At 42.1% G+C, this 110,834-nt stretch overlaps 2 protein-coding genes and 1 long non-coding RNA gene across 3 annotated transcripts; 2 read left to right on the top strand and 1 right to left on the bottom strand.

The window, feature by feature from the left end:
* Positions 1 to 1,209: 1,209 nt before the first annotated feature.
* On the top strand, positions 1,210 to 1,857 carry LOC124273072. The gene is made up of 2 exons (XR_006897537.1): positions 1,210 to 1,266; positions 1,367 to 1,857. It is a non-coding gene; the product is annotated as an uncharacterized LOC124273072 (long non-coding RNA).
* Positions 1,858 to 2,328: 471 nt separating this feature from the next.
* LOC124273071 (alkaline phosphatase-like) lies at positions 2,329 to 32,554 on the bottom strand. Its single transcript, XM_046708283.1, has 10 exons — positions 32,365 to 32,554; positions 21,241 to 21,461; positions 13,309 to 13,489; positions 12,364 to 12,521; positions 10,297 to 10,404; positions 9,189 to 9,291; positions 6,410 to 6,550; positions 5,221 to 5,412; positions 3,957 to 4,073; positions 2,329 to 2,961 (listed from the first exon to the last, which is right to left on the bottom strand). The coding sequence occupies exons 1-10, from the start codon at positions 32,426 to 32,428 to the stop codon at positions 2,699 to 2,701; spliced, it is 1,548 nt and encodes a 515-aa protein (XP_046564239.1). The 5' UTR covers positions 32,429 to 32,554; the 3' UTR covers positions 2,329 to 2,698.
* A 16,224-nt stretch (positions 32,555 to 48,778) lies between these two features.
* LOC124273070 (alkaline phosphatase-like) lies at positions 48,779 to 97,943 on the top strand. Its single transcript, XM_046708282.1, has 11 exons — positions 48,779 to 48,884; positions 55,669 to 55,735; positions 62,505 to 62,725; positions 85,900 to 86,074; positions 89,260 to 89,435; positions 90,415 to 90,519; positions 91,087 to 91,189; positions 92,800 to 92,940; positions 94,730 to 94,921; positions 95,237 to 95,353; positions 97,646 to 97,943. Exons 2-11 carry the CDS (start codon positions 55,678 to 55,680, stop codon positions 97,912 to 97,914), a joined length of 1,557 nt encoding a protein of 518 aa, XP_046564238.1. The 5' UTR covers positions 48,779 to 48,884; positions 55,669 to 55,677; the 3' UTR covers positions 97,915 to 97,943.
* Positions 97,944 to 110,834: the final 12,891 nt, after the last annotated feature.

The following is a 110,834-nucleotide window of genomic DNA, read 5'->3' as shown; positions in this document are numbered from 1 at the left end:
TGTTTCCTCGTTGAATTACATGAAGAACATAATATCAAAGTTGACAAAAACTATGCATTTACGGCATATATTTAATCATTTTAAATAAATTTGACCAAATTAGAATGAATGACTAAATATGCTGGGGCATTTTGTAGCTGGGGCAGTTCGACTGCTACCCATGAGATATATATTATCAAAATCAGTAAGAGATATCACATGAGCTTGAAAATGTTTCGCTTTAACGTTCTTGTCGGTTTGGAGACCTAAATGCTGCAGTCTACCTCAAACGTTGCCGAATACAACGGCAAATCACGAAGTACTGCTTTCATATTATTCCATTTTGTCCAATTACGTCGGCATCAGACTCGCTATTTGTCAGTAGTGTGTGCCGTGAAAGTTGTTCTGTATTCTCATTGGCTGACAAGATGTCATTCTAAGGCTATGACAGAGTACCATAACTATTTACGTAACCAAACACTGGGAAAACATACGTTGTCCTGACTAGTATTTTATAATTTACCAGTTTTCGGGGAATAATCTATCCTCGTCGCGAATATTATCTCTGCTAGACCAGGCTGGGATCTTGTATGGAGACTTGATACGTTATTAATGAGAACTAGGATCCTAATTGTTTTCAACAAAATAATTCCAGTGTAATTTTTGTAGGAGATAATTTCTATTTTCCCCCGTCTGAAGCATAATTACATGTATTTTGTTTTTAAATCCCAGACACCCTACAGTCACCCATTTGACACAAAAGGATCTGCAATGACATTTAAAAAACCCCAATTCTTTGGGACTGGTCATATATTTATAGGGGTGGGTTTCCTTGTTGGAACTGTATCACATTTTGCTGACAAATAGTATTCTTGTTAAATGTATGGTCTATTTTTACATTTATTTTGACCTCAAGCGGTGCCTCCGTTTCGCTTGATTCTTCTTCTTCATCTTCAGTGGAAGATTGTCTTGCAAGGTGTAAAATCGGATCGTATTGGTACGGTCTAACATCCATTTCAGAAATGACATCAGGAATATGTCTTACTGCTTGAGAATCCATGGACACTGTTAAGTTGTGAGATAAAATCCACGAGGAAGCCATCAGCAACAGGCACAGATGACGTCATGTCACGTGATACCCCCTCTGCTCATTAACTGTCGGGTGTTTCCGTAATAGGCGAAAATACGAGTACTTTTTTGCGTTTTTATTGCTATTTTAAAAACATTTTGCTCAATTTTAATCACGGAAGGTGACTTTTAGAATATCCTTTACAACATATCAAAAGTGTGAAGCCCATTTCTGGTGTTCCCCCGCCGTGATGTAGCTGGAATATTGCTAAAAGCGGCGTAAAACCAAACTCAGTCAGTCAGTCAGACATATCAAAAGTTTGATTTTCGTTCGTATTCCCCTTTAAGAATACGCGATGGTTTCTCATCCCAGTGAATATTTAATTGTCAAACCTCCTCCTTGCGAGTATTTACTGGATCTGTATCGTATCCCTGCGAATACTGAATGTTCTCGACTTCTTAATGGAACGGCCGCGTGGAGAATACTTAATGGTCATTCGCTTAGGAGGACGGGTTGTCAGTCCAATTTGTATTAGTGACATTGATTCATTAAGACAGACACATTCTTGAAAATACTTTTATTGACTGAAAATATGTGCATTCCAGTAGAATGAGTGGTGATAATGCAAGGACAGAAGATGCACACGTGAAGGGAAGGCTTACAGGGCATGGAGTAAAGGACAACGAGGACATTGAGTGAAGGACAACGAGGACATGGAGTGAAGGACGAGGACATGGAGTGAAGGACAACGAGGACATGGAGTGAAGGACAACGAGGACATGGAGTGAAGGACGAGGACATGGAGTGAAGGACGAGGAGTGAAGGACGAGGACATGGAGTGAAGGACGAGGACAAGAAGTGAAGGACGAGGACATGGAGTGAAGGACAACGAGGACAAGGAGTGAAGGACAACGAGGACAAGGAGTGAAGGACAAGGACATGGAGTGAAGGACGAGGAAGGACGAGGACATGGAGTGAAGGACGAGGACATGGAGTAACGGACGAGGACATGGAGTGAAGGACGAGGACAAGGAGTGAAGGACGAGGACATGGAGTGAAGGACAAGGAGTGAAGGACAACGAGGACAAGGAGTGAAGGACGAGGACATGAAGTGAAGGACGAGGACATGGAGTGAAGGACGAGGACATGGAGTGAAGGACGATGAAGGACGAGGACATGGAGTGAAGGACAACGAGGATTCTCTCCGACAAGGATGACTTCCCAGAAAGTTTCATTCCTTGGGTCAACTCCCCGGGATAAACAACTTAACGAATTTCACATAAAATGAGGAAATATATTATTTAACGCCGGTTTCAACCGTATTTCACTTACAACTGGACAGACTTTAAACATTATCACGGTTAATTTGGAATTCTATTCCATGATCATAGGATTCTGCCAAGACTAAGGGACGCAACTCCACACAACCATATATATTTATGAACATATTTGAGCAAAGTTTGGGAACAATAAAAATATTGGTTAAAAAACATATACATGTATATCTATTTTTAAAAGAAAGAAACTTAAAGATAGTTTAGTTGTTTAAACAATCGATATACTTGGTTGGTTATTGCTATAAGCTATTATTTTCGTTAGATTCATGGGTTATTCTTCACAACAAGATAGAAAACAATATCAATGCGGCAATTACTTAACAAGAAATAAGGCTAGGTAGAACACAAGAGGATAACTGAACACAAGCCTATTGCTTGAAGACGTGGTATGAGAGCAATGGTCCTTGTTGGCCCCAACGCACGAAGCGTAGCCAATCACGTGGGCAATGTAATTCTCCTCGTGCACTCCGTTAAACAGGTGCGACATCGGACCACGTGCATATATGGCGACGTCCTCAGCTCCGTGAGTGTCATCCGTCATCTGTATCATGCTTGGTTGTTGAAAGTTAATGTCAGCTGAAGAAAAGGTAGATATATTATATATTGACTTAGTACAATATGATTTATGCCATATATTTGATAATAATTTGTTCAAGACAGCTCTCGAATACACACTTGGCTCGGATTTGTTTACACAAAATAAATTATGTTTTTAATAAAGATATAACAAATGTTTCTTCTTCCTAGGATTGGATGAGCTGAATGGGTTCAACATTGTGTTCAAGATTATTGCACACGTGCGTGCGTGTAATACTATGCCGCATCTTAATAAAAATACCTCATTCAGACATTTTACATACTGACTCCCAACTGACCAGTGCTCAATTTGTTCGATTCCTCACATGGGAACAATGTGTGAAGCCCATTTCTGGTGCGCCCCGCCGTGATGTTGCTGGAATATTGCTAAAAGCGGCGTAAAACCAAACCCACTCACACTAACTATAGTCCGTTTGGCTCAAAAGCGGACCTATGAATTGGAATCTAACTCGAAAACTAATAAATATAAAATACTCAATGAAACACTGATCATAATTAAAACGTCAGACTAACTCTGTGAGTTTTTTGCAGAATTTATGTCCTAAAAATAAAAAAAGTTGTTTAACAAACTATCATTAAAATATTGACACAGTTCACTATTTGTTACGAGGGAGGAGTGCAGAGAAAGGGACAGCCAGGTGTGCGAGAAAGGATGGAGACGGCACAGCACAGGTTAATGAATCAATAACTTTGTCGGCACTTGTGCACGTGCTTCTCTAACACCTGGCTGTCCCTTTCTCTGCACTCCTCCCTCGTAAGAAATAGTGAACAGTGTCAATATTTTAATGATTGTTTGTTAAACAACTTTTTTAATTTTAGGACATAAATTCTGCAAACAAATGACAGAGTTGGTCTGATGTTTTGATTATGATCAGTGTTTCATTGAGTATTATATGTTTATTAGTTTTCGAGTTAGATTGCAATTCATCGGTCCGCTTTTGAGCCAAACGGACTATAAAAGTAAATATCCTTACCCGTGTCCACCTCAGTGAGGTTGGTGCGTGCTAGTCCAGGCCCATTGCCGTAGAAGAGCGTGGTGTAGGGCATTTTGTCAAAGGGTTTCTCGTCTTCTGGGACAATATCTACCAGACCTGCAAACACAGCAACAACAATGGGGTAATATGACACACTTGGGTAAGCTTTACATTGCTTTGACACTTCGGACTTATTGTTAAAGCGTTCGCTCCTCAAACACCTGGGTTCGATTTCCCACATAGGTACAATGTGTGAAGCCCACTTCTGGTGTCCCCGTCGTGATATTGCTTGAATATTGCTAAAATCGGCATAAAACCGTTCTAACACTCTCACTTGAGACGTCAGGCGGTGCTGTAGTCTTGTGGTTAAAGCGTTCACTCGTCATGTCAAAGACCCGGGTTCGAATCCCCACATGGGCACAGTGTGTGAAGCGCATTTCAGGTGTTCCTTCGTGATTTGACATGAAAGAGGCCTAAACCCTATTGAAAAGATATGTCAAGCCACTTCAGGACACTTCAATACATAACCACACACGTTTATTTGAGCCAGGTGTAGGACATTTTGTACCTGGGGTTTATGGGCAAGAGGCAACTAACGGGATCGGGGGATGCCAGTCAGTGGATTGTCTGGTCCTGACTCGATGATTTAAGTGAACTATTACTGTGAGGCGTTAACTAACAAAATACCAACAAATGGCGATCAATATTGCGTGGAGTGCTGAAGCCATGTGACGCTGTAAAATCTCACAGTTGTGGATCAGGGGAAATAACTCTTACAACACAATAAGCCAATAACCGCAAATGGCCGCCTGTGATTTAATACACGCCATTCAATTCGTCACCACTCGCCCCTTTCCGTAACACCCAAGAAGCGTCCCTCTCTCGATGCTTGTCATGTTCGAAAATACGACAAACCAAGCAGAACACGCGTAATGATTGTTGTATGGGCCTGAGGCCTTAAATAAATAAATTCTGTCTGTCTGTCTGTCTGTCTGTAATGATTGCTGTACTTTGATAAAAATAATCCCGAGTACTTAAATCGTTTTTGGTTTAATTTATTGTTTAAAAAATCGGTAGCTCATGCTACCGAAAAGGGGCGGCGGGTTAGCCTAATCGTAAAAACATTCGCTGGTCACGCCGAAGATCCGGGTTCGATCCGGGCACACTGGTACAATGCGTGCGGTTCATTTCTGGTGTATGGTTCGCCAACTTGATATTCGTGGTATATTGCTAAAATCGACGTACAAACAGCTTCGTAACTTACCAAAAATATCATTTTCCCTGGATGGGTAGCCAGCAATGCCGAAGACGTGGGAGTGGTCTGCCGAGACGACAATCAGAGTGTCCTTTTCATCAGTCTCCGTCACAGCAGCAGCAACGGCATCATCCAGAGACAGAACGTCATACAGAGCCCTCTTGGCCGAGTTGTTATGGTGACCGTGATCAATACGCGCACCTGTTGCACAAACAAGCGTCAGTTTTCAGAGTTGAATTTTTCCAAGATGAAACTAAAACTAAAAGTCATAATAAAATTTGCGGCCTTCCTCCATCCCGGTTGACTTTCAGTGTCAGTTCGTAATCATTCGCTTGTTTCCGTAACCTAGGCTCGCCACGTCCCGGAATGGCACGAGCTGTTCCGATTGCAGGTTACGGGCATTTTGTTAATGGCAACTCATTTGATTCTGCCCAATCGTTCTTAGATTTCCGTGACCTACAAGGCTCGGCTTTTTCCGGAATGACTCGAGATCACGGTATTCACATCAGCTTATGTTCCCAAGTGAACGTCAGGTGTATCAAATTGTCGAAAGTTATGTCCCTTGGATACACCAGCACACATGATCACGGGTCCGCCCGCATTATGTTTCGTGGTTCGTCAGCACCAGACCTGACCCAGTTGGTTTCGCATATAAGGTAAGGTCCACGGTCCCGATCCACAAACGGTTCGTAGCACTGCGACATTCGTATGCCTATGATAAAATGATAACTATAGAGTTACGCCAGCTCTTAAAGTTACGAATGCTTTGTGGATCGCTCCCTTTTCGAGCCAACACACGCGATGGGGATTAAAAGAGGAGATCTAAAGAGGCGACTGATGGGACCAGCGTCCCGATCCACAAAACGTCCGTAGCGCTACGACATTCGTAACCCTATGATAAACTATAGAGTTACGATAGATCGTAACGTTACGAACGCTTTGTGGATCGGGACCCAGGTGGTCAGGCTCTTTGACTTGGTGGGCACATATCATCGTATCCTAGTTGCGTAGATCGATGTTCATGATGTCGATCACTGGATTGTCTGTCCAGACTCGAATTTATAGAGACAGCCTCGAAACAACAACATTGTCCCTCCCCATACTGGAAAATGATAAAACGCATATTTGGACATTAAGGGCTGCAGTGTGCAATGGCAAATTAAGAGATCTATGGGTATCAAAGTACAACTGAAACTACCTTCCACAAACAAAAAGAAGCCCTTGTCGTTCTTCTTGAGAATCTGGATGGCCTTTCTTGTCATCTCCGCCAGCGACGGTTCCCCTGCATCGGTTTTGTCCCTCTCAAGATCGTATGACATATGGCTCGGGGCAAATAAACCTGAAATGAAGATAGATAGTTTCTGATAAATTGATAGTGAGCTTTCGTCACCACTCGCCCCTTTCCGTACATTCGTGACCAACTCGTGTTATTCCGTGACCAACTCGTGTTATTCCGGGACAAGCCGAATAGCGACTCGTGCCCCTCTGGAAGGATTTCATATTAGCGCATGAACATCAGAACTACTTTAAACAAGAACGATAACTCTATTCCTGTGTGACTGTACTTAATATCATCGAAGCACTCGTACATTGTATTGTTGCTTTTACTTATCTATCTGAAAAAAATAAACCTCTTTGATACAACTAAAAGAAGGCGAAATACATATTTGCTAAAGACATATTCTATCGTAATTATTACTGTTATCGTACTTATCACCTCATATTTCCAATTATGTTTATGTTTAATAATCACAAATGGGATTTGTTTTATTGGATATGCAAATATAAAAAAATAAAGATCAACTACATTAAATCCCAAAGCAGATACTCAAAAATGACTTTAAGATATTTCTCTCACTGAACATTCGTGTAACTTTGCTGTCGTACCCCTGGTGGAATTATAAATGAATTCGTTTAAAAAGATATGAATGATCCCAAAAAGTCACACTAAAATATCTCCAGAGATGTGAACTATAAGCCCAATATTAAATATTAAAGATAATTAGTTTTATATAGATAGACTGCTATTGTTTTGATGTATAAGTACGTTTCCTAAAAATGTTAGAAGCGCACGTACAATGTCCAAAACAAGTCCGTAAGATCGTCAGAAATACACTCAATTGGACCCATGAGAGCCGTTATGCCAACAAACGCACGTGCGTGTATTTGAATCTCTCACCTTCCATGACATTAAGTTCTTTGTACTTACAATATGACGATATGTATTTTTCATGATTTTTTAAACAAACACATAATGCCATAACCGATTTAAGTACTGAGGATTAAGTTTATCAAAGCACCGCAATTATTACGCGCGTTCTGATTGGTTTGTCGTATTTTCTCACATAACAAGCATCGAGATGGGGACGAGTTACGGAAAGGTTACGGAAAGGGGCGAGTGGTGACGAATGGAATGTTTTCCGCATTCGTGACCAACTCGTGTTATTCCGGGACAAGCGATTTGTGCCCCTCTGGAAGGATTTCATATTGGCGCATGAACATCAGAACTACTTTAACAAAAACGATAACTCTATCCCTGTTTGATTCCAGTGTTTCTTAATTATCACCGAAGCACATGTACATTGTATTGCTAGGTTGTTGTTTTGGGGCTTTGTTTATTTATTTATTTTAAAGAATTAAACCTCTTTAGATACAACTAAAAGAAGGAGAAAAACATATTTGTTAAAGACATATTCTAATGTAATTATTACCAGCTGTTAACCTTATATTTCCAATTAGGGTTTACTAATCACAAATGGGAATTGTTTTATTGAATATGCATGCCAATAAAAGTTTTTAAAATTCAGCTACATTAAATCCCAAAGCACATACTCAAGAATGACTTTAAAATATTTTTCTCAAATGAACATTCGTGTAATTTTGCTGTCATACCCCTGGTGGAATTTTAAATGAATTTGCTGAAAAAAGTATGAATGACCAAAAAATAGTCAGACTAAAATATCCCCAGAGATGTGAAATATAAGCCCAATGTTTGAGATTAAAGTTGATTAGTTACATACAAATACGATATTATTGTTTTGAAACTCGTAGCGATTTGTAATTACATTTCCTAAAATTGTTTGAAGCGCACGTACAATCTCCATAACAAGCCCGGCAAGATCGTCAGAAATACACTCAGTTGGACCCATGAGAGCCGTTGTGTCAACAAACGCACGTGCGTGTATTTGAATCTCTCACCGTCAATCGCATGATTCTTATTAAAAACTTCATAACAGGCAGCAAAATCCTGTTAGCTACGTTCTTTGTACTTTCAATATGACGATATATATGTTTCATGATTTTTGAAACAATGACATAATGCCATAAACGATTTAAGTACTCGGGATTATTTTTACCAAAGTACCGCAGTGATTTCGCGCGTTCTGATTGGTTTGTCGTATTTTTGCACATAACAAGCATCGAGTGGGGGACGAGTCTTCTTGCAGGTTACGGAAAGGGGCGAGTGGTGTCGAATGTGTTTTCCGTAACCTGCATTCGGCTAGTCCCGGAATGACTCGAATGGATCACGAATGGAAAGCTTGGAGAAATGGGCTTGACGTGTCACCATTCATGTGCTTATTCAGCAAATGGCCGTTCTGTTGTGACCCATAATGGAATAAGTTCTCGGTCGGAAGTACTAAGATCTTATTTGATGAGTGAGTGAGTTTAGTTTTACGCCACACTCAGCAATATTCCAGCTATATGGAGGCGGTCTGTAAATAATCGAGTCAGGACCAGACAATCTAATGATCAACAGCATGAGCATCGATCTACGCAATTGAGAACCGATGACCTGTGTCAACCAAGTCAGCGAGCCTGACCACCCGATCCCGTCAGTCGGCTCTTACGACCAGCATGGGTTACTGAAGATCAATTCTAACCCGGACCTTCACGGGTTTATTTGATGAGAATGACAAGGCGTCACATTGTACCAGGGAGACTATATAACGTAGTAGATTATCCTTGATTGTACGTACCAAGAAGAGAATCTGTGGTGGCTGTGTTGACGGCGTCAAACTGGCCCTTGTTGTACACATACTCCGCCTTCTTCCCAGCCTTCATGTTCTTCTCCTTCCATTCCTGACACAGACACAGAGACCAAGATGACATGGGGTTTCCTTCGAATTAATGAATATTGTTTTACGCCGTTTTTACAATGATCAAGCAACTCACAACTGGGAACACCCGTAATGGGGCTTCACGCATTGCTACCCTGTCTTTGAGAGTCAAGCTGCTTCCTACCACTGGGACAAGGTCAGACATATTTAAATTTGTGGGCATGTTCTTGCGCGCCTTCTCGCCAATATGGGAGAAAATGCTGGCTCACCCATTTGGCCTGAATGAATGTTCTCGCAAGATGTTATGATATTTCAACTATAATAAGTTTTTCCAAAAAATTTGTTTCTGAATTTATCATTTTCTTTTCTGTTATTGTATTGTTTCAGAAGTAGTGTGTTCACATATATCGGCACACACGTCGCTGTATCATGGCTTTCGTCTATCACTGGATTGTCTGGTCCAGACTCAATTATTTATAGACCGCCATCATATAATTGGAAAACTGAGTGCGGCGTTAAGCAACAGCCAAAATAAAAATAAAAATAACATGGCTTTCAGAAAGTGTCGTTCGCTCGGTCACGCCGAAGAGCCGGTTCGATTCCCCAAGTAGATACGGATATCCCCAAGATGCGATGGGATATCCAGGGTAGCGTTTATCGATTAAAAATCAATGTGACGTCAGGGGGTGACTGGGTGTGATGCCTGCGGCGCAGCTTTGCCAAAGGGAGCCTAATTTTTAGATTAAGGTGCAAAAATATGCAAACAATACAAATAAACTAATCAGTAATCGATATTCTTGAAATAACGTGTCAGGGAACGAACTTGTCCCTTAACGTTGACCCTCACCTTGATGGGGGCGGTGGGGTAGCCCATTGGTTAAAACTTTCGCACGTCACGCCGAAGTCCCGGGTTCGATTCCCCACATGGGTACAATGTGTGAAGCCCATTTCTGGTGTCCCCCGCCGTGATATTGCTGGAATATTGCTAAAAGCGGCGTAAAACCAACTCACTCACTCACTCACTCACCTTAATGAGGTCCCTCCCATCAGTCCTCTGTTTGCTGTGCTTGGAATTAGTTTCCGGGTCGGTCTGGTTGTCCATCAGGATATAGCGGCGGCCTCCACCCATGATAACCTGTCGAAGTCGAGACCAACGTGAGTATTTCGAGTTATCCGATGTTCGACACAGCCGCAACATGATGACTAAACATGAATATGCGGGGACCTGGCTTTTACGTAGAAGGTAATGTCCGAGTATCTCTCCATTCCTTAAAAATAATGGAGCCGAGGCCCCATGGAGAGTTACGAGGATATTACCCAACTTAAATTACTTTCAAAGTATTGGTAATATTTCTGTTATCAAAATTAAATATCAAAATGACAAATTGAAGTCTTAAATTTGAAACTGGTACACATCGCTCCATTCCTGAAAAGTATTGGAGCGAGCAGACAATTGAATGACGTTACAAATGTAATTTAATTCGAGACAAGCGTAAGTTCCACACTACGGTGTTCGACTGTACTGAGAAACAACAGCGGTATACAGGGACTCTGTTGATGTGTTAAAAATGATTATAATAATAGAGCATGTATTGATATTAATCTCATCTTAAATGGCAATGCAGGTCTCTCGCTTAGCGAAAATCAGAATGTTTTTAAAAGTGTACATATCTACATCCATAACACTAAACGATTTAAATAACTCTGTCTGTACATATCTATACCCTTTGTCTGCCTCTTGTTGAACTTTTTTGTAATATACACTTGTAACTATGTGGAGAGGGCTTATTTAAGTTGGATAACTTGTGCCCAATCCGTTTCTTAATTGAAAAAAATATGTTTCAATTCAATCAAAATTGATTGATGTACCCAGAACCGGCAGAAACAATATTGATGTATTAAGAAACCAATGCTGTATAAGAAACAACCTTTGTTCTCAGAAACAACTGACGTAATAGGGAACAATATATTCAGAGACACAATCTATGTATTGTGAAACAATTTGATCTTTTCTTATTGTACTACGAGACAATTGGTGCAAATGAAAGTTACTTCGTAACCTTATTCAACATAGAGGTAAACTCTCCTACCCAGAGTTCCATGCGGCAAGCCAGCATAGTATCTCTGCCACAGGCCAGAAAATGTGACGATTCGTCACATCTTGCACCGTCCATTCAATATAATTTACATATTTCTCAACTCTTTTACTTTTGACGAGTCTACACATCTAACTAAACATCTTTAATAGAATGGTTTAGTGTCACTGAGAAAATATCCAAAAACATGTAACACTATTTCTATTTGCGTAGCGATCCTTTGTTTACATAGGTTGTACGGCTCCGTGTGCTGTCATCGAAGCTGATAGAGAGCAAACGATGCAGACAGTTTGATATCTAAATATGTACTGTCATAGACCTTACTGTCGCAGTTGTGGAAGAATATATATGTAACAATGTAAAACATTGTGAAGAGAGCGCCGAACAGCTTTCGTGAGTCCAGTCTCTTCTTATTATGAATATGCGCGTTTGATTACAAACAAGATAAAAGTCCGGTCACGTGATATGCAAATTAGCCTGTGGCAGTGATGTTATGTTAAGTCATCGCTGTGCCGGAGTGTGATAGAGGTAATGACTGGAACAATTTTCGCGCCCTTGTTTGGTTCGTCTAATCAAAGGTTCTTTCACTTGGTTACAACTAAAGTTTACGTGATGTCACTACGGTGTAACTACAGGCATTCTGCTTTCTCTCTTCGGAATTATTTATATAATGAAGTATGGTTGTGTCTATCCAAATGTCCAGTTTCAAATCTATCGTCATCGTCATTTATTTGGATCGCGCGTATCCAGATTATCCAACGTTTATAACTATTATGATATTATGATTATTATTATTTTACTTTAGCTCTTACATAAGATTAAAAGTCATGAAGATACGGGTCAGAATTGGTCTTGCATGATGCATGCCATCGTATCCCGATTGAGTAGATCGACGCTCATGATGTCAATCACCGGATTATGTAGCCCAGACCGAACTGGAATATTGGGTGTGGCGTTAAACAAACAAACAAACATAAGATTAATAGATAATCTCTCACACTGAAATCAACGTTGTCGAAGAGCTGCGCCGCTATGTCCTTGCAACCTGTTGGAACTTCAGTCGTGCCCTCCCAGTTCCTGTCGGCGGAGTTGGCGTATCCGGCCGCTGGGGAGGCGTGTGTCACCCGGGCTGTCGTCACGAAGCCAACAGATTTCCCTAGGGGTATACAGGTATTATTGTTACACTAACTGTACAGTATTCAACTGTAACATTGTAACATTCAACTGTGACAGCGTGCAACATTCAACTGTAACACTGAAACGTTCAACTGTAACATTTAACTGTGAAATTGTAACATACAGCTGCAACACTGCAATATCCGACCTCGTGATATCCGGAATTAATCGTTATACCCATCCTCATGATATCCGGAATTAATCGTTATACCCATCCTCATGATATCCGGAATTAATCGTTATACCCATCCTCATGATATCCGGAATTAATCGTTATACCAATCCTCATGATATCCGTTATACCCATCCTCATGATATCCGGAATTAATCGTTATCGTTATGATATCCGGAATTAATCGTTATACCCATCCTCATGATATCCGGAATTAATCGTTATACCCATCCTCATGATATCCGGAATTAATCGTTATACCCATCCTCGTGATATCCGGAATTAATCGTTATACCCGACCTCATGATATCCGGAATTAATCGTTATACCCGACCTCATGATATCCGGAATTAATCGTTATACCCGACCTCATGATATCCGGAATTAATCGTTATACCCGACCTCATGATATCCGGAATTAATCGTTATATCCGACCTCATGATATCCGGAATTAATCGTTATACCCGACCTAATGATATCCGGAATTAATCGTTATACCCGACCTCATGATATCCGGAATTTATCGTTGCACCCGACCTCATGATATCTGGAATTAATCGTTATACCCGACCCCTGATATCCGAACATTTTTACCTTCTTTCAAGGACCATTTGTGAATGGAAGACAGCTTTCCTTCCTCTGTTTTGGAAGCCGCACAGTCCTTCCTTTTGACTGCAGGAGATACCCCGACAGTGCCATAGTTGGCCTTGACTCCTGTCAGATAGGCGGTGCCGGTACTGGCAGAACCGGAGGTCTGCCGGTCGTTGTTGTACGTCTGCAAACACAGTAATCTGTGTCAGTGTTCGGCTGTTATCAAATGAGGTTCGACATGGTTTGTATTATATAATTAAACTGTGTAAATATCTCTGTGAATGTGTATATGGAGACATTGTTTAGAATGTGAACGAAAACCCGAAGGCCTTTGTCACAAGCGCTCAGACAAAGGTCAAGAAAGGTCAAGGTCACTGATGTCGCAAAGCAATCCTATTACAAACGATGAAAGATCTCATAAAGAATTGTAAATGATACATTGAACTACGTTTATCACGAACACGTTTATAACGAACTGATTTTGTCCCGACCATTTGCTGTATATTTTAATCGAAATGCGTGTGACGAATACGGTAGTATGGAACTGTGAAAAGTGGCCCCTTTGAATTAGTTATAACCGAAGTTTACAATAGACACAATGTCTGAAGATTGGATCTAAAAACCTGTCCGTCCGGAGAGCGAAGGTCGTGGGTTCGATCCCCGACCGCGTCATACCAAAAGACGTTAAAATATGGTACCTGTGCGACTTGGTATCTCAGTGGGCTAGCACTATAAAACCAGCTTCAGTCTGGGCTAGTACAAGCAGCCGCACATACACATACACATACACACGCATGCACGTCGTGATATGAGCGAAATATTTCACCTCACCTCACCTCACCTCACCTCACCTCTAAAGATCTCTTGGACTAAAAGGATTTTAAAAAGTTTATGGACATGTGTTGATATCTGATATAAATTTAGATCATTCTATTCCCCTTATATTTGCTGTTTCATGCCGCACCCAGCAATATTCCGGTTACACGACGTAAGTACTCGAGCCTGGTGACATGCATTCAGGCAGCTGCAGGTAACACAATGATACCCACTTTATTCTGTTTACACAACAAACATTTGGATACTTGACACAAACCCTGTATCAGTGACAGTGACAACATTGTCCTGGCTGTTTCAGGTTGGCTGGAGAAAAAGCGACTAAGTCGTCATGACACGGGTGCTCGAGGAAAGTCGAGGTGACCCAGCCCCACCTGCAGTTCTAAACCTTTGAAACAGATGAAACAGCTCCATTAATTTCAGACTCGTGTACAACTGTCAACATAAAACACATTCATTCCGTTATGTTCAAGCACCATTCTGAATGCGTGGAAATACTTCATGCTATGACAAAACGTTCGAAACATTTGTGGGGGCGGTGGGGTAGCCTAGTGGTTAAAGCGTTCGCTCGTCACGCCGAAGACCCGGGTACCGACATGAGTACAATGTGTGAAGAACATTTCTGGTGTCCCCCTCCGTGATATTGCTGGAATATTACTAAAAGCGGCGTAAAACTAAACTCACTCACTCACTGCAAACATTTGGCACACAGAGACACTGATATACATCCAGTGTCATTTTCCACAGGTTATGTCGCCTATCGTCACAGAAACAAACAATTCCAAACCAGTGTTGAGGTGAGGTGAAATTGGGTTTAACGTCGTGCTTGAGAATATTTCTCTCACATGACGACGTACATGCGTGTGTATGTGTATGTGCGGCTGCTTGTACTAGCCAAGACTGAAGCTGGTTTTATAGTGCTAGCCCACTGAGATACCATGCCGCAGTGAAGCATGAATACCCCACTCAGACACATTATACTGACTCCGAGCCGACCAGTCCTTGTACCCATTAATGCCGTGCGCCAGGCAGGGACCAACAAGTACCATATTTTAACGTCTTTTGGTATGACGCGGTCGGGGATCGAACCCGCAACCTTCCGCTCTCCGGGTGGACACTCTAACCACTACACCACGGAGGCGGTCCTGCACACCAGAGTCAGGCATGATGATAATTCATTGTTTCATGCAGTGTACAAAAAATGAGGACACACTGGACACGTGTTAGTCTGTCTCACAATCCCTGAACCACATTAATTTCCCTACTGCCAAGCCCTATCTGCAGTGTTAAAGCCCTAAATAAAGCAAGTCAAGATTTCCTCAGGTTCTGAATCTCTGGTCTCCCTAGGGCTCCTTTTCAATATAAATGGGCTTGTTTGTTACTATCAAAATTATATATATTCAGAGACTAAGCCTTAGTCTAGACCCATGTAGACAGGGTTAGAATTGGCCTTCAGTAACCCATGCTTGTTGTAAGAGGCGACTTACAGGATCGGGTGGTCAGGCTCGCTGAATTGGTTGACACATGTCATCGTATCCCAGTTTCGTAGATCGATACTCATGCTATTGATCACTATATTGTCTGTTCAAGGCGCGTTTATATTCATACCGCCGCCATATAGCTGAAATACTGCTGAGTGCGGCGATGGTAGGTGATGGAGAGATTCCACGCGAGGGATAGAGCAAGGAGATCACGTAACCTTATCAACAGATGTGGTTAATATGCAGACGCGTTTTTAGGTTATTTAGTACAATGGAAGATGGTGGAATATCTGGGCAACAATTGAAGGACTGTTTCTACTCAGAACTCGCAGGTCGAATATAAGTCTGTCTCACAGTCCCTGAACCACATTATTTTCCCTACTACCTAGCCCTGCATGCAATGCTAAAGCCCTAAATGAAGCAAGTCCAGATCTCCCAACAGACCGGGGCTCCTTTTCAATCTAAATGGGTTCATTTGTAACTATCAATATTATATAATATTCAGAGACTAAGCTTTAGTCTAGTCGAATATGGAACATTGGTTCTGGGTATTCAGACTCTGAGGAAAAGAGATCTCGCTCGTGTGTACACATTTTTCAGAATAGAAAGGAAATTCCAATTTCTGAACCTTGTATTCACTCGTGCTGCACAAGTCGCTGCAACAACGGCGACATTACAAACAGGACACAACGTCTGGTTGTAGACGTTGCAATCGTAACTGGTGAAGCAAACGTCGTTACGGTATCTTTTGCCAAGTGCCAAATTTCCCCAACTCCAAGGGAATCCTCAAATATAACAGACACTTCTTAGGGAGAGAGACTAATGTTCATGGAGTTTAAAGTGGGAAGACTTTACGATAAGTGGAAATGTATTGGAGCCTGTGAGATTACGTAAGACTGGTTATACTGTCTTAGACTGGCTGCAGTTTAGTGCACGATAACCGTTTATTGAGGCACCTACCCATTTCGAACTTTGAACTTGAGTATATATAGATAAAGGGCGATATTCCTGTTTGTTGATAAAAATATCTTGCTTTAAGTCTGATGTTCCAGAGCGCGATACCATGTTTAAATGTACTTCACCTCTGTCAGTAATGACTGATAAAAGGCATTCCGACTGGTCGTGAATCTGCAGAGGTTGAGGGGCGGTGGGGTCGCCTTGGGGTTAAAGCGTAAACTGATCCCAACACTGATCCAAACACTCACTGACTGAGATTAGTTTTACGCCGCTTTTAGCAATGTTCCAACAATTTCACGGCGGGGGACACCTGAAACTTGGTTCACACAGTGCATCCCATGTGGGGACTCGAACCCCGGCCTTCGGTGTGACGAGCGAACGGTTTAACCACTAGGCTACCCCACCGCCCTGATCCAAACATCCCGAGAGAGAAATATCATCTTTGAAAGTTTTTCCATGTAGAATTGGGGCGGTGGGGTAGCCTAGTGGTTTAGGCGTTCGCTCGTCACGCCGAAAACCTGCGTTCCATTCCCCACATGGGTACAATGTGTGAAGCTCATTTCTGGTGTCCCCCGCCATGATATTGCTAAAAGCGGCGTAAAACCCAACTCACTCACTCACTCCATGCAGAATTTTCATGCAGTTATGCAATTGCCCTTGGAAATGATGTACAATTTTGTTCGTTTGTCGATGGGGCGGTGGGGTTGTCTAGTGGTTAACAGCGTTCCCTCGTCACGCCGACGACCTGAGCCCCGTTCCTCAAAGCGATCGTAGCGCTAAGGTGATCGTAACTCCCATACTTTAACATAGACTTACGACAGTCGTAGCGCTAAGGTGATCGTAACTCCCATACTTTAACATAGACTTACGACAGTCGTAGCGCTAAGGTGATCGTAACTCCCATACTTTAACATAGACTTACGACTGTCGTAGCGCTAAGGTGATCGTAACTCCCATACTTTAACATAGACGTACGACAGTCGTAGCGCTAAGGTGATCGTAACTCCCATACTTTAACATAGACTTACGACAGTCGTAGCGCTAAGGTGATCGTAACTCCCATACTTTAACATAGACTTACGACAGTCGTAGCGCTAAGGTGATCGTAACTCCCATACTTTAACATAGACTTACGACAGTCGTAACGCTAAGGTGATCGTAACTCCCATACTTTAACATAGACTTACGACAGTCGTAGCGCTAAGGTGATCGCTTTGAGGAACAAGGCCCTAGGTTCGATTCATACATGGGTACAATCTGTGAAGCCCATTTCTGTTTGTGTCCTCGCCGTGATATTGCTGGAACATTGCTAAAGCGGCGTACAACTCAACACATTCACACGCTATTCGTCTTACAGTCAGGTCATGGTGTTCAGAATGTGACTCAAAGGTCCACCCTTGTGGAATTAGTCGGATTTTGTTTCATGAAAATGATCCTCGTACAACAGGCCGCTCGGCAATTCACCTGTCAAGGCCTGGGTTAGAATTAACAGGGCTTGACTAAGCGTGTGTGTTGCCTCGGATGGGACTCAAACCCTAAAATTTGATGGTACTTTACTGAAACGTACCTTCAAGTTGAAGATACGGGTTAGAATTCGTCTTCAGCAACCCATGCTTTTCGTAAGAGACGACTAACGGGATCAGATTGTCAAGCTGGATCACTTGATACATGTCATCGTATCCCAACTGCGTATATCGATGTTCATGCTGTTGATCACTGGTTTGTCTGGTCCAGACTGGATTATTTACAGACCGCCGCCATATAGCTGGAATATTGCTGAATCCGGCGTAAAACTAAACTCACTCCAATAACATAAATGGGGCGGTGGCGTAGCCAAGTGGTTAAAGCGTTCGCTCGTCACGCTGAAGATCTGGGCCCCGTTTCACAAAGCAACCAACCGTTTAGCAACTACTCAATGTAGAAAATCTTCATTTTTCATCGGTCTAATCAACTGGGAGTGGGTGTGGACGCTCTAGTTGAGTAAGATTGGGGTAAGCATTGGCATTTCATGAACACTCGCATGTGTCCCTTTGTGGATTCCTCAAAAGGCCTCAAAGCTGAACATTCTACAGACAGCTCTCAATGAAATATCCCAAGGTTTCAAAAGAGTGTGTGTGCTTGGAGACTCTTTAGGCAAGAGTTTTATGATTCGAATGGTTACCTCAACGCCATGTTATGCCCATAAAGGCATTTCACAATCACTTTATGACATGCTAGTCTAATATTTCCAATTTCTAGAGTGTTGCAATATTGAGTCAATGGTGTTCTATTGACGTAACGGTTATATGGAACTGGGGATTAAGGTTTCAAGGTGATTCTTCCTGTCCATTGAACCGTCTTCAAAACATGCCTTCGAAACAGCTGCATTGCGTTGGCAGCTCACTGATAGCTTATGGGAACAAGCGATTTACTTTGCAGGGGTCAAGGATCAAGGTTACTCAACACTAGACTTCCGGTCCATCGAGGCGACCGTAGCTACCGCTGACATTAGCAGCAACTTAAAGCAAGCCGTCAACCTTTTCAGGGAATTCGGTGTGATGGAAAACCCGTGATGTTTTTTGTGTGCATACTGTGCATCAAGTTGCATTTCTAAGAATATAATGGACAATGTCCACATATAGGACCGGCAAGTCTCGCGGCACGCTACTTCCGTTACTAAGCTGGTTCCCGGCTCCCCCTGCGCGCGCCAACTTGCGATATTCGAGACGCGTATACTTAAGAACCAATTCTGGTTCCAAATTGCGCGACCGCCAAATATGACTTTACTAGACCGGACCAAGTGTACAAACATGCTTGTCTGTCACAGCTGTTGACAGTCGTAATAGTTGGCTAATTTGGGGATGGTTAGATAGGAAAACCTGCAAAGATTATCGGTTCCTTTCTGTCAACTGGCAATTATGAGACCATTCGAAAAGGTATGAAATGTTGTTTGTCACCGGAAGTACTAAGGTCTCGCAAAGAGACGTGACTTAGTTACAGGCTCTATTGTAATAACCCAAGCATTTTGAATTTTCTTCGATTTCTTTTCTCCTTCGTACCAAATACGCGTGGAAGAGGGTCATCCTTATGCATATTAATCTCAACAATTCACAGGGTGCTTTTCCTTGTGTATGAAATTGTCTGTGTAGTTTGGTTTTCCTTATCTTATCGACTTATGATGCCTTACATTCTTAAGAAAACAGGGGGCGGTGGGGTAGCCTAATGGTTAAAGCGTTGGCTCGTCACGCCGAAGACCCGGGTTCGAATCCCCACATGGGCACAATGTGTGAAGCCCATTTCTGGTGTCCCCCGCCGTGATGTTGCTGGAATATTGCTAAAAGCGGCGTAAAACCAAATTCACTCACTCACTCACTTACATACTTAAGAAAACAGCTTCACATTTTACGTCTATCTTTTGCTGTACATTGTGTTTTCTGAACATTATATTTCAGCTCTTTGAATTATATCTTGTGTACATATTATAACATTTGGTATAATATGTATCAATTATGTATTTCTAGTCGAACTATTATATATCCATTTTCGCCTTTGTTTTTTTGTATATTTTTTATACTTTGTAATTGCTATATGCTATACGAATTTGTGGAATGGAAGTGTATGCAGTACAGTGGCGAGGTATACATTCAATAATAACTGAAAATGGAGGTTTTGAAAAACAACAACTGAATTTGGTACAGTTTCACAGTTGTATCAGGTCTTTGAATGGCATTCACCTGATGAAGGTGTAAGGATATACTCCGAAACGCTGTGTTCCTCACAATAAAGAAATTGACATCCATCAAAACTCTCTTCCTTATCATAGTTGTTGTTCTGGTCAAAACACTTATTTTCCTAAAACTTTATTTTTCAAAATCATTTTCCGTTAAATTTCTAGTTTTTTATTTAACCAAGTGTAATTTTGCTCTTATTTCGTTTTATACCATTGCCACTTTTAAATAACCCTCAAAAAGAGAGTTAACTGTCTCAGGGCATGCCACTTGAGGCGATGTGCTTGCACAGTAAACAACCACCATGAGAATGTCCAAAGTAGTGGTAAGCATAATTATTGTATTTTTCATGTTTCATGAATTGTAATTTGTTAAAGTAACTTTAATCTATCTTTTCATGTAAGTCATGGTAATTATTGTGTAGGAATTTTGCTTTATTTGGTCATTTTTGTGGCAAGTTGTAAGTTGGTCAAAATTATATGAATACATGTTTTCATGGCATAAGGTTAACATTTTCTCAGTGCTTTTGAAGAAGTTTTCATGCTCTCAGTGATTTTGTCTTTTCAATGACTTTGGGAAGTGGCAGTACAGCCATTTGCTCAAGTAGCAAGTTAAATTCTGTTTATGGCTTATTACTTCCTAAAACTTATTTAGTTCTTATACTGATTTCAGTTAATCTACTGTAAAAGGCAACATGCAGGAATAGAATATGGATGTTAGAATTAGAACTGGAAACGGATGGACATGTTGAACAGATGGACATTGAATAAAGTAATGCATACAATACACAAGAATCATGTTGTTCGCAACAGTTGTGTTTGGTACCTCAAAAATTACATTTCTTTGGCGTCTGTATTTAACATTGAAATGTGTTTTCAAATCGTTCGTAATTTTGCGGGAAGTCTAATTTACGTGTATGCTTTCATTTGTTCTGTGGTTAACATAAACGCACGTACCTTGGACAGGCCAAGCGATGGGAATTGCTCGAAACTGAAGAGAGGTTGCTGACCTCTCCGGTTAGTTTCCTGAGCCTTCAGAATCCGGCCCGCTGTGACTGAGGGCAGTCCCATCCCATCCCCGATGAACAAGATAGCGTTCTTGGCAACGTTGAGGTTTGGAACCACCTTCAATGCTGCCTTCAGCTCTGCCTGGGCTTTCTCTTGCCATTGAGTTTTCGCTGGAAAATTAAAATTTATTAGTGAGTGAGTGAGTGAGTTTATTTTTACGCCACACTCAGTAATATTCCAGCTATATGGTGGCTGGCTGAAAATAATCGAGTCTGGACCAGACAATTCAGTGATCAACAGCATGAGCATCGATGAGCGCAATTGGGAACCGATGACATTTAAAATTTATTAAAGTACATTGAAATTTTTTGAAGAGGAAAAACAAAACAATATGATCATGTAGCGATCCGTTTTGAAATCGAAAGTGGCAAGGAATTTTTATTAAGATGGAGTTGGCGTGTACAACTCATTTGGTGCGCGCTCGTGTGTGTGCATAGACATACAAATACGTATATTGTATAGTGTATATATATGACATGCATGCAAATGTATTATTATGATGATGACAATAAGAGGTTTGCATGGAGGTAATGATTGAACATCGGAGTCACCTGACAGTGTTCGGCTAATTCCGTGGGAGATCGACATGTCGTTTTTTGAGCATTTACGAGTGTCATCGGTCCTATATGTCAACGCCAGTCTGACGTGCGAATCACGATATGACAATAAGATTTGATGTATGCAGGTCACTCCGCATATACCAGTCTTGTTTTACTGTGAGGGAGAGCCGGGCAGCTTAAAACGTGTCAACCCCACGGGGCGGGAAGTCTGCGTAATTTTTTTCTTCCCGACAATCTACACTAGTGGTAGATGGCGACCACACGGAAGCCTGTATGTTGTTTTAACGCCAGGCCACACTCAGCAATATTCCAGCAACATGGCGGCGGTCTGTAAATAATCGAGTTGGACCAGACAATCCAGTGATCAATACTATGAGCATCTATCTACTCAACGATGATATGTGGCAATGTGACTGTCAACCAAGTCAGCAACCCTGACCACCCGATCCCGTTAGTCGCCTCTTACGACAAGCATGGGTTGCTGAAGATCAATTCTAACCGGAATCTTCATAGAGTCTGGGTTCGAATATCCTGGATGTCCTGGATGTCAGGATGTCCTAACAGTGGGTTCCAATTCATTATCACCATATCCATTCGCTTGTCATATTTCACCCAAATCGGCATTTTTGTCAATTTGCATATTCTTGCAAATAAGTAAAAAATAGGAAAACTGTTTCAATGGGCGTTGGTTCGAAACCCTGCTGCAAAAAAAACATGACTGACTCTACCCGTTTTGTACTCGGTTGTCAGGGTAACCACTTCACCATTTACCTAGCATACACTTCTTAGTGCAGGTCACATGTCTGATTTTGACCAATCACGACCCTGTATATGTTTCAGATAACGCACGTTTTCAAACACTACATTCATCTACTCATGCGCATAAAAACGGATGAACGCGAATTCACTTTCTATAACAAATTTTCCATGGACTTTATATTTGCACTTGAAATGTTGATCAAATACTGGCCCCTTGAAGGCAAACATGGGCGCACTTGCATTATAAGTTGCATATATTCCATTACGTTTGTGAGATAATTATACAAATTGATTTACTGGATCTGTCTCTGAACGAAATGATTGGTTTCGTGACTTTAATTTATATAATCAAACTATTTAATATTTAAAACACATTTCGGGGCATGTAAAAGAATAAATTATCAATAACAATAAAACAGGTAGACAAGATTGCCAGCAACCAAACTAAGACCACCACTCTAGGCCACCGTGGTGTCTTGATACTTATTGTTTTTACCGACATATTATGTTCCTGGTTTAGAGTGAGTGAGTGAGTGAGTATGGCTTTACGGTACCTTACGTAGCGCTACTTTGAGGACTGACTGGCTGAGTATGGTTTTACGCCGCTTTTAGCAATATTCCAGCAATATCACGGCGGGGACACCACAAATGGGCTTCACACATTGTACCCATGTGGGGATTCGAACCCGAGCCAACGCTTTAACAACTGGGTCAACCCACCGCTCCACTTGTTTAAATATGCTAGATCTTAACAAACTGTGTTGGGATCCGACATCTAGTGGTGCGTATAGAAATCGTATAGAAATATCGTATAATAATAATAATTGATCAAATTAAGTCATCTCTGAAGGTAAGCAATATAATTTTGAAAGCATAGGAAACAAAACCACAAAACTTATAGAAGCCCAGAATTACAATAGTTTGTTTCCTAACGGACGTTCTGATTGGTCAGTAACGGTGCTAAACTGACATGGCGTATACGCTTGTTAAAGGGACAGTGCACTCTGTTGTCATATTGTCACGTGGTGTTGGTGTATGGGGCAGGGCGACAGGTACAGACTTACGATGCATCCCACAAATTGTGGTGATAGCTGCTTAAGCTTGCCGACCTTACCTTGTTGCGTTGACTTAACCTACATGGATATCTCGTGTTTATTCAACATGCAACCACTCCCAACGTTTGACATGGTATTCACATAAAAAGGCTCATTTATGTTCGCAGAATTGTAAAGACACTTTATGCGTCAACGTGTAGTGACCTTTAACCTGGAAATGACGCTGGTAGTATCTATGTATGCAGAAACAGCAGGCGGCGTGCTGCAAGCTTGGGAAGGTTACATAAATGTAACTTGTATGATAATTACATGGTAATGATGACCAAAGGTTACATTTAAAGACATTTCAGACATTCCTGTCGCCACATGTTCCGCTGGTGATCTACCTGTTTATTTAACATATGTTTCCCTTGGGATTACACTTTCTCAGTAGTCTTTGTCGACACGGTTCTCAGTGATCAATTTTATCAATCATTAAATAGTTCGGTTAATAAGAGATCAAAAGGCTTTTACTATAAAAGTTACAATTCATTACCTAAATTTGAAAATTACCTTTATCTGCCAAAATATATTGCTTATCCCTTTCTCAAATTCAGAACAACGAATCATAAATTACCAATTGGAAATGGTCGTTGGACCAATACACCAAAAGAAATAGAACTTGCAACCTGTGTAATTAATCATCCATAGCCGACGAATTTCATCACATTTTTTTGCTGTACATCATTAGAAATTCAAAGAGCAAATCTCATACCAATTAAATATACCAAAAATGCCAGCCTCCACTCTTTCAAACTACTCTTTTCTTCTAGTAAAAGAAAAGAACAGAAATCCCTTGCAAAATATATAAATATTATAGCAACAAGAGTGCAACAGCATTTCTCTATCATGTTTGTTGTACATATCAATTAAATAATGTGTTATTATACTTTGTAATTCACTCTTATACCACCTTTGGAGAATAAAGAATTTTGAATCTTGAAAGTATAATATATAGTGATGCACTCTTAGGGGTTGGGTCCCATCCGGGACTCGCACCAACCTTCTCGGAGTCAGGCACCTGCACCTGCACCCAAAGTCAGCTATCTTGAGCGATCAAGTACTTTGTACACCCCTCTGACAAATATAAATTGTCACGGATCCCGAGAATTATAGATACGCATCTATGAAGATCCGGGTTAGAATTGATCTTCAGTAACCAATGCTTGTCGTAAGAGGCGACTAACAGCGGTCAGGCTCGCTGACTTGGTTGACACATGTCATCGTATCCCAATTGCGTTGATCTATGTTCATGCTGCTGATCATTGGATTGTCTGGTCCAGATCGCCGCGATATATCTGGAATATTGCTGGGCGCGGGGTAAAATTAAACTCTCTCACTATAGATACGCTATGTCATTTCAAAAGTGGTACTATGTAACATGCTATATCTGGGATTACACTTTCTTAGCTAGTTTGCTTGCTGTTTAACGCCGCACTCAGCAATATTCCAGCTATATGGCGTCGGTCTGTAAATAAACGAGTCTGGACCAGACGATTTCCAGTTATCAACATCATGAGCATCGACCTGCGCAATTGAGATTCAATTACATGTGTCAACCAAGTCAGCGAGCCTGACCACCCGATACGGTAAGTCGCCTCTTACGACAAGCATGGGTTACTGAAGACCAATTCTAACCCGGATCTTCAAGGGACTTCTCAGTAAAGTACAGATGCTAGCACTTTTAAGTGTTGAGCCCCATCCTGGATTCAGTCAGGCACCTAATCGCCAGCGCACAAATATTATCGGCATTGTGAGGAAATAATAAAGCATACAGTTTTATGGATAACACCTTTTTTAATTTATCGACGGAGATCAAGGGTATAAAATCCCGCCCCTATGAAGATCTAATCAGACAAGTCTACTTTCAATAACTATCCAGCCTAGCTATAGCTTACAGACAGGCCCAATACCTGTGTGATATTTGTTATCCTTACTCTAAATTTGGCTTCATCCAGTTAATTATCTCAGTGCTGCTTGTTATCCATTACGAGTTGTCGTTACTCCACTCGCTTTCACAACATTTCATGGATATATACCTCTCATTATTTGGTTGCATTTACGCCAGTTTTGATAACGGTGGAGAAAAACTGCATGGAAATGTCGCTAAATGCAATAAACAAGTTGTTACAAGAAATAACATATGGATCCGCCCCAGCATGCCTGTAAACCTGCACGTGCGAGATACCATATGCTATCAACATTTTAATGTTGTCAAACACATGCCTGGTTCGTGAACGTTTTTGTTAACAATACTGTTCCCAGAGTGAAAAAACACGCAAATTTCAAATGCACAGCCTCCAGTTTTCCAGTCACAGGTTATTGAATATCCAGCATACTTCACAACTGGCCCTGCAACTTTAATCTTGGAATATCTAAATTCCTGTGTTCAGCCCTATTATCAAATATTTGACAGTCTCGCTCCGCACCTTACGGACTGCTTTCCTGAGCTTGGCTGCTAGCGTTTGATAGCTTCAGGAACTGACAGGGTGGGGTGTTGTCGGCTCCTCCAGAATCTTTTGTTTGTTTGTTTCTTCGTATGCTGCAGTCAGTAATATTTAAGATATATAACGGCGGTCTGTCAGTTATCGAGTCTCGATCAGATGATCCAGTGAGTGATAACATGAGCATCGCTCTACGCACTGGATACAGTGACGTGCATCAAACACGTGAGGGAGCCTGCTCACCCGACCCCGTGAGTTTTCTCTGTCAAGCATGGGTTGCTGAAGACCAGTTCTGAACGCGATCTTCACGGGAGGAGACAAGCATGGGTTGCTGAAGACCAGTTCTTACCGTGATCTTCACGGGAGAGGACAAGCATGGGTTGCTGAAGACCAGTGTTAACCGCGATCTTCACAGGAGGAGACAAGCATGGGTTGCCGAAGACCAGTTCTAACCGTGATCTTCACGGGAGGAGACAAGCATGGGTTGCCGAAGACCAGTGTTAACCGCGATCTTCACAGGAGGAGACAAGCATGGGTTGCCGAAGACCAGTTCTAACCGTGATCTTCACGGGAGGAGACAAGCATGGGTTGCTGAAGACTTATTCCAAACTGGATCTTCACGTTAGGAGACATGCATGGCCTGCTTAAGACAAACTCTGTGTGGTGTACTGAATCTACCGGCCCGTTATAAACATTCACATTTCATAATCCTTTATTGAAAAGAAACTTTGCATCGATCATCCCAGTGTCTTTTCCATTTCTCTGCATCCAAACTTTGTTATTCCAACATCAGCTTCTGCAGATATTGCAGGAACAGACATCTTGGTTTATTTCGCTTCCATGAACTAGAAGTACATATGAACTAAGATCCGGACGCCATCTCGACCATTTAAATTGTTTATTATTTAATGGGATTGGTCTAAATAAAAAGTAAATCGATTAAAGCGAAATTAAGATTGCGAATCCTCATAATTTTACCTTGCCAATTGAACATTCAAATCTCAGAATTTTATTCAACTTAGGATAAAGTTGTTTAACAAACTATCATAGTTTTAACAGTTATAATTGGTTTGAATTACAAGGGGTATGCACATTAGATGAAACACCCAGAACGAGTAGGGCTGGTCTAAGTTAACGCTCATCACGTACCGCACGTGCTTTCGTTTCACTGTTCCATCTACTGCGCTTACCCCTTGTAATACAAACCAATAACAGCGATTTGAATCTATGATCGTTTGTTAAACAAACAGACTATAGTAGTGCTGAATGTGCAGTACAAGGGACGAACTGACAGGGAAGGCAAATGTGCAGATGCCGTCTTTAAAAGACGATTAGCCCACTTTGCGCACGCACCGTTACATACAACCACTCGCGATCACCTGACTTCCGATCATAACCCGGATGACAACCACGTGATCAGTACTACTCAGCCATGACGTTATTGCAAACGAAAAGGCTGCTTCTTGAAAAACGCACTTTGCAATGTTTTCATAACAGTTAGTAATTAATATTCCTTTCCACCGGAATGGTTGTTTCCACTATTGTTGTTTATCGATAATTGTTGCATTTCCTTTTACCTTCGTTGGGTAGTAATCGCAATATATCGTGTTTTGTTTCAAGTGGCAAGAGGGGCGGTAGGTAGCCCAGAGGTTAAGGCGTTCGCTCGTCACGCCGAAGACCCGGGTTCGATTTCCCATAGGGGCACATTGTGTGAAGCCAATTGGTGTCCCCATCGTGATGTTGCTGGAATATTGCTGAAAGCGGCGTAAAATTAAACTTATTTAAGTGGCAAGAACGATACAGCTGCAACGCTTAAAACCGGATCCGGAGCAATGGACGCTTGCTCTTTCGTTAGGGTAGCCTAGTGGTTAAAGTGTTCGATTAGTTTGAAGCCCATTTCTGGCGTCCCCCGCCATCATATTGCTGGAATATTGCTCAAAGCGGCAATAAACCATACGCACTCACCTACTCTCATATCCTGGGAAGTAATTTTTAAGAGAAGAGGCGCAAATAAAAGCGAAAAGGAAGCCCAATCCATATCTGTAAAAATTCTACGCTAAAGCAAACTGGATCCGTAGGGAGCTAAATGTAATTTTGTTGTCCGAGGGCCCGCTGGGGTGAAGAAATTCGAATTAGCTAGGCTTAGCGGCGTCAGGGCAACAACGTACGCACGCACGTACGCACAAAACCTTACTAAACGGCAGACACTTCCGGTAACGTGAAAACACCTAGTTCTCGAACACCTAGTTTCATCAGTGCTTTTCGTTGATCCATTCATACTCTGGGGTAGCGTAGTGGTAAAAGTGTTCGCCCGCAACGCCCGATATCTTTCTCGGCGCATTACACGGCGACTGGTTATTTTCTGATTGCTGTTAGAGTAAGTCCAGGTACATCGTGTGAGTGAACAACGAGTATAGGTTTAGGCCGATTTTGGCAATATTCCAGCAATATCACGACGGGGGATACCAGAAATTGACTTAACACATTTTACCACGTTGGGAATCGAACCCGGGTCTTCGACGTGACGAACGAACGCTTTAACCACAGGCCTACCCCACCGCTCCGGGAAGCGTAAGAAATGTACTATACATATCACAAGAGTTCATTGTAAATAAACTCGGAACCAAACATTCGCATGAGAAGTGCGATAAGTCGTAAACCACCTTTTAAATGTCATGCAAGGAACAAAGACTCACGACAAAAAGGAACAGGCGCCTGAACAGCGTCTGGGCCAAGGGTCACATGACATGCAAGTCCTTTTGTAATCAAACACACGCCTGGATGAATAAATGTCCGCCATGTTTTGATAAGTTACTTAACTCAAAATCTGTACAGCAATTTCATATTTCACGGAAAGTGAACAGTAACACTGCAGATGTTGGGGTGTTAAAATATTATGCCCATGATTCATATTTTTTACAATGTTTTTTCATGTTTGTTTCGTCAACAGGTACAATCACAAGTATTCATCCACTGGTGTTGTCATTCATATTCACTGGACCGTGATCACAGCCAGTATGTATATATACGTCATTACCATAAAGCCAATACAGAGGTTAAAAGATCTATGACTTTAATCTAGTCATATGTATGCATGTATAGAATTGTGTGTGTGTACAAGGTACAATGTGCATGAATACATACGTATAAATTCAGCTACAAGCTGTCGGGTACGTTTTCGTGCAGGCTATGTAAACTGAGGCCCAGTTTTGTTCGTTACACTGCTACACTGAGTCTAACAAACCCTAGTAGAAGGTCAAGTCAGCTAACCTTTGATTGACTTACGACCGTCCAATCAATCGCGAGACGACCGAACGGATTTAGCCAATCAGACAACGGCTTCTATTTAGTTAGTTTGAGTTTCTGTGTGAAGTGTTCTTGGATTTTCTTTTTCCCGGTCGCCGACACTGATCTCTCAACAAACGAAAATCCGCATAAAACAGATATCTGACCTGCAGTATATGCGCTTAGGGTTCTCTGATGACATGGTTACAAATAGCTTATATTTCCGCATGATGACATCCTGGAATATTGACAAAAACGATATTTTCAGCGACTGCAGTTACTGTATCATGTGTATCACTCAGAACCGATCGTGCGGAAAAAAAGCATTCGGAATCATTCGAGTACAAACGTTTTCGAGGTAAAAGTTCAAACGGTATGTCCGAATGTTAAAGCTTACATGCAAAGCAAAACACAACTTTGCAGATTCTGATACCTTTCGGCATGGACTTACTGTAACAAATTATCAAAAATGCACATGCAACTTATAAAGTTGAAAAATAACGCGATGAAAAAAATCCCGCGAAATCGGAATTCAAACGATTCACTAAAATAACCCCAGCTGGGGTGAAAAGTGGTTTCAACAGCTGTGCTGCGGTGCGCCTATAGCGCATGCGCAGTGAATAGGTTTGTGCAGCTTGAAGCGGGATGGCTGGATTAAATGGTCGTGAGCAGGACGTGAGCAGTTCTGTCTCTGTCCTTTTTATGTTTGTTTCTGATTTCTTCAGAGGTGTCAACCTCAGATTTATGAACACGACCATGACTAACGAGGTCAGACGTCAGATCCACATCGTCCGAACACAAGAACATAGTTCACGGACACAAGGACATAGCTCACGGACACAAGGACATAGTTCACGGACACTAGGACATAGTTCACGGACACAAGAACATAGTTCACGGACACAAGGACATAGTTCACGGACACCAGGACATAGTTCACGGACACAAGAACATAGTTCACGGACACAAGGACATTGTTCACGGACACAAGGACATAGTTCACGGACACAAGGACATAGTTCACGGACACAGATAGCTGTAACTATTCACACGACATGAAGACAGTCAACGACCTCGTTACTACAGCCGTACGTACATTCCTGAATAAAAACACCAACGTGTTGCTGGATTGTTGCGTCCACAAAAGCCTTCAGTGAAAAAAACGAGCGTATGTATAACAACGATAATGCAAGCTTCTATTCTATCGCTCTGATGTAAAATAACTTGTGTGTGAGTGTGACGAGGCCATCTTGCCTGTCTGCCCTTAACTGGGTTTTCTCAATGCTTCCGTGTCCACCATGGCGTCTCATTGGCTGATTTAATCTTCGAAACTTGCACATGTAGTTCCATAAAACTGCCCTTTTTTGTACTACTTCGAAATGAATAATCTCGTCAACCGAGATGTTCAAAACTCTCCTCGATGACCTTGACCGATTGACCCTACGTACATCCACAAACAGTGTGGGTGTTTATAGTTGAAAAAGTGTCATGCACTCTACATGTGCAGTCAAAGCATTGTGTTTCACCAACCATGCTTACAGCCAATCCTCTAATACAAAATAAACCTAATATAATTAACATAATTAAGGGTTATATTAGTTATAAGCAGTGCATTATCTCCGGACCATGGCTAATGAAGATATAGGTACAGCAGATGTCGATGTCTAAAACAACTACAGTGAAACTCTAGGTAGGCAACTTGATTTAGTAGCCGTAGCACTCAGAGTGGGGATATTAATACTAGTATCTAGAGTCAAGAAACTGCAATACATCTCAGTTTCTACAAAACCTGGAGACATGGCGTCTTGGCAATACATCTCAGTTTCTACAAAACCTGGAGACATGGCGTCTTGGCAATGCGTCTCAGTTTGTACAAAACATTGAAATATGGCGTCTTGGCAATACATCTCAGTTTCTACAAAACCTGGAGACATGGCGTCTTGGCAATGCGTCTCAGTTTCTACAAAACATGGAGACATGGCGTCTTCGCAATGCGTCTCAGTGTGTACAAAACATGGAGGCATGGCGTCTTCGCAATGCGTCTCGGTTTGCACAAAACATTGAAATATGGCGTCTTCACAATGCGTCTCAATTTGTACAAAACATGGAGACATGGCGTCTTCGCAATGCGTCTCGGTGTGTACAAAACATGGAGGCATGGCGTCTTCGCAATGCGTCTCGGTTTGCACAAAACATTGAAATATGGCGTCTTCACAATGCGTCTCAATTTGTACAAAACATGGAGACATGGCGTCTTCGCAATGCGTCTCAATTTGTACAAAACATGGAGACATGGCGTCTTGGCAATGCGTAAAACTTTGTACAAAACCTGGAGACATGGTGTCTTCGCAATGGATCTCAATTTGTACAAAACATGGAGACATGGCGCCTTGGCGATGCATCTCAATTTGTACAAAACCTGGAGACATGGTGTCTTGGCAATGCATCTCAGTTTGTACAAAACCTGGAGACATGGCGTCTTGGCAATGGATCTCAATTTGCACAAAACCTGGAGACATGGCGTCTTGGCAATGGATCTCAATTTGCACAAAACATGGAGACATAGCGTCTTGGCAATGGATCTCAGTTTGTACAAAACCTGGAGACATGGCGTCTTGGCGTCTGAATGAATGTCAACCAATAGACACACGACACAAACTGAGACATTCTCCGTTACACCTTTTGTGATGAATAATACAAAAATATTTAAAGCAGGTAGGCTACCGAAATACACAGCCTTACACACAGCCAAACTTTTCTATTGCACCCGGATAATTAGGTGTAACGGCACATGCGGAGGGAATTCCCCTTAAACAGATCATTCAGGTTAACAAACAAATATAAGGAAGAAGAAATGATAGTATGACTTACTTTCTCCATTGCATGAGGATACAACCACAACGATCACAAACGAAACATGTAAAATGGTACTCATATTTCCCTGAGTTGTAGGTCCTTGATCACAGAGAACACACCAACTCCCTGGCTGCTTCTCACAATATAAGCGTAGGATTTGGCTCGGCTCTGAGGGTCAGTTGAGCGTGCTGGTATGCAAACAGGCTACGCTTGGGAGGACACGCACATGCTCCTCCTCCTGTGCAAAGTGACCTGACCGATTTGCATAAATTATGTAGTTGCAACACAACAGCAGGAGAAGACGTTACCAACGTCGGTGCACTTAGTCCTAATCCACCTTATCCCCCATCTTTAATGGCACCGTATTCTCCTTTACAACTCTCACACTCCCTAATGTTATGAACGAGTTTATTTAGCTGTTCGTATTTTAACTGAGAGAGTTTGACAGTGAGAGAAAACAATATTCAAGCAATAAAACATGCAGTAGTTTGTTGAATGAGAGACTCTGAATATCGTTAATATTTATGACCCATTTATCGAGGGGAATGAACTTCCAGTTTAAAGTGCAGTTGAAACGCGTCACGCTAAAAATAGCTCAACGGAACATAACGGGCTGTAGTAACAATTCCCAACGCCCGATAAAAATGCATATATGCTTTAACCTAGACTTGACAAGTCTCTAAGGTAATATTAATAATTTAAATAAAAATTTCTAAGGATATATAAATAATTACTGGCATCACTACTGTCCGCTTATCTAGACCTGGGCCTAGATTTTCTAAGCTCTCTTAGATCTAAGATAGACGTACGTGACATACATTAACTTACGACTATCTTAGCTCTAAGAGAGCTTAGAAAATCTAGGCCCTGCCTCTTTAAAGGACAGAATTACTATACATCCACGGGCTTAGCATTCAGTACAGCCTTAGAGCAAGGCGAGCTTTAACCTTGAGGAGGGGGGCACACAGCAAAACTAGGGATGGGTCTGGGGTCTGTTTTAACAGGGTCTCCGGGTTTTGGGGTGTAGACTGGGTGTGTGGGTGTTGGTGTGGTGGTGGGGGAGTGGGTGTGTGTGTTGTACGTTACTGGGTGGGGTTGGTGGATGTGTGGGTTCGGGTTGGGCGAACGCTATACATCTAATACATTTGTCAGTTTTGCCATTTAGTGCCCACGCCATTGAAATGGACGCATATCAGACGGAGGGAAGAGTATCATAGGCGACGTGATGGCGTAGTTCTATTCCATTATCACCATCTTCGCCATTTTGCTGGTTTTGCCGTAGAGACCAATCAACCAGAACATGTAGGTCGTCGTGGAAGATGACAATCACACAATTCTTTTAAATAGGCCCACATACTGCCGAAATCATATCCAAGTACAAAAACCCGACCATGTCATTTTTTAAATATGAATGGAATTGTGTACATCCTTGACATTTCTGTTCCTTTAGACACAAGTCTGATTGACAAACAGAAACGTGGCAAGAATATCTTGGACGCGCCACCTGAAGTGCACACATCTTGAGCATGGAAAGTAACAGGATGGCCAGATATTCCAAGAATACCTGGCAACTTATGGCATTAACACTGGACAAAGCAATGGCAAACGCAGTATCTCACGTGGCGTCATCCCACTCGGAGCCCGAAGAACAGCATGGTCTGTGATCTCCATTGGTTTCGTAGGGCTCAGATAAAACAGAATATCCGCGACCTGATCCAGCGACTGAAGATGGATATGCACCGTGAAACTAATTTACATGCCAACAGCCGAGAGGCACCTTGTAATGAACCTAAGTTTCCAAACGTAGCAGACTCGAAATTGCAAATAAACGTTCACCTTAATCTTCCTGAATTACCTGATGCAGTTGTCACTGGTTATCATTTGGCGTTTGTGTCGAACCCGGATAACTCGAAGTATATGTTTAAGTTCTTTAAACTTCGACACAACAGTATCTGACTGTGTCTCAAATGATGAGGTGAGGTGAGGTGAAATTGGGTTTAACGTCGTGCTTGAGAATATTTCGCTCATATGACGACGTGCATGCGTGTGTATGTGTATGTGTGGCTGCTTGTACTAGCCCAGACTTAAGCTGGTTTTATAGTGCTAGCCCAATGAGATACCATGCCGCAGTGAAGCATGAATACCCCACTCAGACACATTACACTGACTCCGAACCGACCAGTCCTTGTTGTACCCATTAATGCCGAGCGCCAGACAGAGACCAACAAGTACTATATTTTAACGTCTTTTGGTATGACGCGGTCGGGGATCGAACCGCGACCTTCCGCTCTCCGGGTGGGCGCTCTAACCACTACACCACGGAGGCGGTCCTCAAATGATGGCTTATTGGGCCTACGTACAGAGGTGACACGCCCGTTTAGCTAGCCGTCTTCAGGATACAAAACCGGTTCTATTGGCATTATCACCAGATCGGGAATGTGACCGTTCACATGGTTTTGTCTGACGAATGTGACAATCGATTTTGTGAGGTCAAGGTACAGGCAAAACCACTCATGCGTTACAGGTCGTAAACTGTGTGACAGTTCATAGGTTAACGGGTTATGACCCACTTGTCGTAGGCCTCAAGTGTTGCTTTTGTGACACATACCATGTTACCTGAGAGGACCGGGACTTCAGGGATCATTCACATCGTATCTTATGGAATCCTAGAGGGGACATTGTCGCTTTGTCGCATTGTCGCCCCTACAAAAAAAAAACAAACAAAAAGTGGTAAAATTAACCAAAGCGCGACAATGCGACAAATAGCCAAAATGTCGCGTTGTCGCGCTTTGTTTAATTTTGCTTGTTTTGGAGAGGGCGACAACGTGGCAATGTCCCATCTTGGGTTCCATAGTATTTTCAACTATTTTGTAATTTGTGTGGTATGTTTATGTGGGTGAGTGTTTTACTGCGCGTCCATAAATTGTTTACACAGAATGGGGTTATTTTAGCAACTATAAAATATGTCAGCCCAGACGTGCTACAAGGTATAAGTGTAGCTGGGTGCACGTGACGTACACCGATACCTTGCTAAACCGAATATGCCACATCGTGCAGTAGTAACGTCTTGAAGCTTGTGCGCACATTATCGTGATCTACCTGTCCGACCTTCACACAGACACGACAGGCAGACACACGCACGCACGCACACGCACACGCACACACACGCACACACAACCTATACCTCCATACGACCTTACCTGATGCAACGGTAAGATGGTGCCGACCTCATGTCTGTCAGACGAGTCCCGATTTAAATTTCCCGTAGTGACGGACGTCAACGGTTCTTCAGATGTCTTGTGAAGCGTTGCGATCAAGCCTGTGTCATGGACAGGAATCGATTTGGGGGGTGGGTCCGTGATGATTTGGGAGGTGTGTGTGTGTGTGTGTGTGTTAATGCACACCAGAGAATCCCTTTAGTTGTTCAGGTCAATTTGACAGGTGTGGGCTACAGAGATCAGATTCTCGGACCAGTGGCAATTCTGTTTCTTTAACGTCATGACCTTGAAAACACAATCGAACAGGAAATAGCCCGTCCTGACACGGTTAGGGCTGTCACTTTTCCCACAGAACAAGGTTAAAACCCTGCACTGGCATGTATTTGCCGGATCTTCTCCAAATGAAACATGTGTACATGTGGAGAGACGTCTACGTCGTGTTCCAAATCCCCTTCGATAACGTTCATGATTTGGTCGCAAAGATTCACAGAACATGGCAATCCATTTCAGAAGCTTTCCATGTCCATTCGAAGAAGAACACGGCAGGGGACACCAGAAATGGGCATCACACATTGTACCCATGTGAGGAATCGTACCCGGGTCTTCGGCGTGCCGAGCGAACGCCTGACCCACTAGGCTACCCCACCGCCCCTCAACTGGAAAGACCAGCCAGCAGCCATTGATAATGTCTCGGTGCGGCTGCGCATCTCAATAACTGTACAAGACAGTGCAGCTCTCTGTGTGCATGTTATCAAACAGTACATCACCTGTCAGTGTGCAGTGGCCATGGAAATTTGGAATTTGATAAGTACCTCTAGGCCATAAACCAGTTCATTGCCCTTCAAACTCGTTCCGCTCTAACAGTAACAATACTAGACAAGCGCCCAGTCTCTGGATATAATATACATGTAATTTTGATAGTAACAAATAAACCTATTTAAATTTAAAGGAGCCCCAGTCAGATGGAAGATTCAGGATCTAAGGAAATCTAGACTTGCTTCTTTTAGGGTTTTAGCATTGCTGCGAGGGCTAGGCAGAAGGAAAAAAATGTGGTTCAGGGACTGAGACAGGCTATCACAATATACTGCTGTTATTACCATCTGAAACTGAAACATTAAACCCTGGTTATAGAGAGCTCAGACGTCTCATGCAGAACATTCACCCTCACTGCATATATAGTTCAAGCTGAAGTGCCAGTAAACTAAAACCCGGCTCCGATTTTGTTGTGAATGTTCATTCAGTGATATTTTTATTTTATTTTTCACAGAGAAAATTTATAATATACCGGAAAGTGTTTTTGCCCAGGTAAAAGTTTTGAAAATAAACGCTCTGCAATAAAAAAAATGGATACAATCTGTGGAAATCGTTTCAAATGGATTTAACTATAGCTTTTACTGGTTGGGTCCAGACCCGATTAATTACAGACCGCCGCCAGATAGCTGGAAAATTGCTGAGTGCGGTGTAAAACTAAACTCACTCACTGTGAAATCTATTATCTCCCTAAGTATACATGATATAACAACTCAAACATGGCGTGCAGGCATGTCGAATTCTTCTAAAGATACCACTTATAGGGCATTCAAAACTGAACTTGTCCTTGGAAAATATTTGACAAATATCCCTTTCTCCCTGGCTCTTACATATCTCTTGTTTAGAACTTCCAGCCATCGTTTATAGAAGTAGATACAGGGCACCACATTCCACCTGAAGAAGGAATGTGTTACCTCTGCGACACGTGTGATGTTGGCGATGAATTTCATTACATTTTTTTCTGCCCTATCTTCAAACATCATCGGAAAATATATCTCCTAAACCATTATGTTAAAAAAATCCCAATGTGTTAAAATTAAACGATTTGTTTAACTGTAAACAGATAAGAAAACTGTACAATCTTTCATGTAAACCATCACTCCATCCTGTGTGCTCTTGGACTCCTGAAGTTCCTGGTTAGAATTGATCTTCAGTAACCCATGCTTGTCGTAAGAGGCGATTGGGTGGTCAGACTCGCTGACTTGGTTGACACATGTCATCGTATCCCAACTGCGTAGATCAATTCTCATGCTGTTGATCACTGGATTGTCTGGTCCAGACTCGATTATTTACAGACCGCCGCCATATAGCTGGAATATGCTGAGTGCGGCGTAAAACTAAACTCACTCACTTAATATGTACTCTTGATTGTATATTTGTACCTCTTATGCCGAATATCCAAACCAAAGCGTAATAAAAGTTCCGCTCTGTAATGTTCTGCGGTCGGCTTCTGAAACAAATGTATTTTGGGCGTGGTCTGAGGATACCAGCGCAGCGGGCCGTGCAGACAGATTTTATTGGCCGATATCATTCAAAACAGCTGTACATTTCGTCCATTGCCTCCTCACACCCCTAGAGAACCCCCACGGTGACGGGACTAACAGCTTCACCTAAATCTATAATGGAATCTTTCACAATACAGCTTTTTATGTGACTTGGCCCACACATACTTCAATCAAAGGGATTCTTGTCAGTTCCAGGTGAAAACCTGCTACCGCAAACGAAGTGTTGCATGAAGATCTTTAAGTGCAGCAGAGGAGGCTATAGTCTGTTTTATTAAATAGGGCACATATCGGTCACGGTCTTGGCGTGACCTCTGCTTTTGTTGACCGCAATAGGTTTCTGCTGTTTCTGGTTTGTTTTGGTTGACTGTTATTTATGAACAACAGAGTTATGAACATAATCCAATATGGACCAAATAAGTCAGTGATCAACATCATGAGCATCGAGCTACGCAATTGGCACACGATGACATGTGTCAGCCAAGTCAGCGAGCCTGACCACTGGATCCCGGCTAGGTCGTCACGGGTCTATTTGGGATTAAGTTCTCCCCCTTCAGTTTTGGTTTAAAGCCACTTTTAACAACTTTACAGTCACGGAGAGTCTGCTTGATGTGGGAGGATATCCCGAAGTTATACAGCTGTGTGACATCAACCATTTTGGTCAACCCGACGACGATTATTTACAGACCGCTGCCATATAGCTGGAATATCGCTGAGTGTGGCGTAAAACTAAACTCACTCACTCACTCACTCAACCCGACGAGCAGAAGCACTGTGCTGTAAAACAGGACCAGGGCGAATTTCGTATGTAATGACACGAATTAGGCCTCTGACACAGTTAAGGGGGGTTACACATTAATTAACATACAACAGCAGGAATGAGTGAGTGAATGCGTGAGTGAGTGTATGAGTGCGTGCGTGAGTGAGTATGGTTAACGCCACTTCTAGCAATATTCCAGCAATATCACGGCGGGTGACACCCGAAATGGGCTTCACACATTGTACCCATGTGGGGAATCGAACCCGGGTCTTCGGCGTGACGAGCGAACGCTTTAACCACTAGGCTACCCCACCGTCCCACAACTGCAGAGAAGCTAACTATAGTTTACACTTTGCTCAAAGGCTCCTACATAAGTAAACCTGTGTGAATTTACAGGTTTATGGAAATCTAAAGGGTTTTTCTTTTCGTCCAAATAGTTAAACTTTGAGGGGCGGTGGGGTAGCCTAGTGGTTAAAGCGTTGGCTCGTCACGCCATAGACCCGGGTTCGAATCCCCACATGGGTACAATGTGCACTATGAACTAGTACGAGCTTGACTATTTCTTTTGTTTGCAAGCATCCCTACACATGATCTATACTTTACGTTATACTATAGGTACGAGCGTCACTACAGCGTACGGAAGGTTCAGCACGTATCTCGATCATCAGAGTATTTCGAGATTAATCAAGGAAAGGAAATTGTATGTGTTCGCCTCTCATTAAAGGGGAATTTCTTTGAGGATTTCCTTTTGAATTTATAAATTGTTTATTAAGGAATCGTTATTGAAGTAGCATAACATTGTTTACAAACATCACCATTGCTGAAATATTCAAATTGACGGATCGACGCAGCGGATCACAGCTGATCGCGTTCTGCACTATGTGCTGATGGAAGCTAGGGGAGACAACTCCGTTAATCTTAGTGACGCTCAATTGCAAACTGATTTAGTTCAACGAGCATGTTAAACATTTGATCCTACGGAAGAGTTTCAGAGTGGTGACCAATATTTTGGTCTTGTCTCCAGTGAAGATCAGGATTAGTATTGATCTTCAGAAACCCATGTTTGTTGTAAGAGACGACTAAAGGCATCGGGTGGTCAGGCTCACTGACTTGGTTGGTGCAGGTCATTGTACCCCAAATGACAAAATCGATGCTCATGATGTCAATCACTGCATTGTTGGTCTTGACTCGATTATTTACAGACCCCAGTCATATACATGTATAGGTCCAATATTGTAGCAAATAAACAAAACACCAATGCGGAATACTATTTGTGTTAAGACAAATTATAGTGAAGATCCCAATAAATATAGTAAAATAATTACGTCCTGTTTCATGCGAGTTCCATTTCATAATTTATTTCAGAGGGATTTGTTAATGAAATAATGTAAAACATAAACATACTTCATATCTTATACGGGTCTAAGGGGCAGCCTAATGGTTAAAGCGCTCGCTCGTCATGCCGAAGACCCGGGTTCGATTCCCCACATGGGTGCAAGGTGTGAAGCCCATTTCTGGTGTCACCCGCAGTGATTACTGGAATATTGCCAAAAGCGGCGTAAAACTAAACTCACTCACTCATTTCTTATACACAAACGTGTTACAAATAATAACGGGCAAGGTGGGCGAGCTGTCTAAGGCGAAAGGTGCCGGGATCGATCCCAACTTGTGACCGGGTGTCAAAACCTTGGAGCTAACATTTACTTGCAGGCTCTTTCACTGTTGTCACAACCCCCTGTGGGTACTTAAAAGAAACCATTCATCCGATGGTAGGTGACCAGATGGTGGACGAACGAACTCGCGCAGACACCTAGTTGCGGGTATAGTAACGTGAAATATCGTTGGAGAAAATACTGTGACTATGTGTCCTAGTTCACCCAGCTGCAAATGGGTAGCTCGTGAGAATCAGACTGTGTGATAACTCGCTGCGCTTAACAGGCTGCAGTTGGAAAAGCAGGATTTTATGGATGTCATAAGATCGGGATCGGGTTGTCAGGCTCGCTAACATGGCTGACACATGTCAGTGTATCCCAATAGCTTATGATGTTGATCACTGGATTGTCTGGTACAGACTCGATATTTACATATATCTGGATTTTGGTGCATCGTTAAACAACCATTATCACAAACCGAAACATGAGTCTTATTAACCTATTCAGACAATGACCTACTTTTCAGCCGATCCGAATTTTCTCGTGTGAAAGTGAAAAGAGACACTACAAACAACTATGATTATACTAAATTCCAATTCCTTGTTTCATAAGAAAATGGTATAGATACAAATCGATTTTAATTTTAAAGTTTAAAAGCATCGTATTTCTATATTTTATTACGAATGTTAGGCAGCATGTCGTTAACTAAGACGTCACAGACAGCCCCTGTTTGAAGAGGTCGTACAATGATTCACAATTAATCTGGCTCACTGGTTACACCTGTTATGTATTGTTTGCGCTTATTAAATGTATTTTTGTAAGGTACAACGTTACCGATATAATGTCAAGTCCGTACCAGACCGCCAAACATTTCTAGCGGCCGAGCCTCGTTTTGAGATTTCCACGATCAGGGGCGCAACTAGGAAAATTTCAGTTGTAAGCACAGCTTAAGGTTTTGATGAACGATTACCGCAAACTGACTTAAACATCAGGCGAACCAAACAAGCAGGTTCTAACAAACATTATCTGGAATAATAATAACGCAGTGAAACAATTTGTAACTATTTCAAACACAATATCAAGGCAACCGATAAGCATGAACCCATATAGTACACGTACAATAAACCACAAAACAATAAAACCGAACTGGACAAAATGATTGTCCACACACATGTATTGTTCATTCATTGTACTGATTTATTCACTACTGTTAACCAGACAGGTTATTAGGTTTCAGTTTGTGTACATACGAACAGTTCGCGAAAACACACTTGACAACAACCTACTTCGCGGAAAGCTCAAACATGCAAAAAGCATGCGTTTTCGCCACGCGTGGAGTTCGAAGTGAAATTGTAGTTAGTTCGTTTCGATATGTTGATAAGGCAGCACGCCTTGAGATAATTCGTTAGTGGTAACCATTTTGGGTGTTAGATTGTTTGACAGAGGTTTAGTGCAATAGAAAGTTAGGAATGTAAGATATTGTAAAGGTAATAAAAGGTAAATTAAAACAAATATTAGGTTCTGATTTAGTGGTTTTATTTTGATATCACAACTAGTACAGTTCCTGGTGACCAGAAACTCTAAAAAATACATGGACGCTGTAAAGGGAACAAGAACAGGAAGAGCTAAATGAACTATGAAATTGTGTGAAACAGTCAGGAACAGATCTGCTGGCATCAGTTGCTGTATGCATCAACTCTACTTGAAGAGAAGTGTCATTTTGCTGGTTTTCCCTTCTGCAAAATCATCCACCACCTTATCCAAGTTGACATCAAAATCCCTGTGAATATGAAGTAGTGCAAGTATATTAGGCCGTTTCGATACCATTGTTGACATGAGATACATTTTAACACGTCTCACTGCGCTGAAGGAACGCTCAGCAGTTGCCGAAGACACCGGCATTGTCACAAGTGTTTTGAGGGCAACCTGGATATTTGGATAAAGATCTTCCTTTGCGAAGTACACTGTTGCCAACAACCACGATGATTCCGCCTCTGCTGGGACATCTTGCCAACGTGATTGCCATCGCCTGATTTCTACCGTTTGTTGCTCGTGTGAGTTCTCTTTCAGCTCAGTGAACTGTGCGAATATTCGCCTTCCCATTTCCTCGGTCATATTATGGTCCGAAGTAGGTACAAAATTCTGAGCTTCGAATCGGCCATTGGGACAGATAAGCCTGACCTCTAATTAATGAGCCATATGATCCAGAAAAGGGTGAAAAAGATTCCTCTTCCAGCAGACTTCAGGTGTGGATGCAGGGGCATTGTCGCGCATCGTTTGACGGCTCACACATCTTGGCTTGGTAGGAATAATGTCGTATTTGTTGCCATATCAGATGACAATGACAATGACGATGACAATACTTTATAACCCATGAGGGAATTCTTGTGTAAAGTACAGAGCTCAAACATTGATAAAATGATTAAATTATTTCATACAATAAATAACACACATAAAACACGCTAACAATGTAAGACAAACACTAGGAATCATTTAAAAGATTAATACTGGCAGGTACAAAGGGTTTCATGGCACGATTGGATTTAAAACGTGGTAAATTATAACGGCGTCCAGAAGGCAGTAATTTATACTCATAGTAGATGGGATGATCTGGATCAGATATAATCTTACGGGCAGACTTGAGAACTCTTTCTTCATATATTTCATTTAGGTTAGCAAAAGATACACCTGCAATTTTACTGGCTAAAAAACTATTCTGGTGAGACGGTTTCTGTTTTTAAAGGACAAGGTTCCATACCAGCATTGTATAGAAAAAGACAGAACGCTCTGTATAAAGCACTGATAGAAAAGACACATAATTGATTGATTAACATTGAAAAATCTCAATTTGTGCAAGAAGTGTAACCTTTGTTGACACTTATTGAATATAGCATCTGTGTTTACATTAAAATTCAGTTTGTTATCAATATATGTACCAAGATACTTGTATTCATTTACGGTTTCAACAGGTTCATTGTTAATTATAACTGGCAACTTGGTGTTCTTCTTAGTTCTGAAGTCAATAATAAGTTCCTTAGTTTTCTTCACATTCACTTGAAGATAATTATGTTCACACCATGATACAAAGTCACTTATATCATCTCTATAATGCTGTTCATCCTCATTTTGTATGAGCCCTACCAGGGCTGCATCATCCGCAAACTTGACCGTTAGACAATTAGATTTGCGGCTGATGCTGTCATTGGTGTACAAGATAAATAATACAGGTGATAGAACACAGCCCTGTGGCGCACCTGTATTTGTCTTTATAGTAGATGATGTAGATGAATTCACCCTGACAAACTGCAACCTGTCAGTCAGAAACTGTTCAACCCACAGCGATATGTTACTGTTGACATTCATGGACATGAGCTTCCACAATAAAATAAGTGGTTGAATAGTATTGAATGCTGAAGAGAAATCTACAAATAGGATACGTACATATGATTTAGCAACATCCAAATGTTTATATACAGTATTTAACAAAGACAATTTTGCATCTTCCACACCTCGTCTGGCTCTGAAAAGGATCTAACGCAAGTCCGACATCTCGTATAAGATGCGACAGAACAATCCGTTCAAAACATTTCATAACAACTGATGCGAGGGCAACTGGTCGAAAGTCATTCAATTCTGTAGATTTAGCGTTACTTTTCTTTGGAACCGGGATTATTTCTGACGTTTTCCAAACGGATAGTATTGTATGATTATCAAGTGAAATCTGAAATAGCTTATAACATATATGACGTAATTGATCACTGCTTTTTTTTTTAACACAATGCCATCTAAACCATCTGGGCCAGTGTCTTTCCGGATATTAATTTAGGAAAATTGGAGTCTCAATGTCTCTTCTGTGAATTCAATCCTATCGCCATCGTCTCTCTCAATCTCGTTGATGACACGTTTCCGTTCCTGACAGAAATCATGTAAATCGAAGCGCGCGTAAAATGTATTCCATTGTTCAGCATAGTGCCTGTCATCAGTGACATTGAGACGAGAATATTTCCTTTCATTCCCTATCATAGTCCGTACACCCTGCCAGGCTTGTCGGGTGTTGTTGTTCCGAAATTGGGCCTCAACTTTGCTTTTAAAGTCATCTTTACACTTCTTTACTTGTACATTAATAATTCTTTCTGAATAACTTTCAGCTTCACAGTGTCTTTTGTACAGAATGCCCTCTTTTTCTGACTTAAAAGCAATTTCATTTCCTTCGTAACCCATGGTTTGTTATTTGGATAGATATTTATTTCTTTGGTTGTAATATTGGAATCCACGCAGAATATAATATACGATGTGATGCTGTCAACTCGCAGGGGTCACTGGTGTTGTTAATGAATACATCCCAGTCTGTACAATGGAAACATCCCTGAAGACGCTCAAGAGAATCGCTCTCCCACGATTTTGGTTTGAACTGGATCAGGTTTTAGCTTCTGTTTGTAAACTGGGATGAGGTGAACAGAGTTGTGATCACACAGTCCAGTTGGTGGTTTGGTAACTGCCTTGTACACTTGTTTGAGGTGGATTGTTCTGTCATTCCGTGTCCAACATTTACATACTGCTCATAATGCGGTAAGGATTTTTCCATACGTGTTCCGTTGAAGCCTGCCAGGATTCAGGGCTGGTGGATTCTAATTTCTGCACCTGGTTCTGAATCACAGATTCCGCTTCCTTGCTGTTTGCACTGGGTGGAATATATACTAGAATCGCAAATAGTTGGCCGAATTCACGGGGCAGGTAAGAGGGTCTGAAGGACACCAATAGGAGTTCAATATCACGAGTGCAAGCCTTGACCCTAAGCACATAGTTCTTACACCACTGCTGATTGACGTACATACAGACACCGCCACCCACAGACTTGCCCGTAACCTCCTCTCTCCTGTCCAAACCAATTGGTTCCCCGAATCCAGGTAGCGATAGGGTGTTATTTACGACAGTCTCGTTTAGCCACGATTCAGTAAAGCACAATAGACAGCTGTCTCTATACTCGTACATATATCTGGTACATGCACATAGTTCTGTCATCTTACTTCTTATGGAGCGGACGTTAGCAAGCATGACTGTAGGCAGAGGAGGTCTATACTTCCTGGATCTGACTTGGCACCGTGCTCCTCCCCTCTTACCTCGATTCCTGTTTTTCCTGTCTGAATTCCTGTTATCCTTCTTTTCTTTGTCCGAAGAATTAACTACACATTCGAGTGGCAAATCCAGATCGATGTCCATTGCGAGATTCCGGTCCCTGAGTACCAAGAGTTGGTAACGTCCATACTGCAGCTGTGACGGGACGTTAAAGCCTCCATGGCAACCGTCATAACAACTTTCTCCGGTAGCTGCAGAACTTCCAAAAACTAATGCGTTCAAGATGCAAAAAGTCAGAAGGAGATGCTACATGCCTTCACTGTTCATACTCCAACACATACACAACGTTTCACAACATGAAGACGTATTAAACTTAAATAATATCACAAATAAGTGAGAGCTCTGCCAATACGTGTTGCTACCGTGCAGCGCCACCTAGAACAAAGTGCCTCACTGAATAGTTCCTCCCATACAGAATCGTCGTCACGAATCTGTCTCAAACTGCTGATCACAACAGCGGCCTCGCTTGATGCACGAATAAGGTCAATGGTCGGAGACTGCAACATGAGAGATAACTGAACTGTGTACTGGACTATGTGTTGAGTAACAACAAGGCCAGTGATGAAGTCAAAAGATTGAATGGAATATCTAAGGGACCTTGCTCTAGAGTCGCCATCTTGCTCAACTTTCAACTATAACATCGCTTCGCTCGCATATACAAAGACTGGTCATTTTCTCTTTGTTGCGCAACCCTGTTTGCGCTACAGTTTGCCTGTGATCGAATGATGCTTTGAAAGTGGATAGCGAACCCGCACGACTTGCCCAACGTGTTTCACAGAGTTCAATAATCTTTCGCTTTTGCCCCATTGCTGCCTGACCATTCTCATTTGATTCCAGTTCCTTAGTGTATGCCAAGAGACGTTTTGCCGAATACGAAAACGCAAAGTCAATGCTTTGTACTGTTGACATAATATTCTTGACTGCTGTTATGGAACAGCTGTCACGATATGGCTGAAATATTGCCGATGTGACTTTAAATCTTAACTCACTCACTCACTCACTCACTATGGAACAGCTATGGACCAAGACCAGATTCAAACAATGAGACTTGGCCCCTCATATAGCATTTCGTAACCCCATACTTGTCGAGTTCTGACAGGAATGACTCGGCTAAGGCAGTTGCCTTTGTACTGTCAGCCTCAGTGAAGCCTAAAAATGATTCTCATATAGTTTGACCCTGGTCGTTCAATGAAATGTGTCGGACAAAGATAGAAATTTATTCTTTGGTTGAGGAATCTGTTGCCTCGTCAGCAATGAGAGAAAAACATTTCTATGAATTGCAGTCATTAAGCAACTGGTTTCTAATTTGTGATGAGCAAATATCAAGAAGCTCATTTTGAATGGCTGGTGATAAATATTAGTTTCTAATTGTGCTGTTTTGCTGATGACTTTTCAATATCTCACGATAATGCAAGAGGGCTACAAAATTGCTTTTCTCAGCATCATGACCTCTAATAGCAATATTCCGTCTCCCGCAGAAAACAAGTGTCTCAACTAGTGTTTTGAGAATTGAACAATTTCTTTCAACGGTTTCCTTGTGCGCAGAAAAGGTGGCAACAAATATCACCCTGTTTATAGCTGACAATTGTTCTACAATTCAAAGATTTCTCGGCACAAAAGTGATGGGAATCAAGTTTGGTATGTCTCTGAATAAGTGTCCGGATATTTGCCCAATCACGAACGTACGATGTAACAAATGCGCCTTTATGATTATCATTTGAAAAATGAGCACATGGTAAGCAGATGACGCCATCTTTTGAAGGAGGATATTTCAGCCAATCATTGTTATCAAGATGTGTTGGATTAAATTTCCGTGTTACACCTCTAATTTCCGTTAAAGGATATGTTAGTGTTTTGTCAGGCCTTACATCTGTTGAATATAAATGTTTCAGAAGATTAGAACGAATTTGTTCTGATTTTAGCTCACTTTCTGTGTACAAGCCAATATCAGTACCAGAGAAACTGTAAGACAGTTTCGGTGAATCTGATTGCCAGTCACGCCTTCTTCCTCAACAGAGCACGAAGAACAGTTATTGGAATTCGTGTTGGTTGAACTAGTAAATGGAACCTCTGTTTTTGCCTGCAATTTTACAAAAAAAGGATAATTTTTTTACAGTTCTCACTTTTAAACTTTTTACTCGTGATTTCCGAAGGAGACCAAATGACTGACAATTTATCTCATGTATTATCTATATTAACTGTAGTTTCCTAAACGTTAATTTGTTAAAATACCTGTATTTTGATGTGAATAGATTTTAACAACTTGACAATATGGCGTAAGTGTTTGGTCTGACACAAGCAAAAGACGCTAATGCCACACAACTAAATATCAACATTTTTGACACTTCTAAAAAAATAAACATTGTACTAGTGACTGTGTGATTGGAACCCGAACCCGTTAGTCGCCTCTTACGACAGGCATGGGTTACTGAAGATCAATATTCTAACCCGGATCTTCACAGGTAGAGGCAGGAGATATACAGGCAATAGTATCAGTATATATCAGACAGTATTAGATTAAATCGTCAGTAAACGCAGATGGGCAAACAAAGCAGTTGGGGTCGTATAAACAAATTTATAAACTAATTTCCGTAATTGACGTAATCTTATTGATTTGCAGATTAACTAATTGATTGAAAATATATATAACTTGATACGTTGAGAGTGAGTGAGTGTGGTTTTACGCCGCTTTTGGCAATAATTCAGCAATATCACGGACACTAGAAATGGGTTTCACACATTGTATCCATGTGGGGAATCGAACCCGGGTGTTCGGCGTGACGAGCGATCGCTTTAACCACTAGGCTACCCCACCGCCCCTGATACGTCACGCACTAGGATGAAACATCACGCTTAAATCCTTCTTCTGTTTACACTGAGTGAATAAGTTGGTTTGAGCTTTGAACAGTTCTTTTATCCCATGACGTATAAGATATAACAGTGTTATCGCTGTATGAACCCCCCAGATGACAAACGTATAGGGACATGAGTTGACTCTGGGATTCGAACTCACTATTCCCCCAAGTCATGCTAAGGGACGCAACTCTTGATCTACACGGCGATTGTGTGTTCAAAATGAAGACAGCATTATAATAGGTAACCGTCTTTTATATATCCTTCACATCACTGCAAATATTTAGGAAAATTGATTGATAATTTTACGAAACCGACATAAACTGACGTAAATTGTCATAATAGCAGCAGCAGACTAAACTGTCACACAAATCGCCTGCAGCACATGGCAATCTCGTGCAGGTATATGCTCGCTAAATGTATTGTGTTCAACAAAACATCTATGAATATTCAAAGGTATTTCTTATGAAAGCGTCTCTTTCCATAAATAGACGACAAGCCATCAGTCATTGTGAGCTATTGCGTTCTCACTCACTTCACTTGTGGGACTTCCAGCGGTACAGAGGGTAACTGCAACGATCATCAAACAATACCTGTATTGCACGTGAGTTGTCAAACTTATGATGTCATTTTACCTTGAAAGCATTTCTGTTCTTTATCTATAATTAACAGAAAGAGATGTGTGTTTGCTTGGCATTGGAACCTGTCGAGAACTTGCATGTAATGTTATGGTCACGTTGACCTGGCCTTTATATGATTGCATGAGGGAGCTAGGTCAATGGAAATTATGTATGTACAATGAAACGAACAATGGTTTCATATACTTATCGATTTTGCGATAGCTGTCTTAAACAGGCCTTCCGTTTGGCGATATTAAGTAAAACATTATTCACTGCACACTGGAGCATGCTTTTTAATATTTGTCAAACTGGTCACACACAAAAAACAATTAAAATGTTCTGTGTAGTTGGGAATAAGGTTTTGGTATGAATCACATCTATTCGGATTCGAATCTCATTTTTTGAAGTTCGAGATGTACTTGAGTGTTATAACAACAACTGTGTATACAATAATATCTATTTCGTGTGTTAGTATATGCGAGATGGGTGTTGACAAACTTCGTTTATCGTACTGCCTTACCAACGATGTCGTGGACAGAGGGAGCGAGGTGCAAGGGTGTTGGGGTGCAAGGGTGAACATTTTGTGAAAAAATGTTTTTGGAAGAGGCCAAAACATACCTTAACCTGTGTATGTGCTTGCTTGAGAACCAAAAGGCACTCTTTCCCTCATGAATGGATTCTGAATTCTGACGTCTCTTGATTGTATTGACCTCACTGAGTGACTTCTTCATTCACTCAAAGCTTTAATGAGTTGCTGGGCGAACCAACTTGAGATGTTCTTGCAAGGACAGACGAAGACTTCAGAGTATGTTCCAGTCAGACGACGCTGGTCACTCGCAAACGCGAAAATGTGATTCTTTAAAGAATGTAACATGAAATGTCGATTGTAGCGGCGGTCTGTGAATAATTGAGTCTGGACCAGACAATGCAGTGATCAACAGCATGATCATCAATGCCTGGGATATGACGACATGTGTCCACGAAGTCAGCGAGCCTGCCCACCCGATCGCGTTAGTCGCCCTTTTTACGACAAACATGGTTTAATGAAGATCAATTCTAACCCGGATCTTCACAGGTGCTAGGCTACTTGTTAAAAGCTCTAGTAAGGTTTTGAAAGTACAACCAGTATTGTCCTTACCTTCAGTAAAAAAATGTAACGATATTGGTATTTATTATACTGAAATTACTAAAGGACAAACGCTTTAATAGTAGGTGGTGCACGCTTGTTTACCAACCGTCTTAAAATGTTGCTCAGGAAACGAAAAGATTTCGGACTGACACAGGAATGACTATATATCCCATGGTATAACATGTCGCTGTGGATAATTGTTAGAAAATCATGTACAATTCGATGTACCGGTAACTGGAAAAATATTGCAAGCATCATTGAACCAAATCACCTCACCCAACCACATCTCAAATATTCAAGTTAGCCTGAACACAACCTTCAAATTATTTGACTTCCTTTACTCAGAATATCTTCTGTTACTGTTAAGTTTTACTTGGAATACCATTCTCACCAAGCATGATTCTTAAAATGAATTCAAATATACAGACTATGAGACCAAGGGTATCTCTGTCACCCCTTTGAAAAGCCCTTGGTGTTCAGGGTCACCATCACTATAGTTCAAGCCACCTGTTATGTTAATTAATATCTTGTTTAGGCATTACTATTTCTAGTTACAGAAGTAGGAGCTAAGTGAAACGCTTCCGAAAATGGGTGTAAACAGGGTCAGTTCATTCAGTTTGCAACAGATAATGTAGATCAATCTGAGAGCATGGATTGACGCATATCATGACGTTTCTGCCAAACAGGTGACTGTTTGCCAAGGTTTCCGAGGTGGTGATGCGCTAAAAGAGATGGGTTCATATGTCCTTTACCAAGCAATTTGTCCAGACTTTGCTGAATCAAATTGCTTGATGTCTTGAACAATTCATGTAGAATAAAATGAATCACTAGATTGTAACATTAACAGTATTGAGTGAGGTCACCTCCATGCCTATGATCAAACTGAATCCCACACGCAAAGCTATATTTGCTCAACTTATGTTGTCAGGTCAAGTTGTACACAGTACACATTCACAAACCATGTTGTCAGGTGTTGTACACAGATTCATATTCTCTTGGAATTCAGCTGGTTGTATTTGACAGGTAATATCTCACATAGGACACTTCAATCGGTTGCATGAGGTTACAGCAGAAAAGAATTGATGTGGATTTCAACCTTTAGTAATAAATTATACACTCTTCTTTTAGTAAACCTAAACCTAGTGTCATAGACAAATACCTGGAGAGCAAAGAGCACCACTTATAGTTTCTTAATTGAACTCCTATTTGCTTTGGAAATAGCCACTGCAAGTATACTACCATGGCAGAGGCAAACTGATTGCCAAGCAAGGAAACAATATCTACACATTTCAACATCTTACAATAGCACAGGGCTCTAGTTCTTAACTTGATCCTCTCTCTGTTCAAGGTTTATGAATGAATGTGTGTTAGTTTTAGAGATGTGAAATGAAATTTCAATTATTAGAGACTTACCTTTGGATGGACATACAAGCTGTCTACTAAACTTCAATAAATAGGCATCTGTACCATCAAATATGTGAGAACAGCTTCTCAATATTGATAGAGGATAGTTCTCTTTCAGAAGAAGCTAAACTTTGAGACACAAGAGGAACTAAATTGCCTGTTCCCGAAGTAGTGTTTATTTTACCCTTTAAAATAGAAACTAAATGCTCTGATAAGTCTTTTTTTTCTATGGTTTTATGAAAATTATATGACTTTTACAGCCCATGTGTTAGTAGTTCCTTGTGTCCTCTTTGAAAATATATATAAAAATGTTTATTTGTGTCTCATGTGAGATTTTAAAAATTATTCACTGAAAATTTCAATTTTTCAACTTTTTATCCCCCCAAAATAGGACTTAGCATAATGTTTCAAGGGAGGACTTTTTAGTACACATTAGTTATAACTCAAACATGTTCCAAACACTGAAATCATTTCTGTACCAATTGTTGGGAGGTTTAATCACATTTTGACTGGACTATAAAGCCAGTGAACCTATTTAGGTTGTTGAATTCTCTGGCCCTTTTCCCCATAACAGTGTCATTGGCAGGTGTTATTAAAATATGTGGAAATCGCCTTTGAAATGTCTTGATTGTATCCCAAGTACACCGTCACCAGGCCAATTGTTCTCGGTGCCCTTGGTTTGATACCTCCTGATCTCATGACGCAGATCAGGAGAGTGCCCGGGTTCTCCACCAGGAGCACAGCTCTTCTGACACTCTGGACAATGCAGGAGGCTGCAGTGTTGGGGAGCCTTCATATTCTCCGGAAAGTTCTTGGTGAGTTCCACTTGGCAGTGTTTCCTGGTAGAACTCCCATTCGCTGTCTGGGCTGCGTGTAGAGGGGGCGAGGGCCCTGAGTTGATGATGAGCCTTACCAGCCTGACTGTGCCAGGATCGCCCGAACCCTCTCTGCTGCATGTTTTATCTTAATCTGAAAAAAATGGGTCGATGGCGGGTTTGGGGATTCAATTCAGATAAAACATGTATTGTTTTCAGACAAAGTGAGTTGTAACGATCAACACGCTGTTTCTTACTGCAGGGACAATGTAGAACAACGTTTAACCTTCACCCACACACTCACCCCCAGCCCATGCATGTACAACGTGGCCACGTGTATTTTATTGCACGTGGCTGTGGATGTTATGAATGTTGTCACGTGTGGATATTGTCAATATATTAACCCTGGGTTTTATCAGCGTTCGAAAGACCTGCATGGCCGACCGCCCAGGACGGGTTATTTTCAACACGGACTGCCACATTCTCAAATTCACCTGCCCGACGGTCAGGTTAAAATTTAGGCATGTATATCAAGATATTTTTGGGACAGGTAAGTTTTGGTCAGGGCTGGCAAGTTTTACACCTAACCAGCCCTGTGGTCTGGTTTCATACCCTGGCGTTATACACCACTGTGTGATAATTGTAATAACGACAAAATTAGTTCCATGTCATTCTCTACCATGAAGAGGGCCCATTAAACGATTGTGACTTTCAAAAAACGTCTGTTTATATGAACCACTATCAAATTGTGATGCTTCACTGTTGCAGAAACGTTCATTTATGATATATGCATTGGCAACGCATGACGCCATCCGCGTACTCAACGTTGGTCACTCGTGTAGAACCCGTCCGTCACTCGTGTAATCCCCATGCAATGATATACAATGAATCTGCATTCATAGACAGTGACAAAGCGATTGCTGATCTTGAACCAGTTTAAATCCGATAGGCTTTAACTCTGAACTTGCACTCCTGTATGAAGTCGTCGGGTTTAACAAATTTAACACGATACAAAAATATTGCTAAACTGATCCGAACCCCCCGAGAGAGAAATATCATCCTTGAAAGTGTTTCACCCATGCTGTTATGCAACTGCCTTTGGAAATGATGGAAAATTCTGTTCGTTTGTGGGGCGGTGAGGTAGCCTAGTGGTTAAAAGCGTTCTCTCGGCACGCCGAAGACCCGGGTTTGATTCCCAACATGGGTACAATGTGTGAAGCCCATTTCTGGTGTCTCCCGCCGTGATATTGCTCAAACATTGCTAACCGCGCCATAAAACTATGCTCACTCACTCTTTTGTTTGGTGATTAACGCCGCACTCAACTATATACTGTTTTATGACGACGGTGGTGAAATAATCGAGTCTGGACCAGACAATCCAGTGATTCACATCATGATCATCAATATATGCATTTGGGATACAGTGGCTTACATCAACCAACTCAGCGAGCCTGATGACCCCATCCCGTTACTCACCTCTCACGACAAGAATTGGTTGCTTAAAATCATTCCTAACCCAGATCTTCACGGGAGCAATCAAGCATAGGTGTTTGAAGATCAATCCTAGCCCGGGTGTTGACGGGAGCAGACAAGTATTGGTTCTTGAAGATCAATTCTAACCTAGATCTTCACGGGAGCAGACAATGATTGGTCCCTCAGGATCATTCTAGCCAAGATCTTCAGGGGAGCAGACAATGACTGGTCCCTCAGGATCATTCTAGCCAAGATCTTCAGGGGAGCAGACAACCATGGGACACTGGAGATCATTACTAACCCGAATCTTCACGGGTTGATGGATCTGAATTGGTGACTATTTCTGTATAATCTGGGAGTATTGTTACACTTCCGTATTCAATGTGTAATAACCTTGGACTACATGACAATTAACCAGTTTGAAAAATGACACAGGAAATTCGAAATTATTTTGAGTTCTCTGCATTTGCGATATTAGTTCCGATTTAGCTGGGTGGAAAACGGATCCAAGAGTTTTTTTCTGAGGAATTATTTAATGATTATTTAATTCCAAGTTCAGCAAAAAGAAACACAAGAAAATGATAAATCTTAGGAGTAACTGTCATTGTTCTTCACGCATTTGTCTGCAGTGACCGCCATAACATCTCCTTTTCAGATTAGCATTTTGTGCATCAATTTCAAAGAAAACGCCAAAAAATATATTGATGCCTTCAGCCCTCCCTCCTCCATCCCCACAGGGGCGGCGGATAGCCGAGTGCTTACAGCGTTCGCTCGTCATCCCGAAGACCCGGGTTCGATTCCCCACTTTCGAAGCCTTTTTCTGATATACCCCGAAGTGATCTGGTTGGAACATTGCTAAAAGCGGCGTAAAATTAAATTCACTCACACACTACATTCCCACAGCCAGACTCAATCAGTTAAATGTGTAAACCTTGAATCATGTTACAGCGTGACAGCACTATTGCAGATGAGACGTATTCGTACCAATACGTACACACAGTACGTGACACTTGGTCACGTCGTCAGCTCGGCTCCGGGGATTTACTGTTACAAAGCCACCACGAAACATTGTCTCGCGGGCTTAATACCTGTCTAATATTGTCAAGGCACGTTGTCTATTGTTTCCTAGTATACTTAAATTTTAATGCGGTTACAAGAAGAAAACAAACCTCTCATTCTTCAAATATGCAATTACAGTATGCATCCCTTCAAAACCTTGTACCGTTGTTCGTCAGTCGTGCTATTTTCCAATTTGAAGCAGGAACACTTTGGGAAAACACAACGCTGATGTAGAGGTAGTTTACTCTTTTTTCGCAATTTCTGTCAACTTGATTTATTCGTTTAGTTTTCAAAATCTATTTATAAATGTTCGTAGCACGCACCTGTTCACTCGACAGTTGTTGATGGATATCAGTTTGCGCCCTGACGCACAATATCAATGTTACATGTCATTGGCGGAGGAGTTGAATGTGCTCAAATTTTTCAAGCGCACGAAGTATTTGTAAGTTCAAAAATATTAAGCTTATGGATGTACCCGGAGTAAAACACTGTGATGGGTTCGATTCCCAACATGGGTACAATGTGTGAAGCTAATTTCTTGTGTCCCCCGCCGTGATATTGCTGGTGTATTGCTAAAACGGCGTAAAACCATACTCACTTCATAATATGGCTTGTGCCGATTTCCTTGGCCTTCTCCCGCAATCAAGTCTCGGATTGTGCTGTAAATATAGACTGAAGATAAATGATATGTGACTATATGTGAAGATTATTTTCACTTGCGGTACGATTTTCCGGCGAGGCTACACTTACTTACCAATCTGAGGTTTTCTTTTTAATCCAGCTTACATAGATTAAGGTGGATTAACCTGTGCTTATCCTCACAACTGGTCCACTCATTGACACATACTTGTAACCACAGGTATTTGAAAATATGTGTCATCTTTTCAGCACCTGGAGATGTTACCTGCGTTGGTCATCCTTTTGGTGATTGGTCAGCACAGTGTACGTCCTGAATGTAAGTAGTGTATATAAATAAATTTGACGAAACCTTTCCCATAATCGGAAGAAATTCACATTAAATCCGTAATATGATCTGGACACATCGTAACAATGTGTTTTTATATTAATATCAAATAGCGATGATTTCGCGAAAGTGCAAAGTTGACGTTCTTCACCGGTGTCACTCGTCAAAACACATGCAAAGGTTAGTCAATTGTTAAATGCTGGATCTTCGCTTCAATAACAGTTGTAAATAACAACTTATATGAAGCCCCGTGGCTACTGGTTACCCCTTTTCTGATCAGCGTCTCAATGCACACGAGGTAGATTTTGTGTTCGGTTTGGCAAATCAGTGAGTGAATGAGTTTAGTTTTACGCCGCACTCAGCAATATTCCAGCTACATGTATATGGCGGCGGTTTGGCAAATCAGAGCAAGGGTTTCTCGTGAAAACGATTAACCATCCCATCCCATATGCACACCCCCATCCCTACCCATCTGATATATTCGCCCAAATTGATGCCATATACACACCCCACTACTTCCCATATAGACACCCCACACCCTACAATCCCCAGGCACCCATGAAGGGCCACCTCCTCGTGGTGGGTGCTGGGTAACGCTAAGCGCCCTTCAACTCCCGTTGTGGACCCGGGGGAATATTAGGTCCACCAACCCGTTTGCCGTGGGTTGCGCCCCTGTGTCGGTGGAGGACGGGATTCTGGTGGTTGAGGGCAATAGGATCCTGGAACCGTGTTCCTGTTGCCCAACACACCACTTTGGCCCTTACTTCACCTAGACGGGTGGTAGAACTGGCCCGGTTCTATCAATCGGCTGGTCACGCCAAGCCCTGTGCATAGTTATTGTATTTGCACGTTTTTATTATTGGGCCTTGGACATTTTGATTTTCAATGTACAAATTATTTATATCTGAAATTGCCTAGAGTCCTATGCCAGAAGGCGGTGGCTCATGGGCCAATCTGGTGATGTTGACCTCTGAATAATGCATGTCTCGAATTTCTTGTCAAGGGCCGAACCAGTCTGGCATTACATTGGTAGATAAATGCAGCTATTCATGTCGTATTCACTTGAGTATAACACCCCCTGTATCCTTGGTGTCAGCATCTTGGAGATCCGGTGCTATGTGACACTGTCCTTGTTGACATTCCGTGGTGGATGGGGAGCAGGGGTGCCGAATATTTTTTCCTTTCACTATGGCGTCACAACAATCTGGTTCACTGAGAAATGAAAAGAAAAGGCGTTTGGATGAACTTGACCAAACTACAAGAAATATCTCTTCAAGTGCTGAGTCATGGGCTAGATTTCTGGTTATAGAGGGCAAAGATAATTTACCTATCAAACTTAATCCTTTTGCGATCTCCAAAGCAATATCTGGAATTTGTGGGGAAGTGGCGAACGTCACCCGTCTTCGTAGCGGCTCGCTTCTGGTCGAGTGTGCACGGAAACAGCAATCTCTAAATCTTTTGTCAATCAAAATGTTTGCAAATATTGAGGTTGCTGTGTCTGTGCACAGAACTTTAAATTCTTGTCGCGGTATTGTTCGGGACAGGGCTCGTTGTCTTTCGGATATGTCCGAGGAGGACATTGCAACAGAGCTTAAGGAGCAGGCTGTGACAGCGGTGAAACGTTTCACCATCAAGAGAGAGGGTGTCGTCATTAACACCAACACCTATCTCCTGACATTTGCTCTTGCAACCATTCCCCAATCAATTAAAGCTGGATACTTAAACATCGGAGTGGAGGTGTATGTCCCCAATCCACTCCGGTGTTATACATGTCAACGTTTTGGCCATGGGTCGAAATCATGTCGCAACTCTGTGGTGTGTCACCGCTGTGGAGACCATCATGCTGATCCAGACTGTCAAAAGAGTATAAATGCGCAAATTGTGAAGGTCCTCATCCTCCATCATCCAGATCCTGCCCAGTGTGGCAAAGGGAAGCGACAATTATGAAACTAAAGTGTGAAAAAAGTATTTCATACTTAGATGCAAAAAAACTGTATGCAACTCAGAACTCAATTCCTTTGAGTATAACTTATTCCGCTGCAGTCACGCGTGCTGTAGCAACATCATCTATTGCTTGCCAGACTGACTTGACATGGATCAAGTCAGAAAGACCTGTTTCAGCCAGTCCACAAAAGTCCCCAGTTACTGAACCTATGTCACCAGCTACACAGACTACTTCTTCTTCTCAGACTGTTAGTCAACCTGAGCTACAGTCAAAATCGGTAACCAAACAGCCCCACTCAGCCAGTTCAGCAAGAGGAAAAGGAAAAAAATTAAACAGAAAAGAGACACCTTCTGTCCCTTTACCTTCAGAGCTCCCCCTGGAGAACCCCTTTGGACCTCTCGACATGGAGGTCACAATGTCCTCACAGGACAAGCGGAGGAATAGCTCATCTTCCCATTCACGAGAGAGATCTCCGATTGAGCCACCATCATGACTCAATTGTCTACTGTAATTCAGTGGAATTGCAGAGGACTGAAGAATAACTTCAATGAAATACAGTTACTAATTCAAGATCTTCAACCGTCAGCATTATGTCTTCAAGAGACATACCTTAAAAATACTGATACTTTTAATTTAAGACGGTTTAGTGATTATCATTCCTTCTCCCCTCCAGGCAATAAAGCTACTGGTGGCGCCTCTATTTTGGTGCACCAGAGTGTCATTCACAGTCCTGTCACTTTAAATACGGATCTTCAAACTGTTGCTGTAGTCTCACTCTGCACATTGCTCTGACATTGTGCAGCTTGTATATACCTCCTTCTTCAAATATTCAACAATCAGATCTTCAAAATCTGTTTGATCAACTTCCGAAGCCATGTCTCATCATGGGCGATCTGAACGGTCACAATCCGCTTTGGGGAAGTGACCATATTAATACTAAAGGTAAAATCCTTGAGGAATTTATTTCCGATAATCACCTGTGTCTATATAACGATGATTCTCCCACTTATCTACATCCAGCTACGGGAACATATTCTTCCCTGGATTTGTCAATTGCTGACTCCAGCCTGTATAATGAATTTGAATGGGTGGTCCATGATGACCTATGTGGGAGTGATCACTTCCCCACCATTCTCAAAACAGTCAGCCCTGGGGATGATCTACCTTTATCGAGAAGGAACTTTGCCAGGGCTGACTGGTCATTATATGAGACTCTGTGTGCTGAACAATTAGCTCATGATCGTTTTAGGAACAGTGAAGATCCTATTCAGTCGTTTTCTGATATCCTTAATGGCATTGCTGACAGAACAATTCCTCAGTCCTCTGCGGTTCCACATATTCGTAAACCATGGTTCAATAACGAATGTAAACAGGCCAGAAAGTGTAGGAAGAAAGCAGAAAAATATTTTCGCCGACATCCTACTGTCCATAATTTAGATAAATTTAAAATGTTAAATGCCAAGGCGCGACGCAGTTTTAAACAGAATAAGCGTCAGTCTTGGCGAAACTATGTTTCCAAAATAAATTCTCGAACACCGATGTCAAAGGTGTGGAACATGATACAAAGAATAAAAGGCAAAGGTTCCAAATCTACAGTTCATCATTTGAAGGAAGGTGATAATTTGTTAACTGATAAGGCTGACATTGCCAATAAGCTTGGTGAAACTCTCGCCAAACATTCGTCTTCATCCAATTACGTCCCTGAGTTTCAGAAACATCAGAAACAACAGGAGAAGAAAAGAATAAATTTTACATCAGACAATGGAGAAGACTATAATGAATTATTTTCAATGCATGAGTTACGTACTGCCCTTGAGCAAGCTCATGATACAGCAACAGGGGCTGATAATATACACTATCAGCTCTTGAAACACTTACCTGATTCATGTTTGGAAACACTTTTAAATATTTTTTGATACAATATGGACTTCAGGGAACTTCCCAACCTCGTGGCGTAAAGCCATAGTAGTCCCTATACCAAAGCCTGGCCGGGATCATACTGATCCGTCTAATTACAGACCCATCTCTTTAACGAGTTGTGTCTGTAAAACCATGGAACGAATAGTAAATAATCGATTAACATGGTATCTTGAAACCAATAATCTCATAACAAATATTCAATGTGGTTTCAGGAAAAAATCGTAGTACCATTGATCATTTGGTACGATTAGAATCCTTTATCAAAAATGCTATAGTCAATAAACAACATGCAGTATCGATATTCTTTGATCTCGAGAAAGCGTACGATACCACCTGGAAGCATGGCATTTTAAAGGATTTACATGATTTTGGTTTAAGGGGTCGTTTACCTCTTTTTATATCACAGTTTTTAAAAGACAGGCAATTTCAAGTCCGAGTGGGCTCTACCCTGTCTGACCATTATAATCAGGATCAGGGTGTCCCACAAGGCAGTATTTTGTCTGTCACATTGTTTAGCATCAAGATCAACAGTTTATCCAAGGTTTTAAATGATTCCATCGATGGATCACTTTTTGTGGATGATTTTAATATTTCTTGTCGCGGTAAGAATATGCATACTATTGAACGACAACTACAGTTGTGTTTAAACAAAATAGATAAATGGTGTCTTGAAAACGGCTTTAAATTTTCTAAATCAAAAACTAATTGCATACATTTCTGCCGTAAATATAAACCACATAAAGACCCGGAACTGTTTTTAAATGGCACTCCCATCAAGGTTGTAAAAGAGGCCAAGTTCTTAGGTCTGATTTTCGACTCCCATTTAACCTTTCTTCCCCATATCAAATCTCTAAAAACTAAATGCCTGAAGGCACTCGATTTATTGAAAGTCGTGTCTAATTCAAGGTGGGGAGGGGATCAAGCTACGCTCCTACACCTATACAGGTCACTGGTCCGCTCGAAGCTTGATTATGGCTCCATCGTATATGGTGGAGCCTGCAAAAGCAACCTAAAACTCTTAGATTCAGTCCACCATCAAGGTCTGAGACTTTGTCTTGGGTCCTTCAGAACATCTCCTGTTGACAGTCTCTACGTCGAGACAGATGAGCCTTCTCTTACCCAACGCCGTATAAAATTATCATTACAGTATATTACGAAGCTATATTCTAACGAGTCTAATCCTGCGTTTCACTGCATCTTCACTCCTCTTTATGAGGATTTGTATAACAAAAAGCCTTCTCTTGTTCCGCCTCTTGGGCACAGAATTAAACCATTCCTTTCTGCTGCCGGCATTGAGCTGGAGAATATATCTCCTTCTCGTCTTCTTCTCCTCCTTGGCAATTGGTGAGGCCAGACGTTGACTTAACATTAACCACATTTAAAAATCCCAAACTAATGATTTACAGTATAAACAAGAATTTAGTCAATTAAGAAATAAATATAATACCTATAAATCCTTATATACAGATGGATCCAAGGAAGGTGGCGCGGTTAAAGTGCCACTGTCATTGGGTCCAAAACAATATCTTCCAGACTACCCAATGACAGTTCAATTTTCACAGCAGAAGCAAACGCAATACTAACAGCTCTTAAATATATTAATAAACACCGTAAATATACACAATATATCATCTTTTCTGATTCTCTTTCGTGTCTTCAGGCTATTAAAAATCTTTCTTGCAAACATCCACTTTTATTAGAAATTATTGAATTGTATAATGAGCTTGCTACTGGCCAATGCGACATCGTCTTTTGTTGGTTACCCAGCCACGTTGGCATTTCTGGGAACACGATGGCTGATATTGCTGCTAAGGCTGCACTCAACAAATCTGTGACACCCCTTCTGCTCCCATACTCTGATTACAAAGCCAGCATTAGAACATACATCCGCGATCTAATGCAAAAGAAGTGGGACACCCAAGTAGGTATTAATAAATTACATGCAATAAAACCCTACATTGGTTACACCTACTTGGGTTGTCAGTCCAGATTTGAAGAGGTCATTATGCGGCGATGTCGCATTGGCCATACTAGATATACCCATGAATATTTGCTTAAAGGCGAAGATCCTCCGTTTTGCATCCCTTGTGATGAAAGAATCACAGTCAAGCATGTCTTGCTTGACTGCATTGAATATTCCATCACAAGGGATATCTATTTCAAATCCAAAACTCTGAAGGATCTTTTTAATAATGTCAGTTCTCATTTAATTATTGCATTTTTAAAAAAATTAGATTTGTTGAGTGATTTGTAAATAGATATATATTTTATTATTGGTAGTTTAGATTAGCAACTGAGATTGTTAGTGGCTGTATCCTCAAAGGGGGTTGAAGTATTGTAAAATTATTGTCCTCCTGAGAGGGTACGTAAGTCCCAAAACATTTAGTCAATCTAAGTGTACCTGCTTTTTAATCGTAGAATAGGTGTGTTTTTTAATTTATGGCTCGATGTCTCTTCTGTCGCCAATGGCTGAAGGGATGGTGTAAATCCAACTAGGGTCCATGCAGGTAGCAAAAGTAATGTAAGTCCCCATGGCTCCTAGTCTGGTGATCTACCTTCAGTTGTTGGCGATCTATAGCCCATTTGTATATTGTGTTGTCCCCTATAGTTACTATGTTTTAGATTCAATTACTAGTTTTACATATATATCTGTGATACTCTAGTTGCTTTACTGTCCTTTGTCGGCAGGTTTTTATAATGTCTATATATATATATTCTTTTTTCAATATCAAATGTTCTCGTCACGATATGGCTGAAATATTGCCGATGTGACGTTAAATAATAACTCACTCACTCACTACAATCCCCAATCGACCCCACGCCATATACACGCTCCACCGCACCCTTCTGTACCATGCCCCACAATAACCATGCCTTACTGTATCTTTGCTTCAGCTAATGAGGAATGGATGAAGATTGCCAAAGACGAACTGAACGAAGCATTAAACAAACGGGATTACAATGACGTCGCCAAAAACGTCATTCTTTTCCTGGGCGACGGTTTAGGCATCTCCACCGTCACGGCCGCGAGAATATACAAAGGTCAAGGTCAAGGTCGTTCGGGCGAAGAGACCCTGCTTGAGTTCGAGAAATTCCCGAATGTAGCTTTGTCAAAGGTTGGTTATACAATAGCAATAACTTTATATTATACATTATATACTAGGGCTGGATATTGCCCTGATTTTCATATTGCGATACATTGCAATAATTTAAAGGTCACATGCAACGTAAAACACAACTTTGCAGATTCTGATACCTTTCGGTATGGACTTACCGAAACAAAGCGTCAAAAATGCAAATTCAACTTATAAAGTTGAAAAATAACGCGATGAAAAAAAACGCGCGAAATCGGAGTTCAAACGTTTCACTAATTTTCCCCAGACTTTTCTGGGGAATACGGGTTTCAACAGCTGGGCTGCGCTCATAGCACGTGCGCAGTGAAATAGGTTCGCGCAACTTGGAAGCGGGCTGTCTGGTGAATACTCGGTGAAGGCTTTGGTGTGAGCTATTTTCCTAATGTTTTGTTGATATCTCACAGGCGCGAGCTTTTTATATGTTATGACAGTAAATAAACTGTTTATATAATTTCATTTGTCTATTTCACCACACGTTCTTCTTACCGACTCACTTTCTCAGTTCGATACTTAAAAGCAATGTCATTATTTAGCGTTGACACAATTTCTAACTGTGATATAGATATGTCGCTGTCACAGACAAAACTCAATGTCTTGTTTTATTGACACCTGTGTGTCTGCCTGCCTGTCTGCTAATGACAATATTCAATACACAACTGCAATCACTGACCACATGCAATTTGAACTTAACACCAATCAGGCTATACACCATAAACAAAACGCATTGATTTATGGCCCGAGTTCGGTCTCTGTCACATTATGTAATTACACAGACAGGCAGGTGTGATACTTGAACACATGACATGTTATGATGTCTGTTGATTGCAAAATGTTATACACAAAAAATGAGCATGTATTTACAAAACCCAACATCTCTATATATACACACACAATGAGCCGTGAAGGCGGCATCTGCTAATGAACCAGCCGTTACACTTGAGTGCACACCCACCCGCTCTGACTGGGTTCGGTATCCCGGCTGCTTCGTTTCGAGGGAGGTAAACCCAAGTACAAAATATTGCACTTTTGATTTGCGATTATACGCTTATAATTTTGTTTATTTGTTTTTTCATAATCAGCAATGCATATTATATGTCATGAAGAAGTGATAATTGTGTTTTAATTATGTTTGATTTTTTGGTTGCATGTGACCTTTAAGAGATATTGCAAATTATCTAAAAATGTACTGTCATAGACCTAACTGTCGCAGTTGTGGAAGAATATATATGTAACAATGTAAAACATTATGAAGAGAGCGCCGAAAAGCTTTCGTGAGTCCAGTCTCTTCTTATTATGAATATGCGCGTTTGATTACAAACAAGAGAAAAGTACGGTCACGTGATATGCAAATTGACGTTGATATAGTTTAAAATTACATTTGTATATTGAAAGCGAACGTGAAACGCGCTAACAAACAACAATATTCATTCATTCGCTCATCATAGATGTATACTCTCCCAAAAAAGAAACGCATCATGAAAATAGCAATTTCATGTAGCAATGAATTAAAACGTGATTCATTTTACAAAAGGTTTTGCTCTGTTTATGAGTCCTATGGTGTTTATGTTTTGAAACATCACAACAAAACGCACCATCCGTAAAATACCCGTATTTAACAGCATGAGTTTCAATTTCGGCGTGTAGTGTCACAGAATACACAATTCACATGCAATGCACGTGAAAGTTGGGGATCAAATAGTCTCAATGATGGGTATAAAAAGGTTGATCGCTGTCTGTCGATTATTCACCGTATTTGGAATATTGTTGACGAACGCAAAATGCCACGTCTAAGTGAAGCCAACCGTCATATCGCCATTGGTTTGCTTGAAGCTGGCCAGTCTCAATGTGCAGTTGCCCGACGCATGAATGTTCACCAAAGCACCATTTCACGGCTCTGGGAGAGATATCGCCGGCAGAATGCGGTAGGAGATGCCCCTCGTAGCGGGCGACCTCGAGCGACCACTGCGGCGCAGGATCGCTACATCCGGGTACATCACCTGCGTCATCGAACAGCTACGGCGACCAGTACCGCTCGACAAATACCCGGATTGGGGAGGCTTTCTGCACAGACCGTCAGGAACAGGTTAAGAGAGGCTGGTTTACGTGCCAGAAGACCTTATTTTGGCCCTGTGCTTCGACAACAACATCGTCGACATCGAGTTCAATGGTGCACCAACGTTCAGGCCTGGAACCTACCGAATTGGCGTAGAATCTAGTACAGTGATGAATCACGATTTCTATTGAAACGACGCGATGGAAGAATGGGGTGTACAGACGCCGACGCTTGCGTTCCCCAGGTGGACAGATTCGGCCGGGACAGTGTTATGATGTGGGGAGCGATCACCTGCCGTAGGAGAAGTGATTTGGTGATGATCCAGGGCAACCTGACAGCTCAACGGTACTGTGACGAAATCCTACGCCCACACCTCCTTCCAATCATTGATCGCCAGAGGGAGTTGTTTCAACAGGACAATGCCAGGCCCCACACAGCACGTCACACTAGAGACTTCCTCCAGAACCACAACATCAATGTGCTCCCCTGGCCCTCAAGATCACCGGAATTAAACCCGATCGAACATCTGTGGGATGCCCTTGACAGACGGGTGCGACGCCATAACCCTCAACCCCAGACACTTCAGCAACTCGCACAGGCACTACAGGCAGAGTGGGCTGCGATTGGGCAACACGAGATTCTGAGACTTATTCGTTCGATGCCGAGGCGATGCCGTGCAGTTCTGGATGCCCACGGTGGTCACACGAGGTATTGACTTCAGCGCCACCACACGTCTCCATGTGACACTCAAACTGACTTTCCTCGAGTTGGTGCCAAAGACGGATCAGTGTGCATTCCCAGTGTGCAATTTCGCTATATTTCATTGAATCATAAAGCCTACAAGATGTTTCAAAATCAACATAAAAATACAGTTGAACTTCCTATATGCGTTTCTTTTTTGGGAGAGTTTATGTGGTGTTTCGGTGAAAACAGCGGTTGGGAAGCTCCGCGAGTAAAACAAAACTACTTCGAAAGGTGAAAAGGACAAGGTCAAGATGTATATTTCATGCCCATTTCATATATATTTAGACAACCAGCTGTATTGTACATATATGTTGGTTCTGTGTTTTTTTTGTAAAATGTATTGTCATACACATGCAAAGATAGAATAATAAACACAAACAGATATTTCGAAACTTTCATTTTTTTAAGTAAGAATGTTTTAGTTAAGTAAGTTAGGCTATGCTCTGGTTGAGGCTATGGTCTTGCAATTAAAACAATATGTTTTTTTTTAATTCGAGCGATGACATCATCATATTTTGTCTTTTTGTATCGGTCGTGTTTGTTAAATATAAATACGAACAGGCTATGTTTTGCATTCGTGACCCACTATGGGGGAGGTTACGGAAAGGTACAAGTGGTGACAAATGGATAGCGCCTGGTTCGAATGACCAGAATGGGTGCTGAGGGACAAAAGGGATCGCGCCATGCAACTGATCCGATCAGATCTTAATTTTCTTAAAAGATCCGAAATTACCTGTGTAAAGCACCTCCACTTAAGTTTGATGCGGATCCAATGAACCGATCCGAATTCCTCTTGGCCTAATCGCTTAAGCCTGTACGATCGTAGCCTGCCTACATGCGGCAGCACTGTGCGAGCATTTCCCTGTGGGCAAGTGGTGACAAAGGGATAGCGCCTGGGTCGAATGACCAGAATGGATGCCGAGGGAGAACGGGATCGCTCCATGCAACTGATCCGATCAGATCCGAATTTTCTTAAAAGATCCGAAATTACATTTGTAAAGCCCCTCCACTTAAGCTTGATGCGGATCCAATGAACCGATCCGAATTCCTCTTGGCCTAACCGCTTATGCCGGTACGGATCGTAGCCTGCCTACATCCGGCAGCACTGCGCGATCATTTTCCCTGTTGGCGAGTGAATATTGGTACATATTATTGACGGGTAACGTTTACCACAACAACAGCTTTGCCTGGCTCATTTGGTCGTCGTCAACCAGTTTATATATTATTCTTCTATGACGGGGACTTCGATTCACTCGTTGGCACACGCTACACGTTAATTTCGGATCGTGGAAGATTTCGCATTCGGATCCGATATTAATCGTATTCGTCCACCTGTATCTGTCGATCAGATCTCTTTGCTTGTACGTTGTGCTCTCGCTCTCGCACGCACGCACGCACACAAACTGATAAATTACAAACCCGTGATGGCGCTCGGCATTAATGGGTAGGTACATCAAGGACTTGTCGGCTCTGAGTCAGTATAATGTGTCTGAGTGGGGGGTATTCACTGCGGCGTGGTATCTCATTGGGCTAGCACTATAAAACCAGCTTCAGTCTGGGCTAGTACAAGCAGCCGCACATACACATACATTCACACGCATGCACATCGTCATATGAGCGAAATATTCTCAAGCACGACGTTCAACCCAATGACACCTCACCTCACCTCACCTCACCTCACAAACCCGTGAAGATCCGAAGTTAGTTTTTATCTTCGGTAACCCATGCTCGCTGTATGAGGCAACAACTATCGGGAGGTCAGGCTCGCTGACTTGGTTGACACATGTATGTCATCGGTTCCCACTTGCGCAGATCGATGCTCATGCTGTTGATCACTGGATTTTCTGGTCCTTATTTACAGACCGCCGTCAAATAGCTGGAATATTGCGTAAACTCACTCACTCAATAAATTACAGTGGAAAATCGATGTCAGCGATGTCACACGGTCTGGTACCATGTGAACTGAGATATATTATTCCTGTACCTTCTTCGCAGGTGAGAAAACCTACTTGGGCGTCCCACTATCTTTGCATTAAATCCTCGATGTAACCTCTGTGTACAGGTAAATTCATAACTGGGTGCTGCTTTGGATGCAGCATCAACTGTTATTGTGTTGCGAGTGATTCCAGCATGGCTGGATATGTCTGTGATATTTGGATTTGAAAGTCGTGATAATGATGAAATGTCGACGTTAAATCGACATGAGATTATATAGGTTGGAACAAGGTCATGTGACCTTCCAGGAAATACATGCAGGGTGCCTCTTGTATGTTCAGACTTCCCTTGTATTCTACAGCATTAACAAGCCATGTCTGTATAATATTAACACATTATGTTCACTGGATACAAAATGTCTAACATGCGACTAACGTGATCGGGTGATCAGGCCCGCTGACTTGGTTGACGCGTCATCGTATCCGAATTGCGTAGATCGATGATCGTTGATCACTGGGATTGTCTGGACCAGACTCGATTATTTACAGATCACCGTCATATAGCTGGGGTATTGCTGAGTTCGGCGTTAAACAACACACCAACCAACCAACATGCTGCGCATTGCTTTTCTAAAATAATTCAAAAACTACCGATCAAAAAGCATTTTGTCTTTATAAAATGCTCGAAAACATTTATCATTTTAATATCATTCTTTTTGCTTCTGGGACGGTGGGGTAGCCTAGTGATTAAAGCGTTCGCTCGTCACGCCGATGGTCCGGGTTCGATTCCCCACATGGGTACGTGTGAAGACAATTTCTGGTGTCCCCTGCCGTGATATTGCTGGAATATTGCTAAAAGCGGGGTATAAACCTTACTCACTCACTCACGTTTTGTTGCTGATGCTGCTCCTGACGTGTTTCACAGTAGATCAAAACATTCCTTAAACTGTGGTCCAATTCGGCTGATTCATCAGCAGCCTGTTTCCTTTTGGTGACCCAGTCGGGTTATTCCGGGAGCCTTCGTTGAGTTTACGGAAATGGGTGAGTGGTGACGAATATTACAACTAACGAAAATCGGGATTATTGGTTGTGTCAGTTTATTGTTGGTTATATAAACAGGTTGAATGTTCTCCCAAGTGAAATTTCTCTCTCTATATAAACTGATGTGCAAAGAAAGTACACAGGTTGTGTTTCTTCCAATAAGATAAAAATAACAAAACCTTTTGATGAAATGGAAAATGTATGTTGAATCACACTGCAATACACGTGTTTTATCAGCGAAATGACATTGTAACAATAAACAGCGACGTAGTGATGACCACTGCAGACGGTTCCTACGATGCTGGAAGGTCAAGGCCATTCCACGCAGCGGTCGGTAGGCCCATACATGCCAGCAGGACGAAGTCGTCTTGTCACTGTGAATCGGCTTACGCGATGACCCAATGATGTGGCTGCTGATGACGTCAGTTGCGTAGGTGAATAACCCGCAGATAGCGATCCTCTTGGGGTGTTGTGACTCTGGAACGTCCACTTCTGGGTCAATCACATGTCTGGCCTGTCGTACTGAAACGGTTAAACAGCCGAATTATGGTTTGTCTTGTGCAACCCAATGTCCTTGCAATATCGCTGTTGAAAGCACCCATTTGTGTCATTCCTTTGGCCCGTTCTCGTTGCGCCGACGTCAATCTTGGCATTTCCTCGTGAGATTTCTGTCAAGTGATTGTTCAGTCTTCACGACAAACAGGTTTTATACTCTCTGTCAGAAAAGTGCTGGTGCATGGGACAATAATCACAATTTTGCAAAAATTCGTGCAAAACACGTACAAATGTTTTTGGTTGCATTTTGGCAAATGAAACATGATGGTTGCGTTCTATACAATCAATGTTTTTCAATAACTTTATTAGTTAGAACGCATATTTGGGATTGCAACAACAATTACACCTGTGTACTTTCTTTTGCACGTCAGTTTATATTTTGTATACACTCGGAATGCTGAAAATAACTTTCAGCCAATGATATTTAGTGTCTTTGTATTTTGGCAATTCCTAATGACCAATGAACATAGCTGTAGCTAATTAGGAGCCACGTGACCATATGGGTAATGAGGAAATCAAGTTCTCTATAAATCTCTAATTTAAACACATTCTGTGATCAAAAACATTAATAAACTGATACACTTTCAATTCAAACAATTTTACAAGTAATAGAGCACACTTGTACTAGCTCAGTGCATAATTTCGAATTTTAGAATTGGAAAATCCACTCCAATTTAGTAGCACCCATTAGGTTTTCAAAGATACATAGCGCTGACGTGTTACTATTTTAGGGAGGGTATCCCTGAATTGTGACAGGTCCCGTGATTCACAATGACGCCGCTGACCTGCGAGAGATCGACTGAGATGTTTGATGGCTTGCAACTATTGACCTCTGGTTATTTTCATAATGAACATCCATTGCGGCCTATGGAGGTGCTCCACAGCGTTCGTGTGTGAGAGCTATGCATCTTAGCTAAGACATGGGTAGACATGACAAAGACCTTTGATATGTAATGTCACATACTGGAGATAAGAGTACCGTATTTACGATGCGAGTACCGATCTCTAATAGAAGCAAGTCTCTAATAGACGGAGGCATGGTCATCGTGATGCTCTTGAAATCAGCTTCATCGCCCAAATCATCTCACGTTCTTCTCATTAAATTTCTTTATTTACTCAGGTGCCTCCAACGTTGCCTTTTTAAAGGCTTTCCTCGTTGTAAATGTGTAACAAATGTGTAACTCCCTTTCCGATTCCCGGCTGGCCTTTCGCACACACAACATTCATGATTCCATGGAGAACCGCTGAATTTATTTTTTATGCTGTAGGAATCAACCCTGCCGCACTTAATGTGGTTACATAAAATCAGTAACGTCAACAAACTGTGCATCAACCTCTTCAACTGTATAAACTCAAATACCATTCATGTATTCACCTTGTACATAATGTTGTATGTCATTTGCTTGACAATGGTGTACAGTTAGAATCTACACCGAAACGTCGCAACTATAGCAATGGAGAAGTTGTCTATCCATCAAGAAGTGCTCCTCTTCATTAGTGTTCCAGCTTCTAAATGCCACTTATAGAACAAGTCATAGAATCAGTTTTCGTTTTCATTCGAGCTTACCTCCGTTACGCTTCAGAAGTGCAACCATTTTTTTCCTATACTTAATATGCGCCCACTCCAGAGGCGTCATTCCAAGGCCATTCATACGGTTGATATCGACTTTGTCTGCCCGTAGAATAAGTTTCAGTATGCTCAGATCTCCTCCATTAATGACGCAATGTAGTATGTTGAGCGAATTATTATTATCTACCGCGGACATATCTGCTCCTTTGTTAATTAGTAATTCAAATACCCGCCTCTTTCCGTATCTTGCTGCAATTAAAATTGGCGTCATTCCTTCCCCGTTTTTGGCGTTGATATCTGCCAACCCCGACTCCAAAATGCTTCTGACAACATACAAACTCATGGAATAATCGTTTTCCGGCTTTTTCGGATACCTGAGTGGGGTTCTGTGCTGCTGTAACAGAAGATGTCAATCAATGTGATACAGGTGCATGGCATGATATCGATGGTATCCTTTGCTAAAGTGATAAAAGAGTTCATAACATAAAAGACACAGGTTTAAACGCATTGTGTTTCAAAACCTATTAAATGTGTGGTCCTGTGCACAGATCTCAGGTCACAAATCAGTTGAGGTTCAGTAACCTTGGGCGCGGAGAGTCCTTAAATGGGTGACCGTTTTTGTTAGCTTCACTCCTGAGAGTTAATAGGACCTCAGTCTAGCCCCCACAACGAAGCACGTTGGTCACACCTTAGGCAAGTGAGTTTGTTCACAATTGCCTTTGTTCACCCAGCAGAAAATGGGTACCCGGTGGATAAATCATGTTAACCTTCTAGCGCCTCACAGTTTGGGTTATCCGGGGTAATAATATACAGTTTGTCAGCCCTCTGAGCATTCACCTAGTGAATGGAGTTTAGCGGCATTATAAATATAATCATTATATCTATTATCATAAAATCAATTAAAACAAGGGCACCATCATCCCGGCAAGGTGTCGTCTCAGGACGCCGACCTTTCGATTTTCCACTAGTCTCAGGACGCCGACCTGCGGTTTCCTTTGAAGGTTAGGTTCTGATTAGGCGTAATTTGGGTTGCGAATAATCTACTCTAGATGTTTTGATAAGGTGAACTCGTCGCACTAGGTGAACATATCGCAGTGAAACGCAATGGAACCACAACTCAGATGGGCCAAGTACCAACAACCACCTCGAAGGGTGGCATTCACGTCTGAAGAGATACGTTGCCAAGGCTCACCCAAATATCTTCGAGATCGTGCCGTTCCTGTCACGAGAACAGACGAATACGGAAAACAAGCTGGTCCAGTACGATGCTGACCAGAAACGTTCGTCCAAGAAGAAGAAATACAGGGACTTTGAGCGACGACTGGATGACATCCGTCACCAGCTCAGACCAGGAACACTGTCCGTGAGACAGTTTGCTGATTCAGCATTCCACCTGTTGCATTTGAGTTAAAATCTGAGGATCAATCTCTCAAAAAATGTGTGCTATATGTATCATGAAAACGCATCGGATATGCGATGTATTTGTTAAAAATGTCATGTATTTACTAATGTGAATCATTGTAAAAAACCCGTTAAAATCTGTCCAATGCATTTGTGTCACAATACGAGATGAATAAGGCAAAGGCAGAAATGTAATAAATGAAATTTATTACAAAAATTACATATATAATGGAAACAAAACCATTTCCCCAAAATCAAGCCCAAAATCACCCTTCATTCATACCGCATTCATCACCAAACATAATAATAGCACACAATCACTCCTATACATACTCTTTACACACACAAAAAAAAACCTAACCCAATGGAACAATACATTTGTATAATACAACTATTTTACATTGTACAGAGCGTACACCACGTGTATCAAACACGGAATGGGACTGAATGTTTACTGATGATAAAGTTCAATCATAGTTGTAGCTCTTCTCACATAGCATAAGGTCATGACAACCTCAATTTCTCTCACGGTCAGCCATCCTAACGATGTTTTGCTGGTCAGTCACATGAGGAGGCAATACAGACGCCACCTTTTACAGGTCAAGACCATCATACTGATCTGCCTCTTACACACAAGGCGAGGTTACTGCCTTTTATACGGTCCGGCACAGGTCCCGGGCACTATACAAATATCAAAACATTTGATATACTTATTCAATGTACACCGAGTAGTATATACGATAGCGGTACGAGATCAATTCCAAGAAAACACTCTGTAAAGCTTTATTTATGAAATAAAGCTTTTGTCAGGCCCTTATCTCTCTCTCCGCTAGTGTGTATACCACTGTTTGAATCCCCAGTTAACTTCCTGGTCACTATGACCGCGAACCAACACTTTCCTGATCACGTGACACTATTGTGATCGCCCTATATCATGTTGACCTCGACGAAACAGTTTAATGTGAATCGCCTATGAGTTCTTTGGTCTTCGTGATGAAGGCTTGCCGGGCTTGTTGTACCCCTTGTTCTATGTACTTTTTTTTCTCGGCTTCGCTGACGACAGTCTTACGAGACTTGGTTCGAATCTCTTGTTTCATCTCGTGGTACTTGGTGAGCTCAGAGAGGACCAAACGAAACTCCTCCTCCGAGATCTTGTTGTCTGTGAGTGCCGTGGAGATATGGTTACTTACCGTGTTCAGCTTTGCTTCAGCAAGAACCCTGATTTCGTCGTGCTTCAACGCTTTACGTTGCAGTCTGCGGGATACAAACTTAAACACCAACCCCACCAACCCTGACACCCCAGCTGTTATTTCAATGCCCAGCACTGTGGGTGCGGCTAAGATGGTGGTCAACAAACCGACACCTACCGCCCCTAGTCCCATGCTGGTTGTCATAAAGGCGGTATCGGCCCCGTCCACGACATTGAAAGCTCTATGGTACTTCTTGCATAATGCTGCCCGTGTGTCACGACTTCGCGCTGTGATGGTTCACCTAGGTAGATTTGGATGACCAGAGTTCGCCGGTAGACTCTCCAGGATGTTGACCACACCTACGAATTCAGACAACACCTGCAACCCCACGTTTTGCGCCCCGGGCTTACTCGATAGCATGTTGGCTGCCATACTGGAGAGTTGGCTGATGACTACGCTAAGCCTCTGCGTCGGGGACGTACGCCACGAGCAGGGTTCCATTGTTTACGACTTTGTTTAGGTAGTTGGCTTTGTTCTCCGTGAATACGTAGGGGGAGCCGAGCCTAATGTTGAGAAACCAGTCGTGAGAGGGTAACAACACCCACTTGTCGTCGTCAGTGAATACGAGGGTATACGGCTTGTTTCGAGCAACGGTCGTGCTCTCGACATCTTCTAGGTCGAACAGTTTACCGCCGAATGATGGGTATACCGACCATCTATCATCACCGATGCGGACTAGGTCGAGCCGAGTGTTGAGGTTCCTTAATGAAGCGTACCACGCCGGTCTAGCCGTAGGATACGCTCGGTTGACCAAGATGGTCTTCAAACAACCGACTATCAAGCTCGACTTCCACCTGCAGGATATGGGCATGCTCATGAACCTGGGTATGCCGATGGCCACCAAGGACATCCTCGTGAAGCAAGGGATCATACCTGGGAATATGTTGAACTACATATAGGTATATATAGGATGGCTAAGATCGCTATGATGGTCGGGGGCTTTAGTCAACGCCCTGGCATTTTCCGGGAGCAATTACCTGTTCTCAAAACTACGGGAGTCGAACGCGGCCGAGGTAGAAGCAGAACGGAAACAGCACGACATAGCCGTGGAGAAACTGCAGGCCGCGCGCGCCCAGTACGCGAAGAAACGTATGCAGAGACTCGATTACATTAACGAACGACTTGAGCGTGAGAACCATGCCGTTCGAATGTTCAAGGACGTCGACACCGCCGCGAAAGAATACTACCTGCTGACCGGTAAACAGCTCGAACCACTCGAGGAACCCACACTCTCCCAGTACTACGCACCCAGCCCGGGGCAAAAGGACCGAAAACTGGCCTTCGTCGTGCAGCGACTGTGTTAATCGCAAAGCAATTAAACTAGGTACACATATGAGTTTTCACGATTAGACCTGCCCCATATCGATGTTAGTACGTGCTTATGGGGAAGACCGAGACCTGCAGTAGGAGATTCAGGACCAAGGGGTAATGTTGTTTTCACAGGAAGTGTTTCGCGAACTACACGTGGTCCGTGTGCGGCATCGGGGTTAAAAGCCACTACTGCCTATGTAAAGCCCACGGGACAAACGTAGTCCGGCACCAGCTTATCTACGAGAAGAAAAAGGACTACATAAACTAACGTAGGCGCCTCCTCAGGATAGCAGTGTAAGGAGTTACCTCCCAGTGACCCAATTAGAGACTTCGTACACCTAGGTATAATAATTCCTGCGTTCGTGCGTACCATAACTCCGAGAGGTTACCTGAGAAGCTGGAAAGCCGAGAGCATACCCATCGTCGCCATCAATGCTCTGATTACCAGTATACTCAGAGAGGGGTGCTTCCAATTTCGGTTCACATTGGAAATGGCATGGGGGAAGGGGGGCGTCAGGTATACTTTCCCCATCACAGGTGGGCGAAAGATCGCCACTCAACCTGAGCTAGACAAGTACCTCAACACCTCATTACGAGGTATACAAGAATGCCTGGACCGTTTCCCCGAGCGGGTCGAGTGCAGAACGGTTTACGGCGCTGAAGTAGACCTTCTAGCACCCGCCCTCCACCTGCTCACGGCAAAGTTCCACTAAGGATTTTATGGCGCCTCCTTTATTTTTTGGTTAAGGTTGGAGGAGTTACCTCCCTTGCCGGTGACCCAATTAGAGATTGTATACACCTTGGTTTAACAATGCCTTCTGTCCGAGAGCTCAAGCATATTGCGAGAGAACGAGGTGTAGTGGGGTACTCTCGATGGAGGAAACCCCAGCTGTTTAGCTTACTAGGTATTCAACCCCCTCCCACGGTGAAACAACTCAAACTCCAAACCAGAGAGCTGGGGCGGGGGGTTATTCTCGTATGAGGAAGCCCGAGCTAGTCGCACTGTTGCACGCCCCCGTACAACGACCTCCCACGGTGAAACAACTCAAACTCCAAGCGAGAGAGCTGGGGCTGGCGGGTTATTCCCGTATGAGGAAACCCAAGCTCGTTGAACTGTTGCATCAGCACAAAGTCGTCGATCTACAGTTCGTGCGCACTGAACGCGCTGTAGGTAACTACCTGAGAGGCTGGCGCATGCATGTAGATAAGAACAGACATCGGCGAGGTCAAGCCTCTGATCGCTGACAAAGTCAATGAGGAACAAAATGACCTGGGAAGTCTCAAGCTTCAAATAACGGCAAAGATGTCGCTTGATAAACAGCAGACGGACGGTGCCATTGAGTACGTTCAGCCTTACTTCCGGGGTAAACAAGAAGACGTGACTCAACCCGAGATGGTAGACGAGTCCATCGACACCTCGCTTCAGCAAATACGGGAATACCTGGAATGCTACACGCACATGGGTTCCGGGTGGGCCGTGGATAAAATCGATAAGGTCTATCTAGACATAGCTAACTACGTACCATTCAAAGGCGTATCGTACCTAGACTTGCCCCCCTACTACAAGAAAAAACAAGCCATGGTCAACGTCAAGAACAGAGGGGACGATTGCATGAGGTTAGCGATCAGGTCAGCCTTGTTTCCGGCCGATGTTACTTCGAACAGACCTACGAGCTATCCCCAAAACGACGGGCTCAACTGGGACGGTATAGACGAACCCACCCCCATATCACAGGTCACCAGAATCGAGAAGCAGAACCCCATAGCCATCAACGTCTTTGGGCACAAAGGCAACAAAACAGGCACAGGATCAGCCCAATGGAAGGTCACCGCGTGATCAATATATTAATGATCCAGCAAGGTGGTAAGTACAACTACGCGTGGATAAAACACTTCAGCAGGCTGTTGCACGACCAATCGAAATACGACGGGAAAAAACACTTTTGTGAACGATGCCTGCACGGCTTCACCCGGGCCGACCTGCTGGAATCACACCGGGAGGATTGCCTAGGCCTGGGGCAGACGGCCGTACGAATCGACATGCCCAAGGAAGGCGACAATGTCCTAAAATTCGACAACCACAAGAACCAGATGTCTGTACCTTACGTCATCTACGCCGACTTCGAAGCCCTCGTCAAACCCGTTGACATCGGCCCGGCCCCCAACACGCACAAGGAGCACGAGGCCTGTGGGTTCGGATACGTGGTCGTCCGATGTGATGGGGAAACGAATGCTCCCGTGGTGTACAGGGGTCCCGACGCGGCTGAAAAGTTTCCAAAGTGCTTGCAGCACGAAGAGAAAACCATCAGGAAGAGGTTGTACACCATCGTTCCCATGCATCTGACCCAAGCCGACTGGCGAGCTCACGACAGCACTCACGTATGCCATGTGTGCGACGGCCCGCTGAACGGCGATTCGGTGAGGGATCACTGTCACATCACCGGGGAGTACAGAGGCGACGCTCACAGCACATGCAACCTCAAGCTCAGAATCAACCCCAAAACAATCAACATCCCCGTGGTCTTCCACAACTTGAGAGGGTACGACTCTCACTTGATCATGCAGGCCATCGCGAGGATCAACGGCAACCTGACGTGCATCCCCAACAACATGGAGAGATACATCTCCTTCTCCCTGAATGGCCTGAGGTTCATAGACTCAGTTCAGTTCCTGCTGTCGTCTCTCGACAGTTTGGTCAAGGCCAACGATACCTTCCCCATCACCGATCAATACACCGACGCCGAGACTCGGACCCTGCTGATGAGGAAGGGTGTTTACCCCTACGAGTACATGGACAGCTGGGCCAAGTTCGCCGAGACCCGACTACCCCCGATCAGTGAATTTTACATCAACTTGACCGACTCGGCCATCACCCAGGGCGATTACGACCACGCCCAGAACGTGTGGAAGAAACTGGGCTGCAGGAACCTGGGTGATTACCATGACCTGTACTTGAGAACGGACGTACTCCTGCTGGCTGGCGTGTTCGAGACGTTCAGAAAGACATGTTTCAAGCAGTATCATCTCGACCCCGCGTGGTACTACACCAGCCCCCGGTCTCTCTTGGGATGCCTTGCTGAAAAAGACCGGAGTTAAGCTGGAACTCCTCACCGATTACAACATGCACCTGTTCATCGAGAAAGGATTGTGAGGCGGGATCTCCATGGCTGCCAAACGGTACGCGAGAGCCAACAATAAGTACGTGAAGGGCTACGACTCTAGCAAACCCACCAATCATCTCCTCTATCTCGACGCCAAGAACCTGTACGGCTGGGCCATGAGCCAGTATCTACCCACCGGGGGGTTCGAGTGGGTGCCTGAGATAGACGTCATGTGCATACCCCCGGATTCGGGGGCAGGTTACACATCCTCGAAGTTGACTTGGAGTACCCAGCAGCATTACACAAGTCACACAATAGCTACCCCCTGGCCCCAGAACGTTTGATGGTGAACCCGGACTGGATGTTCGACTACCAACGGAGGGTGGGGGTAATAAGCTAGCCAACGTCGAAAAACTCGTACCCAACTTGATGAACAAGACCAAGTACATCATTCACTATCCTAACCTGCAGCTGTACCTGTCGCTGGGTATGAGGCTGACTAAAACCCATAGGGTGCTCAAGTTCGACCTGAGCCCGTGGATGGAGCCCTACATCAGAATGAACACGGACCTGCGAAAGCTGGCCACTAGTGACTTCGAGAAGAACCTCTACAAGCTCATGAACAACTCGGTGTTCGGTAAGACGATGGAGAACCTGAGGAAACGCGTGACCGTGAAGCTGGTCCGGTCGAAAGAGGAAGACAAGCTCAGGAGACTGATAGCCAGCCCGGCATTCAAACGGACCAAAATATTCACCGACGATCTGGTGGCCCTACACATGAGGAAGAGCCACATCAAGTTCAACCGGCTCGTCTATGTTGGGATGAGCATCCTCGACCTCTCCAAGCACCTGATGTACGACTTCTACTACAACGAGCTCAAGAAACAGTACGGTGACAGGTGCAAGGTGCTGTAAACGGACATGGACTCCCTACTGATGGAGATTCGAACCGAGGACGTGTACGAGGACATGAAGAAGCACATACACCTGTACGACACCAGCTACTACCACAAGGGCCATGCCATGCACAGCACGGTTAACAAAAAGGTCCTCGGTAAGATGAAGGACGAGTGTGCTGGCACAAAATGGCGAGAGTACCCCCGGACGAGGCCAAAGCGTGGCTTGAAAAACAAGCCCTGTGGCACACTGTACGGGGACAAACTTTTACGTTATTCAACATACAGGCAAGTGAATATTCTGATAAAACATTTGATTACAACATTGTTTCACAATGTAACAGTATAACTGACAGCCAAATAATTTACCACACTACGTGCCTAGCGTCCACCAGGCCGACCTGTTCCTACCCCACGACAAGAGGTACAAGTATGCCCTAACCGTCTTGGACGTGGCCAGCCACTACAAAGAAGCCGAACCCTTAACCGCGAAAGACTCGGCTCAGGTAGCCCGCGGATATACAAGCGCAGCCCGCTGACATGGCCCACAGAGCTGCAAGTCGATCCCGGACAGGAGTTCATGGGTGCCGTGTCACAACTGCTAACCAAGCACAGCATCCAGGTGAGGTGTGGCGCGGTCGGAGCTCATCACAGTCAAGCCATAGTTGAGAGATTCAATAGGACTTTGGCCGAGCGCTTATTCGGGCATCAGTATGCGAGAGAGATGGCCAACCCAGGGAGACGATCGACTGAATGGGTAGCGCGGCTACCTCAAGTGGTGTCGGCTATCAACCACGAAACCACTCGGCTCACTGGCAAGAAACCGGCCGATGCTATCAAACTGAAATCAGTGACGGCCGAACCGGCTGCACCATCGCGTGGGAAGGAGAAACAGATACCTGACCGGGTTCTCGTGAGATACCGGAAGAGCCGGGAGAACATGAAGGAGACACTCGGAAACAAGCCACCGATCCGACATGGTCGGTCAAAACTTACAACATAGATAAAGTGGACATCAAAGACGACGAACCGAACTTGTACTATTTGAAAGATGGGCCACCGAGAGGTTTCGTCGGAGAGGAATTATTGATCATACCCCTCGGCACAATGTTACCCCCCAAGTAGCGATTCAAAATATTTAACACTTACCTTGTCGAGTGATCCCAATAGTGTCACGTAACCAGGAAGTGTTGGTTCGCGGTCATAGTGACCAGGAAGTTAACTGGGGATTCAAACAGTGGTATACACACTAGCGGAGAGAGAAAAGGGCCTGACAAAAGCTTTATTTCATTAATAAAGCTTTACAGTGTGTTTTCTTGGAATTGATCTCGTACCGCTATTGTATATACTACTCACCGAGTTTTACAAACTCAGAAAGATAACAATCATTCAACGTACTAAGAGCATTACATACTCAGAATGATATTAAACTTTACAGGATGAATATCACAGCATTACATTTCACTTAGAACAACTTTTACGTTATTCAACACACAGGCAAGTGAATATGCTGACAAAACATCTGATTACAACATTGTTTCACAATGTAACACGTATAACTGACAGCAAAATAATTTACTTGCAACTAAATCGTGAGAATTGATATTTTAGTATATTTCTTGCTACAACTTTTGAGGATTGACAAAATGATAACTTAATCATCATTTAACAAATACCCATATATACATAGCTCCACAATAATAATTACAAAGCAAGATGATAATCATAAATATCCAATAAAACAAATTCTACTCACGCCATGAAATCAGACCGGCCACCTTGCAAATACAGCCATCCTCATCAGACAACTTCATGACTGCACTCACCAACCCTTGCACTCTGCCTAATATAATCAAACCTCACACCTTGCATGCTTTTCTTGCCACACTAGCCTCTTCATACCACCTTGCATGCTTTCTACCCATTCCCACACCCTGATACTCACCTACTACAGTCCAACCACACTGTAACACACGTCATACAGTTAAACCAAACTACCATGTGATCTTGACAGTTTGTTGATGAGTGCTTCAAGTATGGAAATAAACTAATAAAAACATAATGCAAGACAAATCTTATGGATAACAACTTCTTGATTTATTTTTCACAACGTTTCTGGGCTAGTACTTGCTCCTTCTTCAGGTGGCTGAAGAAGGGGCAAGTACTAGCCCAGAAACGTTGTGAAAAATAAATCAAGAAGTTGTTGTCCATAAGATTTGTCTTGTATTACTACACCAACTTCTATATGCCTTTGAAGAATTTAAAACTAGAACCGTTGTCGTCTTCTCATTAGGTGTGCTCTCATCCGCATAATCCGGATTATCCTCTTCTAACAAGTCGTTGATCCTTCATTGTCCTCGTAATCCTTCATTAATTGGCAAAATGAAACTAGTCTCAGGACGCCGATATTTTTTTTCCTCTCAACCGTGAAGATTGGTAGAAAGGTCGGCGTTATGAGCCTGAACACTGTTCTTAATTTATCATTAAAGCTTGCTGTATAATCCGGACTCTCTCAATTACGGATTAGGGCCTAATAACAGTCCCGACAATCAACTTGCTATGAGAAAATTTGGCTCATCTACGGTTATATACGGTTGACCAATCCGGACTGCTTTATCATCCGGACAAATGAATCGGTCCCAGGCCAGTCCGTAATAGACAGATTCCACTGTACTTAATATTCGTCGTGGCTGCTCTGGTTATGTTTCAAGAATGTCAACACAGTATCCGCCTAAACCGCTGGGATCCGTGAAGATCCGGTTGAGAATTGATCTTCAGTAACACATGCTTGTCGTAAGAGACGACTAACGGGATCGGGTGGTCAGGTTCGCTGACTTTGCTGACAAAAAAAACTGTATATGAAATTGTTTTACTCACATTGTTTATTACGTTCATCTGTGGCAGGGTAATGATTACCTTTGACAGAGGTTTCTTTTCCAGATCTTGTCTCAAAACATCTCCGGTCCTGCATGATCGCCTTGCTGGAACGGGAGCCTTTAGGCATCTGAAGTTTTAATTTTATGTACAATGTGGAGACCAATGTGCAAATATGTAGGAAACGTGCTTATGTTTGATTGTGCATGTCATTTTTCATGTTGCCGAACGTTTGACTCAGGAAAGGGAATCTTTTTATTTGTTCGCGTGTTGTTTAAAGCCCTACTCAGCGATATTCCAGCTATATGGTTTTTCTGTAAATAATCGAGTCTGGACAAGACAATCAAGTGATCAACATCTTGAACATCGACCTACGCAATTGAGATACGATCATTCGTGACCCACTCGTGTTATTCCGGGACAAGCGGAGGTTACGGAAAGGGGCGAGTGGTGACGAATGGGGATACGATGTGTCAGTAAATCGCTTATTACGACAAGTAACCTCCGACGCCTGTCAACAGGGGCGACTTTGGGCAGAAAGCGAATGAGAAGTCGAATACAGTACAGAGCGTAGTTTAAATTTCTCTTTGCTTTGGATGAAAGTCACTTTGTATATTTTGCGTCGCAATCAATTGTGTGAAGTCACATCAGTGCGATGCGGTAAAGAACTGAATTTTGTATGGTTAAATATATTTTAGTAAGGTGCCCATGAAAATGTCATATATGATAGCAAAATATAACGATATGAAACAAATCAACTTCTAAGCCTTTTAAAGGGTTAGGGTAAGTGGTTTCAGGTAGATATTGAACACGAGTTAAATCAAAGTCAATTCTGCAGTACTTTAGCCATATCGTGACAAAAACTAGCATCTATCTCTAAACTTATACTCCTACTCAATATGAAAACGCGTTGAAGATCACGAACAACTGACGGTTGTATTACTATATAATAGCCAGTTTTTGCCCTCACTTTTTGACAAGATTAATTAACAAAAGCTCGAGATTGTTTTGATACGTATTATACCATACTTGTTGACAAAGTATGCATTTACGGCCTATATACATATTATACGAACGTTTCATTTTATTCTTGAAATTCTTTACAAAAACATTAATAACATGCAAATAATTGGTATATTTGTCCATGCAGGATCTATAGCCTGGGACAGTCTCCCGCAGAGCCCCAGAGACTGTTGTGACTTTAATTCTTTTAGATCCAATCTAAAAACACACATGTTCAAGATAGCCTTTGAACTGTAGCTCTTTACCATTAATCTCATCTTAATCTTGTGCGCTTTGAGCATGCTTTAGCATAGATATATGCGCGTAACAAATATGCTATTATTATTATTATTATTATTATTATTATTATAGTTGTGTCTAAACATGAATATTACTTTTGCTCTTATCGGTTTACTATAGAACATTTGTCAGAAATATTACTTTATAATATTATATGAAGAATATACTATCGAAGTTGACAAAAACTAAGCATTTATGGCATTTATTTAATCATTTTAAATATATTGGGGCATTTTGACTACTTCCTGAGGCAATATTTGACAAAACCTGGGGCAATTTGACCCAAAATCCGGGGCAAATTTGCTAGGGCATTTTGTTGCAGGGGCGATTTGACTGGCACCGCCAGGGACTATGGGGACTTACAGTACATTTGCGACCAGCATAGACATAGCTTGATTTACGTCATTCCCTCAATTGTTGGCGAGTTTTGTGGAAGTTTGCCATTAATAAAAAAACACATATTCTACGATTAAAACTACAGAGCATGCGCAATACTTTGAATGAAATGGGACTTACTTATCCTCTCAAGGAGACAATTATTTTACGATAATTCAACCCCTTCAAGTACAGTCACTAACTAGCAAAGTTATTTAGTCAGTGTAAGAAATAAAATTCCCTACTCCTTACAATACATATAAAATGTATCAGTTAAAACGATTTCTTTCAAGAAAAACTAAGAATTAAATGAGACTGTTCATATTGTGATATATTGACTGGAAGGTTTCTGCCAAAGTGTGTACATCATAAATTCATAATAGCTCTCTGTGTGCAACATCATCTTATTAGTTGCTGTTACACCATACTTTCAGTCTCCCCGTCCCCATTGTGTATGGCTGTATGCCAATGATCTACAGATAAATAAAATGATTTAGAACCTTAAGGCCAGACCAATTTTATTTCTTGTTTTACGGATTCTTGTCCTCAGATAACCTAAAGGCAGGAGGGAAAAAAATAAAAATAAAATCACCAGTCAAAGTAATGTTCCTTCTAAATATTAAAAGTATTTTACTTTTGGTAATTTGTGAAGTGTATATGGGGGCAAAAAACAATTTTTAAAAAAATCTTCGAAGTTTACATTTTTGGCCGATGAAATACATTATGATTTTATTTTTTGAGCGGGGAAAATTATTATTATTTTTTTTCTTCTTCTTGAAAACATACGACCGGCGGATCCGTAAAACAAGAAATAAAATTGATCTGGCCTAGTGTCAAATATTTAATTGAAGTATTGCAACGAAGATTTGCGAACATAATGAAAAAGGTAACAGTATAACTTGATTTTCATGGTCAGTGTTGTTTGCTTCAGCAGAGTACTGGTGCTCTTCAATACAGGATGGAATTATTGTCACTATATGTCAGTGATTCATTCAGATTCAACTCCAATATAAAACATGACCTATGGCAAAATGAAACAAAAACATTATTTAGGTGAACTACTTGAGGTTAAAAACTCATGTGACCTCCAATGACTAAGATCCTTGACAAGAATGTCATTATACAGTCCTACACAATTTATAACACTTAGGTCTTTATGATAAATTGATAACATATGTCCCATTATGAAACAAACAAAAATAATAAAATGATTTGAATTGTGAAATGGTCACTCAGAGCCAGAGGCTCTGCTAATTAGTCCAAATAAAACATTGGCCCATTTGAAGCCGCTTAATTCCTCCAAACTGTCACATATGAAACCATTAAAACCCACAAAACTTGGTAGAATATTTGTCTCTTTTGGAGCCACTTATAAAGATACTTCCACTTGTAAAATGTTACATGAAACCAACAGAAATAAAAGTATATTTGACACTTTTAGAGCACATATTGTTGCCCTGGAAGTCAAGGGCAGATAATTCAAAGGGGGCTAACTCTGGATGACCCACTATATTGCAGAATCTGAACCATATTGCGATAATCGTATCGCGAGATACTGTACCCTTATATACCGGTAATATTGCAGAGCCCTATTATATACAACACTACACACAGTATACCCCCAATATAAAACCTTAAACGATTTTCAGATTCTTTGTTATTCGTCGGTCGAGTCTGTCATGAATATTCACGGCGTTAACATTTTAATATTTACATCCAAAGTGCGTTTGATCAGCAGCGATCATGTTGCGTTTTAAACAGCTGTGTGCAATATCCATAATTTTAATACAGGGAGTTCACTTTGCTACGGTTTCATTATTTTTGCATATATAGTTTAGATTTCAAAGCCTGGTTGTTTAAACATGTGCTCATCACTACTAAGCATGATTTTGTACATGGTTGAAACAATGGCGGTGACGTCACTAATCTAGATACGCAATAAGAATATGATTCTTATATTGCCTGGTTAAGACATTACCTGAAAGTTGAAAATAGTGTAAGTCTTGTCACTTACTATAACACAGCTCCTTATCTGCTCTTTGCTATAAAACTGTGGTAAGTAACTACAGTAGAACAAATATTCCGCTTAAAATCCGCAACCGTACCGTATTAGTTTTGCAAGCATATCGCATGATTTCCGCAAACATACTGGGTATTTCAGCAAAGATACCGCGTGAATTCCACAAACGTATTGGGTAATTTCCGCAAACATACCGCATGAATTCCGCAAACATACCTCGTCAATTCCGCAAACATACCGCGTGAATTCCGCAAATATACCTCGTCAATTCCGCAAATATGCCTCGTCAATTCCGCAAATATACCTCGTCAATTCCGCAAATATACCTCGTCAATTTCGCAAACATACCTCGTCAATTCCGCAAATATAGTCGTCAATTCCGCGTCAATTCCGCAAATATACCTCGTCAATTCCGCAAACTCACCGCGTGAATTCCGCAAACGCACCTGGTTTATGCCGTAAATCAACAGCGACGATTCCTCAAGCGAACTGCGTTAGTTTCGTTACTGTAACGCGAATACATCGCGATCGTGTCTTTGGAGTACCGCGATGCGTTTGCAAACGTCTGCTGCGAAAAAGAGGTACACGGTTGTGAGCAGTAGTGTATATTTATATATATATATATGATATATATATATATATATATATATATATATATATATATATAATATATATATATATGAGGTAATAAACTCGCGAAATACACTCTCTCTTTCATTCTTTATACAGACCTATAACAATGATCGACAAACTCCAGACTCAGCGGGTACGGGAACAGCGTTCCTGTGCGGAGTTAAGGCCAATCTGGGCACTCTTGGCTTGTCCGGCGCTGCTAGAAGAGGAGACTGTTCAAGCGCAAAGGGGGCGGAAGTGACGTCAATTTTAGACTGGGCAATTGCAGAGGGTAAGTGTAAATGTCCTACGTGATATTCAGAAGGGTTTAGCATCATAGACAACCTAAAACATACTCCCTCATAGTCGTTGAAGTTGCACCGGGGATGAGATTATTCCACCCGTGGATGTTCGGGTTAGAATTGGTCTTCAGCATCCCATGCCTTTCCTAAAAGAGACAAACGGAATCTGGTTGAACAGGTCATCTGATCACATTTGGTCTTCAGCAACCGATGCTTTAGACAAACAACTAGTCTCTGAAATGAACATATTTTACAAAATAAAATAGTTCATAGTAAAACAAATAAAAAATGATGAAAAGGAGCCCTGAGGCTTTCTTCATTTGCAGACCTGAAGCTGTGGAAATGAAGACTTGCCACATTTTCTTGACTTGCGTGGGCTTTCTTGGATATATTTGCTTCAGGGTCTGTTTGAGAGACTACCGATGCTTGTAAGAGGCGACTAACGGGATCGGGTGGTCAGGCTCGCCGTCTTGTTTGATGCATGTCGTCATCTCCCATTTGCATATGTCGGTGCTCATGGTGTCGATCACTGGATTATTTACAGACCGTTTTTACACAGCAGGAATTAGACGCTAAACATCAAACAATAAATCACTCAATGGATAAGTATCTTGTCAGTGTAAAGAGGGGTTCGGGCGTCCTGGCCTTGTTGTTTACTGCGCTATAATTTGCTGTTCAGAGTTACTCCCCTTAGTCGTACAAGAATCCGACAAAAGTTCGAATCCCAGTTTTAGGCTGAGCCTTAGTTTGTCAACACCTAGTCTGTGCTCGAGTGAGTGAGTTTATTTTTACGCCGCACTTAGCAATATTCCAGCTATATGGCGGCGGTCTGTAAATAATAGAGTCTGGACCAGACAATCCAGTGATCAACAGCATGAGCACCAATCTACGCAATTGGGATACGATGACATGTGTCAACCGAGACAGCGAGCCTGACCACCTGATCCCGTTAGTCACCTCATACGACAAGCATGGGTTGAAGACCAATTCTATTCTGTATCTTTACGGGTAGGTCTTTTACAAATTGGACGAGGTGACATTGTACTAAGACACCTTGACATATATATTTTCAAGTTCAGTCGATTTGGAACCAAACACATTCAAATAGAGCGCTTGCATAAGACTGTAGCAAACACTACTTTCAATGCAGGTATGCTTTTTAACATTACTTGCCATTCATACATTCAGGGCAAGGCAATGTGTCAGCACGCCCCAGACTGTGACATGACGGCAAAAATCAATGAATGTGCATCATGAACATATTTCAGATTGGTCACAATATTTCAACAGATGCTATCGGGGTTTTCTTGTATGTAGGCCGGCATACAACATGAATAGAAGTGAATAGCAAGGGAAGTACTTTGGATTAAAGTCACGTTATTTCTGCCCCGGGTGGTCGGACTTGAATGCGGAACAGAAATGCTTTAGGTCGTCGGGTTATGTCTGCTCGTTTATTACCGGATCTTGAAATAACCCATTTGTTCGGCTTTCTAGTACCTTTTTGAGGATATGTGAGATCGCGGCTGGATACTGCAGCTTGCGGCGGTAATAGTTATTCATCAATGTTCAGCTAGATCTCGGACCGAGATTAAAAGTGTGTATATAGCTTGGCGTGGGGTGGGGTGTATATGGGACTGGTTGGGGTGTGTATATAGGGGAGGGTGGGGTGTATATAGGACTGGGTGGGTGTATATGGACTTTGTGGGTTGTGTATATGGGAAGGTGTGGGGTGTATATGGAAGGGTGGGGTGTATATGGGACTGGGTGGGATGTATATGGAAAGGGGTGGGGTGTATATGAGACTGAGTGGGGTGTGTATATGGAAAGGGGTGGGGTGTATATGGAAAGGGATGGGGTGTATATGGGACTGGGTGGGGTGTGTATATTGAAAGGGTGGGGTGTATATGAGACTGGTGGGGTGTGTATATGGAAAGGGGTGGGGTGTATATGAGACTGAGTGGGATGTGTATATGGAAAGGGGTGGGTGTATATGGAAAGGGATGGGGTGTATATGGGACTGGGTGGGGTGTGTATATGGAAAGGGGTGGGGTGTATATGAGACTGAGTGGGGTGTGTATATGGAAAGGGGTGGGGTGTATATGGGACTGGGTGGGGTGTGTATATGGAAAGGGGTGGGGTGTATATGGGACTTGGTGGGGTGTATATGGGACCAGGTGGGTGTGTGTATATGGCTTGGCGTGGGGTGGGGTGTATATGGGACTGGGTGGGGGTGTATGTATGGGTGGAATTGGCGGGTGTGGGATGGGGATGAGGGGATTCAAGGGCTACTACAGGGATAGTTTTGTAGTCTCACGGGTAGGGGCAATGAAGGAGGCAGCTCGGTGACACATACATTTTTTAATCGTCACGAAAAATGCGTCATTGATCTATTGTCACTCATTTTGCCATCATCTGGTCGTTGATATTGCCTGGGTACAAGTTGTTATTAGCCGAACTGGTCAAATACTTGATGACCAGTAATAATGTACGCGAGCCTGGCAGCTGACATCCTTTCAAGCTATTGATACTGACTCAATCCACTGAGCTATTGATACTGACTCAACCCACTGGAGATCCATGTTCTATAACCGGCTGCAATATTGGAAGTATTCTTGTTTTAGTTTTCTGGCGTTCTCGCCTGTCATTTAGTGTTCAGTCAGAAGACAGTAGACTTGACCAGATGTTTGGTGTTTGTTCCTGACCCAACCATTCGAAAACCAACCAGAAAACCAACCAGAAAACCAACCAGAAAAATAGTGCTAGGAAATTATAAAAGTATCCCATGAAGCCAAAAATCCTTCACAACGCTAACTGAAGATCTAGCATGACGATCCCAGTGAGTGATAAGTTTTTCCAAACTGTTTGAAGTCCAGCATCCAAAAATAACCGAAACCGACCAAAGCATCCCTTGTTTATATTTATGTGTTCGTTGAACATCGATCTACACATTTGGGATACGATGACATGTGTCGACCAAGTCAGCGAACCTGGCCGCCCGATCCTTGCGACAAGCTTGGGTTTTCTGAAGATCAATTCTAACCCGGATCTTCACGCCCCGTGCTTAACAAATACACTGACATTATTTTTATCTGTAGACAGTTTGTTGTGTTTAATGATTACCCATCATTTGCTGTGGATTTTGTTCTTAACAACTGACCTGTTTCCATGGTTACAGGAAAGTCTGTCGGAATTGTCACTACTACACGTGTCACCCATGCAACGCCCGCCGCCGCGTACGCACATTGTCCCGAACGGAACTGGGAGTCGGATATTTTAGTTCCCTACACAAACGAGACATGCAAAGACATTAAAGATATTGCTCTGCAACTCATAGAGAAGAAGAAGATTCAGGTACGCAAAGAAACACATTTATTTGGAAAACTCATGAAATAAATACATCAGAACTTAAGAGTTATTCTAAAAGATCGTCAATATCTGGAGAATTGCGTCCTACTGCTGTAATTAAGATACTGAATTGACATTTGAATGTTGCAAGTGTTATACCAACATTGATAGAACAGTTTGATTGGAAGAGAAGAAATGTACTTTTCATGAAGGCCGAGTATGTTGAAAACAGTAGAATGGGCATCAGGTAATCTGGATCCTACATTCATATGTAACGTCAGATAAATTCATACGCGCGCACGAACGCACGCACTCAGCGTCTTCGGTGTTAGGTCAACAATGACATCTGTATTACGTCACTTCCTTCTGTATTATGTCAACTTCTTTTGTATTACGTCAACAATGGCGTCTGTATTACGTTAACAACTCCGTCTGTATTACGTCAACAATGACATCTGTATTACGTCACTTTCTTCCGTATTACATCAACAAATTATTTTATATTACAACAATGTACAAAGTCTTCTTTATTACGTCAATAATGGCGTCTCTATTACGTCAACAATGGCGCCTACATTACGTCAACAATGACGTCTGTATTACGTCAACAATGTATTCTATATTACAACAATGTACAAAGTCTTCTTTATTACGTCAATAATGGCGTCTCTATTACGTCAACAATGACGTCCGTATTACGTCAACAATGGCGTCTGTATTACGTCAACAATAGCGTCTGTATTACGTCAACAATGGCGTCTGTATTTTATATTCAACCATGTTGTTTGGTGCTGGAGGTCTAATTATAATTTCGTGTGAATGTTGTGGATATATGTGAAATTGCGTCAAACATTATAGTTAATTATTATTATTATAGGATATTTATATAGCGCACATATCCACGCAACTAGTGCTTGCTCAAGGCGCTGATATTTACGTTAATCACTTCAATGATCATGTAGTATATTTAATGTGTTCCATCTAGGTAATACTGGGCGGTGGACGGCGGGCGTTCATGATGTCCAACCAAACTGACCCGGAGACCTACGGCACGTCCAAACACAGGCAAGATGAGCGGGATCTCATCAAGGTATTGGGGGCATAAACCTCCGGACACCGTTCGTTTCAGAGACCACTCTTTATCAGGAACGGCAGCGTTATACAAAGGCGTTTCTCTAATTACGGTGGCATTGTTACTACTGTGACTTACTCGATTACTACTGTGACTACTCGGGGAACGTTAACGTTACTCTACTTGCTACACGATGGTGTATAATGTTGTAACGAAAGTAGTATGTAATATACAAATCTCTCATCATAACAAAGAAGGTTGTATGTAACACGTAGTTGTATATTGTTAGGAAAGTAGTATGTAATATACAAATGTTTAACGATAATACAGACGGTTGTCTGCAATACACATGTATATTGTTGTAAGGCAAATAGTATGTAAAATACAAATGTCTAACAAATGTAATTAAGGTTGCATGTAATATATATGTATTGCTAGAAAGAAGGTAGCATGGTATATACGAAGGTCTGGTAATTGTAAAGAAAGTTGTGTGTAGTACGCAGGTCCAAATTTCTGTTAAGATTGTTGGAATGGAGAGACTTTTTATGATGGTCTGATCGAAATACCCCCAATCTTACATTTCAGGAATGGCTATATCAGAGTTCGATCGGGGGCAAATCAGCGAAATACGTGTGGAATAAACAACAGCTTGGAGACATCGATCCACAGACAACAGACTATCTGCTGGGTGGGTGAAAAAGGTGGATGGAAGCTCTGATTGTAGGAGAGGCGGCTGGGGTTAAAGTGTTCACGCCGATTCCCCACATGGGTACAATGTGTGAAGCCCATTTCTGGTGTTTCCCGTCGTGATATTGTTGGAATATTGCTCAAAGCGGCGTAAAACTAAACTCACTCACTCTACTTAGGAATGGCGTATTGACCTGGTTGTAGGACCACAACAGATTGATTTTCATGGGACCTTTCGAAAACGTATGAACGACCGAATTTAACTATTTCACCTCCGTTAAAAAAATACTTATGGCGACAATGAAGTATGAACAGTTTGTTTTCAGGAGTCTTGGTCAAAAGCCCCTCTGGACAAAAAAAGCCCCTCGAAAAATGACCAAAAGCTCCATATTTTATGTATTAATGAGAAAATAAGATTAGAGACATGAAAAGTTATATTGCTTCATAATATAATGACCCTATATAATATATTAATTAATATGTTTATTAGCAAATAATTTTAGTGAATAAGATATAAATATCATGAAACAAATGATAGCAAATCAACAAAAAAGGATTAATGACGTGACAAATTGTATTGCACTTAAAATACTTGTATAAAGTATACAAGAGCGATGAAAAAAATTCATTATACTTATATAAAATGTAAAATACTTTTTTCTTACTTAAAATACCGTATAAAATATATTAGAGCAGTTAGAAATGTTAATTATTTTATGAAATATATGAATCGAGGGACTTTTGACAGGAGTGCTCAAATTAGCGAGGGTCTTTTGTCCAGAGGGGCTTTTGGTCGAGGGGCTTTTGTACCAAGGGGCTTTTAGCCGGAACCCGTTGTCAGAACCTTGAGGTCTTTAAAGTGGCAATGTATCTGAAAAAACAATCTTGTTTATCAGTTGCACATCAATACATGAACCTAAAAGCAACTGTCATCTGTTTTATTCTGAAAACATTTTCACAAAAGAAACCTAAACCTGCACACTTCATATTTGACACGACAACGGATAAATTCACTCATCATTATAATTAATATGCCATACAGTTTGACAGACACGTACATACATGAATACATTTTCAATAGACATCGTCAATACTTTTTGCTTGTTTGATCCAGATAACCGGACATCCCGCTATCCGGACGATTTCCGAGTGTAACCAAAATGCCCGGATTAACGGGGTTCGACTGTATATGGTTCAAGCGTACCGAACTAATTCCTGTATTCTTGTTCCGACAACTTTCAAGATAGATCTTTGTAACAACCTTTCTCAATGTGATGTATTGGGATGAAAAAGGGCAATCTAAGGTTACACGATCACTTTTTGCAAATAAGTGGTATCATCACGTTTTGGTATTTATTCATAGACATATACTCGTGATAATATCGAAGTCGTACTATCACCTCAGCTTTATCATGAATTTCTTATGAATATGGAATGGATTTTAACGGTAAATCGTTAAATTTACTTCCCTGTCGCTATTTAAGTGCACGATCATTTATTAAAATTTCATGGTTATCCGAGAGCCATTTAGGGAAGTATTTCTTAGTTGCTTAGCACCGAATACAATTTATTTATTCTTGAAATTGTAAATATGTATGGATTTGTGTTTAGGACTGTTCGAGGCGTCCCACATGCAGTATGATCTAGAGCGGGACACGTCTCCCACCGGGGACCCATCTATTGCCGAGATGACATCGAAGGCGATACAAATCTTGAAGAAAAACGATAAGGGCTTCTTCCTCCTTGTTGAAGGTATTAGCTTTCGAGCTGAAATATATTCTTAAACATCGCTGTGTCGAAGTTGAAGGGACCAACGTAAGTAATTCGAGTTATCCGAGGTTCTACACAGCCACATAATGATGACTTCGAGTTATCCGAGGTTCTACACAACCACAGAATGATGACTTTGAGTTATCCGAGGTTCTACACAGAATGATGACAAAGTAATGAATATGCAGAGCCCAGCTGCTCCTTCGGGACAGCTGTAAGTTCGATACATCGGAGTTCGACACAAGTACAAGTTAAAGTAACAAAGACATTATATCAGAATAGTCTACGTGCTCAAAGGTCAAAGAACATTCCGTTTCTGGTGAATTAATAAAATCAAAGCCTTGGCGTCGGATGAAATGTGTGTCCACCCGTTAATGGCGTCCTTGTGATATGACGTCGGATTTCAGAGCCAGTGCCGATTCTATTGGTTTAAACATAATTTATTCGCATAAAAAGAAAGCAAAGGGTGCATAATATATTTACAAGAAAAGGCTGACTTAAGGCTGCGAGAAAATCATGAAAAAAACCCAGTTGTTTCAGGTGAAATTAATTTTAATATTCTAGATTTGAATTTTTTACACCTTGCAACTGGACAAACGTCCACAAGTGTCCAAACTAAAGACACTACACCGAGAATAGCCAGAGACAAGGGCACGAGAACTCAATTTCTCATGTGTCAACCACAAGCGTCAAGTTCTTGCCCTTGGACGTGATATTTTATGACGCTCTGGGTGCTTGTAACCCACTCAGTTTCAGATGCGATGACTGTCGCACGAAGCGATCAAATTCGTTGCAAAGAGGTTCTACTGGATACTGGCGGTTAAGAGCGCCGAGCGCACGCTGTCGCACATGTTTGCGGTATTGCCTTGTCGTGGTAGAAGTTGACGTTGGCATCTCATAATACACAGTCGCAGATGGGTATTTTAGACCTTATATGATCTTTCAGTGCCAATACATTTTTCTTTTTTGGCTAAAATGTTTAAAATTTCAAATATTAGGGGGTCATTCGTTCGCAAATTGACTTCCTTACCTAGTTATTGAAACAATATATTCTTGCACACAATTAACCAGTCACAGATTAATTTTTACAAACTTTTGCAGGAAAGAGTGATACTGAAATAATGAAATACATTTTATGAACTATAACAACAATTCCTTCAATTTTTAATTGCAAAAAATATACATAAATTTCATAGTAATATGTGATATGCCCTGGTCGGATATCTCGAAGTTCGGATAACTTGATAATTTTTCTTGGTCCCATGAATATCGAGACAACGGTGCTAGACTGTAACTGGGTATGTTTTGTTTTACGGCCTAGGTTAGTTAGTAATCAAATACCTTATGTATCCGAAAATTAATCTTTTAAATTATATTTTTATTATATATTATTTATCAAATTATATTTAAGTTTCTATTTGACACATTATCCTTTAATTACTTATATATTCATGATTTGGTCAGTACTTGTATGTGGAAAGGGTGTACAGATTTGAAAATGCACTTGCAAAGATCCGGGTGGAATTGATCTTCAGTAACCCATGCTTGTCGAAAGAGGCAACTAACGGGATCGGGTGGTCAGGCTTGCTGACTTGGTTGACACATGTCATCGTATCTCATTTGCGTAGATCGATGCTCATGTTGTTGATCACTAGATTGTCTGGTCCAGACTCGCTTATTTACAGACCAACGCCATATACATGGATTATTGCTGAGTGCGTTAAACAAGCACACAAAAACAACTTTGAAATTATTTATTACAATCACCCAGGGGGTCGTATTGATCATGGCCACCACGCCAATTCCGCCAAGAAGGCCTTGCAAGATGTTTTGGCGTTTGATGAGGCCGTCGCAGAGTCGAACCGTTTGGTCAGCATATCGGACACGTTGACGATCGTCACGGCTGACCACTCGCACGTCTTCACCATCGGCGGCTACCCAAACAGAGGGAACAATATTTTGGGTGAGCGATTGATGTTTTTCGCCGCTCTTTAATGGCGTCTGAAGTTATGTAGGCTAATTATTTTCATCACTATGGTGAAACCCAATGATTGTGCTAAATCAGAAAGGGTTCTCGGTCTGCGGATCCTGACACACCTAATGGATACAACTCTGTACCAGAGAGACTACCAGAGTCGTGCGTATCCCAATTGCGTAGATCGATGTTCATGATGTTGATCACTGGATTGTCTGGTCCAGATTCGATTTTTTACGGACCGCCGCCATATAGCTGGAATATTACTAAACAAAACTCACTCATTCCTTGTTACTGTTGAAGGCCTGGTCGACCCCGACTACCCCAATGGTCCTAACGATGGAATGCCCCGCACCACTCTCGTGTACGGCAATGGCCCAAGCGGTCAAAACCGAGTCAATCTGACCGACGTGGACACAAGTAAGTATTGAAATTTCAAGGACGACTAAACTGCGAAGTAAATTAATCAAAAGCTGCCCGTACTAGTCCTCTGAGGCCACTACGGGATCGGGTGGTAACACCCGCTGATTTGGTTGACACATGTCATCGTATCCCACCCGTGAAGGTCCGGGTTAGAATGTACTTTCAGCAGCCCATGCTTGTCGTAATAGGCGACTAACGGGATCGGGTGGTAAGACCCGCTGACTTGGTTGACACATGTCATCGTATCCCACCCGTGAAGGTCCGGGCTAGAATGTACTTTCAGTAACCCATGCTTGTCGTAATAGGCGACTAACGGGATCAGGTGGTCAGGCTCACTGGCTTGGTTGACACGTCATCGGTTCCCAATTGCGCAGATCGATGCTCATGCTGTTGATCACTGGACTGTCTGGTTCAGACTCGACTAATCAAAGACCGCCGTCTTACAGCTGGAATATTGCTGAGTGCGGCATTGAACAACGAACAAACAAGAGTTGTGAAATGTTGACGGAAAAGCTAAGTCTAAGTATACTAGCCACATAAAAAAACTGTGCATTGTCAAAATATTATCCCAGTTGATAAGTACGATAACAGTGTCAAAGGTACATATAAACTTTAATGGAGGGATCATGAGACCATAACAAGTCCGGAGAAGTTCAATTAAAAAGTCAATCACAATGACGTCACGTGTCCACAAGCGGGACAGGGGTCAAACGACCATGTCACAAGCTCAATAACGGGTATGTCCACCATCGGCATTGAGAACAGCAGTGCATCGACGACGCATAGAGCCTATCAAACGTGCAAGGAAGGCTTGTGGGATGTCACGCCAGATTCTCTCAAGTTCTGTTGCAAGGTCAAGGACGTTATCTGGCGGATGAGGACGACGGCGTAGACGTCGATCCATCTCGTCCCAAACATGCTCTATCGGGGAGAGATTCGGTGAATTTGCAGGCCAAGGCAGTAAGTCAACGTTGTTGTGTTGCAAGAAATCCATAGCAACCCTTACCGTATGAGGGCGGGCACTGTCCTGTTGGAATGTTAACCCAGGGCCATGACGTTGCAGAAAAGGAATTGCCACAGGTCGAAGAATCTGATCCCTGTAGCCCACACCAGTTAAGTTGCCCTGAGCAGTCACCAAAGGAGTCCTTTGGCGTGCTGTTATTCCACCCCAAATCATCACGGAACCACCACCAAAGCGATTCCTCTCCAAGACACAGGCCTGTGCATAACGTTCTCTCACGTGTCTATAGGCACGTTGACGTCCATCACTATGGGAAATGTTAAACCTGGACTCATCTGTAAAAACAACATTTCTCCACCGAAACGAGGGTCTGCGGACATGATTTCGGCACCACATTCGGCGAGCTTGTCGATGACGTTGTGTCAGGATAGGCCGTATGGCGGGACGTCGTGGTCTGATCCCGTGATGACGTAAACGTTGTCGAACTGTGTTGGGGTGGATACGGCGAAGTCCTGGGATGGTTCGGGCAGTCATCACTGCAGTCTGAAACCTGTGGCGAAGATGGGTCACCCTTATCCATCTGTCCTGTCTTGGCGTTGTTACACGTGGACGTTCAGAACGTGGCCGATCGATGACGTCATTTGTGTTCTGGTAGCGTCTCACCAGTGCAGAAATGGTGTTCCGGTGGCAGTGGAAATGTGCAGTCACTTGTCGTTAAGACATTCCCCCACGGACCATCCCAATGGCCTCATGACGTTGTGCAGACGTGAGCCTTGGCATGCTATGCGTTTCAATAGCCGTTTAATTTTTTGAACGATCGCAAGGGCAGGGGTTGAGCTTTCCAAAGTGACAGTATTGTGTTCATTTGCTCTGTTTCTCTTTCCCGGAATGCACATGCAACAACGTATTGCACGTCTCAAGGACGAACCCACTGACGTCACGGAACGTGGCACGTGCATGCATGTTGGATACATGTCACTAATCTCCGAGTTTAAATCCTTATGTGTCTACACAGGTTTGATAAATTTAGTATTTAAATTTTTGTATGCACAGTTTCTTTATGTGCCTAGTATATATTTCTTTGGACAAATAGCTTCTGAAAATGCATTGAAATGAAAACCATATTTGGAAAAATACAATCAGGGTAGAACATCAAAAGCTGTTACGTTGTAGGTCTAATTTTGGGGGCGAAGGGGTAGCCTGGGAGTTAAAGCGTTCGCTCGTCACGTCAAACAATATGTGGAACCCATTTTGGTGTCCCCCGTCGTGGTATACCTGGAATATTGCTAAAAGTATCGTAAGTCCATACTCACTCACTCTGATTACAGCGGCAGACAGTTACACTCAAGAGGCGACGGTCAAGATGCCCTATGAGACGCATTCAGGAGAAGATGTGGCGATCTATGCGCGCGGACCCATGGCGCACCTGTTTCACGGCGTGCACGAGCAGCACTATATCGCCCACGTGATGAGCTTCTCGGCCTGTATGGGGCTTTACAAGGGCGACTGCGATCGCGTTACAAGCACAGCAACCACTCTACAGTTCAATACCTCAGTTGTGTTCTTGTTGTCCTTGTTTTTTTGGTCACGTCTATGATCCCTTGAAAAATAAACCCTAAATATCAATTTCTGTAAAGGTTGAATGGTTCCAGGTCGTTGGGCCACCCATATTTGTATTCTCAACTAAATAGCAAGAGAGAGGCGGCCGCAAAATATGTTTTTCGCTGGATGTATAACATATTTATGACATTTATTAAATTTAGAACATTTGATAATTGTCCTCAAATGCATTTATAGTGCCGATCGGGTCACTTCGGAGACATATGATAAATAAATGTGACAAAAACAGGTTGGGTTAGTTAGGCTCACGGACTTGTTTGATGCATGACACTTTAGAAGATGGGAAGTACAATGTTGGCAAACTTTATGGATAATATTAAAAGAAAAGTTATAAAGTTTGTAAATATTGGTTGACACATGTCACCGTATCCCAAATGCGTAGATCGATGCTCATGCTGTTCATCACTGGATTGTCTGCACACGAAAAACTGTTTATAGTATCCTTAAGCCCGCTCGCTCACTCACTCACTCACTCACTCACCCACTGATGTGTGCTTGTTTAGCGTGTTTAGCGTTCATTTTTGTGTATGCAAGTACGTCACAGCCTTGCACTAGAATTTGCCAAATTGCCTATATCAGTAGAATATTGTCCTTATCCTTAATATATATCTTCGTTTTTTATCCTGTGTCGAGCTAGATTGTCTATATGCCTAATATCTTATTCATTGACGGTCGTAAAATAAAAAGCTTTGTTTTGACCTTGACTTTGATCCGAAGCCTTGCTACCAGCGTTGCGTCGCAAACAGTGGTAGTTATACAGATGCAGTCAAACACCGTGGTGTCGAACTTGGAGGCATCTACATAAATAGTTCGAGTTATCCGAGGTTCTACACAACCACAGAATGATGACTAAGTAAGGAATACGCAGATTTTACTTCGAGACAACCTTAGTTCGATACATCGAAAGTTCGACACAACGATGTTTGATCGTACTTCAATTATGAGTGAGTGAGTGAGTGGGTTGCTGAAGAGCTATTCTACCCCTGATCTACACGGGCACTTCAATCATGATCTTCGTGGCATTTCCCCAAGTTTGTGAAGATATTTTTTTATAATTAAAGGTACTATAAATTAGTTATGTGAAGCCCATTCCTGGTGTCCACCGCCGTGATATTGCTGGTATATTGCTAAAAGCGGCGTAAAACCCAAACTCACTCACTCACTATTAATTAGTTATATGAAGTCTCTGCATAAGAAACATTGTTAAATTTTGTACGTACAATAGCACCTACTGATGATGTGGGACACGCAGTGCAGAGTTATGTCCCTTGGGCACGCCAGAAACCTCATTCGTGACCAACTCGTGTTATTCCGGGACAAACCGAATAACGGTTACGGAAAGGGGCGAGTGGTGACGAATGTAGGGGGACGAGTCTTCTTGGAGGTAACGGAAGGGGCGAGTGGTGACGAATGCAGAAACCTATGATTGTGTGTTGAATCTTGGTTTGACTCGTTTATGTGTCTTAGCAGCGTTAAACAATCTGTCCACGTGGTACAGGAAAGAGATCTTATAATTGACCACGATTGTGGAGAATCATCACAAACATGCCAAAAATGTACTGTCTATTTATTTTATTATTTTTTAGGTAAAAAAGTTTTGAAAAGCAATGTTGTGTTTTATGACGCTGAAACTACAACTCACCCCAAGACAGTTTCGTGTCGTATTTTTTGAACACCCGGTGTCGTCACTTTACGATAGTAGGCAGCAAGAGTTGTATGGTCCCCATGGAGTTGAGATTGAAAATACGATTAGCCGTTGTCATGGGCATCCAATGATCAAGGGAAAACAAAGCGCCTTTGAGCAGTTGTACTGGATATCGGCGCTATACAAACGTTTGTATGCATGATTCATGTGCATTTGATACACATTAGGTTACGTACAGTTATAACGAACACCTTTATAACAAAAAGGCGGATATAACGATGTTTTTGTCCCGACCGCTAGCTGTATGCTTTAGTCGAACTGAGTATACCGAACTACGGTTATAACGAACTACGATTATGAGAAACCAATTTGTGGTCATTTGCGTTTGTTATAACGGCAGTTTACTTCAATCGAAACATTACAAAGGGCCACCACTATGTCACAGCTTTGCTTTGTTTTATCTTATCAGAATGCCTTGCATTTTCACAGGAGCATTAAAGGCTTAGATTAGCTTTTACACCTGTTATTTTTAAAGGAAAAAATATTAGTTGCGTCTTTGGTGTGAAACTCCGTTTGCTATAGCCGTAAATTCGTCATTCATAATTAACATTTGTGTGAATCGTATATGATAATACAGTGAATCATTCGAGACATTCGTTCTTGTTAGTACTTTATATCAGTGTTCGTTACAACCAGATTCTGCTATATACAAAATGGGCATATTAACGAATCCCTTTAAACGGCCTATTTGTTTGTGTGAGTGAGTGAGTGTGAGTGAGTGCGTTTGGTTTTACGCCGATTTTAGCAATAAACCAGCAATATCACGGCGGGGGACTCCAGAAATGGGCTTCACACATTATGTCCATGTGGGGAGTCGAACCCGGGTCTTCGGCGTGACGAGCGAACGCTTTAACCACTAGGCTACCCCACCGCACCTAAGAACAAAGAACTGTTAAACACCATGAAGTAATATTCACTAATTGGTATGTGGAGAATGTGCTATCAAATTTGAAAGAATACAAAACACAGGCAGAGATTCCTTATAATTAATTGCGATTACCTCGTTCCTTAGAAACAACAAATAACGCATACCGTATTTGCAATATATTCCAATGGAAACATCTTAATAAAGGAATGATGAATTTATTTTTATTTTCCCATATTTTTCTTTCTTTCAGTCCAAACCTTTCACTTTGCCTAAAGGGAATCGACAATTTGGAGAAGTATCTTTTCTTTGGTTGTCTTATACTGTAATTGACTTTTGTCGTTTAGACATGAGATTCCCTGATGATCTTAACTTCAGACACAGCTCTATCCAGGAATGTATTTTCTAGTTTCCATTAGTTTTACTTGAAACCGGTTTTTCTTTGATGTATTGTTCTTAGTATTAGATGTTTTTTCTTTGGAAACTGTGTGAGTTCCTCCAAGGTTCGAGCGGCAGCATAGACACAACAATTAACTTCATGTAATGAACAGTCCGCAGAAAGTTTCATAGAAATAATGTCATTTAATAAATTAATTTCATGTTTGGGAAAAGATTCAGTTGTTTGTTTAATTGGCCTCCGTTTTTCTACAGGTATATCAGATATTTCATCATAAATAGAATGAAACAAAATATACACAGGGTTTTCGGAAAGATCTGCAACTGAGGAAGAGGAAGAGTGAAGGTCCGAAATTTCGGGGCGAATTGGCTCTATGCCGGAGGAGTTTCCTTCAGGAAGAGGAAAGAGGTTGACGCGGACGTCCATTAGAAGTTGTGGGTCTTCTGTCACTTGAGCATTCTGCTCATGTAAAGGTTCCTGACGGGCATCAGTTGTTGGTTGAACTGGCTCACGGCGCATGAGATTTTTAAGACGCCGGAATTGGTCTCGAAGATTTTGCTCCAACAGGTAAGCATACATGGGCATAGCATTGTCCCAATGCAGCTTAAGCGACTTGTTATTGATGCGTAGATTATCAGGCCATCCTGTCGCTTTCGCACACTCAAGTAGTGTGAATTTGAGATGATTTGACCAAGATATTCTTGGTCGGGTTCTGTGCCTTTCCTTGTGCCTTCTCCAGTGTTGTTTCTTTACCGGAGGAAGGCTGACAGGGCTGCGGAAGTGAAAGATTGAATTCTTCTTGGCTTGTAGTAACCCAGTAATTTCCCAGCTTCGGGGGTCAGCCCTAACTGGACGATGTAAGTTTAGTTCAGGGAATATAATTCCCCTATCTAGGCCCACCACGAAGAAGCGTACATCATCGGGCCCTTATTATTATTTATTATTGTTATTGTGTTTTACAGATTAAAGATGAAAATGCAGCAGAGAGGGTTCGGGTGATTATTATTATATGTTTTACAGATTAAAGATAGTATGCAGCAGAGTGGGTTCGGGTGATCCTGACACAGTCAGGCTGGTTAGGCTCATCATCCGCTCAGGGCCCTCGCCCCCTCTACAGCGAATGGGACTTCTCCCAGGAAACACGGCCTAGTCGAACCCACCAAGAACTTTCCGGATAATATGAAGGCTTCCCAACACTGCAGCATTCTGCATTACCCAGAGTGTCAGAAGGCTGTGCTCCCGGTGGAGAACCCAGGCACTCTCCTGATCTGCGCCTAGTGATCAGGAGGTACCAAACCTAGGGCACAGAGAACAATGGGGAGCCTGGCGACAGTGTACTTGGGATGCAAGCGAGACATTTCAAAGGCGAGGTCCGCATATTAATCATGCTTTTCCTGAATCTTGCCAATCACATTGCTGTCAAAAGGGACAGGAAATTCAATGATATAAATAAATTCATTGGCTTTATCAAAGAGGACAAGATCAGGTTTGTTGGCTGGAATTCTCCTCAGGCGCTATATGGGCCTGTTCCACAGACGTTTGAAAGCATCATTTTCCATGACGCCCTGGACATGTTCAGGGTCGTACCATGGATGGACCTCGGAATCAAAGCCACAGGCATGGCGAAGACAGTAGTAAAGGCAACGAGCCATGCCACCATGTCTCTTAAGATATGTTGTTTGTGCTAAAGAAGGGCATCCACTAACAAGGTGTTGGACAGTCTCTGTACATTCATTACACAGTCGACATTTCATATTGATATTTTCTTTAAGAATCACATTTTGGCGATTACGAGTGACTGGTCCTGAGCAGCAAAAAGGAAGCCCTCAGTTTCACATTTGAGACCAGCCGACTTCATCCAGGCGAAGGAGTCGGTGGGAGTGCTATTCTGTTCCACACACTGCATGTAGACACGATGCAATGGCTTCTCAGAAAGCTTCTCCACAAATGACCGACTCGGGGCAGACTTGGCAAAGGACTTCACCTGGTTTACTCCCATCGTTGTACCGTCCAGCAGTGCATCGCCATCAACAAAATCAACATCAAATTTCAGATTCTGTCCAACAACCGTAGCACGCTTAAAATAGCTGTGGAATTCCATGCTTTCATCATGAGTCTTGACATGCATCACCAGAGGATCATCCGATAAATAAATATGTGCAAAAGTACACAAAAGAATTCTATCATGAATAGCCTCCACGTTAATGAAACCCCGACCTCCAGAATTGATTGGCATGTATAAAAAGTTAAGAGAGGAACGAGGGTGGTGGGCTCTGTTATCAGACATGATCCTTCTGGTCAGGCGGTCAAGACACTGGATGTCTTGTTTTGTCCAATCAACTACTCTAAAGGAATAGGAAAGGACTGGCACAGCAAAAGTATTGGTGGCCTTGACCTTGTTTCGAGCATTTAGCTCTGAACTCCAGATTTTCTTTAAGCGAGATTTTGACTCGGCCCGAAGTTTGTTTTGAATTTGGGCATTCTGTAGCTTGTCTTGAACTTGCATTCCAAGATAAGTGTAGGCCTGATCTTCCACAAGATGCTCAATAACTCCTCCCCACTGTAACTTGACCGATCCACCATTAACTACCTTGCCACGTTTCAAATGAAGAGTATTACATTTGTCGAGCCCAAATGTCATGCCAATATCATTAGAAAAGGACTCGACAAGGCGAACCTGTTCTTTCAAATTGGTATCTCCTTTGGCAAGGAGCTCGATGTCATCCATGTAAAGGAGATGAGTAAGTGGTGTTTGGGATCTGTGCTGAGGAGGTCCGGGAAGGCAACCCCCCTCTCTGTTGAGCAAAAAGCTCAAAGGATTTAGAGACAAACAAAAAAGCAAAGGACTGAAGGAGTTACCCTGGAAAATTCCCCTTCTGATTGGAATTATAAAAAGTCACGAGGGGGTCATCTCAATTTCTCTTATAGTATTACTATTATTATTCTAATCTTTAATCCCCGTAAAGACACTAGGGTTTGTGGGTTAGAACTGGCCTTCGGGTGGTAAGGCTCGCTGACGGGTTTGCTGCATATGTTCCGTTAAGCAACAAACAGTTAGTGCTGTCTAGTGTTTATAAATCCCTGACGGTTTTTTTCTTTCTTTTTCTGTGAACCAGGTTGTATCAAGAAAAGTATGTACACAATGTTCTTGGCCTAGCACTACAGTTAGTCCATAAAAAATACTTGACTTTCTTCGATTTCACATGAACCAATACGGATCTATATGTATTATCATGATACATTTCAAACGTTATGCAATATTTTGTTTAATGTATTGTTCTAAATTTCGATCGTTTAGATAGATATTGTTGCAGATATGTGCTGTGAAGACATTACTACATAATTCCTTCATTATAATAATAAATAATGTTATTCATTCGTATAGCGCTTATTTCCAATGTAACACTGTCATTATTGCCCCAGATAACCCAAGGAGCCTATGAGGCGCTAGGAGGTTAATAGTCACATGACTTATCCGACCGGGTACCCGTTTTCTGCTAGGTGAACAGAGGCAATAATGATGTATTATAGTATTGTGTCATTTCTTGTGCTGAGATCTGCTTCAAGGGACATTTACCTATGTTAGACACACATCTGTAAATAAGGTAACACAGCACCAGGAGGAAACAACAGGCCAGAATAAATATGTAGACATCCATCTGCAACACAGGTTGGTCTTTAATCCGTAAATCAGCCTGTCCCAGTGAACTATTTCATACAGTTTAACAATCCCTTTAGGGGCCTGTGTTAACAACAATAGAATCTATTCAGTATAAAGGCCACAGGCCCATGTACAATATGAATGCAAGATATATATACTGAGTCAAAAAAGAAACTTCACATTCTTTCTTCAGGGCACTATAAAAGAACAAGAGATGGTAAGATGGTTAAATTGTTATTATTTCATTGCTGAGATCTGTGTGATGTACTCGATACACTGACAGTGCCATAATCAGTTCCATTAGGCTACACCGCCGTTCCAAAACATGGGTATACAGAATGTCAAGTCACAAGAATAAAAATGCGAAATTTCTCAGTCCAATATCGTGTATGGCCGCCCCGCACATTCACCACTGCCAAACACCATCTCCTCATCGACTGCCTGATGCTTGTGAACACGTGGTTGGGGATTCTGCGCAATTGCTCTTGCAAGGCAGCGCCAAGTTCCTGCAAATTCTGAGGTTGGTTCCTAAGACCACGAAGCCTTCTCCCAAGTGCATCCCAAACGTGCTCTATTGGATTAAGGTCAGGGGACCTCGATGGCCAGTCCATGACGTTGATTCCAGCGTTTTGAAGGAGATTTCGTGTCAACATCGCGGTATGCAGCCGAGCATTATCATGCTGGAACTGTAGACCTGGGCCATGAGCTGCCATGAAAGGAACGAGTTCAGGGGTGAGCACCTGGTCGCGGTAAGCAGCAGCTGTGGGGTTTCCACGGATGACCAGAAGTCGGGAACGGTTGTTCCCACAGAAAGCACCCCACACCATGCAACTTCCGCCCTCGAATCTGTCGACTTCCTGTACACAACATTGGGCATACCGTTCACGACGTCGTCTCCAGACTCTATGCCTGCCGTCCGCGAATCTGAGGGTAAACCTGGATTCATCGCTAAAGACGACTCGATTCCAGTCTCTCTCTGGGTCCATCGGAGGTGACGTTGGGTCCACAGCAGACGTTGACGTTGATGAAACGGCGTCAAAATTGGCCCACGATATGGACGTCGAGAATGGAGATTGGCAGCCCGCAACCGATTTCGAATGGTCTGTGAGGACAGTCGACCTCTAAACATCTCAGCCCTGGTTCGTGTAGCCGGCAGAAATCTGTCACGTAGGTGACGTAGGACGATTTGACGGTCTTCTGCTCGTGACGTCACACGTGGACGACCCGACCTTGGGCTATCAGAAGTGGTGCCAGTTTGTTGTAGACGACCTCGCTAGTCATACACAGTACGACGGCTGCATCCCATTGCTCTTGCGAGGTCAATAACTGATTTTCCCGCTTGCAACTTGCCAACGGCACGTTCACGCTGCACATTTGACAATCGTGGCATTTGAAGTACCGTTAGAACGGTGGTTTAAAAGTGTTTTTTCAATTCTTGAGGCCAATGCAAACACGTGCATATGAAGAAAACTTCGATGCGAAGATCACGTGATCGACTGCACGTGCAAAACCTGATTTGGCACTAACGTCATTTGCACGACGAATGGATTGGTTTGAGTGGGTTTTGCTAACATTTTTCTAGAGTTGAAAGATAGGGATCCCATTTCGGATACATAGATGTATCATCAGAGAAAAATTATTCATTATTTTTCAAATAACATTTTGTGAAGTTTCTTTTTTGACTCAGTATAATACATGTTAGCGTCAATAAGGAAACTCCGTTAGTAGCGTTACTGCCTAGTCAATAAGAGAACTGATGTCTCAGGTTAGGCAGTAAGCTTATTGACTGAGTCAATAAGGATACTGCCTGAAATTTATAGTAGGCAGTAGCGTTACTCCCTAATACATAAAACAATAAGAATACACATTAAAAAGTTGAAATTTATTGTCTCATCTCATATACACAGAAGAGTAAATTGATTGATTACATATGCATATTACATGAAAACTTGAAGACATGATAAATGTGGATTATTTATTAGAGCATGAACTGGACTTATGACAACGACTTGTGCAATTTCTCCCACTTCGTTTGCACTTACATCTCAAAGTTATACACTTTGCACTTGATGTACAATTGCAGTTCTGCCTGCCCTGACCACCAAACAATGACTTTTGCCTCACAGCTTCTCTTAGTGTAATGGTACTTACAGTTGACACATCAGATTCACCAAGAAGCCGTTGTTTGGCAATACCAAACTGATTTGTCTGGTATGGTCCTTCCAACTGACCATGTCTAGAGGCGATACCACATGCATCGTCATCGTTCCCTATCAAGTTTCTCCTGTCCCCCTTGCCTCGATCGAACTCTGGAATGTTAATGTACACTGTATCTCCAGCTTGTGGTAACCCTAAAAGTAACGTGCTACGCTTTGCCATTTGTCCAGCCTGTTTTGACATTGCATCTCTAACTTTACTTCTTGTTTCAACCTTCCTCTTGGATGACAGACATACCTGACAGGCACCCGTGAAGAGCCACCTCCTCGTGGTGGGTGCTGGATAACGCTAAGCGCTCTTCAACCCCCCGTTGTGAACCCTGGGGTATATTTGGTCCACCAACCCTTTTGCCGTGGGTTGCGCCCCTGTGTCGCGCCCCTATGTCGGTGGAGGACGGGAGTCTGGTGGTTGAGGGCACTGGTTCCAGGAACAGCGCCCCTTACTTCACCTAGACGGGTGGTAGAACTGGCCAGGTTCTATCAATTGGCTGGTCACGCCAAGCCCTGTGCATGTATTTTGCACAAATTTGATTTTTCTGATATGTATCGATATTGGTTTTGGTTATTAATGATTGTTGACAACACAATATTATTCATTTGTTAACTTGCCTAGAGTCCTGGTGTCGTCTGTTGGAGATCCACAGACATAAGACACCGTCCTTGTATCTGGTGTCGTCTGTTGGAGATGACACTCCATGGTGGGTGGGGAGCTAGGAGGGTGAACCACATATATTTCAACCATGGCATCCCCACTAAAAAAACGCTCACACGAATCTGACGATTCGTTGTCTTCAGAGGATGAAGCTCAAACAACTATCACCAACACTGAAAATTGGCCTCGTTTTGTCGTTATGTGTGCTCCTGATGGTGTTTCTATAAAGTTGAATCCCTTTGCCGTTGCAAAGGGCATTGAAGGTTTAGCCGGAGAGGTGAAGGAAATAAAAATTAAAAAAGACCTGCTCCTTGCTAATTGAATGCAGGAAACAAATCCAATCAAACATTCTGTTAAAAACCAAATCACTAGCTAATGTTCCTGTGGAGGTGTCCCCTCACAGGACATTGAACAGCAGCAAAGGCATCGTCCGTGATATTGGACGTTGCCTTTTTGACATGGACGAAACTGATATCGTGACTGAGCTGCACTCTCAAGGAGTAACTCAAGTCAAACGATTCACGGCTAAAAAGAATAATGAAACCTTCAAAACGAACACCTATCTCTTCAATTTTTGTCTGCCAGTAAAAGCCAGAAGTATGGCCATGGGTTCAAATCATGCCACCATCCAGCAGCATGCCAACGATGTGCTGGAACATGCGAGGACAGCAATGTTTGTTATAAAACTGCTGTCTGCGTCAACTGCTCTGGTTGCCATCCCTCATCTTCCAAGGAATGTCCTTCCTGGAAGCTGCAGTCAAAGATCTCGCAGGTAAAGCATGAGCGAAATATATTGTTCTTGCATAAGAACAATCAGGCCCGACATATGCTAAAACTGTTTCTGCCTCTATTCAGGCCTGGAAATCAACACATGTTTCATGTGTTTCAGTAGGTTGTCAAACCGATAATACATGGGCTAGGACTTCTGCTCCTACTTTGAACCTGCTGAAATTCAAGCGAGACCGCCAAAGGTAACTTCCAGTGCTCAAACCACGTCTTCACAAACCATTCAGCCAAAGGCATCTTCTGTGCAAAATACATCTGCATCTCAGAAGCAACCATCAGACACAAATGTCAACCTAACTGTGAAAACTAAATCCAAACTAAACAATGAAAGCAAAAAGAGTCAAGGTAACAGAGCCCAAAAGGGGTCGAATAACCAGGTCCAACGTTTAACAAGTTTAGATCTCTTGAGGACATGGATGTGTCCGACCATAGTCATGGTAGGACACATAGCTTGTCACCCTCAAGGAAGGTAATGGGTAGATCTCCTGTTCATCCGCCGAAGAAGTAATGTCTACACCTATAATCCAATGGAATTGTAGAGGATCCGGAATAATTTAAACGATTAACACTTATTAAATCAACATTTTAAACCGTCAGCGTTCTGCATCCAAGAAACTTATCTGAAACAGACTTCGTTTTTCTCCTCCGTTTCAGTGCATATCACTTCGTTTTTCTCCTCCGGGTGATAGAGGTTCTGGTGGATCATCAATCCTGGTGAGGAGCAATGTTGTCCATAGCAGTGTTCCACTTATAACAAATCTTCAAGTAGTTGCAGTTCGACTTACATTACAAATTGCTTTTACTTTATGCTCTTTATATATTCCACCTTCATCGGCTGTCCAACTAACCGATCTGCAAGCTCTTTATGATCAACTACCTAAACCCTGTTTAATCATGGGTGATTTAAATAGCCATAACCGGCTCTGGGGTGGCACTAATACAAACACCAAAGGTAAATTACTGGAGGATTTTATTTCAAACAACGATTTATGCATTTATAATGACAGTTCAATACGTATCTTCATCCTGGCACAGGAACATACTCAGCTCTTGATTTGTCAATTACTGACTTCAACCTATTGAGTGAATTTGAATGGTTAGTCCACGACGACCTCTGTGGAAATGACCATTTCCCAACATTACTAAAACCTGTGAATCCATCTGATGTTCCTCCATCGTCAAGATAGAATTTTAATAAGGCTAACTGGGCTTTACATGAAACTCTCTGTCGTGCCAAACTAAAACCTGAACTTTTTAATGATATTCCTGATGCCATAAAATGTTTTTTTGGATGAACAAAATAACATAGCTGACGCGTGTATCCCAAAGTCCTCTGCAATTTCTCATGTAAGGAAACCATGCTTTAGGCTATGAGCCAGGAGCTGAAAATTGACAGATTGGTACCACTCAGAGGAACCACAAGTTTTAGTGCTTTTTATATTCCTTTATGTCTCTATATATCAAAAAGGTATGATAGACATCTCAATTTGGTAGCTTAAACTCAGAACGAGGCTAAATCCAAGATGGCCGCCAAACAAACCCAACATTTTCAAAAAATGTCAATTCCAAGCTTTTATCTTGAGAAACGTTCAGCAAATAGGTTGGAAATGTAAAAAAGGGGGTAAAATGGTGCCAGTGTAATTAAACGTATTTAATTAATATCAAGTTTTGTTTAATTGATACATTTAAATCATATTTATTCCTGATTTTCAAGTGTTGAAATTGTAAGCTCAAAGAACATTTTCGAAAACTCATCATTTCATTTATTCTGACTGACTGACTGAGTATGGTTTTACGCCGCTTTTAGCAATATTCCAGCAACATCACGGCGGGGGGACACCAGAAATGGGCTTCCCACATTGTACCCATGTGGGAATTCGAACCCGGGTCTTTGGCGTGACGAGCGAACGCTTTAACCACTAGAATACCCCACCGCCACCTCATTTATTCTGAAGACAGCTCTTTAACTTCAAATAGTGAGGGCACCTTCAAGTTCCTTAAATTGGTTTGTGATAGTCACTGTTCCACTGTACATGTCATTGGATCCAAAACAATATTTTCTCGACTACCATAATAGCTGTATTTTCACAGCAGAAGCTAAAGCCATATTAACAGCTCTTAAATATATTAATAAGCACCGTAAATATAAACAATACATCATCTTTTCAGATTCACTTTCGTGTCTTCAGGCTATTAAAAATCTTTCTTGTAAACATCCACTTTTATTAGAAATTATTGAATTGTATAATGAGCTTGCTACTGACCAATGCGACATCGTCTTTTGTTGGTTGCCCAGCCACGTTGGCATTTCTGGGAATACAATGGCTGATCTTGCTGCTAAGGCAGCACTCCACAAATCTGTGACACCACTTCTTATTCCATACTCTGATTACAAAGCTAGCATTAGAACCTACGTCCGTGATCTGATGCAAAAGAAGTGGGACACCCAAGTAGATACATGTATTAACAAATTACATGAAACAAAACCCTATATTGGTTACATCTACTTCGGTTGTCAGTCCAGATTTGAAGAGGTCATCATGCGAAGATGTCGTATTGGCCACACAAGATAAACTCATGAATACCTATTGAAAGGTGAGGATCCTCCGTTTTGC

Source organism: Haliotis rubra, unplaced genomic scaffold, assembly GCF_003918875.1.
Source record: "Haliotis rubra isolate DU_JTF1 unplaced genomic scaffold, ASM391887v1 Scf176, whole genome shotgun sequence".
NCBI classification, from domain to species: domain Eukaryota; kingdom Metazoa; phylum Mollusca; class Gastropoda; order Lepetellida; family Haliotidae; genus Haliotis; species Haliotis rubra.
Note: the sequence above shows the minus strand (reverse complement) of the source record. Positions and strands in the feature narration are given on the sequence as shown.

Bases quoted from the DNA above. Each gene is read 5' to 3' on its own strand.
- LOC124273070 (XM_046708282.1), top strand. From the start codon at position 55,678: ATGTTACCTGCGTTGGTCATCCTTTTGGTGATTGGTCAGCACAGTGTA. The intron at 55,736-62,504 runs GTAAGTAGTGTA...TCTTTGCTTCAG, and splicing joins GCACAGTGTACGTCCTGAAT to CTAATGAGGAATGGATGAAG. The intron at 90,520-91,086 runs GTATTGGGGGCA...CTTACATTTCAG, and splicing joins ATGAGCGGGATCTCATCAAG to GAATGGCTATATCAGAGTTC.
- LOC124273071 (XM_046708283.1), bottom strand. From the start codon at position 32,428: ATGAGTACCATTTTACATGTTTCGTTTGTGATCGTTGTGGTTGTATCC. The intron at 9,292-10,296 runs GTGAGTGAGTGA...TGTCTGTGTCAG, and splicing joins ATGGGAGGGACCTCATTAAG to GAATGGAAGGAGAAGAACAT. The intron at 4,074-5,220 runs GTAAGTTACGAA...CTGTGTTTGCAG, and splicing joins CAGGGAAAATGATATTTTTG to GTCTGGTAGATATTGTCCCA.